General features: G+C 41.0%; 3 protein-coding genes and 1 long non-coding RNA gene across 5 annotated transcripts in view; 2 read left to right on the forward strand and 2 right to left on the reverse strand.

Moving 5' to 3' along the window:
• Positions 1 to 57145: 57145 nt before the first annotated feature.
• Positions 57146 to 59315, forward strand: LOC119504370 (coiled-coil domain-containing protein 38-like). 2 transcript variants are annotated; one of them, XM_037796455.1, is made up of 2 exons: positions 57146 to 58766; positions 58839 to 59315. In XM_037796455.1, the coding sequence occupies exons 1-2, from the start codon at positions 57151 to 57153 to the stop codon at positions 59131 to 59133; spliced, it is 1911 nt and encodes a 636-aa protein (XP_037652383.1). In that variant the 5' UTR covers positions 57146 to 57150; the 3' UTR covers positions 59134 to 59315. The 2 variants fall into 2 exon arrangements, with proteins under 2 accessions (XP_037652383.1, XP_037652382.1); XM_037796454.1 differs by having other exon boundaries at positions 57147 to 59315.
• On the reverse strand, positions 59222 to 61462 carry LOC119504403. Its single transcript, XR_005210554.1, has 2 exons — positions 59874 to 61462; positions 59222 to 59587 (listed from the first exon to the last, which is right to left on the reverse strand). It is a non-coding gene; the product is annotated as an uncharacterized LOC119504403 (long non-coding RNA).
• A 14885-nt stretch (positions 61463 to 76347) lies between these two features.
• Positions 76348 to 90770, reverse strand: osr1 (odd-skipped related transcription factor 1). The gene is made up of 3 exons (XM_037796478.1): positions 90265 to 90770; positions 81304 to 82014; positions 76348 to 77008 (listed from the first exon to the last, which is right to left on the reverse strand). The coding sequence occupies exons 2-3, from the start codon at positions 81984 to 81986 to the stop codon at positions 76876 to 76878; spliced, it is 816 nt and encodes a 271-aa protein (XP_037652406.1). The 5' UTR covers positions 81987 to 82014; positions 90265 to 90770; the 3' UTR covers positions 76348 to 76875.
• A 47749-nt stretch (positions 90771 to 138519) lies between these two features.
• The window catches only part of ism2a (isthmin 2a), a 15836-nt gene continuing 10176 nt past the window's right edge, over positions 138520 to 144179 (forward strand). Inside the window, exon 1 of the mRNA XM_037796466.1 lies at positions 138520 to 139089. Coding sequence (XP_037652394.1) covers positions 138979 to 139089 — 111 coding nt within the window. The 5' untranslated portion in view covers positions 138520 to 138978. The remainder of the gene's footprint in view (positions 139090 to 144179) is intronic.

Here is a 144179-nt window from a genome sequence, read left to right on the forward strand (position 1 = left end):
AAAATATTTGAAAATCTAATTAAATTTTCCAATTTATTTAGATGCAGAATCGAACTGATAAGCATTACACGGGCCGTAAATGTTCATTTCCATTAACTGAGGATATGACAAAATCAATATTCATCTTCATCACAGTTAGGACCAGAGACAAGATCAAATGCCTGTGTTAACCTTCAACATTAACAGGATCACTGAGCAGCAGGCATGCATAACTAACAGCTGACCAGTGATCAGTGAGAGGGAAACTGAGGTCATTAAATCAAAGTTGTTGGTCCTTTGGGAGCATGAATGTACTCAGAAAATTTCATAGTAATCTGCTCATTATATATCAGTATTTCTTGTGCGCTAGTGGAAATGTTGGCCTGATAGTGGTGCTCAATAAAAGGTCAGGATGTCACCAAAAAGATACTTGAAGTTAAGGTTTAGGTTTGGTTAAATATTGAACAAGTCAACACGCCCTGTCTCGACTTCAAGTGGTCATTGACTTTTTCAGTATCTTACCAAGGCCCGCATCTTTCCTGAACCAAGAGCTTTAAAGGTACTGTTTGTTACTTCTTACAAGTATAAATCATTGCAGGTCGGTGTCCCATGCGCGCTCACGTGTGGCTACGCTGTTCAGACACAAACTACACGGAAGCACCAAAACAGCAAAGTTATATCTAGTGAAGCCCGTCTTGCAAAACAGTGTCCCACCTGAACCCCATTTCCTGGCGACGGTCAGGCCGACCCCCCACCCATCGTCTCTTGTCGGCCCCTGTTCCTTTTCGGCTGCAGCAGACCCCTGTTCCTGTTATGCTCACCAGTGGTCCAAACTACGGCCAGGTCATCGGTTGCTGACCGCCTTCCCTGACCTCAAGTCTCCATCGCCAACCTTTGGGTCCTGCTTGACCTTCAGAGATTGTGCCTTCGCCAACCCCCCATCCTAACCAGTTTCTCTGTCTGTCCTGTCCCCGGGACGTCCACCTGAGGGGTCCTGCTCATCTGCTTTGCGGCCTCCGGGCCGTCCTTCGGAGAGGTTCTGCCCGTCTGCCCTGCCCCAGGCCGTCTGCCTGAGATTCCCTGCTCCACACCTGTCCAACAAACACAAGGCTTTCATACAGGAGGCCGTTGTTTGTGTCCTGTGCGTCACGTTACAATCATCTGTTCGGTCATGTCCCGTGTTCACAATGTTCAGAATCATTTTCACTGTGTAAACGTAGTAGTTTTAAGTGTTTTTGTTTACTTCACAACATAAAGAATGACAAGTTGGGACGAGAAGGTGCTGGACCCTCGCCATCCTTAAAGGTAGGTTAGGTGGCTAGTGAGGCAACAACGTGCAAGACTAGATATAAAAAGTGAGTTTCTCAAAAAGCTTTTGTGTAAATATTAAACAGACACCTTCTGTCTGTTCTGTAAATCAGTGGGAACATTTTTAATGCCATAAATAAATCATAAATCCTAATCTCTGGGAAGCCAAATAAATTAGCAGCCGTCATTATGACACCAGAGATGCTATCTGCACTCAAAACAGGTGTGTGTGTGTGTGTGGGTTTTCAATTGGCTTCTCTCAACGGTACATTCCATCGCAGCGAAACAGCTTAACCACAATACAACTTCTGTTCTTCAGATGAAACAAAGGAGTTTTGTGCTGTCTGTCTGTTAGGGAGGCCGAACCACCCTGCAGGCAAATACTTCACGCGGCTGACGCACTGTTATTGTTTATACAAGCATATACAAAATAGCTGCAGATATGAAAAAATTACTCATAGGAGGAGGTCGTAGTATGATGCTGATGGTCAAAATATATATATATAAATATTTCATGATAGAGTAATGGTAAATGTAAAGACTACAAAGCTATATTAGCATTAGCGTTAGCAACAAAACATGCTCCGAGTGTGCCCGTTCAAGCCGTATTTGCAGATATTAAGGTCACGGCTCCCTGAGGTAACTGCCAAGACCTGAATTTCATTTGATGGGAGTGTCAGCTCAGACCTGAATGCACTTGCTTGTGATGCTGAGGCGTCGTAATAATCCTCACAAACAGAATAAGGAGGGAGATGTATCTGACCTCTATTTTTTTCTGGGGAAAGGTAAAGAATGTGTGCATTTTGAACCTGCATTTTGAGCTGCACAAGGTCGTCTACCACTGCCGTTATGAAGTGTTCTGTAGATTATTTGTTCTGTTGTCATTAGCAACAAGTTTTCACTAAACAACAAAAAAACATTTCATTATCTTCCACAATAAGCCATTTAAAGGTCCCATATCGTGCTCATTTTCAGGTTCATACTTGTATTTTGTGTTTCTACTAGAACATGTTTACATGCTGTAATGTTCACAAATCCCTTTTTTCCCCTCTTACTGTCTGCTTGAATATACCTGTATTTACCCTCTGACTGAAACACTCCGTTTTAGTGCATTTCAACGGAATTGCGTTGCTAGGCAACAGTTTGGGTCCGTGTTTACTTCCTGGGACACATTTATAATGTTTACATTTAAAATTGTGTAATGGTCTAAATATTGTATATTTGTGACATCACAAATATACAGAAATCCTAACGGCTTGTTTCAAACGCACAACTTCTGAATACGGGCTGCGTGTGTTTCTCCGTATATTGAGCGTTTTGATAGATTAACAGTATTTATATAGCACTTAAACCTGCTTTATAATATAAAAGACATGAAAATCTCACTTTTCACAATATGGGACCTTTAAAGGTGGAGTCTGTGATTCTAATACAATAACACACTTTTTGTCAAATTCAGCGAATATCTCCTCACAGTCTGCTGGCTGTCCATTCTGTGTGTGCGCTGAATCAAACAGCCGCGCACCGAGCCACTGGGACTGAAACAAATATTATTTTTTGCATTCAAAGCTTCTATTGAGATTTTCAAAAGAAGCTTTGAGTGTCTGTTAGATGTATGTACAGATCACTGTACAAACGTAATAGTTTTAAACCCAACCATGAAGTTCTTTCCTAAACCTAACTAGTGGTTTTGAACGGTATGTGTCGAGTTAGGATGAGAACGTGTTGGATCTGCAGTCTCCTGCATGAAAGTTAAACATGCTACACGTCCATCCATCACCCCGACCTCCACAACCTTACTTTCAGCTTCATTACATAAAGGACACTACTTCCTGCACTGGCACCGAATGTTGCCCCTGGACATAAAGGTATGGAATGGTCCAACTTGGCGGCCCGGTTGCTGGCAACGGGCAGAAGGGGGCTTTATGGGTCCAACAAACACAGGAATTTAAACCAGGACACTGGTGTTGTGTTTTGTAAGTTAAGTTTGCGATGTGTTTTCCGTACTTATGTTACATTGTTTACGTATGTATTGTACTTAGTTTACGTACTTATTTTAAGACCAACATGACGTTTTTCCTCAACCTAACCTAACCTGCTTTAGTTGCCTAAACCTAAGAAAGTGGTTTTGTCGCCCCCTGCTGGTACTGCACTTTCATATACACATATAATATTCACACCTCGGCGAGGGAAGATGCGAAACTGCCACGATAACCTCTGGTGGACTGACGGTTCAATTACATGCTTTGGCGGGATATCGGGTTGAATAAGGACATATTTCCCAAAGAGACGGAACTGCTACAGCTCTGTCTCTGTATGTCCTGTGTGTATAACACTACAGGAGAGAAGTACCTACAGTTACTCAAGAACTGTAAGTACTGTTAGGACAAACGTTACTAGTACCTTCTTCATGTATTTCCATTTTGGAATGTTTTCATTTTTTTAAATACATATTTTAGAGGAGAATATTTGTTTTTACTCAAATTTCTGACATTAACATCCGTAATTAATTTACTTTGCAAATTAAGACTTTATCGTAACCCTAAACTCATAAAATGTGATTATTATCCGTTCTTATTTCTGTCTTCCCAACTTTCTGATGCATTGAAATATATATAAGTAACACTCTGAAAGGTACCAAATACCAAAGTGAGTACATTTCACTGTTCAAACTGGTACACGTGAATAAAATGCAGATTGCAGAACTTTGGTTTGTAATAATTGTGTTTTTAATTTTAATTAATTTTATTTCAGTCAAGGATTTAAAAATGTCTCCCAGCTCAACATCAGGACCTGGTGCATTATTATTATTATAAGTGTCAGTATAATGTATTTTACTCATTCAGCATGGCCTCTCTGTCCTGCACTGATCAGTATAGCATCATATCTGTGGAGGAGCGACTGCACTCTGCCGGGCTGCAGGGTCATGCAGACATCATCTCCTGCAGCAGGCTCTCTCTCAATGAGGGAAAATGTGCTGCCTGCAAACGTGCAAATGTCTGACAAGGGACAGACACGCATTTATAGTGAGAGAGTTTGAGGCAGGAATTTGGGGAGTTGGTCGATGTTAAGTCTTAAAATAACAAAACACCTGTATGTGTTCGCTAACAGTGTCGCAGTGTTCAGAACCTGTTTTTCATCCAGGTTCTAATTCTTACAGATACATGCACGACTGAACATGTTGGGTCCTCCCAGGTACAACGTGGAGAGCTGCTGCACAGTCGGGATCTCTGCAAACACACTGAGCATGGATGAACACACACAGTATGAAGTTCTGCAAAATGATTTCCATCCACATATGGTTTATCATACTGTTGCTTATATATCATATTTCAATTTATTCATAAAAATGGAAAAGTTTACCTCAATGTGATTTGGATAAATATATAAGCCTATTTGTATTATTTGTAACATGGTAATTCTGCCACACCTTCCTCCACGTTTTATAGTAACATAATCAAAAACATGTTCTTTCTTATCTTATTTCATGATTAACTAAAGTTGAGATATTGCAATTTGTCAGACTAGATTGTGAATGAAATGGGGTATTTCATTAAGTTGCGTATTATATGCAAAAGATTTCATGGTGGTGAATAAAAACAAAAAAAAGTTCATACACTTCTAAAAAGTTTTAATGTATATGATCTGCACAACACTTAAAGGTCCCATATTGTAAAATGTGAGATTTTCATGTCTTTTATATTATAAAGCAGGCTTCAGTGCTATATAAATACTGTTAAACTATAAAAATGCTGAATATATGGAGAAATACACACAGCCCGTATTCAGAAATTGTGCGTTTGAAACAAGCCGTGTCCATTTGTGATGTCACAAATGTACAATATTTACACCATTGCACGGTTTTAAACATAAACATTCTAAATGTGTCCCAGTTTATTTCCTGTTGCTGAGTATGTGATTAACATCTGCTGACAGGAAGTAAACATGGACTCAAACTGTTGCCTAGCTACGCAAGTCCGTTGCAATTCCGTTGAAATGCACTAAAAAGTAGCGTTTCAGACAGAGGGTAAATACAGGTATATTCAAGCAGACAGTATGAGGAAAATAAAGTTTTTTTTTTTAACATTGCAGCATGTAAACCTGTTCTAGTAGAAACACAAAATACAAGTATGAACCTGAAAATAAGAACGATATGGGACCTTTAATAAATGCCAGTTTTTACTGCATGAGGCCTGGAACAGAGAAATGTTATTACACTGCAGTAGATGGAAAAGGGAGTGTTGTTTTGGTACAGAGAGTAAAGGAAGTAGCTGTATCTTGAAGAAGATACTGCTACTTCCTTCACCCAAGTTTTCTTATCTACTGTTTTACTGTAACTGTATGACTTCCTCATTACTACTCTCAGATTCCTTTTCAAATGACCTTTTGCCAAACCATACGAGCTGGATTCTGCTCAGCACATCTCTATGTCTCATTGTTCCACCATGGACATGACAGAGTTCTTTCTATTTAAAGATGAAAAATGTAGTATGGTAACACACGTTACAACTTACATTATGATAGTGTTTAAACATCACAGTCTTTGTTATACTCCGGTAAAGAATTTCTGTCCATCTGGTTCAGTTACTAAAGCCCTTTTTATTTGGTCGACAAATGATTTTCACAGCGAGTGATTGACAGCTGCCTCTGCTGGAATTAGCTCTCATGTATGACTCTCTGACATACATGCACCATACCTCAGTGTGTATCTGTCCTCTGGCTGTGTCTTATCTCCCGTCTGTATCTGGGAGATGAAGAAACAGAGAAAGTCAGACAAAAGCCATATTGTCCAACTGTGGCAACTGAAAGTGATCCCAAAATATGCCAAAAAGAATGAAAGGTGTTTTCCAAAAGCATCTCTGTGACAAATAAGCATTGTTTGAAAATTGGCAGCCAGAAGCTGTGAAGGATTCCTCCTTGTAAAACATTCCTTCTTATTGTCACCAACACCCAACACCTGACTTCCAGCTCCAGTCCTTATTAAACCAATAAATTGTTGATGGCACGTGCTATAGAGAAACAGAAAAAACATGTCCTTGCTGTGTGAATGCCTGCACAGAACTGAAGCTGCTGTTCCTGTTGAGACAAAGTACCATCAACATTTTCTTTGAAACGTATTGTCTCATACATTTTTTTAATTTTTTTTTGTGAGTATTCCAAGTCGGATTCACCAAACTCTGTTAACTGCACAAACTTGTAAATTACTAATTTCAGCCTGATGAATGGCACCTGTTCATGAGGAGGTACGAGATACTATGACACTCAAATAAGCGCTAATCTTAAGAATAAATGGGAAAATTAAATACAATGTTTTATACTACCAGAGCAAGGAATATGCGTGGAAGATCATAATCCGCTACTTTAAGACACCACAAATTCAATGTAAATACTAGACTTGCACTCTTGCACCCTTGTTATGTCTGTATAACATTACATTACGTTGTCTCTCATCCCGTCATCTACCGCTGACACATCCACACATGTATCTCTCTGCTCTCAGAAGGAGGCAGGGTCACGCCTCATCAGTATTACTTTGCATGTGTTATACCCTGTGGTCTTAATGCTCAGGCTGATCGGAATTCTTAAAAATATTCCTGAATCTGGATCATGATCCGGATCACCACCAAAATCTAATGGATTGTTCATTGTGCCACACCCCACCCCTCCAAACAAATTCACTGAAATCCATCGCCAACTTTTGGAGTAATCCTGCTAACGGACAAACCAACAAACCAACGCTGGAGAAAACATAATCTCCTTCCTAGGCCTTCGGCTTTGGCAGAGGTAATAAAGAAAATGTAACGCCAAGATGTTGGAGAAAATGTGGCGAGGAGATGGCAACACACAGACATATATTCTGGTCATGTAAAATAATCAGTGTTTTTTGGGGAAAGGCTATTAGAGAAATCTCAAAAATTTTTTAACATAAGTTTAACCAAAAGCCCAGTAATTTTATTACTAGGGAAAATACCAGAGGAGATTCAAAAATTAGATTGTGCATCTGTTCTTAATGATAAGAGTTTATATAATCAAGCAAATAACAAGGAACTGGTTTAAGGTTGATGACTTAATGAATTGTAAATGGAAAGATCTGCTAAATGAAATATACGCAATGGAAAAAAATAACTATGTGAATCAAGAATCAAGTCCATGTTTTTGAGGAAAGATGGGAAATTATTAGGTCTTACTAAGATGTGAAAAATGTGTTATTATGTTAACATGTTAAACCTCTCAAATAGAAACATTATATATTATGTATCTAGAATGAAATGATGTATCCAATTACCTGCTATTACACTTAATAATGTTATGATTTATTATTATTATTTTATTTTTTGTGTGCTCATGTATTTACTTATTAGGTTTTCATTGTTATTTAATTGTGTCCTACTTGGTTATTATGTTTTGTTATTATTGTTTCAATATTTGTACATAAATATGTCAAAAAAACAAGATTTGATTGTTAGCATAATCGACCCTCCGAAAATTGCCATAAAGAGCTGCCTGTTCTGCTCTGTTTGTGAGCAGGTTTAATCTGCAAAAATGTTTCCAAAAAGTAAAAAAGAAGACCTCACACTGAGGAGCTTTCTGCTGTCTGTACCCAGCAGACAAAAACACACAATTTAGCAGTGCCAGCATTGGTATTAGAGGACCACTTTGTTTAGCAAATGTCCTAAACAAATATAAAATATTAATAGTATTAATAGTAGACGTGGCTTACGCTACATGACGTTAGATGCTAAGAATTTTCTTTCTAAAGCAAAGCAGTCCATGACTAATATAGGAGGTGATCAAGGAGGTGTGAAAATCATGGAGATATATTATAGTGCATAATATTACAGTAGGTGATGTTACACTGCCGGGTGCAACAGAGGGTGATCTCAAGGCAAGGCATGATGATGAGATATGGTGAACAGAATATACATTTAGCATTAAGTTTGTTAATTATACTATTTCAGAAGGGCAGACTATCTGTTTATGAAATTTGTTCGTACTTCTAAGTATGAGAAAGTTGCCACAAATGCTCTTAAAGGGGACATATCATGCTCATTTATCATACTTAATTTGGGTTTCTACGAGAACATGTTTACATGCTTTAAAGGTCCCATATTGTAAAAAGTGAGATTTTCACATCTTTTTTTATTATAAAGCAGGTTGAAGTGCTATATACCTTAAATACTGTGAAAGTATCAAAATGCTCAATCCATCGAGCACACAGCCCGTATTCAGAAACTGTGCCTTTGAAACAAGCTGTCAGAATTTCTGTCCATTTGTGATGTTACAAATCTACAATATTTAGACCATTTTACAGATTTAAACGTAAACATTCTAAATGTGTCCTAGTTTATTTCCGGTTGCAGTGTATGTGAATGTCATCTACTGACAGGAAGTAAACATGGACCCAAGCTGTTGCCTAGCAATGCAATTCCGTTGCATTCCGTTGAAATGTGCTAAAACAGAGTGTTTCAGACAGAGGGTGAATACAGGCATATTCAGGCAGACAGTACAAGGAAAATAAAGTTTTTTTTTAACATTACAGCATGTAAACATGTTTTAGTCAAAACAAAATACAAGAATGAAACTGAAAATTAGCATAATATGGGTACCTTAATGTTCAAAAAACACATCATTTTTCTCATCCTGTCTGTCTGAATATACCTGTATTCACACTCTGTCTGAAAACTCTGTTTTAGCGCCTGTCTCTTTAAGACCCCCTCACCAAAAAGCCCAGTCTGCTCTGATTGGCTAGAGAGAAAAAAATATGGTGCATCTTTGCAAAGGTAGTTCTCCAGCTGTGGGCGGTATATTCTAATGAGGCTGCATGTGACATAGGCCTTTTACACAGCACACATTTTGACTTGTCATAGAGGGAAAAGCACAGGTGTAACTAATAACACTAACAATAGCTCTGTTCTATTCAAGTGTCCCAGTGAGACTGACAGTGAGTCAGCACAATGCACAATACTTGGATCCTGAAATCAAAGCAGTTATATGTAATTCAGTCATCCTTATTTACACCTGTGCTTTTCCTACTGTGACATGTCAATTAGTCTTCTGTGAAATGTACAAGCACATACATTTTCTCCAGGGTGTAACTTAACTTATTTAGAATCATTATATACATATACTGTATGTATATGATTTTGTTTATGAGCCTGATGTGGGCTAAAAGCTTCGGTCTGATAGGGTTCATGTTGGACATTCCTACATTATGATGCTTCATTTAGCAGGGGCTCTTGTTATATGGTCCTTGGCAAGTCCCTGTTTTCACAAGCAATTAATTATTTCTCTCACCGTTTCCAAAGTCTCCGTTAAATATTTTTCACATTAGGCACAGATGGCCAACAATCAAGTTAAATACAGATTCAGGCTTATCCAAGGCCACTCCTCTCCTTATTAGATCCCAAAACAGCAGCTCTGGTCCTCCGTCATACTCCAGAAATCTAATCAGCAGTGTTCACTGGACATATCTGTACAGTTTCCCCTTGTTATTCTACTGCTGAGACAGAGGTTTGGCTGAAACATTGGATTCTTACAAAGAACAACATGATGCTCTGTCCAAAAGCTCAAACTACCATAAGACAAAAGTCCAAAATGACTGTGTTCAGTGAGGATCCCAAAACAGTTGAGCTGTTGTAAGGCTGCATGCAAGGCATCCTAGGTTACACAGGCGAGGCAAACACAAAACCATTTTAGCACCCTGCAAAAACTGGATAAAATGATTGATACGCGGACCATACTAGCCACCATTTATGAAACTTAAAGGGTAACTTTGGTATTGTTCAACCTGGACCCTATTTTCCCATGTATTCCATGTGATCCTATTGGGACAAACACTCACCGTCAATTTACATGAACTAACAGTGCTGGTTTTTGCCATGACAGGCTCTGATTGTTATTATAAGTGTCTGACATTATGGAAAGAGTCTCGCTCAAGGATGACAATGGGGGGGGGGGGGGGGGGGGGGGGGGGGGGGGGGGGGGGGGGGGGGGGGGGGGGGGGGGGGGGGGGGGGGGGGGGGGGGGGGGGGGGGGGGGGGCAACAGGAAGAGGAGTGTGTTCAGCTGTAGCAAGACTGCGAGCTCGGGAGACGGTTATTGTTCCTGTTGGTGCCGTGACCCTAGAATGCTGTAAAGAGTGGGACATGTTCTGCCCAATATGTCCCAACCAAGACTCCTCCTTGACACAATAACAAACAGACCTGATCAAGTGAAGTAAAAAGAGGTTTTATTTCTCTGTCGGGTCCTTTCCATAATGTTCTCAGACACTTCTAATAACAATCTGAGCCGGAGTGGACGTAACGTTACATATAACGCTGCTCACTGCCCTCGCAGCTTGTTCCGTGGCTGCCAGTTCCCTCAATACTGGACCAACTTCAGAAAGTGTTGTCCCAATTATTCACTTAGACACAAAAACATGGGAAGATAGGGTCCAGGTTGAACAATACCCAAGTTACCATTTAAGGTCATTTAATGGCAGTTCTTTCCATGGCAGTAGACGTGTAACCACTGATGCTAGAAAAGGTCAGGTTGCCAACCGAAATTTAGGATTCATCCTCTGGGGACCATAAATATCCTCAACAAAAATTCTGAAATATACTGTATATGACTTTGATTACTTTTCAATGAATCACAGACAGACCCCCCCCCCCCCCCCCCCCCCCCCCCCCTCACACACACACACACACACACACACACACGTGCAGATTCTCTGTGGTCAACCCAGGAAGGCTCTGTGGGTGTTTTAGGGCTTTCTCCAGTCTTCATTACACATGTAATCAGCCCTTCATCCAAGCCACACAGCAAACCACAATGTCAGCAAACCCCAATCATCCAGCAGCAGCAGCTGGGGAAAGGAATGTATTCTCTGCTGTCAGTCAGAGACAAACCTCACCATTAACCACTGTAGACAGCCAGCCGGCGGACCCCACATCTACCCTGGAATATTACACATTCAGTGTGTGATGGGTTTCAAATAGAAATCATTACTTGGAAGCTAAAGCTATTACACTGTATATTTAATGAGACATGAAATACCTCCTACTAGTTGGGCTGCTATATAAATATAAATATTTAAACCATATTCAAAGATGCCATGGATTCATTGCTGGATATATCAAATAGAAGTTTACATATGCACAATGCATTATTTTATATACATTTCACAAAAAGTCAGCCTGACATATAGTATTTTGCAACTTTAAAAACTTTTGATTTTAAAGACCCAGGTGAGTGGCATTTACAGCATCTTCAGGCCGTTCTGTTCTGTTGTTTCTAGGCTCAGGGGAACCATAGTTTGGGGGGAGATACCACCAGAGGATGATGAAGAAATGCAGCCCAGTATACTGAGGAGTAAAGTCCATACTGGACGTTTCCTCAGAGTAAGGATGTGGAGGTCGTGGTGATGGATGGACATGTAGCATGTTAAACTTTCGTGCAGGAGGCTTGTGATCACGTCCTGTCACAGACCTGCAATTTATGTTTGCTTTACCTCAATCTGTCCCTCTCAGTACCATAACCATGCTGTATAAGCACTGAATGTAATATTGGAAAATTCACCCAATACCTTCAGTATGTCCTTGTCTGGTGATAGGGCTGGAAATAATACCTCGACCACATGCTTTTGGAAGTCCTCTGGGTCCTCAAACAATGTTTGGCTGTGCAGCATGAGTTTGCAATAATAGACCCGCAAGTGAGTCCGGCAGGGTTGAAGAGGTTAGGGTTTGTGAGTATTTCCTGTGAATCAGCTCAGAGTAATCTCTCTGAATGCCATAGTGTTTAATCCTGACATTACATCTGAACCGTGTAAGTGCTTGTCTATAAATTATAGCAGTAACTATGAGTCTTCCAGATAATTACAGTGTTGTTTCAGACTACCAGGAGAGCTGGATGGACTGGCATGTTGCAGAAATGTTCAGGCTAATCAGGGCTGATATTTATAGCTGGCTGCTTAAATCATCTGCAAGGGTGCGCCCACCAACCAGTAGCTCTCAACAGACCTCTTAGTTCAATGTAAGACCAAGTTAGAGAGTGGTGTTAAAGCATGAAACATGACAAAGGCCATTATGAAATTCACCCTCACCACTTAAAGAGACAGCTCTGTTTAAAGATAACAATTTGCTATAAACACATGGGATGGGATGGGATGGGATGGGATGGGATGGGATGGGATGGGATGGGATGGGATGGGATGGGATGGGATGGGATGGGATGGGATGGGATGGGATGGGATGGGATGGGATGGGATGGGATGGGATGGGATGGGATGGGATGGGATGGGATGGGATGGGATGGGATGGGATGGGATGGGATGGGATGGGATGGATGGGATGGGATGGGATGGGATGGGATGGGATGGGATGGGATGGGATGGGATGGGATGGGATGGGATGGGATGGGATGGGATGGGATGGGATGGGATGGGATGGGATGGGATGGGATGGGATGGGATGGGATGAGATGAGATGAGATGAGATGAGATGAGATGAGATGAGATGAGATGAGATGAGATGAGATGAGATGAGATGAGATGAGATGAGATGAGATGAGATGAGATGAGATGAGATGAGATGAGATGAGATATACATACTTTATTCTCCCAAGGGGAATTTTCCTTGGGCTGTGCTGCATTCAGCTTAAAGGTCCCATATTGTAAAAAGTGAGATTTTCGGGTCTTTGATATTATGGAGCAGTTTTAAGTGCATTATAAATACTGTTAAACTATCAAAACGCTCAATATACGGAGAAATACACACACAGCCCATATTCAGAAACTGTGCATTTGAAACAAGCCGTTAGGATTTCTGTCCATTTGTGATGTCACAAATATACAGTATATAGACTATTATAAAGTTTTAAACATAAATATTCTAAATGTGTCCCAGCTATTCCTGGTTGCAGTGTATGTGAATGATATCAGCTGACAGGAAGTAAACATGGACCCAAACTGTTGCCTAGCAACACAATTCCATTGTAATTCCGTTGAAATGCGCTAAAACGGAGTGTTTCAAACAGAGGGTAAATACAGGTACATTCAGGCAGACAGTATATGAGGAAAATAAAACATATTAAAGGTTTTTTTTAACATTACAGCATGTAAACATGTTCTAGTAGAAACACAAAATACAAGTATGAACCTGAAAATGAGCACGATGTGGGACCTTTAAAACAATTCATAGCCAACAAGAGATTACAGTAGTACACCAAGACAATAGTAAAACATATCAAATAGTGCACATTCACATTGTTAATACAATATATTACAAGGCAAAAATGAGCATGGCTCACATACCTCAGCTCACCGCTTGACCCCTACTAAAGTAGGGCCAAAGGTTTTGCCCTTTTGGAACTATTGGAATTAAAGGTCATTAACTAATTAACTAATGGGCACCCTGGACTTCTGATCCACAAAAGGCACAACCAGCCCACACTGTCAACCATCACACCAAGTTTGAAGTTCCTAAATTAAATAGTTTCCGAGTTCTAATCCGGAAACAAAACGGATGGAAGGACGGACACGTCATCGCGGGGGTATAACAAGATACAGTTAAGGTAGGAACTTCACCTGGTGGTCGGTAGTCATGTCTAACATTAGGGGGTTGTGGAAGTGTTGACTGGAGCAGATTCCTGATAATTTGCTAAAGTATTCCTGAAGAACTGACCTGACCACAGACAGTGCAGTAATTGGAGGATCAGAGGGGATTAGGGGTGACTATGCTGGGCGATGAATGATCATTGTTCCCTGTTTGTTCCCACTAGAGGTTCCTCTGTCACCACCACACACTCATGGAGCTTTATTGTTATGAAAAGGCACTCAACTCTCGGTGAGCCATCCCATTTAAAATGTCGGTGTACATGACTGATGGGTAATATTTTAAAACACTATGAGTGGTCATACTACAGCATGGCAATGAGTGAAGACCAGTGGTTCAAGCTTGGTGAATCTGAATACACCAGCTTTAAAGGAAAATGTCTGATAGTGACCGAGGCTACGTCTGACAATGTTTGAACTTATTGTTGAAACCGACATTAACGCCCACTTTCCGCAGTGACTGGCCAGCTGTGTGGAGTTGGTATTTAAACTTCTCTCTCAAGCTCTCTTTTTCCAAACAATTACCTCTGCCACTTTTTGTGTGTACAACTAAGTGCACCACCACGACTGTCTGTGAGGAGAGACTGTCTGAGGGCTCTCCACGCTGATGCAGGTCATTGCGTCAAGACTACAAAGACACACAAAAGACAGAGTTCTTGAGAAGGAAATCAGGAAGGCAGTGTGATGACGGCAGGCTTACAGTGTGGACATTCAGAGCGGTAATAAACACGTTTGTGTTTACAGGTGGTTGAACGGCACGTACAAATTAGTTTGCTCCGGAAAAGCTGATCCAATTAACATATTTGTGACACAGGGAATTGATTTGTACTGTCCATTCCTGTCTCATGAATGATTGCAAACCAAGCTGCATCTCTCTCTGTGTGTGGAGCATATCAGGCTCAGCAATGTCAAGGTGGTTTGCACATTTAACAGGTAGCTTAAGTTGCCTGAACTTAACCAAATCAGAACCATTAAGGTGATAATAGGAGCTCAATCAGGAGAGACTCCATTTCTAATGAACAATAATGTATTACAAGTCCAGTCATTTTTATTTGTATAGTCCAAAATCACAAATTTGCCTCGGGAGGCTTTACAATCTGTACAGGATACGACACCCTCTGTCCTTTACAGTACGACCCTCTCATCGGATAAGGAAAAACGTAAAGAAAAAAAAATAATTTTAACAGCGAAAAAAATGGAAGAAACCTCAGGAAGAGCAGCAGAGGAGGGATCCCCCTTCCAGGATGGACAGACGTGCAGTAGATGTCGTGTGTTCAGAGTAACAACGTGATGAAAATCCAACATAGACAATCAATGACAAAAATGAATACATATAATGTGAACATATGTGAGAAGGTGGATCCGGGAGGATGTCAAGCAGCTTCCCGGCATCAGCAAACAGATAGAGCCAGGGCAACACAACCTCCTCTCCACGCCAAACAGATAGAGCCTGAGCAACACGACTTTCTCTCCACGCCAGATAGAGCCAGAGCAACACGACTTCCTCTTCATGCCAGATAGATAGAGGCCGAGCAACACGACCTCCTCTCCACGCCTCCAATGCTCTAATCTCGTCTTCTTCAGCTTTGTGATGCAATAAAAATTGGCAACTGTTCAACTCTATAATAACTCTCCTGAGTTATTTAAGGAACCTAGATAGATGTTGGCGTATCTATTATTCCCGCTGGTTGAGTACCAGAGGCGCTACATTTTCAAATATGTATTCTCCTGTCGATAAACTTTTCCCATTTAATGTTATCCCGTTATAACCTACCTGTATATATCTATGGTAATAACGACCAATCTGACCAAACGTTTCTCAGGCAGAACTTTCAGCAATTTTATTTGCTAATGTTTCAACTTACTCGTGTTCTAAATTTGTGTCATCATGAAATTCACGGCCTACTTCTTTCTCTCATTTAGATTTACTGGCGGACTACCAACGTTAAAGATGCCTGCCGCCACCTACTGTACCGGAGTGTGTAACATCTTCACTTTGTAAAGAAAACTGGATATTAAACCTGTTTATATAAAGCTCTATGAACCTGTAATGTGCCTGAAATGTGTCTACAATTGCCACTGGCAAATTGCGCCTTTATCATGTTGTTGTTCATTTATTTGATAAAATCTCAAAGCAGTTATGGAATGAACAGAAGATACACAGATGCAGTGTCCGTGAAAGTGAGATGATTGTGAACTTGCTGAAGTTATCACAGCAGAATTTTTTTGAAAGTATTTGTAAGTGATTCTCTTGAACTACGCTTATTGTCCAATCAAAGACGGGGTATATTTGCTTTGTCTCAAATGTCCGAAATGATTCCGTTGAGGAATGAACACTTGATTAATCAAAACAAAAGGCTGAAACTGAAGCTGACACTTCGGAACATATATGGTCCGTTTCCAACATAAATGTTAGTTTGATAAATGTTATACTTGAAGAAATGAAATAACACTCGGTTAATAATAGTCTCAAGTTAGCATGTAGGAGCCACATGAGCCAGGTGGAACATAAACAGTGAAGCAGTTAAAGCTGCAGAGTCAAAGTCTGACAATAATTATTATGTAAGTATTTTTTGTACCAATCAAACCCCACAAAGGAAAAATGTAGTTCTCAGTTATTCATGACCCAATCAAGCTAATGGATCAGCTGATTCCCCTTTTTGCATTCATTGGCAAATCTCATACAGGGCGCCTTATTTGAGCTGCTTCAGCCTGCCTACAAGCCGCTTGCAACCTCCGAACCGCCTCCACCCCACCACCTCCTTTTAATCCTGCGTCTGACTTAATCAATGTAATTTCTGTTGTCATTGATGCCGGCTCTGTTCTGCGCCCCGGGGTTGGGGGGGTCTTTGCTGCTGCTCTCCCTGCCTTTCGCTTTCCACGTATGTACATGGAAGGGCAAGGAGGTTTGCTCTCCTTGCCCTTATGCTTCCACGTAGGCACGTGGATGACGGGCAGGGAGGTCCCAGAACAGAGCCATACCGCCAAATATATATATATATATATTACTGCAAATGGAAATAATGTTTTTTTTTTTTACTAAAGTGATCCTAACTGAAATATAATACTTGACGGTGCCTGGGTGGCACTAATGAACATGTTAAGTGGACCACACAATGCAGAAGTAAACCAGACTTTGTCATTAGGTGGGCTGCTGAGTCTGGCATCCACTTCATCACTCCATGGATCATCTTTCCTTTCATCCTACCATGCTTCTGTTACCCTATCTGAGGTCTTTTACCCCTTTCATACAGGAAGGGGTCCATATGAACACCCTTTCCCTTGTCTGTACATCCTTGCTTTCTATTTCTCTCTTTCTCAATCTGTGTTTTGTCTCTTCTCTTTTTGGGGAATTGGTTAAAGTAAATTTAAACCATCATATGATAGATGTATTTTCCATCCCTTAATAGAAGCCCTGTCACTAAAGCCAACCAGCGTCTGATGAAGGAGGGTCAGCTCACTTTGGTTGACCCACTCTGATAACTGTAGACCACTGACAGGTTTGACCAGGTTTCTTTAATTCCCTACCCCAATTACAGAAGCTGGGTTTCTTGTATATTTGACGTTTAAGAAATGAAAGATTTTGCAGAGTACTCACACAACTTTTCCAAAATGTCCGTTCCTTTGAACCAACAGTAGATTAGTCTGTATAAAACATCACTGCTGGCCTCTCTTATCTCAACAACCTGGACATTCTCCAACCTAACTAAGCCAACATTACCATGGGATACACTACCACGCAGCCTTTTATAACATCACCATGACAATTGTTTTGTCTAGAGCCCCACAAAGTGCTGGATTCATCCAGACACTCTGGGTGGAAGGAGCAAGGAACATACAAGAAGATGAAGGGGGTTGTTTGGCTAAAGTCACCCAAGTTGCTCTTGGAGAGGGATCAAACCTTGAGGAGGCCCTTTATCTATCGTCATCCTTCATCCACGCTGTTCTTTGTTATGCTTCTGCTTTTAGATAAACTCCTACTCTGGAGGGTGAGCGCAGCACCAAGCTGGGGGCTTTTTCTTTTTTACTGTCACATTTGGAGAAACAAAAACTCTCATGGAGTTACGGGAGGTGCTGTGTGGGTGAGATGTGGGGAAGATAAAGCTTGTCGTCATGATTCCCTCGCCCACTCGTATGAAACAATCTTGTCTGTCCTTTGGGAAGGAAAGACATTCCTCTTTTTGCTCCTGCATTAATCCAATTACCAAACACCTGCAGACTTGCAATAACAGTTTCTGTGCCAAGATACCACCTCATTCCTCACCATCCCAACTACGTCTCATTTCTCCAGGACTGGGTTGCACCAGATATTTGTGCATCTACCACAAGGTTTGTGTGTTCATAGTAACTACTAAGACTAACTACTATATCAGCTGGCACCATTAAAACTTGAAGGCGAGATTCACCAACATTTACGTGGAGGTCCAATCAGTGCTGATGGTAATTGTAGTCCACTGAAGAAATAAATTCCCCAGTGCTGCTATATTTACAAGGAGAAAGCTGATCTCTCCAGGGCTGTAGTCAAGTCCGGCTTAATCGAGTCCAAATCAAGTTCAAGACCAGGTCCAGTCGAGTCCAAGTCAAGTCCAAGTCCAAAGGCAGTCGAGATCAAGTCAAGACCGAGTCAGGAGCAAATCAGTTCAAGACCATAATAGGCAATAATGTCTCTCCAATGGTAATATAGTGATTAATGAGTAAGGGTGGATAGAAATAATCTATCCATAAACAATATTGATCTATCTTCTAACAATTCATAGAAAAGTATAGAACATAGAATTTAGGTTTGAGGGTCATTACAGGTTTCTACAGGTACATTTAGGGTGTTTTCATCTTAGGTACGATTGATCCGTACCGAGCCCCAAGTACGATTGCCCCCCCTCTCTGCTCAGCTTTCACATTAGTAAAGTTGTTCCGTGCCCGAGTACACTTGTACATCATCCATGTGTATTTGTTTATGTTGAGATCAGCTGTTATTAGTGGCGGAGCATCGTAAAACACTTCATTCAAACTGGACAGAAACAAAATAAAAGTCACAAACCGTCGTTGTTACTCTTTCCAACAATCACCAACTCTGCTTTGGTCAAAATAAACTCTGATTTCACCGAGTTTGATCTGAAAATATGCCGCTCTACACTCTGTTTCCTCCCGCTGAGCAGCTCTCGTTCTTCAGCGGTAGACCATTAAAGCTAAATAAAATAATATCGCCCGACCCCATCACCTACTATTGTTTTTATTTTAAGGAACCTCTCGCCTGCCTTCCTGCTTTATCACCCACGGCCGTGCAGTTCAGAGGATGAGATCAGCGCATGCTGCGAGCATATAAAGACATAGATATGAAACAGTTTTATGTGTATACAGATGTCAGAGGAGACCGGCGGCATTTAAATAAGGCCTGCCATTTCACAACTACTCGCTGACTGCTAGCGTTACTCGCGTTAAATAGCGGTCCACTTCCATGTTTCGGTACGGTTGGCTTTCACAGCTGACGCGAACCGTACCCGAGTACACATGATCCGTACTCCGGACCACCTTTTCAAGTGGACTCGAGCACGGATCGGATCGACGAACCGTGCCCGAGTACGGTACGGAGCGTTTCTACTAATCAATCGAACTGTACTTTGGGGACAAGTGTACTCAGATCCGGGCCTGGGTCCCTGATGTGAAAGCACCCTAACTGAAATCCCTTAAATTCTCTGTTGTGCTGAAAAAACAAAAACAAAGCATCAATCAAATGACAAATTTTATTACCAATGAACATGTTAACCAAATATCATTTTGTACATAACATTCTCAGCGTGAGGTGGTTCTCAGTTACTTACTGCAATCAGATACATAACTCTTTTTTAGTGCATTACAAATAGAAAAACAATTCATTTGTGTTTCTGAATTATAAAATTATTTTTTCTAAATCATAACATTCACTTTTCTGAAGTATAAAATTCAAGCAAATTCAATATGAATCAATTATTTACAGTGGGTGTCCTATAGATTAATTAATAGATATTAGATATAGATATTGACTTATCTTCAGGATGCTGGAGAAGGTCTCCAGCACACCTCTGTCTCAGTGAGGAGGAAAACTTTCATGCATAGTAACACACACACGGCTCGCGCTCTCTGGGTTGTCGTCGGCGACAGCATCCAACAAAAACTGCCCACGCATTACAGCAGAAAAATTCTGTTTCTGTTGGCATCGGAGGGCAATTTGAGCAAAGGCTCCACCAGTTGATGTTTGCTCTCGACAGCTCAGGTTCTGGAGGGTCCCCGCTGGCCGTATCCTCCCCGCTGCAGCCTCGAGTGGCCTCTATCCGGCTCATTCTCAATCTGCAGGATTTCACAGGCCGGAGGAAAGCAACCAATCAGAGCTGATCTGGAGTCTGCCATTTCTGAGCAGCTGTCAATCATTCGTGAAATTCGGTCAAACGGTTAAACTAGGCAGCGCTGATCAAATATGAATCAATATTATGTTACTGTAATGCCTATTTCTCTCCTCAAATGTTTTCAGAATCATCTTGTAGTGTACTGTTTAGCTGTAAAATGAGAAAGTTTGCGACCCGGCAGCCATGTTGAGATCAGTTGAGGAAATACCAAGCACCGCCCACCAGCCGGAGCACAGCCAATAGGAACGCCTTCTCTCTCCCTCTCTGAAATGACCTGTGATTGGTCAAAGTCTCCCGTCACGGGCTAGATTTTCTAAAGCCTGAAAACAGAGCCATGAGGAGGTGCAGAAGTCTAGTTATCTCTCAGAACACTTGAATTACAATATGCTGAAAGGTTATTGTGGAATTTTTGCCCAATAATGCCAAAATATTTCTGCCTACTGAGGCTTTAACTGATTGCACTACTGCTATGAAAGTTAAAATGTAGCCTAGTTATAATTTGTTAACTCAGTGGAGAGTTATGCATCACTACATTGAATGGGGTTGCACCACACAAACTAGTATTTGTCACTAAATGTTTGCAGACCCCAGTAACTGCCAGGTGGAACTGTTGTGTAGCTAACTTAACCAACTGATAGAACTAACAGCTTGTCAATTTGTGACCTCTTTAAATTGAAGAGTATTGTGGGTAAATGATACGTGATCAAAATGCTATAAATGTAACTTTGGGAGTTAGGCTACTTTAACGCGTCTCCTTAAAACTGTTATCTTATTTTTAAAACAATGATGTCAAATAGTTGTATCAGTAAATCAATTTTGTGCCATTATTTCTGAGAGGAGTATGCAGGAAGTCAGCCAGAAGAGGTCTCTAGTGTGCATCCTTTAATGTGATAATCAGAGGTAGCCTGGACTTTTTAGTGGTATGCGCCAAAAGAGCAACTTTTATTGGAATGAATGGGGTGCCCTCTTGGAACACGGTATCCAAGGCTATAATAACAGGCTGTCGATTGCTGTATAGCAGTCAGTCAATTGAGATTTTTGGACACTCTAGTTCCATGAAACTGGAGTCATGTTACACACCTGCCAGGGCCTTAAGCTGAAAACACAACACGCAAATGTTTTGAGGTATTTGAAAAAGGCTTAAAGTGAATATCAGGTACAAATCCTGTTATCCAGCTCAAATCTGGGTGCTCAGTCACTCTGATCCATTTATCTCCTCCTCAGTTTCCTTTCATGCTCTTGAGTCGGAGCTGCCCTGTGTTTACAGTAGGACATGAAAAGAGCTCAGCACATTGCCGACTGCAATTCGTAGGATGCCGTGGACAGAGTGAATAGCTAGGTTTGTGGGACTGAGGGTGGGGGCTGATCAAAGTCTAAAGATGGAGATATATTCACATGGCACACAATATGAGCTGTTTGATCAGGCTATAAGTCAACAAGCAGGAACACAGTAGTGAACGTATAAAAGTGATGGAAAATTCTACTGTGGAGTCCTCGTACACTGCTCCATCCCATCAGGGTAATGTTGAGCGGAATCCAGGAGTGTACAGTATGTGCGTTTCCCCAACCTGACAAAACTATTTCTACTTCAGTTATGGATTTCTTTCCTTTGACAGAAACACTATAGACACATCCAGAAAACTTCCACTGTATCGCTGCATCCAGCTGGGTTTTTACAATATATGTCAGTTATGGAGAGAAGGTGAGAATATCCAAGAAAAAGAAGGAGCGGTGCCCCTCACTGTGCAGAGAATTCTGCTGCAGTATCTTGTCAGTACAACAAAAGACAAACTCGATCCATATCGACTTGCCTATAAGCAGGGTTGTGGTACAGAAGACGCTGTTGCTCTGGTTCATATTGTTATGAAACTTTTAGACAAATCAAATACCTATGCAAGAGCCCTCTTTCTAGATTTTTCGTCAGCCTTCAACACAATACAGTCAGACATCTTGGTGTCAAAAATGGTCCAGTGGGAACTGAAATTTGATTAGTTGGTATGCCTCTTTTCCTACTAACAGAGTTCAGATTGTAAAAGTGAACAAAACCCTTTCAACTGCCCTCACGACCAATGTTGGGGCCCCCCAGGGTTGCGTAAGTTCAGCTATGCTTTTCACCTTCTATACCGATGACTGTCGTACAAATACACCAAATCAATACATTCTAAAGTATTCTGATGATACAGTTCTAATATCTTTGTTAAGTAACTCGGACAACCCTGGGCTGCACCAACATGGCGTGAACAAAATGGTCGAGTGGAGTGACAGTGATGCTCTTAAGATTAACACAAAGAAAACAGAAGAAATTGTATTTGGTTCACCATCTGACTCAAGTTCCTATTGTTATTCATAATGAAAAAAATCCAGCAGGTATTTTCATATAAATATTTGGGAGTAATGATTGATCATCTGTTATCTTGGAAAGACCACATTGAATTTGTCTGTAAAAAGACAAAACAAAGAATTTACTTTCTCCGCCGCCTCAGGTCTTTTGGGGCAAGTAAACAAATTCTTCTATTGTTTTTTACTTCTGTGATAATGAGTGTTCTACAGTATTGTTATACAACATGGTACAAGTGTTTGTCCACTACTTTTTTCTGTATAATGACATTTTCAAATTCAAATTTAAACTTGACACATCTCACTTTTATGAGCAGGCATGTTCTGAACGTGCTATAGTGCACTAGTGTAACAAATGTAACATGGTTTGTTCCATGAGTGGGTACCAGTATTTATGGGGGTCAGTAACAACTTCACCTTTGAGCTCTTTGATCGTTTAGGAGCAGGTTTCATGATTGATCTGAACCGTTTCTGTTATATTCAGGGTTTTTCATGGATAACCGTCCCTGCATCCACATATCAACATGACAATGAGCCGTTCAGCTGCAGGAGAGGGGAATGTGCTTGTGTAGGACTCAGCAGTCAACTTCCCAACACCAAGAGCTTCAGATGAAAAGAAGAAAATGATCCGTCAGACCTCGGTGCACTCACTAAAGAAGCTATTTGACATGGGCCTCTTGGGCCTGACTGCTGTTGTGTTTGGCTGAATCGGATTGGGAGCTGCAGGGCAGCAAAAGCCACCTGTGGCTGCTATGCAAGAGCTGTTTGGATGGCAGGACGACACGGCCACCCCCAGACATAAGCACATATGCTGTAGCAAAACAGAGGAAGGTGTAAGAAAGGATGGTAGGAGCTTAAGATGAAAGAAGATGAAAGATAGATGAATGGCAATCCCACATTGGAGAGCTGTAGCTGTTTAAACAGGACAGATTGTTCTTAGGTTTAACTGCATATAAGACTTAATGATTCGATAAAGATCTGTCCAATGGACAGTTGCTACATCAATTTAATTCAACTTCAGTTCACCCAAATTACATAACAATATTACATTCTATTAACATTGGTACTATCTAGCCTTGCGAGATAGTTTTGGTTTTATTGTCTGAAACTTGTGTCTCTTCGGTCTAGAATGGAGTCGAATGGAAATTAGTTTGTGAGCCTCGAAACAAGAAAAGATAAAAAGAAAAAAGAACTTTGAACCTCATGAGCTTTTAAAGCTTCAGTAGGCAGTTTTTTTATCATGATTGGGCAAAAATTCCAGAATAAGAGAGAGACTTTGACCAATCACAGGTCATTTCAGAGAGAGAGCGTTCCTATTGGCTGTGCTCTGGTCATGTGGCCAGAACTTGGCGTTCCTTCAAGCCATCTCAACCTGACCTCAACATGGCTGCAGCTAAACCGTACACTACAAGATGATTCTAAAAACATTTGAGGAGAGAAACAGGCATTAACGTAACATAATATTGTTTCATATTTGATCAGCGCTGCCTAGTTTGACCGTTTGGTCGGAGTTTGCGAGTGATTGACAGCCGGCTCTCATAGACGGCAGATGGACAGCAGACCTCAGATCAGCTCTTACTGCTTGTTTTCCTCCGGTATGTGAAATCGTGCAGCTTTGTTACACTGGAAGAGAACAATTAACAGTTTTATTATGGATATGTGGCAAGATTTCGAGGTGCGGGAGCTCCTGGCCGTCCGCGGAGAGGAAGAAATCAAGCGGAAATTGCGTGACAGAAGCTGTCCATTGAATATGATGTGCACTCCATCCACCCCCATTTACAGCACCTCAGGTAATTAGTATGCATTGCTCCCGGGTGTGATCCAGGTCGTATCTGAATTGTCCTGACCAGGGTTCAACCAGTGTTGACTGGTTTGGTTTGAATTGACAAAAGGAGGGTAGATTAACCCTGGTCCAACCCTGGTCATTAGTGTGAAAAGGGTAAAAGTAAATTGTATTTACGAAAACAAATAAATACAAAAAAAACTCTAGTATTCTAAATGACTCCTCAACTATCAGGGATTTCCATATCTCCACTTTTGTTTAACACAAAAAATACAAATGCGTTATTGTGTATTAAGATATACAATAGTGGAAAGTAGCATTATTCTAAACAAATATAACTGTTAATAAGTCATTTCTTTGTATGGATTATGAATAAGGGTCGTAACCTGGGAAATGAAATGTTTCTATACCCAGATGATTGGAAGGATTCTTTTTGATGTGAAGTGTTGCCAAATGACCGTGGCTCTGTGTGGTATACATTCTATATAAAGTGCAATTTACACACTCAGCCTTGACCTGCTGGAGAACATGCACACAGACTGACTTTGTCTAAAGAATAATGAAGCAGAGTTATTGAACAACTTCATTCCAAAATCCTTACATATATCCATTATGTTTTTGGATACCAATGTAAATAAAATAGGCTCTAAACATTCCAAATGTACCTTAATGATTTATTAGCTTTGTCTGAAATCGTTACAGGGATGCCGAACAATACGCAAGCCCTTCTTTTTTTCCACAACAACCAATATGATTAATTTTGTCACTGCGTTTTGCCAAATTAGTGATTAATACAGTGTATACATTAAGTGTCACTACAAAGGAACAGCAGTTACACCGAGCACCTGGCAGAGAGGGAATGACGGACGTATTTATCAGACGCAGGCTGAGAATGTAGAGCTCGTTAGAGATGTCAGACTGCATGTTATGTGAGTTAGAAGACGTGATCGATTGAACACCTTAACAACTCAAATATGGCTCAACAAACTGGCAAACATCCACAGGAATATCACAGACTTTTATTGACATAGTAGCCTATGTGATGTTTTCCCTACCGACTGAATGCACAGCAAGTTTCCTTAATATTTCACATCAGCATTCAGCCATCACTGATTAGCTGAGCCGGCCTCAGGCGGTGGCAATCAGAAGCCTTGTGTATGTTGAGAAAGATAAAACATACTTTTCCTTTACATAAAGGATCAAATATCAAAAAATGACAAATAATGTCATTCCAACTGTCCTTTTTTTCTCCCTCAGTTATACGCTACGGCTCTCCCAACAGGCTCTCCTTCATCTGAACTACATAAATGAAGTTGAAATGAGGAAACAGTGCCCTATGGAGCGGGATGACAATGGTGAAACTGAGTGGAGTTTCGATGTTGGTGAAAGACGGAGCTATGCTTTCAAGCATGGGAGGGAGCCCGGTGCAAAGTACTCAGGCATAGCAGTTTGATTTCCCAAATGTTCATAATTAAACGTTTTCTATTTGAATAGCCAGCAGGGAACTCCTCGGCTTGTGTTTTCGTAGTGGCTATTGTGTTTGTGGAGCCAAATATTGGAAACTTTGATACCGAATCCCCTGGTGTATGTTAACTTTGGCAGCAGCCAAAGGATTCTGGGGATGCTTTTCCTGCGCATTACTTTGCCTCCACTGTTCACCACCCACCATCTCCTCAGGTCGTGGAGTTCCCTGTGTGTAGCCACTGCTCGCTGGGCTGAGGAGGGGGAAGCACAGGGAAGACATTGTGATGCATCTTGGGGTGAAAACTTATCTCAAATGTCTCAGAGGTTTGTAGAGAAAACACTTCAATGTGGGACTTTTTTTTTTTTTTTTTTGGAGAGGCCTATCTCCTCTCGCTGAACTCTGCTTCATCCTCTATCATACAGTACCTTACAAGAAACCTGCAGCCACCTCCAGAATGTATCCTCCCCCTTTACAGCATGTATGGTGCATGAACCGCTCACCCTGCGATCTGCCCAGGGATCAGTAAATGTTCAGACTACTGTGGAAAAGAGGACCTGGGCAAGGCTCCTTTGGCCCGGTCTCAGCGCAGCACAGGATGAGCCCCGGCTCGATGGGAATGTGAGCTGAGGGCTGCACAGGAGGAAAGGCAGAGTCAACAAATAAGCGGTAGAGCAAATAAGCCACACATACTGTTTGTTATTAACTTCTCTTTTCACGTGTGTATGTGCTTACACAGTACCACTGATACCAAGATCATCCACAGTGCTGTGGTGGCTTTCTTTTAAGAGATATCTCCTGTTGAAGGTTAGTCATCTTTTTTTATATAATAAATGCATGGCAGAACTATGACCCTACGACTTCCACTGGCCATTATACCCACCCCAACCTGTAAGATGAGAGGAGATTCAACATTATTATAGTCATTACACAGAGTACAAGCACTGAGACAACAAAATACAGTTTAGCATTTAACAGAAGTGCCAAAAAGTAATGAAAGTAATGTACTTTTATTTATACAGTATGGACAGTAGTATGAATATGCATAGGCAGTTGAGAGCATATATTGTACAGGTAAGTGTTTGTACAGTGGTATTGCAGTAGAAAGTAAGACAGAACTTGAGCCAGTAGTGTTGTCCAAAATATCAAAGTATGGAAATCTACGGTATCGATACTGAATATTGGAAACCGTTTCAATAGTCATTTTCTGCAGTACGGATAGACGGGTACCAGCTGCACTTTCTGCTCTCTCTTTTCTCTGGCAGTGAGTTGACACACGCACGCACGCACGCACGCACGCACGCACGCACGCACACACACACATCGCTATCTATCTTTTAATAAATCTAAAACATGTTATGCTCCAAATGTTGTGTCAATTTTTCCCCACGGTATTGAAAATAGTATTGAATATTGATATTTTTCAAGGTACTATAACTTTCGTGTCCGTCACGTGATGTCATTAGGCCCAAAAATACTTTTTCCCTTAGACTTACATTGGAAAAGAGATGTCTGTAACTCAGAGAATCATTTTTTTTTTTAGGTGAATCAACTTCCCCTTTCGAAACACTTGAATAGCCCTTATTTAAATCTTTAGGTCCTAAAAGTTGTAAAATGAACTAAAAGCCGAATCCAGAGTTATTTCCCTTCCTCCGTTCATGTGTTTGAGACCCAGACCAAGGCTGGAGTCACCGCTGCTGAATTATTAATGACCTTAGTATTGATAAGCTCTGAGGTTATCGGTTCTTTTTAATGTTTTCGTGTAATTTATAATCGCGCTCCAGTACGCATCTCGTCTGCTATCTGTGTTGGGCTGAGCTCCTCCAACTACACACACACACACCCACAAGGAAGAAAACCAGGTGAAGTGAAGATAACCACGACAACTACACTCGTTACTGTAAGTGTAATATAACCTTTGCGAGTAAAAACCCAATACTTTATCAATACACCTGTTCAACAAACATTTAAAAATGTAAAAGAGATATTTCAATCTGCTCCGACTGCAGTCTCTCATCCACCACTGCTATGTTTACACAAGCACAGCGTCCTAGCTCGGCTAAACAAAAGTAGTCTGTATGTAGTCTAATTGGTAAATTGTTGTAAACTTATCTGCTGCTGAGACAAAGCAGCCCATCCTCTCTCTACCAGCAGCAGTGAGTCACATCAGCAGAGGGAGGAGGACAGAGGACAGGAGGAATGACTGACACTTACGCCCGGGACAGACTGGGCACGTCAGGACCGCGTGGCGGCTAAAGCCTCATCCACACTGGGAACGTCAGGAGCGCATGGCGGCTGCGTTACCAGTTGTTTTTTATTTCGGCGTCCGTGTTAACAGGTTAGAGTGCGTCTCAGCTGCGTCTCTTCTAGAGATTCGAGGTCTCGCTTATTTTTGCTGCGTGCCGCGCGTGGTTCACAGCAACAACAGACAGGGAAAGTGACTATTGACTGTATAGAGATTTAAAAAAATAAAAGCCCTCAAGCGTTTTTTCTGTGGACAGAATTCCTTAATTTGTTAACACAAGGCTTTTATTCTGAAATATGTGCAGGACAGTGTTGTAGAACATGCAGTGACTTGCAGAGCTCCATGAATGAATATAGTACGGGTTTTAATTATGGATTATTACTATTATTTACAAATTACTACACGTTTCTTGACCTTTCTCTGTCTAAAATAAATATAAATAACATTTATAACTAGAAAAGCAATTTCTGAAGAAATTGTGGTGTGAATGCTGGTTGCTGAAGAGCTGACGCTATGCTGTAAAGCTGGCTTAAATGTTGTGAGAAGAAGGTGAAGTAGTAGTAATAATTGGAAAAGCGGGAATGGGTTGAATTTTTATGAATTTCATTGAAAAGTTGAATAATACTAATAATTTATCAAAGATGTGGAATATTTGAAGGCTTTTGAATAGCTGAAGCTATACTGCATTGATGGCTTTAATCTGTATGAAGAAGGAGAAGAAGTAGGAAGAGTTGAAAAAGTGCTAATGGGTTTAATCTGTATGAAGAAGGATACAGAATCAGAATCAAAAGAATATGAATCAGTAAATAAATGTTGTAATTGAATGAAAAGCCCCAATCGACGTGCCCAGCCATCTCGAAGAAGAAGGAGCAAAGCTGCTGGAGCCACCGTCACGGTTATTGGAAATTAAGGACCTCAATCCATCCCTGGAGGGGTTTTTAACTGGAGGGATGTGTATCTTCAGTAAGTTTACAGTTAGTACCACACTCAATTCCAGGAATGTCACCACAGACACCCAGTGTTTTGAATTTGAATCAAGTGAGTACATTGTGTGACTTAATGTCTTAAACTTAGTATCATGTGTTATCATACGCCCAAACCACAGAGAATCCCACGGTCAAGAAGCTCCTGGATGACGGATGATGCACCCTCCTGCTCCCGTTATCCAACTAAAAAGGTAGGATTTATTTCTACATAATTGATACACACAGGATACATTTAAAACATTGTATGTATTCCACTTCAAAAAAATGCTAAACTATCTTTGAAATATGTATGAGTAAAAATAAGCAATAAGTTTAGCTAAAATTAAAAAAAAAAGAACTAATTTTCATCTCGCTAAACTACATGACTATGGAGGACGTAACCTGCAAAAATCAATTCATGAATAAATAAATCACTCAATAAATTAATAAATACTGTATGTCATTAAATATAGCAAAAATAATATTACAAATAAATGTGGGCATTAATTGATCAAATGTGACATAAATTGATATTTATGTTTAAATTTGCTTCCTTATTTGTTTATTTTTGTATTAATTTTATTATTTATGTACTCATCTGTTTAATTTTCCCTTTTATTTTTTATGTATTTATTTAAATTAATATATTTTTGCTTTTAATTATTATTATTTACATTTTTAAATGCATGTATTTATTTATCTATTTTTGCATGTATTTATATCTGCCATTTTCCCTTTGCATTTCACCCCTTAGTTATTTCCCCAAAGTTATTTTTTCTGTGTGTCTGTAAAGAGGAAAGTATCAGCTTTATGGCAATACCAAGATTATCTTTCTACACCAAATATTCTATGAGATATGGTCTTCTAATGTTTGAGAATATAGGCCTAGAAGCCCATGTAGAGAACAATCCAAAACATATGGAAGAGAATTGATAAAATATTAAAAGATATACTGTACATATGATATAATATATAGTATCGATATGTGTATTTAAATATAATAATAATTTCATTATAATAATATAATGAAAAATATAAAAATTACACGTCCATATCCAAACAATAAAAAAACATACTAGAAAATGGATAGAATGTGAACAAATATTATGTACATACAGTTTAATATAATAGAAATATAGATATAATAGACTGTCAAATGTGGTGCTTGCACTCTTTCTGCGGGCATCTTTTGGAGCTCACTGTATCCTTTGAAAGACTCATATGGGAGCTGATCTTCCCAAGGAGAACCACATGTTCTTGATCTACAAAAAATAACATAAAGCATAAAGTGAAAAATGTAGTCATTTCAAAGATCTTAGGCTGGCTGAATCATTGTTGAATGAGGCCTGATCATTTCTTAAAACAGAAATACCAATTTATGTCCCATTTTATCAGTTAATTAATTTAATTATTTTCAATATTATTTTTGCTGCATTTAATTAAATATTTATTTATCAAGTCATTTATTCATTAATTTTTTTTTTGCATCTTCCGTCCTTCATACATGACAGCCCCTAAATTAAATTGTTAAAAGTGCTCAGTCTCCACTTTGAGCTCGCTAACATAGTTAGAGAGGAAAGGAGGTCAAGCTACATATGTTAAAGACAACTTTTATTTTTAATGTGCAAGAAGACAAACTGAATTAATTAAATATAGCAGTGATAATAATAATAATAATAATAACATACCGTAGCTTCCCCACCTGGCACATGAAGAGCCACAGATTGAGGAGCCACACAGCATTAAACATCGACGTATTCAGTCTGTTAGGGCAACTCACTCTCAAGGTGAGCTGAGGTATGACACATTCTCAAGAAATTGCCAGTGCACCTGTATGGCTCTCACATTTCTGGCCTACCACAACGAGGGCTCACAGTTCAACACAACCTACCTGGACAGAGCGCTTGAACAGGGATATTCACTCTATGTCGGTATCAAAACCCAGCTTCAGTTGGACGGAAACTTCGAGGACAATTACCTGACAGTAGAGGAAATGCCAAAGCAAGTCCTAACAGACACAAATCTCTACGATGTGTGCCCGTCAGCTGTGAGGTGTGGAGTCCTGATGGCTCAAAAAGACCACCCTGTTGGTATGATGACTCTTGAGCAACAACTTCAGTGTCTGTCAACCGAGGTCTGCCACGCTTTACTCATTGTAACTCCCGTGTGCATTGCAGTGTTCCGCGACAGATCGGGGCGGTATGGACTCTTTGATTCTCACTCAAGCAGTGCAGCTGGTTTTCCCTGCCCTGATGGAACTGCACTTATGCTGACATTCAGTCACCTGAGTGACATGACCAACCACCTGAAGAAGCTGTTTCCTTTGTGTCTGACAACCATTCCCCTGAACGCCCTGGACAGCCAGCTGATGTGAATATCTCACAGACAGCTACAACTGTACCATCACCTGAAAGAAGTGTTGGCGCACCAGTCACAGAGAGCAACATAGAGGTGTCTCCGGTTGTGCCTCAAGAAGAAACAACTGCTGAAGCCCCAGAAACCAAGTCACAAATTACTTTCTGCATACCACAAGCGAAAACTACTGGAGCTCAAATCTCTGATGAAAAGTTGCAGGTGTTACACATTTCTTCTGCCGTCCCAGTTCAGAACTTCGGATGAAAAAAGTGCAGGCAATGAAAACTAAATATGCCCAAGACTGTCATCACCGCAAACAAAAGCTGTTATCAGTCAAACGTCATTCTGCACACCCTCATGTTCAAGGAAAAAATAAAAAACACATGGTCAAGAGGTACCAGGCTGATCCTAATGTTCAAAACAAAAAGAAACTATACAATGTCAGAAGATACAACACAGATCTAGATTTTCAGAAACGACAGAACAAATGCATGACCCAGAGGAATGCATGTGACCAGGACTACAGGGAAAAACTAAAGCAAAGTATTCAAACCAGGTATCACAGTGACCCAGCATTCAGGCTGCATCCGATACGGTGCTGTACACAGCACAAAAGAGACGAGTTGGCTACAAATGCTGCATTTCACATCCATCACAAGTGGCAGCGTGCACTCAGAATAAAAAAGAAATACAGAGACATTGTAAATCACCACCAGCCAACTCCACAGCCTGAAGTCCAATCCCAGCCTGTAATCAACAATGTGATGCAAGCTGCCATGTCTTCATTCTCTGAAAGAATTCGGCATGGAACCACCTATGTCTGTACAGTGTGTCACAGGACTCTGTTTCCTAATCAAGTTAAGTGCTGCAATAGGTCAAAACATGTCAAAAACAGGCATGTGGTAGCTGCTTGCTTAACAGGAAAATATGTCCAGGTTGGTGACAGTGAATGCTCGGCTCCTTGTACCGTTCCACAAGAGAGAATGCGGGAGTGGATCTGCCACACTTGTGACAACCACCTGAACGGAGGAACTATGCCATCCATTTCAGTTGGAAATAAATTGGAGCTGGCAGCCATTCCCCCAGAATTGGCTGAATTAAATGTCCTTGAAAGACAACTGATTGCCAAAATCCTACCGTTTGCCAAAATAGTTGCATTGCCCAAAGGACAGCAAAGAGCAGTACACGGTGCTGTTGTGTGTGTCCCATCAGAGGTAGAAGCAACGGTGAACTGTCTCCCAAGACCCAGCAATGAAGCCCAGCTGTTGCAGGTGAAACTGAAACGACGCCTCAAGTACAAAGGGCATCAGCACTTCTACACTGTCAACATGAAAATGTGCTAGCAGGACTGGCAAAACTCAAAGACATGCATTCGTAATACAAGGATGTATGTATAGAGGAAAATGCTACATTCGACAGTCTCCCAGATGATCAGACAAGTGATGCAGAGGAGACGCAACTGGACAATCCTGATGCTGTTACTGCACATGCTGAGCAGCCCAGGAACCCAGAAGGGCAAATGGTGTCAGAAATGGAACCTGCTGCAGACGCAAATAGTGAACAGGCCGAGCAGTCCAAAAACCCAGAGAAAGAAAAAGATGAACTGAGACCTGGTCACACTTGCATGCAGCCACCTGACATTGCAGAGGAACTGTTATCATACGGTGAGGTTATATTTAGCATTGCACCCGCCCAGGGAAACAAACCAGTTGGCTTCTTTTCCATACCAAAGCTAGAAGCCATGGCCCAGTGCAGTTTCCAACCGGAGAGAACACATTAGATGAGGTCAGACGAATCAAACTGTCCCCAAGCATGTACTTCAACGCAAGGCTGTTCTCTGCAGATACCTGTTTGGCAAATGACCAGAGTTACCTATTCTTCTCGCAGTTTGTGACAGAAACACAGATATCTACAAAAGGCATGTCAATCCAAATGCGTAAAGGTAAACCAATCACCAAAGATGGTCGCAAAATCTCCAGCAAGATGCTTCAAGATGAACAAGAGGTGGAAAGACTGATAAAAAACAAAGACACAACAGGCTTCATGCAACCTCTGAGAGGCACTCCAGCTTACTGGGAGAAAACGCTGAAAGATCTCAATGCTATGGTCAGACAGTTGGGGAAGCCTACATTCTTCCTTACATTTTCTGCTGCTGAAATGAGATGGCCTGAGGTCAACAAGGAGAACAAGTTGACTTTTCAGAGCTCGACTGGAATACAAAATGTGACATTCTACGAAGCAACCCTGTCACTGTGATGTGGATGTTTGAGAAAAGAGTTGATGCGCTCATGGCAAAGCTGATCCTGTCACCTGCACAGCCCATTGGCGAAGTCGAGGATTACTTCTATCGAGTTGAGTTTCAAGCGAGAGGAAGCCCACATATTCACATGTTGGTTTGGATCAAAGATGCACTAGAGTTTGGAGAAAGTCCTGACTCAGTCATGTGCAACTTCATCAACCGGTACATAACATGCCAGATGCCTGACCCAAATGCAGACCCTGAGCTCCACAAAATTGGGTCAGAGGTCCAAGTTCACAGCAGGAATCATTCTAAAACATGCAAGAAAGGCAATGTGTTGTGCAGATTTGGGTTCCCTTAACTACCCATGGACGAAACCTTCATCACCGAGCCCTGCCCCCCACCTGATGAAAGTGATGATGATGACAAAAAGCAAAGCGAAAGTGGGAAAAAGGCCACGAAGAAAGGCAAAAGGCAAAAGGCAAAAAAAGGACCCATTCAAAAGTTACAGAGGGAGGCCAAGGCAAAGCTACAAAAACTGAGGGATCCGATTAGTAACCAAAAGGTCTCATTCAACAGCTTGTCGGAGCTGCTGGAGAAATGCAACCTGACCTATGGAGAATACAAGCAATATGTCACTGATCTAACCTCTGGGAATGTCGTCATGCTGAAGCGTCATCCAAATGACTGTTGGGTCAATGAATACAATGCAAATTTGCTGAGAGCATGGAACGCTAACATGGACATCCAGTTTGTGCTCGACGAATTCAGCTGCCTCATGTACATGATGTCATATGTGTCCAAGCCGGAACATGAGATGACTCAGTTCCTTAATGACGTCATTCGTGATGTGAAAAAAAAACGGATATGAATCAGCGCGACGAAATGAAGCAGATAATGCAGGCATACTCCAAACACAGACAGGTCAGCGCCCAAGAGTCTTTGGCACGGACATGCAGCTTGCCACTGAAAAAGTGTTCGCGCAATATGGTGTTCAATTAGACTGATGATGCAGTGAAGATGAGTCTTCCCATGAGCAGGTTAAAGGACATGCCACCCGATGCAGAGGAAGTGTGGATGTCAGGACTACCAGAGCACTGCAGCTTTCAACATCTCGGGAAAAACCTTGCACTCCATTCTGAAACTGCCAAGAAGTTTGAAACCACCATATCCAGGGCTTGGAAATGCACTGGATGAAATGAGAGCAACACTATCCAATGCGGAAATTCTCATAATAGACAAAATATCCATGGTTTCAAAGCAGTTATTCTCCTACGTCCACTGGAGATTTCAGCAGATCAAAGGCAACAAGAAACCTTTTGGAGGGATGTCTAGGAGACTTCTACCAACTGCCACCACTTGGTAAAGCCAAACCACTCTGTGTGTACCAAGAGGATGTGCTTGACCTTTGGAAAGACAACTTTCAAATGGTCAACCTGACACAGATAATGCGCCAGAAAGACGACCTTGCTTTCGCAGAGCTCCTGAACAGGATGAGGGTAAAGCAAAAGACAGATGCACTCAGAAACGATGACAGAACTTTGCTCACCCAGGCTGTCATTGATCCCAAAGACTCTCCACGCGATGTCCTACATATATTTGCAACAAACAAAGAGGTTGATGCGCACAACTCTGCAACTGTAGCTGCTCTCTATTTAGACGTTGTAAACATTCAGGCAGAGAACTAAGCGAAAGACCCCACCACGGGGGAAGTAATTCAGCTGGGATGCATCGATGGCACAAACAGAGATTTACCTGACCGTATACAAGCCGCGCATGGAGTACCTGTCAAGATGATCAGAAATCTGCATGTGGAGGATGGGATCGTTAATGGAACATGTGCAACGATTGCCAACATCAACCTCACTATGGTCCTCTGACCCCCCCCCCCCCCCCCCCCCCCCCAGCACCAGGCACACTGGTCAAAATTTCCTAGTTTAATTAATACATTTTTGTTCTTCGTTTCATTTAATTTATTTAGTTATTTTCATTACCAATTGATCAGTTCTCTTTTAATCAGTTCATTTAATCAGTTAAAATATTTTTTTGTCCAATTGCATTTTTTCCCAAATCAGTTCATTTAATTAGTTCAAATTACATAATTAGTTAGTTTGTTTCATGTCAATTGTTATAATTATTAGTTGAAAAAATAATCTTATATTACAGTATTTGTTTGTATTTTATTAAAAAAAAATAAAATAATTAAAAAAATAAATAAATAAATAAACATTGCTTAATCTGGTGTTCTGATCATTGATCATTGGTCATGGCGGCCGGTAACAGTCGGTTTGTACATCCCTGCTGGGACACATACATGTGTTTCTCCTATACTGTAAAAATGTACTCGTCGATTTATCCTGGGTAAAATAGGTCAGACAGGCAGCTGAGGAACCACTATGAGCGCATACCCAAAATAAGTATCATAGGACAAATGGGCCTATACTTTCTATTACTGCATTTCACAAAGCACACTTATTTTTGTCTCTTCATCAGGACTATTAAATTAAAGCTGTCCACTTGTGATCCGATCACTGAGGACACATGTTAATACCAGGTCTGAACAGGGCCTTAGTTTTGAGGACTTATTGTCCACGTTAGTTCCTGTGACAAGCAAGCTGATGTTCCTGTTTTTTTTTTTCATCTGTAGGAAACCTCATCACATCTGCGGAGGATGTGAGCAAGAGAGGCGGTAAGAGAAAGCTTACTGATGATGGCGAATGTCCAAACAGGAAGAGGCCAGACCTGGACCTGACAGAGACCAAGGACGAGACCAAACTGTACACAGAACACATTTTTTCCCATACATGTGCAAAGAGGTCAATGGATATTGATACATGTCGGGTTTAGCTTTATGTTAAGTGTAAAATTCATATTAGAGCTTAAGCAGTGGCGGATTAAGGTGGTCAGGGGCCCCTGGGCTACTCTTTGTATGGGCCTCCCCTAACCTTATTCATCCTGCTTTAATGTTATCAGAAAAAAGTAATTTAGTGTCACGTATAAGAGCGTGCTAGGAATATTACACGGCCACACACTTGAGGAACACTGGCGTATACAAACACATTGAGACAGCCTTTCATCTAAACCTTGACATATCTAGCCAATTTAGGGATTTTCTTTAGTAGATCCTGGTCACGGTGTTCTTTCAGACATTGTGCTGTTTGTTTTTGTGCTCCGTGATCATATTTTCTTTCTGACATTTTGCCACTATTCTGTCCAGTAGTGAAAGATTATTTGAAAACCAAATTGACCTTATGAACCTGGTCACATCATCGGGCCAGGCTCATAAGGTCAGCTGATTGGGTAGATGTTTCCCTCTTCATTTCTTTTATGTTTCTTGTGGACCAATAGGTTTTTTTTATCTTCTCTGAAGTACATTTAAATAATTAAAAATAATATGGCCAATCTGGGGCCCTTGTAAATACGGGGCCCCTAGGCTGCAGCCAGTCTGTGCATTAATCCACCCCAGAGTAACATGTAATTAGTGTTCTTCACAATTGTATTAAAAGCTAAATGTTGTTTGTCTGTTTAGCTAAATTTGAGGCCAAATACCAACAGCAGAAGAAGCTCGGCGAAGGAGGATATGGATCTGTCTTTGCTGGCTATCGCAAAGCGGATCATTTACCTGTAAGTATTACAAACACATTTTTGCACACACAAAGTACGGACAGGAGGTGCTAACAAACAAAGTTTGTGTCTCGCAGGTTGCAATCAAACACATACCAAGCGACAATCGGTGCATCAATCACGTAGTGAGTTAAGATCTGCTGTATTCAACACATGAATGGATGAATCCTGGTTCTATGTGGAGCTCCTCTCCCTCATCCTCTTTGTTGGGATGTTTCAGGATGAGAATGGGAATACGCTCTCCGTGGAAGTCGCCGTCATGTTGCAACTCGAGGCCGGAACAAGTGGCTTAGCGGGCTCCTCATCACCTGTGTCCCTACTGGACTGGTATGATCTGGAATAGGAGCTGATCCTGGTGCTGGAGAGACCAGTCCCCTGCATGGACCTAGACCCTAATAGTATTTGCAAGTTTCTGGCGTGCCCGAACAAAAACTACCAATCAAAGCCGAGCCCCAGGGTGTGTTCCAATCCGCATACTTCTGTACTTACACTCATTATTTTGAGTGCATAAGTGCGTTCCAATTGGGTAGTACAGCAAATGCAGTGCTCTCGAAGTACCCGGATGTTGTACTCAAAGCGGTCAGATCGTTGAGTGCGGAACGCTGGACACTTTCCACACTCAATTGTCGCCCTCTTGGCTACGTAGCGGAAGGGGCGGAGCCACGACCACTATTCAAACTTGTGAAATGACGGCAGAAGATGCAGGAGCTGTTGCGGGGGGTGAATGCCGCACCTTATAAATGTAAGTTATAACGTTTCACATCTACTCATTTGCTTTTTTTTTGCACTAATTGTTGTCGAGCACAAGTCATCAGAATGTTTATTGGATTACTGTTAGGAGTTTGTACAGTTAACGAACCATGAACAATATCGTGAATGCTAACAATGCTAACAAGCCTGCTTCCTTTGCAATGTTATCGACCACCAGCCATAAGAATATTTGTTGGGTTTTTCAGGCGTTGTCGGATTATGAACGCTAATGCCAGCAAGCTAACGTTAGCTAACGTAACGTTACACTAGTGACACGTGAATGGGCATCGATAAGTTACCTTATCAATATAGATGTGGAGCTACAATGCTACACCCTGCACTACATGTTTATTTTTCAGTAACTAAACCGTCGTCAGATAGAGACCATCAGGATGTTCATTGTGTTTGTGAAGCAGAGTCAATACCGTGAATGCAATAAAGAATAATGGTAATCAGCAGAGGCACATAATTGTAGTCAGGCATCACATTTCAACATGTGTGTATTTTAATCTGAATTAAACACATATTTTGATCTTCTTAGAGACGGAGGAGGACACGAGGTCACTCATCACCTGGCGTGCTGCCAACACCTCCCTGTTCACTGGGAGGCGTAATGCAGCCGTCACTGGATATGAGTAAGTGCATGTGTGTTATACTCTGTTGTGTTGAATCCCATATTATAGTTTTTCTGATATTTAATCTTTGAGTGTTAGGCCTATACCCTTAGAGAAGTTTGAATTTATGACTGCATTAGTTTCTGCTCAATGCTCCTTGTGGACTGGTAAGGAAGTGTGTCAAGTTATTGATACACATAAAGATATCTAATATTTTCTCCATTGTATTGTTTTACTATTGTATTTTTAAACAGGACCTACATTGTGGAGAAAGGCGTGAAGGGGAGGGTGACTCCAGTTTTCCTTAAAACAAAATGGGAGAACCTCAAGCAGAAGTATAAGGTTGGTTGGTTAGCTTGTCTATTTCAATATTCCACATGTCACTATCCTTTATGGACGTGAATTTTAAATTATTGTTTGTGCTGATGAAAAGGCAACTTTCTTAATATATCAGTGACTCTTTGACATTACTTACTTACTTTTCACTTGTGCAAACATAACACCAGCAGAAGCATTCAACAGTGATGACTCTCCACTATTACTATTTCAATATAATCTGTAAATGTTCTCTTTTGTTTTTGGCTGTTTTTCCTCCACAGGACCTGAAGTGCCCCAGAACTGGGGTCAGTACAGAGGGGGGTGAGACCACTGCCGCATCCTGGAAGTGGTACTCTTTGATGGATGAGGCATTGGGGGCAGGCCGTCGGTGACGCCGCCTGTCCTCATTGCCTCATCCTCCCAGGGTGCAGTGGTGGTCTCACCCCCCTCTGTGCTGACCCCAGAAGGGGACACGGACTCCACAACATTCACCCCAAAAAGAAAGCGGGTGGATGTTGTGGAGTTCGTGAAAGAGATGCAGGTGAGGGAGTCAGAGGAATTCAGGAGGGCGCAGGCGGAGGACAGGGAGAAAGATGGCAGGAGAGAGAGAGAGGCAGAAGAAAGAGAGGAGAGGCAACACCAGGATGTTCTAGAGAGGCGGTATGCGGAGGCAGTGGAAAGGGAGTAGAGACGGTGCCGTGACGCGGCAGAGAGCGAGCAGCGTCTCTTCAACGAGATGAGAGAGAGGGAGGAGAGGAGGGACAAAGAAGATATTTTGGCGGGTAGCAAGCTGCGGTGAAATGTTGTGATCGTCATTTCCGGTCAGTGCGCCACAGAGTATTCGATTTGAGACGACCCTACCCCGTTGAAATTTATGCACTACTCAAGTGAGTACAAAGTGCACTACATTGAAGTGTACTTCAGGAAGTACGTGGATTGGAACACACTCCCAGTCTCTGGCAGCTGTCAATCACTGCTGGGGAGTTTTGCAAGCAGTGATTGACAGGTGCTGTAGAGACAGCTCGCCTCTGATTGGTTGTTTCCCTCCAGTCTGTGAAATCTTGCAGATGCCATTAGGAGCACTGGAGGACACAGAGGAACATAATTTCCTTGAACGTTTTATAACTTCTTTTTTTTTTTTATCATATTTGCCCAAAGTAACTGACTATGGCTTTAAGAGTAGTGATGCATGCAGTGTTTTTTTGTTTTTAATCTAATTTTGTATGCATTTCTTTTTATTTAGATCAAGAGGGAACACAGATGATGGGGGCAATTCTCGCCTTTGCCACCTGAGCCAAACAGCTGGTTGATGCAGCAATTGAGCTTCAGGAGAAGCGCATCTTTCACCGGGACATCAAGGCGCAAAATATCTTGATCGAGACCAGCTCGGACTTCCCGCGAGTTCGCCTCATTGACTTTGGACTGAGCTGCTGCGTAAAAAGAGGAGCCAGTTACCACCACTTCTACGGTAAGATGTCTAGTTTCTACTCCTGCTCTTCACTAACTTACCCATCTATGACTTTTACATTTAAAGATAGCTCCTCCTCCTCCTCACCGTCTTATCATTATGTCTGTATATTCTAGGTACCCCTAATTACATCCCTCAGAAGTAGTACAATTGTCAACGCTACAGGGCCGGCCCAGCAGGCAGATGGGCGTGGTGCTGTTTGAAACGCTCCACAGGAACACATTATTTGAGACCCTCGAGTTCCTCGAAAACAGTCTGACATTCAACAAGAGGCTGTCCAAAAGTAACAAAAAAATACACAAACATCTGTTAATTTTAGTTCACATTCTGATGGATCTCTGTAGCCGTCACCTTCAGCTTTCTTCTCCTTCTTTCTTGCAAATGTGTTTTACCGAAGACCCCAAGCAGCGCCCAACCCTTGAGCAGCTCTGGCATTACCCATGGCTCAGATAAACCAACACGTCCCCTCAACGCAATACTCAATCATCCAAGTACTCTCTTTGACAGGAAGAACGTGAGGAACCGGGGCAGCCAGCCTGTGATGTCTGTAACTTCACTCTAGCTCAAAAACAAAATCTGCCACACCCTCTGAAGACAGTAAAGTCGATCGGGATCGCCCCTGGTCCCGCGGGATCAAGAGCTCCATCTCATTAGGATGTGAGCATAATATGAACTGTTAGCTGACTAACGTTAGTTATCCTATATGTTTGAAATGGACGGTGTATCTGGTTAGAAACTAAGGCTAGCCATTCTCTGTAAAGAAGCTAGCTAATGCTAGCTAGAATTAACACTCGACAACTCAACAGGAGTAAGTGAAATTTAGCTAATAATAGCTAGCTAAACTAGATTTCATTGGCCCCTTCATATGATGAATTTTGAATTTTAGTTGTGCTGCACTGCCGCTGCAGAAGGAATATGGGGCAGACAAGGTAGCTATTATTAGCTATATTTACTTTACTCCTGTTGGTTGGCTAGTATTAGCCCCTTTACAGAACAGCACTAACCTGACTTCTAACCGTGCACCATAGCAGAACTAGATTTCACTGGACTGCACAGGCTGCAAATGTACTCAAATTAAATTCAAATGTCCCATCACATTATTAAATAAAGTATTTTTAATGTTTACTTTCATTTACCACTGCAGCACGCTAATGTAGCATAGGCCTGCGTGTGCACTATTTTTCCGGTCTTTTTCCCCTGAGTCGCAATGCTGCGTGCATGACAGCACAACAACTTCATTGGTCAGTTGCAATGATGATCCTGGAGCAACATTAACAATGATGTTGTAGGAACAACACCAACACGGTGATATCAGATCGCACTAAATTCATGTCTGTCTGTCCGTCCAAAATTTGTTGGAGGGGTGGGGTGTAGCACAATGAACAATCCATTGGATTTTGGTGGTGATCCGGATCATGATCCAGATTCAGGAATTTTTTAAAGGATTCTAATAAGCCTGAGCATTAAGACCACAGGGTATGACACATGCACAGTGTAACTGATGACGCGTGACCCGGCCCCCTTCTGAGAGCAGAGAGATACGTGCGTAGATGTGTGTGCGGGAGCTGCTGGCCGTCCGCGGTGAGAAAGTAAAAAACGGTAGATGACGGGATAAGAGACGACGTAGGGTAACGTTATACAGACATAACAAGGCTGCTGAATGAGAGAGGCATCCGCTGATACGTTACACGGAAACACACAGTGTTAATAATAAGCCGACCACCTCACGGTACCGCCAGCTGTTTTTAAAGTCATGCACCTTGGCGGAGGTATGCGCTTTCCGAGTGCACTATGACCTTAAGTTTGACGAAAGCGATGTCGGAGACGTTGCTCAGCTTTTCACCGCGGGAACCCTGGCAAGGCACTGCATTTTCCGCAACACTGTCCTGCAAATATAAATAAATAAAACGCTTGAGGGTTTTTATTTTGAAAAAATAAACAGGAAGTGGTGGGTTAAAAATAAATATTTACTTTTGACATATTCTACAGATAGACATTGAAACTGCAGTAAGTTGCTGGTATGATGTCAAAATACAGTCAATAGATCAGTTTCACTGTCTTGTCTGTTGTTGCTGTGAACCGCGCGGGCACATGGAAAAAATAGGCGAGACCTCGACACCATTAACTGACATGCAGCCAACCGCACGTGAGGCGGGCTGTGTTGCTGCTCTAACCTATTAACATGTACGCCGAAATAAAAAACACATTCCGCAGCCGTCGCGCGATATAAAACCCTGTTAAGTATACTAACAATAAAAAGTTACCTTGTTAAAACTATGAAAAAATTAATTTCCCTAATTAGATGTTACTGTATCCTACCAACCTATTTAATACACAAGGACTACCGACTGGGGTCCCTGAGGACCCCAAGAATAAACTATTGTAAGAAACAACCATCATAATATAATTAGTTCTGTAATTAATGTCACCTGAATAAAAAACAACAGATTATTTTTAATTTAGGAAAGTGACGGTTAATTTGCATATTGTGTTAAACGAGAATATAAGCGCGAGAGGATATCTGTGACTGATGTGTTTGTGTCTGTCTCCTTCACAATGACTGACAGAGTTCCACTACACCCCTGATAGTGTCATACATCTATTTTAACTGCATAGGCTCCAATTGGGTGCTTTTGACTGGGGTCCCCTTGGTCCGCAATACATTGGTCTTTTAAAAAGCACAAATTAAAACAGAAAAAGAAAATTATATGAAGTCATTAGGAACAAATTGGTTGACAAAGTCGTGAAAAACTGGAATGATAAAATAAAGTCAAAAAGTAGCCCTCTGGGGCCTGTGGGGACCTCAGTTGGTAGGATGAGAGTTAAACTCACTACTCCAACATGAGCTAGTATCCAACAAAAATGTATATCAATTATTAGTCACTAAATATATAGCTGACTCAGACTCTGACTGGTCATAGTTGTAACTTTAATTTACCAAAGCATGCACCATCGGTGCATGTTACTGCAATTGACTGAACCAAATCTCCTCCCAAATGTTATAGGCTACTGGGAAAAATGTACCATGTTAATGGTGTCATTTTGCCTCTTACCTCTATATGTTTATGTCTCTATTTTCAGCCTGTCACTATCCAAAACTATTGGCACCACAACGAAGCCATATAAAATGCTGGCCCCACTGAAAATAAAGATCTTGGCCCTGAACGACACCACAAGGGGATTTCAGTGGAGAGGGTGTCGTGCCCAAGTCCATGTACTGCGATACAACTGCTGCGGTTTCAGATGGAAAGACAGTAATCAAATTCATCTTATTTGAAGACCTTGCGGGTCAAATCACGGAGAGGCGGAGCTATGTTTTTGATTTTTTGCATTGTTAAATGATGTCATTCTTTATAATATGAAGCTCCGTTGTCACATTGCTAAGTTGGAAAAATGCATATTTTTTATCAATCAATCAAGTGTTATATAAATTCTTTAGGAAGTGTGCGTCTCAATCACACTGTAATAGTCAGTAGGCACTGCTTCTGCAGCCTGTTTTATTATTGCAGGATGAAGGAGGGAGGCAAACCTCACGGTAGTCCATGACGGCATGGCTGTAAAAATTACCCATATCAGGGGGGAAAACTACCTTTCATAAGGGTAGAGAGGTTCAGGTGAGTAAAGGACTTAATGTATTGTATTGATGGTCCCTTCGTGAATAATCTTTTACTGAACATCACACAGGCCAGTCCATGCAGCAATGAATAAATAGTATGTTTATGTTCTATAGGTTCTGGCTGATGACCAAGTCGTTGAAGTCGATGGGATCTGTGTCCTGGACACAAACATCGAAATACTGGACAGCCATAACACGAGGGGTGTGGTTGCACATGAGGTATGGAAGAAAATCTTCTCCCTACCCATCCTGAGAGTGCCTGCTAAAGTCTGTCTGTACAACAAAGGCAAGGTCCAGGACATCCAGGAGTTCCAGTAGGTGGACAATTAATTTGAGTTCACCCCTGTTTATAAATTGTTTTTTTTCTATGCATTCTTTGATAATTAATAAATTCCATGTAGCACCACTTATGTTTACACAAATGAGTTCAGTTTGGTTTAAAAAATGTACAGCTGTTATGTTATGATGAAATGGTAGATAAAATACTGAAATGTGACAAACATTTTTATTTTTGGTGGGCAGTATCTGCTGTTGTCAGCCGTTTTTTAGGCTAAATAAGAGGGGCAGATACGTGGAAATTTAAGGCTGGAGCTGAACGGGTTTTAATATTGCCACATTTAGAATAACTTACATATCATTAATATATTAATATGTTTATGAATCTTATACCGTATATTTTCATAATTTAATCATAATCTACATTATTCCTCCCTCCAATTAAACATGTTTTGAACAGTGCTCTCAAAATGGCTGAATCATACTGTAGAAGAAAAATTAATGGCCCACTGAAGAAAAGACACCGATGGACTGAGCCCACTGGTAATGTGAGGTAATGGGAGCTAGATTAACTTCCACTGTTTGCAGCTGCATTTTCTGAAATACTTTTTGGTTATTAACATGCTACACATCTTGTAAGAGCAAATTTAATCACATTTTTACAACAGAAACCAAATAAAACTCACCAAAACCATCTTGATTAGTCCTTCCAACAATCACCAACTATGGTTCAATCCCCTCTTGTGCACATCTTCATTATACATTGTTTGGGGGAACTACAGTGGAAACCATCAGGGCTCCTCACTTGCTTACCCGGCAGCAGCACGGACACCGGTCTGCGTACTGCTGGCACCGTTGTGCCGAGGAGCCAGTCATCAGAGTTTCACTATGGGGGCATTACGTGACCAGTCATTATCAATCCAATTGATGAGGGCGACTTCAAACACAGCTGCTTTCCCTGTATACATTTGTTATTCATTAGGAGAAAATTACTTTCCTTTTCCGGTCATATCAATATGCAAGCAACACAGGTATCCAGTCATGGGTTATTGTTGTTCGGACAATTACGCTGAGACTAACTCATTCTCACTTCCAACTTAAATACCAGCGCTTGGTCAGTGCTCCTCGGCATCGGAGACCGATACACGGGGTACCCCACTTGCATTACTTTTGGACGGACCAGGGAAGGTGTGTCAATATGCGCTCTAGTGACTTACGGGACTGATGATACTAATGAGCCACGAGACTAAAGACTGACGTGAAAAATATGAAAATAAAGTCAACGTTACTTTTAGTTTCACACGGGACACGAACACCGGTCTCCTGGTTGAACGTCTTGTGTTTGTTTGGGTGGGTTTACATTGAAGTTAGTTGAAAGACTGGTTCTTCACATACTGTTGCTAAAGGGTGCCTCCGTATGTCGGCTTCCGATGCGCTTACCAAACGGCGGTATTTGATGAGTTGGGAGTGACAACGGGTTGCTAAGACAGCCGATATGTGCCAATGTCAGTTGTCACTTGTTACCAGGGTAAATATTCACTCATCCTGCAACCTGATGGAGACACCAGTGTCAAACTCAGCCCTTTATCTGTTTTCCATACTAACTGGCAACTGGATCCCTGACAACACAGAGATGTTATACCAACATCATTATACCATTGGCTCACAAGCCTTGTTAGAAGTGGGAGCCGAATGTCAGATTCTTCCACAAAGATAAACAAAACGTTAATTTTGAACCCGTCAAAATGTATAAAATGATTGAATAACAGTCATCATAATTTTTTGGAGGAAAAGCCATATACTCTTATTTGGCACCTTTCTAAAAGCTCTGTGGATGAACATTTAAAATAAATAAATAAATTGTCCTCATAAAAATGTGATCAATATAACCTTAAGACACAATAAATGATAAAGAAATGTATAGATAAATGACATACAGTATAAGCTATAGCCTATGGTTACAAACAAGTACGAACTAGAAAGTGTTCTTAAAATTAAATACAGCACTAACAATTACGGTGATTACATGAATGAGTTCACTGTGTAATTTCATATAATCAAAGTGTCATATAATATGTCTTGAAACGGCTCCAGAATTCTCACTTAATGATACCAACGGAAATCAAGATATTCAGACACATTACATTAGAGTTAATAGCACTGCTATGACTGAAGCCATGTATGAAGAAACACGTCAATAACCAAGAATCCATGAATGCAATTTCATCTCAAGGTTCAAGATTCATTTATTGCCATTTTACAACTCAGGGTTGGCACAATGAAATGCAGTCTTAGCCCATTTGCTACACAAGAAAAAACACAGAGTGCATTCCTGCTGTGTACTTTTTGAACTTTGCATCAGCGGAAAGTAAAAGATGTGAGCACAACAGTCTCCTGTGGCTGGGCCAGCCCGAGTCCTATTTCATCCATTCCACTTTCCTGTGACCAGACATCAGCCAGGAGCAGGCCGGGTAGTGGAACAGCTCTATTCTTTTATCCCGGCTCTTGACCGATTGTACCATGTTTAATACCTCAGCCAAGGCCGAAAGCCTAGGAAGGAGGTTATCTTTTCACTGGTGTTGGTTTGTTTGTTTGTCCGTTAGCAGACTCCAAAAGTTCGAAATGGATTTGAATCAAATTTTTTGGAGGGGTGGGGTGTGACACGATGACAATCCATTAGATTTTGGTCGTGATCCGGATCATGTTCCGGATTCAGGAATATTTTTAAGGATTCCGATCAGCCTGAGCATTAATACCACAAGGTACAACACATGTGCAGTGTAACTGATGACGCGTGATCCCGCCTCCTTCTGAGAGCAGAGAGATACATGTCTGTGTGTGTGGGTGGGTGTGTGTGCAAGCTGCTGGCCGTCCGCGGTGAGAAAGAAAAAAGCGGTAGATGACCGGATGACAGACAACGTAGTGTATTGTCATACAGACATAACAAGGCTGCTGAATGAGAAAGGCACCCGTCGATAGGTTACACGGAAACACACCGTGCTAATAATAAGCCGACCACCTCACGGTACCGCCAGCTGTGAGCTGTTATTAAAGTCACGCGTTGACGGAGGCAATTCTAGTTTCACACTATGATGGTTATCATGTATTAACAATTGCCCGTTACACCACTAGTCATTAATGATTAGGGGGTCCAAACAGTGAACCGCACTTCTGGAGCCCTATTGTTTTTGTTCTCTTATTTCTGTCCATAAGAATCGTAAGACCAAAAATCAACAAAATTGGCAGGTGGTCCACTCAGGCACATAAATCGACATTCACTAACCTCAAGGTGGCGCTGTAACAATCAAAAATGGCTTGGTTTAGCGTCTTTCAACATTTTAATCTCTCAATTTGTCTGCATCGTTGCTCCAATGGTCTTATGCTCTGAAAATGTAAAGTTTTTGGGACTTTTCTCAATTTTCTCTGAACCCCATTTTAAACAAGTCGTCAGGAACTGTTGGGCCAATGTTGATATGTCCAGCTGTTTTGAAATATATATATATATATGCATTTTTTGACCCTGTGTTTTTAAGTTAAATTTTACACTAGCGCATGTGCTCACTGTAACCCGAAATAACTCACAAAAGGCCCCCAAAGCACTTTAAAAATATGAAACTCAACTGTATACTAATTATTGTACTTCTACTTCAGAGGAAAACATTGTAGTACTACATTTACCTGAAATGATACTGGTATCTTATAAACAGTGCACAGTGCATCATGGACTTCATTTTGGATTACTGATGTTTATTTAAAGCACACAGCTGTGATTTTTTGGTGTATGTTTGTTTTTTCTATTATAACAGTGTAGTGTATGGTGGTCCATGTATGGTGTAATAATAACAATGTTGATAATAATTTAAGTTTAATATCTGTATGTTTTTCATTTTGGCAATAGTGTGACTGGCAAGCAATTCAACCATGGCCCATATGTATATGCAATATAAAATTAGACCCCAGACCTGCATTTAACATATTTGAACATTCACATCATCATCTGTCAGCATTGCTATGACAATTAGTAAGCCTGCAGTCATTTCCCTGAGTCATTGGTAGCCAATTTTAATAAACAATAATTTGGTGGGTTGGCTGAGCCAGCATAAGCAATTATACCTAACCGTGGAAAGAAAGCCAAAGAACTAATTTGATTGTTTGGGACAACGCCTACGAGCAGTGAAAACAGAGGCAAAGACCGTAACAAAAATGTTTTGCTAATAAAAATGACTTTTTGTAATTTGTAGTTTATACAGTTGTTCTAGATGCTATGTGACCCTATGTTTGCTGTGTACACATACATTTTGGAATATGCAACGTACTAGCCTGAAATAATGAAGGTATTAGAACCAGATTTTGAGACAGGGCGAAGGCCCTTTTCCTATCACTTTATTATTCTTTAGTGGTGTAAATGCCCAATCAAACGTTACATTCTTCATCAACAACTTGTTGGGACATGAAAACCAATGTGGAAATGAAACCAATGTTGTAAAATTGCACTGTATTTTACAGAGCTATTACTTGTATCAACTTTGACTCTCTGCCCACATGGATGATTACAAAACATTGGAGACGAACAGTTATAAACTAAGGCTAAAACAACAAAAATATGAACCAGTTGGTATTTTTTTCCCCTTAAAACGTTTGCTGTATGTTTATAAATTGGCATTTAATAAAAATCTGTATGGCTTTAGAAGATATTATCTGTGCTTTATTTCAATTTTATGTACTTTTTCTGAATCATGATTGTGAACAAAATAGCATGGAGGTCAAAGTAATAAACTTTTCTATGGCTGTCAGAAGTCTCTGAGGGCTCCACAACGGGAGGCCAGGACTCCTGCAGCCCCATCTCTCAGCTTTCCCACATCAGGATTTGATGTAGGCAGCCACTTCCCCCTCAGCTGGGCAGGCTGCCATCTGGACCGGTGAGCTTCTGGTCCAGTCTTGGATGTGGTACAGTCAGCCCATGGGGCATTACAAAATGCACAAAAATGATATAATGGGAGTGTCATGCACTTATTAGATTCAGGTTTCTCATGAGCTAAGTATGGACCTTTCCTCTTTCTGTTACAGTTCTAACATCTGGTTCACAGTGATGGGAGAGTGAAAGGGATTAAGGGATACGAATGAAGCTGCATCTAACTTTCAGCAACTATCTCAAAGAAGTCTGAATCCCATCTAAAGCCTCTAGAAAGCTACAGGATGACTAAACAACATACTAATGATTCTACTATTCTCAGGCTCTCGACACATGATCAGCAGCAGAATCACTGTGTGCTGATGTCATCTGTTGTTTTTCCATGGTGGGAGTAAAGACACCAAATCTAGTACTGCAAATACCTTGCGTTTTACGCCTGTAATGGACAGTGGACTGTAACTAAGTACGTTTACTCAATTACTGTAATTAAGTACAAATTTGAGGCACTTGCACTTATGTAGCGGTTTCAGGACACACCACGAAAACACCACAGCTCTCTTTGGATCTGTCTTTACTGTAATGATACAACATGTGACAGGGACTGCATCAGTTCACAAAGTCTACTCAGACTACTGTGAGGGACACATAAAATAATAATGTAAAATAAATACAATGTAAAATAAATATGCTCTGCCTCACATGTCAATTCAATTACAGGGTAAACACGGTGACTCCATGCATGTACACACACAACATTAGAAAAGTAACAACACATCTCACATTTGTTTTATACAAATCTAACAGGAAAACTACATTCCTCATAATGCCGCGGGTCGTGACCGCGACTCTGAGGCAGCGGCAGCACTTCAAAAGAACACAGTAGAGAACAATGTGATGCTAACTCTTGCAATAACTTTAAGACACATTGCAGTACTGACTTTCACTTTTCCATTACAACTGTCTTCTATCACTCTTTCGGATCATAGTCACGGTCCCGTGCACAAACATTGGAATGACATTTAGAAGTGTAATTCTCCGTCAACATACCCGTCTTTCTCAGTTCCTAACAGACCGAACAACACCTTATATAAAATTATTATTTTAATCTCATGCTACTCTACTTACACTCCACTAAAATGAATGTACCGTCAATAATCGCTGGTGTTCATTTTCATGTAAAAACAATTAAATAATAAATAAATAAATAAATAAGTAATCCTACTGCCCAGATTCCAGAATCACTGATCGAGGGCCTCATACACGAGTTAACCTTTAAACAGACACATTATCAAAGTTTCTCCCAACTAACTATCACACTGGTTAACATTGCAGAGAGACACAGAGGCAGACTGCTCAGATTAAATCACAGCCACTTTCATGCAGAGGCTCTTATCAGGTGAGGCGGCGGATCATGCAGGCTGCTAATTGGTGGCTGGGACCGAAGGCGAGAAGGGGGAGAGCAACACAGGTGGGACGGTCCGGAGGTGTGGCCCAGGACTCCCTCCAGAGGAGAGAGTGATGTGTTAGCCAGCCTTAATTGACAAAATTAATGAAATACTGCACCACAGTTAAACAGACACAGGACAGACAGACGTGGACCAGCCCTTTCAGGTGGTCAAATATTACTGCTTTGTCACGCCCCTTGGCTTCCGATACCGAGGCACAAGCATTAGGCTATACATCGATGGGCACAAGTCCCCCATTAGATGCTTTGTTTTTACATTAAATCATCTTTGGGGCACCACTCTTTTAATAAAGACAAAATGAAAAGCATAAAATAATCTCACAAAAGATACTAAACTATGAATTTGGAACTCTGATAGATAATTAAATTGATAAGTATCACCAAAAAATCACCATATCAATAGTTACGGTAAAGGTTGAAGTATTTTGTAATTCTTGTCATAGCAGAGGTTGGCAGCAATCACTCTTATGCAACATTTAACACATCAGCATGTTTATTCCACAAACACTTCACATATCTTCTGCGTGCACGAGCATGAACACACGCGGTCTGATCAGAAACAAAGGAAACACGGAGCGGAAACTTTTTAATTTCCCTCTGCTGAATATCTTTGTATATCTGATCGTACTTCTTACGTGACTGTAATGTGTGTAGGATAATACACCGTGTTAGAAAAGATGGTTAGTGTTCATGTAAGACCTTGTATCTGTGTGTAGCATACATAACACATCAACTGGCAAATATCCTGACTATATTAGAGTGACCATATTCTCAAAACCCTAAACTAGGAACGGACGGTCCTGAGGGAGTTATAGGTGGAGCGAAATGCCTGTTGATGTGCAGAAGGAACTGTGTAGAAAAATTAATCAGAACAACACGTTTGATGTGCACATAAGCACGGAGGTTTGGCTTAAAATAACTCCGGAAGTGCTTATGCTTAAAGTGGCAGTAGGTAGTATATTTTTGGCATCATTGTGCAAAAATTCCATAACATTTCAGCATAGTGTAATTCAAGTGTTCTGAGAGAAAACTACACGTCTGCCCCTCCTCATGGCTCCGTTTTCAGGCTTTAAAAAATCTAGCCTCAGATCAGTTCTGACTGGTTGTTATCCTCCAGCCGGTGAAATCTTGCAGATGCCATTAGGAGCACCGGAGGACAAAGAGGCCCATCATTTTTTTCAGGTTACCCGTTTCATGTACTACTGTCACGATATTGCGACCGTTTTATAAAAATAACTTTTTTTAATCATATTTGCTCCAATATACCCTACTTCAGCTTTAAGTACGTAACTTACGTGACAAATAAATCAACATTGGGACATGAACGCCGGTCTCCTGGGCGAAAGTAGGGTATTTTTTGACCCACCCATCTACCCCGACCTCCTCCCTACACGGTGTTCACCGCTATTTACTGTCTATAGTAAGGCTTTCTGTCATTCTGTATTGCTTTCAGATATTTATTCTGTGATACACATGATGTTTTGTCATTTAATGTTAACCCGTTACAACCTATATCTATGGTAATAATGACTAATTTAACGCTCTCTGTCAGAACATTCAGCAATTTTATTTGCTAACATTTTAACAATCTGCGCCATCATAACATTCACTACCTAATACTTCTTTGTTTTTACTGGCAACCAACGTTAAAGGTTGGTTAAAGGTCGGACGTACAACCCTAAAACATAATGCCTCCGGCCATGGCTGTTGCAAGCGTTGAGGCATGAAAACTGTACTTATTCCCTGAGCACAGTGAAGTGAAGAAAGAGAGCAGAACACATTGTACCTACAGGCAGTGTCGCAGCCAGTAAATATGGATCTGGGCACCCGGTTCTGCTCTGTTACAATTGAGAGTGACATGTTCCCTTGTAATTGACCACATTTCATTTATTAAGTGTTTAGTGAGTCAACACTAAAATGCACCGTGCCATGAAATCATTTGGGTGTTGCCTTTGTTGTGTGACTTGCATTTGAACAGCTACAGATTCAAACACTTCTTCTGTTTGGGTGAAGATTATTTTTTTCCATTTAATGTTTGTTTAGTTCCAAAGGAGATCAACTGGAAATATGAAGAGTTGATAGGAAAGTTTTACCATCAGCAGCTTGCTTTAGCTGGAAAAATACAGCTGCTGAGGCACATACTCAAAATCATTGTACACACTAAGACCATGAAATATTAGGGGATTTCTTTTACATGCTGTATTAGATCTTCTTTTTACATATGTAGTGGTAATGTGACCTGGGGAAATTATTGGGCACACCATTTATGTTCTCCACGTTTAGGCATAATAAGTAGTAGCCTACATGGATAATCTGTTTCTGCTGTGATTCTCACTTTAGTCAGTTATTTAGATTATTTGGTGGTGATCTTTAGCCAGACCGCGACTCTGCCTTCCAAACAGGCATGTCACAAATATACAATATTTAGACCCTTGACACAATTTTAAATGTAAACATTCTAAATGTGTCCCAGTTTATTTCCTGTTGCAGTGTATGTGAATGTTATCAGCTGACAGGAAGTACACATGGACCCAAGCTGTTGCCTAGCAACGCAATTCTGTTAATTCCGTCAAAATGCGCTAAAACTGAGCGTTTCAGACAGAGAGTAAATACAGGCATATTCAGGCTGACAGTATGTGGAAAATAAAGTTTTTTTTTTTACAATTACAGCATGTAAACATGTTCTAGTAGAAATCACAAAATACAAGTATAAACCTGAAAATGAGCATTATATGGGACCTTTAATGCATGAATTAATATGGGATGTATCATTAATTTTTGTTGCTCAACTAATGATTACTACGACTTTGTGATTAGTTCACAGTTAATAGATCGTCAGTTAAGGAATGATCAGTCACAGTTTCATTGATATGCATAAAGTTAGCTGGATTTCAGTTACATAAAAGCTTATTTATGTAACTGTATTTATGTTTATTATACATTTTTGCATCTGTCAACCGGTTTGATTAAAAACAAAGCTTCATATTTCTATGGGAACAGGAACTCCTCTGCTTTCAGAGAGGTTGAGTAATACATGTAACCGAAATCAAGCTAGTTTGATCACATATTAATGAATGAAGTAACATGGGAAGTCGTGTACACGATATGCTTGGCGTTCAAGTGGTTATAGTCGTGAGAACACCGCTGCTACGCAACGGCAATATTAACGTTACTGTCGGTGTCTAGAAGCCACAGAGGCTAACGATTTAGTAATATAGCAAGTGGGTAACATAATGCAGGAAATGCAAAGGCATAATGACGGACGAAAAAGATGAGGCCGTTGGGAACATCAGCAGTTTCTCAAGTGACTGCCAGAATCCCATTGGCAGAACAAGGGATGTGTGACTGGGGTGTGAGATGAAAATTTATATTGAGAGAAAAAATAATAATATTGGCAGATCGCCACAAGATGACATTATGTTTGGAAAATTGAACACAAGTTTTAACTCTTGATTATGATGAGGTCCATATTTAATGTATAGTCCAGAAACTGTCAATGACCACAAACAAACATCAACTGAGTCAATCTTGCTGTCCATATAGTATGCTAGCAAAAAAACTCCAATTCCCCAGAAAATGTTTTTCACTTGAATAACATGATTTTGCAATAGAAATCTTGGTAACACTTCATCTAACAGATTTCATGGTATTTAGGTGATAATTAGCAAGTAACCTATTTGAAATTTCTTTGGAATTACTGCCAAATTACCCCAATATTTACCTCAAAATGTGGCTTATTATTATAATTTTATATCTATTATAAACATTATTTAATAATTATATTCCGCTATTTCCCAATAAGCAGTAATAAATAGCAGGTAATTTATTTAATACCCTTCCAGGAAAAGAATACAAAGTTAATTGGCAAGCTTTATTTCCATGTCTGTTGGTAAATAGATAATAATTAGCATAATAACTTCCTTGAAATTTCTTTAAAAACTCCCTGAATCATTACATTAGCTACCAGGTTACATTTGTGTAGACCAGGGGACTGCAACCTGTGGCTCCGGAGCCACATGTGGCTCTTTAGCCCCTCTCCAGTGGCTCTCTGTGGATTTTTTTTTAAAAAATAGTGGAAATGAATAACTTAGTTTGTTACATTTTAATTGTTATTTATCATTGTTGTAGGTCGACATAGGGCCACATTGAGGAAAAAAATGAATCTGAGATTTCAAGAATAGTCATAATATTACGAAAATAAATTTAAAGGTTTACGTGAAAAAAGTCGTAGTATTATGAGAATAAAGTCATAATATTGGAAAGTAGTAATTTTATGTTATTTTCTTTTTTTTCGTAAAGTTGTGACTTTATTCTCAAAATATTACGACTTCTTTCTCGTAATATTATGACTTTATACTCGAAATTTCCAATTTTTTTCACTCAATGTGGCCCTAATACTCCGTCGTACATTTGCACTTTGGACCTCACTGCATTAGACTTACAGTATATACTATATACTTAGACTATAAGCTGTGTATAAGCTGTATAATCTTTTGCGGCTCCAGACAGATTTTTTTTTTTTTTGCCTAAAATGGCTCTTTTGATAAAGGTTGCTGACCCCTGGTGTAGACAATAATTCACACAATGGTGAGATTTGTGCCTGATCAAGTAGAAGTGTCTTCTATTAGTTTCCAATGAAGAGCAGCGCTCAGCCGCTTCTCAAGCCTAAGGGCCCTATTTTAACAATTATATGCTATTTTAGCATATAATTATTAAATCATGTTTATAATAAAGTCATTTTGATAAATTTTGAGGTAAATATTGGGGTAATTTGGTAGTAATTCCAAAGAAATTTCAAATAGGTTACTTGCTAATTATCACCTAATTACTATAACATTTGCAGACCTGTGAAATGAAGTGTTACCGAAATGTTTAAAGTACTGTGGAAGACAGAATAATTTCAGCTCTTCAATAGTGCATATAACTTTGATCTGACAAACATACAGAAACTGTGCCTGTGAGCATTGCACTTGCAAAGTTTTAGTAAAATAACATTCTTCAATTTGTCATTGCTCTGTAGACAAAATGCAAATACTTATCAAGTTCCTGAATACCCTCTTTCAAACTGTTAACAGTGGTCCCAAAATACAATTTTTGTAAATTTCAGGTATAACTGAACTGAAGAACAAGTAGGCTACCAAAAGGCAATGGGGTTATCAAGTATAGCAAACCAGGCACTTCATGAAACTGTTTTTAGTTGGACTTCAACCATATTTCATCAAACATATTTATTATCTGTGTTTCTGTTTCTGTGTCCACATGTTTTTGATAAGACTTATAGACAGTATAGGAAATCGTTCACTGGACAGATTTTGAAACAACCATGCCATGAGAAGTATTTCTCTTGAAAAATTCATAAAACAATACTGACTGACTTGGGTAACATGAGTAGTCAGGAATCATGGCCTCTGCACTTGACTGAAATCTTTACCCATTCAGATCGCTACTGTCTGAACTAGGGCTGCACGATTAGTGCCAAAATGATAATCACGATTATTTTGATCAATATTGTGATTTATCAAGATTATTCATTGATTTTAGTGACAACATATTTTTCACATTAAAATAAATAGAGCAATGCTTTCACTCACGTGTTTTGCTACATTCCTGATAATTTTAGGGCTGCGCGATGTTGGGAAAAAATGACATTGCAATCATTTTTTTTCTGCAATATAAAAAAATACAGGAATATTCATCCTACCCTTTTGCTAGCTACATTTTAATTTTAAATGCATCAATCTGCTGCACTTTGAGAGCAAAATTAGCAAAATTAAGAGACTAGATAAACAATTTTATAATCTCAATTTAATCATAAACATATTGGTTGTATAGATAATATCTATCCCCAAAAGTGAAGCCAAAACATCTCGATTTCCGGCTGGTGGCTGGATGTTTGTTTAGGAAGAGCTTGATTTGATAAGCAGCAGAGTTTTCTATGAGCAGGACATGCATTTTAAACGTCAAGGCCAATACTTGTTTCAGTGACAATACAAGTTTTTTTCCAATACAAGTATTTTAATGCTAATGTTTCCATTTTCAGTTCAGGATTTGATTTCAATGGCAATTTTTATTTTCTATGCCAAACTTTAGTGTCACTGTCCTCGCTCCATAATATTTGTACAAATTTTATTTGGATGCCATGGCAACATTATTCTTGATTTTTTTTTTTACGCCAATAAAGCCCTTTGAATTCAATTCAATTCAATTGAGATACATAGCAACAGTAACCAAGGTCATGAAAGGTCATGATGTCACAGAATGTCATGATGTCACGGAATGTCATAATGTGATGGAATGTCACGGGATGTCATGATGTCACGGAATGTCATGATGTAATGGGATGTCACTATGTCACGGGATGTCATGATGTAACAATGTCAGATCAAAGACATTGAAGACTCCTTTGAAGAAGCAGAAACTAACCTTAAGTCCAGCAGATGCTGCAGTCTCAGAGAGATATCAGATGCCAACGCCAATCTCAGAGAGATATCAGATGACAATGCCAATCTCAGAGAGATATCAGATGACAATGCCAGAATTGAGAGGGAAGGAGAAAGGACATAGCATGTCTACAGTGACTGTGAAGGAGAAAGGGGCTGTGTGTGGAAAAAAGGATTATATGAGGATTCTACAACTCTATAAATCAGCTCTCCAACCACAAACACAAGATGTGACTCCTGACCTGAAGATGCCCCTGATGAAACGTAAGACTGTTTATAACAGCAGCAGCAGGGACAATGATCTGGAGAGAACTAAGCAGGTGGCAATACAGAAGGAGATATCTATGAGTAAAACAAGGTCAGAGATTATGGAGATGGACAAGGCCATTGCAGCAAAGCGGCAACATGTGAACACACTTGAACAAATCCATGAGGCGGAGAAAAACAGCTATGAAGAGAAGCTCAAGATGCTTGAATCCATGGATGACAGAAAACATTTTGAAAGAGATTCCAAGTCCAAACAGGGGCTACAAGTAGCCAAAGAGAAGTTAATTGGTGAAATAGGGACCTTGAAAAGTGAACTCGCCAAGAATGAGGATATCCTGGAAAAATGTAAGTGGTACAAGAACATTCTGTTCAAGATGTCACCTCCTGAGTGGCAGGAGGCCAAGAAGGCAAATGCTTTGAATGCTAAAGTCCTGTCTGGCAGAAAAGCTCAGGATGAACAGAACAGGGAGCCTCAAAGAGGTTTGGAGTCCAGTCCAGATACAAGGACTTCCACCAGAGAGCCCACGCTGTCCTCAGCCCACGACACACTGGTGACACATTCTAAACTGGACAGTGTCAGCTCGGAATCTGAGGAGAGGCTGGAGCTATACTTCTCTGATGCCGAGCAGATACTTGATGGAATAAGGAAGTTTGAACAAGAGGTCTGGACCCTGAATCAGCACACTACAAAGTTTGATGATGTACTGGACATCAGACGGCGCACCATCGAGGCAACCTTGTTGAAACTTAAAGAGCAAGATGAAATGCTAACATTGCAGGTAAGTGACATGAAGGACAATATAGACAGAGAGAAGAAAAGAGGAGCCATGCTGAAAGAGTGGGTTCAGCTCTATGACTCCACATCAGACGAGGATACTACAAGGGATGTTCTGAGTGCGAAAGTGGCAGAAGTGTATCGCTGCTGTGTGGATAGCTGTTTTCCACTATTCATCAGGCAGAATATGATCGGAATTGAGGCATATGTGGCGTCATTGGAAACACAACTGGGCAGCATCCCTACAGAACAATTGAAGAAACTGAAAAAGGCCCAGCGCAATGACAGAATGAAGAAGCTGAATGAAGAAAATATGAAGATGCTGCAGGATAAACAGGAAGAAAGGAATGAAAGGTGCAGGCAAAGAGCCCTGGCTGTCACCCAGAAATTGGGTGTAAGAAAGCTCATGACCAGACAAAAGCCTTTTGAGAAGCGCGTTGAGCCGAAGATCTTTTCTGACGAGGATGAATTCTGTGCCTCCCTCTTCACTAAGGGCGTAGACAGTATGGCCTCATTTTGCCAGCCCAAAGACAAAACTAACACAGGGCAGGATTCTCTGCATGAGTTTTCCAGAGCAGAGGATAAACTTGAGTACTCTGAACACAAGAAGCTGCAGCTACCTTACAGAAAGATCAGTAAGTTCAAGCTGACCCTCGCCCCACCCGTTTCCACAAAAGAAGCACCAGTAGGGCTGCCCTGTCTCCCTGCTGGGGTGGAAGCGTCCCCCTACCGTGATGAAGGTACAGGAGAATCATTGCCCAGAAACGGCACTGGTCAAATCCGGGCCATCAAGCCATACTTGGAGCACAACAAGGTGCAGCTAACTTGCAAGGACAAAAGTAAGATCGATCTGCAGCCAACCCACCTCGCACCTATTTCCACAAAAGGCAGTGGTCAGACCTGGGCCACTGAGCCTTACTTGGGAAACAACGAGCTGCTGCGTTTCCTCTCTCCCTACATTTAAATGTCTTCTTCTGGGTTTACTCCGGGCGCTCCGGTTTCCTCCCACACACAAAAAGCCAGGTTCTGTTGATCAGACCTTTCTGTGAGGAATTCAAATTCTCCCAATGTGTGGGTTTACTCCGGGTGCTCCGGTTTCCCCCCACAGTCTAACAATGTTAGGTTAAGGTAATTGGCAAAAAAAAATGTCTGCTCAAACCCGGGCCATCAAGCCTTACTTGGAGCACAACCAGCTGCAGCTAACTTGTAAGGACAAAAGTAAGCTCGATCTGCAACCAACTCGCCTCGCACCTATTTCCACAAAAGGCACTGGTCAGACCTGGGCCACTGAGCCTTACTTGGGAAACAACGAGCCGTTGCGTTTCCTCTCTACCTACATTTAAATGTCTTCTTCTGGGTTTACTCCGGGCGCTCCGGTTTCCTCCCAAACACAAAAAGCCAGGATCTGGTTATTAGACCTTTCTGTGAGGAATTCAAGTTTTCCCCATGTGTGGGTTTACTCCGGGTGCTCCGGTTTCCTCCCACATTCTAACAATGTTAGGTTAAGGTAATTGGCAAAAAAAAATGTCTGCTCAAACCTGGGCCACCAAGCCTTACTTGTAGCACAACAAGCTGCTGCTTTTCTTCTCTTCCTCTTCTTTCTCTCTTCCTTCATTTAAATGTCTTTGTAGTCTTCTATTTCCCTTTTTCAGGACCATTAGTGGTTAGTACTGATTCCTCAGAGCCAGGTTCTGGTGATCAGACCTTTCTGTGAGGAATTCAAGTCCTCCCCATGTGTGGGTTTACTCCGGGTGCTCCGGTTTCCTCCCACAGTCTAACAATGTTACGTTTAGGTAATTGGCAAAAAAAAAAATATGTCTGCTCAAACCTAGGCCACCAAGCCTTACTTGGAGCGCAACAAGCTGCAGCTAACTTGCAAGGACAATAGTAAGATCGATCTGCAACCAACTCGTCTCGCACCTATTTCCACAAAAGGCACTGGTCAGACCTGGGCCACTGAGCCTTACTTGGAAAACAACGAGCCATTGCGTTTCCTCTCTACCTACATTTAAATGTCTTCTTCTGGGTTTACTCCGGGCGCTCCGGTTTCCTCCCACACACAAAAAGCCAGGATCTGGTGATTAGACCTTTCTGTGAGGAATTCAAGTCCTCCCCATGTGTGGGTTTACTCCGGGTGCTCCGGTTTCCTCCCACATTCTAACAATGTTAGGTTAAGGTAATTGGCAAAAAAAAATGTCTTCTTCTGGGTTTACTCCGGGCGCTCCGGTTTCCTCCCACACACAAAAAGCCAGGCTCTGGTTATTAGACCTTTCTGTGAGGAATTCAAGTCCTCCCCATGTGTGGGTTTACTCCGGGTGCTCCGGTTTCCTCCCACAGTCTAACAATGTTACGTTTAGGTAATTGGCAAAAAAAAAAATATGTCTGCTCAAACCTAGGCCACCAAGCCTTACTTGGAGCGCAACAAGCTGCAGCTAACTTGCAAGGACAATAGTAAGATCGATCTGCAACCAACTCGTCTCGCACCTATTTCCACAAAAGGCACTGGTCAGACCTGGGCCACTGAGCCTTACTTGGAAAACAACGAGCCATTGCGTTTCCTCTCTACCTACATTTAAATGTCTTCTTCTGGGTTTACTCCGGGCGCTCCGGTTTCCTCCCACACACAAAAAGCCAGGTTTTGGTGATCAGACCTTTCTGTGAGGAATTCAAGTTCTCCACATGTGTGGGTTTACGCCGGGTGCTCCGGTTTCCCCCCACAGTCTAACAATGTTAGGTTAAGGTAATTGGCCAAAAAAATGTCTGCTCAAACCTGGGCCACCAAGCCTTACTTGGAGCACAACAAGCTGCAGCTAACTTGCAAGGACAAAAGTAAGATCGATCTGCAACCAACTCACCTCGCACCTATTTCCACAAAAGGCCCTAGTCTCACCCGGGCCACTAAGCCATACTTGGAGCGCAACAAGGTGCAGCTAACTTGCAAGGAGAAAAGTAAGATCAATCTGCAGCTAACCCGCCTCGCACCTATTTCCACAAAAAGACTGGTCAGACCTGGGCCACTGAGCGTAACTTGGGAAACAACGAGCCGTTGCGTTTCCTCTCTACCTACATTTAAATGTCTTCCTCTGGGTTTACTCCGGGTGCTCCGGTTTCCTCCCACACACAAAGAGCCAGGTTCTGGTGATCAGACCTTTCTGTGAGGAATTCAAGTTCTCCTCATGTGTGGGTTTACTCCAGGTCCTCCGGTTTCCTCCCACAGTGTTTATCATCATTATTCTTATTACGACTGTATCACAATACTGTTATTAATAAACATTTTAGTATTAATAATGATAGGATTCATGACTGTTTTTCCATGTCTTAGAAATATAAAGGGATGATGTCTGTATCCATATCGTCTTTATTCTTTTTGTGAATGTGCACTGTGCAAATCTATCTAGATGATAGACTAAAGGTGCAACTGACAATTATGTTCTTTATCATTGAATCTATCAATCTTTTATTTTGATTAGACGGTTAAGCGTTTGGTCTGTAAAAGATCTGAAACTAGTGATAAAGCAGCAGAATGTTTGGCTTTTTTTTGTTAGGTTTTAGTTTTGTTTGAACCCCAGAAGCAGAGACGGACTCAGGTAAGTAAAAAATGAGAACAGAGGTTATTTACCAACCAGGAAGCAAAAACACAGGCAGGGCTACTCAAAAAGCTACTCAAAACCTTGTTTTTCTCCAGTGAAACTATTAACTATTAATAGCAAAACTGTTAATATCACACAATAAAAGTCCTGGATTCAAATGTTTACTTCAAGTGAAGAGTAAAAGAGAGGTATTATCTGCACAATGGACTTAAATGTACTTTACATCTGTTTAAGGTGGAGCTTTCAGTTCTAACGTGATACTGGATAGTAAACTCAATGAATAATAATGCATCGTATTTTAATTGTTATATTTTGTGAGTCAAATCTGAATAAATTTAAAGTGCTTTGGGGCCTTTTGTAAGTTATTTCAGGGTACGAGTTAGAATAGTAACTTGATTCAATACTCGTCATATCTCAACATAAATGTATAGCTGTTTGGGGCCCTTTTAGTTTTCCTACAACACTCTCCTGCAAATATTTCAGACCACATTTTGAAACGAAAGCAGGAAGTGTTAACTTAAAAATAAATATTTACTTTTTTTCATGTCTGTGCCATATTCTACAGATATCTAGACATTGAAACTGTAGTAATGTTGCTGGTATGATGTCAATATACAGTAAAACGATCACTTTTACTCAACCGCGCAGCACGCGGTAAAAATAGGCGAGACCTCAAATCTCTAGAATCCAGCTGAGCTGCGTCTCACTCAGGCTGTGCTCTAACCTGTTAACATGGATGCCGAAATAAGAAACAACAGGTTCCACAGCAGCCACGCGCTGCTGACAGGCTTAACGGTAAAGTCTGCCCCTGGGGCTCCTTCTGAACAGGCATGTTTTGAACGGGCACTGCACCAGTGGATTAAACTACCCAACAGCATTTAAAATAGCAAAGATTATGAGCTCAGGCCATATCATGCTTCGCCACAGTAACTGTATTTACATGCACTCATATACTTTGTGATACAGATAACTGGAGTTACATCCCAGTAATGTCTAGATCAGTGGCTCTATGCCTACACTGTAACCCCTTAAGAAAACCATAAATTAAAAAACTATGAATTCACTGAAATCTGTCCTTACTTTCACTAATGTTTGAGTCTGTGCTAATTAATTGAAGTTTTTTTTGTTTGTTTTTTACCATAAATTGTTCTTGTTACAATACATAACAATTTAATCATGTGTATATTTAATCTTTTCTGTTGATGCATGGACATAAAGTGTTTACCCTGTACCATTTGTAATTTTTTGTTTTATATTTTATGCTATGACGTGTACCCAAACTACAACTTGCTGCCTTCTTGGCCAGATCACCTTTGAGAGATGTTAACTTAACAGTTTTTTTGTTATTTTTTCATCTGGTTAAATAAAAAATAAACTAATTGATACAAATACATTTTAGGCCAACACATTAAAAAATATATATATTTGTATTTTTTGTATCGAGTTCACTGTTAAACTATATTTTCTGTAAATTTGATTACTCAAACTGAGCTCTTTTTCAAGGAAATTCCTCTCAAAATCAACAACTACTTGTAACCAGCTAAACTCTAACTAAAATTATTACTTTTGTAACATTCTCTATTTCCCCCATTCCTTAAAAATTATCCTAAAGGTCATGTTACTAACTTCACAGGAAATATTCAAGGTTAGTATTGGTATATGCCACGTATAAATCAATCCGGGTCGGTGTCCCATGCGCGCTCGCCTGAGACTACGCTGTTCAGACAAGACTCCAACACAAACTACACAGAAGCACCAAAACCGCAAAGTTATATCTAGTGAAGCCCGTCTTGCAAAACAGTGTTGGCCGCGGTCGGAGGACGCGGGGGAGACCGTAGCTTTGGTCTCCAGGGCCGGAGTCTCTGCTCTACTCTGCTCCTCTGCCTGCTTTCCTTCACTCACACGCCGCGCTCGTTCTCGCTCTTACGCTCCACCTCATGTGCATGCGCGAACACTACACACTGCAGAAGAGTTAGCTTAATTCTGAGAATATCTAGTGAATGTTCAGTGGATGTTTGTGCAGAAATAACTGCTGCAGCTCCTCCAGACCAACAGAGGTTTCCCGTGTCTTGTGAAGTGACGGGGCTCCGCAGCGAGAAACGTTATCGTCTCTGACCAAAACTCCGGTGTCTCCCCTGTTCCTTCCGACCACGGTCAGGAGGCTGAGGCAGGAAAAGTCGACACTAGGATCAGCAGTGATTCATGGAGAGAACTTCGTCTGGTCAGCTAACATTGAAATATAGAGTGATATTGTGGTTTTAGCTGCAAGTGTCGCCTCACTGTTTTGAGCGATGCTCGTTCATGTCTATGTAAGCGCGAGCAACAGTACGCTGACTTTCGTTGACTTAACGGCCACAGGTGTCGCTGTTAACAAGCAATTTCTGATTCTTACAAACAGTCCCTTTAAAGTGCTCAACAAATAGCAGCAGGGAGTTCCTGCTGCACAGTTCTTGACTGTTGCACGAAAGGAACTGCCCATCTACCCTCTGGCACTGACTCACGTTTTTCGAGCCTTAGGCATACTGAAATGATTTAGAAATTATTTTAGGGCTTGTTGCATTCAATTAGATCACAAACTTGTTAAACAGCAATAAGTGTATATTTTATGGACTAAAAAAGTGTGTCAGACCTGACAATATATTTGCTATGGAGCTGTGCATAATGAGAGTTGCGAGAGGATCAGAACCTGATGCAGAGCGTTAAATTGGGGATAAATTTATGAGCTTTATAAATATCGCTTGAGGAACCAGAACACTGGGCACTTTACCATTTCCCTGCAGTGAGGTTTCTCTTGATCGTTATTGTAATAGTGTGGCTCACTGCAGAAAACACTAATGGTTCCATGGGGATAGCTAAATGGCTCTGAGTTATTTCAAAGGTTAGAAGGTATAAAACAGGCTGTTCTGTATTTTGATATACTTATTTATACTCATTCCATCTGGGTTATTCTCTCTTCATCCTAATCACAACATTCCCATGTCCTCAGACTGCTTAAATAGGCCATTACATTCAACTCAAATGTTTGACCTAACTCCCTTTACATTGAATGTTATTTACTCTCATAATTACATTGCAGAGATGATGTCTGGGTCTTTACCAGTCTGGAATCACCTCAATTACAAAGCGATTTCGGAGACCTAGCCTAATTTTGAGAGTTTATTAACTCTGAACTTCACATTAAGGGGCAAAGCAGGATAGCTTATTTTTTCTCCCATTACCACTAAGTCCTACAAATTAACTACTTTAAACATGATGATAGATGACTTTACAAATCATCCTAAAAAAAATTCTTTCTTGATCTGCAACTGTTCTGATTTGGTTCGGGTTAGGCACACAACCTGTGCTTCAGGGGCGACAATTACTTCAGTTGAAAAAAGACTAGCTACTTGGTCAAGCATGGAAATGTATTCTTGACATTGGAAATACTAGTTGACAAAACTACCATTTCAAGGTCCACTTTCTAGCCTTTTTCTGGAGCTTTCAACCATATCACACAGTCTTCTTCAGTGGCTTGAGTTGATCAGTTGTTTACTTGGAGACGGTCACGCTGTATCATTCGAAATTTCAATGTCAATATTAAATTTAAACAGTTGTGGACCACATAAACTAGTTCTTACGTAGTGATTAGTTACTAAATATTTACACCACCTAACTGCCAGGTGGAAATGTTTCCTAGCTGACTGAGCTAACTGCCTAAACTTACTAATCATATATGACCCATATAGGAGTCAATGATACATAAGAAGTAATATGAAATATTGTCAACGAGCTGATCTGACACGAAATGCTATTTAATAATGATGTAAATTCAGATGATATGAAATTCTATTTCATAAACACAATACACCTCTAATTACAAAATGTTATGGCCATAACCTATGTATCAGTGGCGGCTGGGGACTTATCCGATTAACGCTATCGATTCAATTGGTTAAAAGAAATATTAATAATTAAAGCTGCGAGCAGCGATGAACGGGCCCTCGCCCCTCCTCGTGCGTCGGGGTATTGGCGGGACGCCGACTGACGCGGCCGGGCAGGGTGAAACCGAAACTCTGACGAGCGCCATGACGCCTGCCACGGGACTCTACGACAAACGGTTCATGAGTTATGAAAGGGGCGGGGCTAATGTGTAGGGGGCGGGGCTAACCTTCACCAATGAAACAGGAACTCTCTGTTGAGTGATATGACACCTCCCACAAAAGTCTACGACAAACGGTTCATGAGTAATGAAAGGGGGCGGGGCTAATGTGTAGGGGTCGGGGCTAACCTTCACCAATGAAACAGGAACTCTCTGCTGAGGGATATGACACCTCCCACAAGACTCTATCACAAACGGTTCATGAGTAATGAAAGGGGGCGGGGCTATGAGTATATTTTGGCCGATGGCCGCCACGCCACGGTTAGGTCGTTCACTGAAAACTTACCATTTTAATAACTTTTCATCCAAAATCACTATTTGCGGATATTTCTCAAGATGTAGAGAAATAGCATCTCAAATGTGTGGTAGACGATTTCTGGACATACAGCATGATGCTAGCTTTGGGAAGAAATCCATCTCTTATTTACAATATATAATGTACATAATGTTCAATAACTATTACTTCTCTCTGTATCTTCCTCCTCCCTTTTATTATAGAGCAGGTTTAAGTGCTGTATAAATACTGCGAAAGTATGGAAACGCTTAATCCATGGAGAAATACACCCAGCCTGCATTCAGAAACTGCCTTTGAAGACAACAAAAAAAACACATGAAACAAATGAACAACATAAACTTTATTTAAAACAAACAAAACAATAACAAACTAATAAACAATGAACTAAAATGAACAAAGAATATATATTGAAATTTTTTTTTTAAAACTGCTCCTCCTCAGTCTGCGTGGCAGCATCTACCACATCTGCACAAACGTAGACAAAAATACAAACACATTAAATGTGACATTGCCTTTTTTTCAAATTATTTGATAACACAATCAAACACAAAATATATTGACACTTTTTCTGGGGTGCAGCTCAAAAACAAATCAGATTAACACTGTAATATTATTACACAACCATAACATCACAGTTATATCTTTGACAACATGCAAACTAAAACTAAACATCTACTTACTAAACATCTATTTACTTACTGTCTTTAGCAACGCAGGCCGAGGCCTGCGCTACCTCGAACTGCTGGAGGGAGCTGGCCAGTTTGGCCTTTGTGGCCTTCAGCTCCCTCTTAAGCAGTGCCGCCTTTGACTCCGCCGACCGCTTCAAGCGAACTTGCCGCACAAGGACCTCCATTGTCTGCGCATTATTGCGCAGACTCTCCCTGGAAAGGTCCTGGCGCGGCACGGCCGGATCAGCGCATTTGTATTGTAAACAAAACAATAAATGTACATATCAATCACATGAACAACTATTAGGCTTAAAATGCAAATATGTTCAATTGTATATGTTTGGGATTAATAATAGTATGTTTTTAACATAATTATTCCCTTCAATTTTATTTAATCATTAACATATCAAATCTATGACAGTTATCAACTTCTCACTAATATACATTTGAAGCAACAATCATTTTAACAGGTTTCAATAGCATGATGCAGATGTGTTGCATATACTTAAAGATTTCTAGCCAAGGCCAATTTGTGACCCTTGTATCTGGTTAGGCTTTCCTGCTTAAAAAGGTCAGAACAAATCATCATTACCACTCCTACATTAGTTAAAATTACCACAAATTAAATAGGGACATTCTTATACACGTGACATGAACGTATAAAAGATGAGTAATAACAACACAAATACCACTACATGTAATACTTTCAGTAAACAGTTGGAGGGCCTGCCTCACGGCCTCCACCTCAGCATCATTAATGGACGCAGATTTAGTGGGGCTGTCCATTTTCTGAAGAACAAAATAACACAGTACACAGTCAATCAACTAAACACAACCTTCAGCCAGGTCAGCAATTAGGAATTATGGGCAGGGAGACAGACTTTCCAAATTGGGCTAATGCTACTATTTCATCATACACTGATCTTAATTATTGTGTATTTTAATGAGTTTGCCTACCTGATTTTAAACATGTAGCAAGTGAATTCTTGTAAAGTAGAATCAGGCTTTTAGTGTGTTATAGCCCACACAGTCTGTAATAGTTATTAATATTTAAAACCACGTCTATTCCTGACAGATCAGAACTTTTCTAATTTAGAATCATAGACCCATAGACTTTATTTATTTTCTATTTATTGACACCTTCACTGTGGTTTATCAAGACATGCTACAATGATGGTTGCACTTTAGCTAGTTAATCCTAAAAGTGCAATGTCATCCTTTGTCATAATGGCATTATAGCAGATGAATAGATGTCCGACACACGGTGAAATATAGTCTGGTCCGTGGGATAAAACACACGGTCCTGCGAAAAAAACACTAGTTAGCTAGCTAGTTAATCCTAAAAGTGCAATGTCATCCTTTGTCATAATGGCATTATAGCAGATGAATAAATGTCCGACACGGTGAAATATAGTCTGGTTCGTGGGATAAAACATGCGATCCTGCGAAAAAAACGCTAGCTAGCTAGTTAATCCTAAAAGTGCAATGTCATTTGACCAAATTCCCCATTATCTGTATTGTGCATCCCTAATAAATGCATTCCTGAAACTGGCAGTCACACGGTGGGAAAACAAAGCCACAATCTCTTAACAACAACAAACACATAACAAAAATATAAACTAGTATAAAAACAATATACTCACTAATTTCAGTACAGCTCAGTCTCCATCAGTCAGTCATCTGCTCTGATCTGTCTGGACCAACTCGCCACACCCAACCTTGGCTAACGTCCCCTGCAGCACCCCTTGTGGATTGCAGTCGATATGACTGATATTGCTGTTTTGAACAACTATTTGATTAAGTCTATATAAATCTGTATTTCATTTAAAAAAAATAATCTGATCTGTCATTTTTGTTTTGTATCATAATCTCATTGGTGTCACTGCAGTGTAATTGCATAGCTAACTTGCATCTTTATATCCTGAAATCAACTGTATTTCTTCCTGGATGATGCATAATTTTTGGCTGTTGTATCAGTTTTCATCAGTTACCATAACTATCTATAACGGAGCTTATAGTACATTTATATTTAGTTTATCTTTCATATATTACACATCCTACAACCACCAGCAATCTACAGTTGTAAACTTCAGAGTTACTAACCAATTCCAAAGTTGAGCCTATCTGACGTCAGTGCTTAAGATTCTGTAGAAAGTCTGTGTTGTGCCACGCCCCATTTCATAACTCATGAACGGTTAATCCTAGTCTTCTGGGAGGTGTCATATCACTCAGCAAAGAGTCCCTGTTTCATTGGTGAAGGTTATCACCGCCCCCTACACATTAGCTACGACAAACGGTTCACGAGTTATGAAGGGGGCGTGGCTAATGTGTAGGGGGTGGGGATAACAACACCAACTTAACAGGCACTCTCTGCTGAGTGATATAACACCTCCCACAAGACTCTATGACAAACGGATCATGAGTTATGAAAGGGGGCGGGGCTAATGTGTAGGGGGCGAGCATAACCTTCACCAATGAAACAGGCACTCTCTTCTGAGTGATATGACACCTCCCACAAGACTCTACGACAAACGGTTCATGAGTTATGAAAGGGGGCGGGGCTAATGTGTAGGGGGCGTGGCTATGACTATATTTTTACATTTACATATAATCAGGACTGGACCCTTATCATACCCGAGAAATTTGGGGCAGATCGAACTATGTACAGTTGAGTTACAACAACTTCCTGTTTCATGGCGAATGGCTCAAAATGGCCGCCACGCCACGGTCAGGTCGTTCAGTGAAAACTCACCATTTTGATAACTTTTCATCCTCAAGGTCTTAAGATGGTCTTGACCAAATTTCAACTCGATCTGATCAAATCTGTAGGAGGAGTTTGTTAAAGTATACGGCCTATAAAACCCCAGAAATGGGCGAAAAATGGGCAAAATCGCACATAAAATTCAATATGGCTGACTTCCTGTTGAGTTTTGGGCATACCTCCAAGAGGCTTTTTTGTTTCTCTCCACATCTTACATCTGTCAACCAAATTTTGTGTGCGGATATCAATTTTTCCATTTTTCTAAGGGGCGCTATAGAGCCGGCTAAACACACTGAGCCTAATGGCTATACATTTACCTAAAGTTCACCGGTGTCTATCATTTTGCCAAATTTCATGAGATTCCGAGTACATCAAGGTATGTTCACAAGAAAAAAGACATAAGGGGGCGCTAGAGAGCCAACATGCCACGCCCAAGCAAAATTTCAACATTTAAATAAAGTAATTACTAGTTTGGATGTGCGTGTAAAGTTTCATAATTTTTTGTGCATCCTAAAGTCTTCAAACATGTGTTCGTAAATTTTAAAATCACGCAGGAAGTCCAACATGGCTGACTTCCTGTTGGCCGAAAAAATCTCAAAAATATTTAATCCAGGTACGATGACGTCAGCAATGACGTACTTGAATTTCGTGAAGATCGAAGAAACTTTCTCTGAAAAACTGCCTACATTAGGGGGGCGCTATTTTGCCCGCTAGTGACACCCAGGCCCAGTCACTCCAGAACATTGACTTTCCCACCAGTTCTGACGCATATTCCACCTTTGGTGAGTTTTTGGGGATGGCTAAGGTCCCAAAAAGGCAATCTCCCGGCAGAAAAAGAATAATAATACCCAGAAAAACAATAGATTTCCTTGCACTTCGTGCCAGGACACCATTGGGTCCTGGCACTTTCGTGATCAGGCCCTAATTAATTAAATAGCTGAGAAAAACTCGTCTCTTAAGGGAGAAAAGCTGATCCACCTTAAGAGCCCACCTTAAGACAGTCTGAGCCGGAGTTACAGATACAGGAAGTCGGCTCCCTCCTATAGCTCACTTATAGCTGAGGAGTTGTAGCCTCATAGCATTTATTCACTGACAAATAAACTGTACACACACTGTCTGCTTCACCTACGTTCACAGCTAGAACGCCACGTCTGTTGGAAACTTGCTGAAATTTTCGCTGAGCTGACAGACCGTATGTGTGTGAGCACGAAGCTACCAGCAGAGCTACAGCTGCTAACGTAGCACAAACACACACACTTTTTGTTGGAAAATCCCTATCGTTAATCTGGGCAGACAGACAGCGGACAACCTGCTAAACTAAATGTGCGTTGGAGACTTTTACTGGGAAAGTGGCTGCATGTCCGCGACATTACACGCAGCATCTAAGTTATCTATTTTATCTGTTAAGTTAACGCTATCTGCTAAGTGAACTGGAGACAGTGAACGCAGCATACGCTCCCGTACGGTGAATTGGGGACTCTGCAGCTGGCGCACTGCTGCATGCGAGGCACAAATCTTGTCGGTCAACGGTTAATAATTGGTTAACGAGGGTTGGTTATCGGTTAATTCCAATTCAATTGTCGGTGTTGACTGACTGCCAAATGGACAACTGACAATACCATCCCCACTGATCCCTGGGCAGCAGTTACATTCTTGACATGCTAAGACCTTAGCAACCAATGTGCCCCATGAAATGCTCATGTGGGCTGTATCATTATCATCATCACCTATTCAATCAATGTTGATGGTCCCCACTAGTGGCAGCTGTTGTTCTCATCCCTGTGGCATCATGTCTGTGTAACCCTGCCGTAGGGTGAAGAGGCCATCAGCCACGTGGAAGTGATTTTCGTCAAAACCTGCTTTCACCTTCCTGGCCTGCTCTATAATAGCTGGAAAAGAGGGGGGGTTGGGGGTTTTCCTTCCCTTTTCCTCCCTCGCTGGAGGAAGCCGTAGGGGGGGAACAGCCGGTCCCTGTCGGCTCTGTATCTGTTAGTTCACTGTGCGTCCATCCTGCCACCCTCTGACTCACCCTGCCAGTCGGAAACCGTAAACGTGTCAGTGGCCCAGAGCAACGTCTACTGTGTGAAGCATCACTTTACCCCCTCTATGCCCTCCGCCAAGCCCTTCCTAAATCATTCAGTTAGGACAGTAGCAGTGAATGACATTTCCCCTAGGCCCAGAGGACATAGAGGTAAAGCCAAGGCCAGAGAGAGAGCTTATAAAATAAAAACATCTATTCCAATAAGTACTTATTATCATATAGCCTACCATAGTCTTACTTACTGCAGTTTCAGCCCCACAGGGTTTGCTCGTGCAGTCCGTGTGGAGAATATGTGGAATATTGTGTAATTCCTGATATCTAACTATAAAGCAAGGTATCTCTTGTCTATATGTTCTTCGCATACCTTGAGAACCGTTCATTCGATCTACTTCACACTTGGCGTGTGTATTACAGGGGACCCAAGGACGGGCAGTGTTGAAGTTAGTGCAAGTTGGACACGCAACACGTTCAGTATTAACAAACTTTGAATAAACAGGCCGTAGCGCTCTGTGCGGCATCATGAGTGGAGCATGTGGTCCGTAGCGGGCCTTTACAGGCTGCGGCTCATTGACTGCAGTTAGACTAATGGATGCTAATTTTGAAAAATATTCTTAACCGATGACCAACCCCAGTTCACCCGTCCGGCAGCGTTAACTTAGCACCCACGGTGCTGCGTGTAGTGTCGCGGACATGCAGCCACTTTCCCAGTAAAAGTCTCCACCGAACTTTTAGTTTAGTTTAGCAGATTGTCCGCTGTGTGTATGCCCGACGTAACGACACCCTGTCTTCCCGGATTAACGATAGCGATTGTCCGACAAACAGTGAGTGTTTTTGTGCTACGTTAGCAGCTGTAGCTCTGCTGGTAGCTTCTTGCTCACCGCCGCTTTGTCATTGCGGTGTAACTTTTGCGAGAGTCCAAAAGACCGTGTATGTGTGTGTGGGGGGGGGGGGATTTGTCGTGGCGTTATAGCTGTGAACGTAGCTGTAGCGTGTGTGTACAGTTTATTTGTCGGTGGATAAATGCTACGAGTCTACAACTCCTCCGCTCAAGCGAGACATAGACCGGAGCCAACTTCCTGTATCTGTAACTCCGGCTCAGACTTTCTCAAGGTGGGCTCTTAAGGTGGACCAGCTTTTCTCCTTTGAGAGAGCCGTTTCTCTGAGTTTTTAATATTTATTTGAACCGTTTTAACCGATAAGGTTAATCGGTTAAAATGCTTAATGTCGGTTAACGGTTAAACGGTTAATTTTGAACATCCCTAGTTAGATTACTATTGCTGCTGGATGCTGCTTAAATCACAACAATGGTTTGCGTGTAGTGTCCAGTGTGTTCACACATACACATACAAAGAACTAGGTTGTCTCTCGTCTCTCACGAATTTGACGCTTTTGGCCATATTTGTGTTGACTACAATTTACATGACTCACTTTGCCACTATACTGGCAAAAGACAATGTAGTTTGAGTGTTGGTTGTTCTAATTCAATTCTGTCATAGAAAAATTTAAACGGATGATGACAACTTTTGTCCAAAGTACTTTTTACGTATACTATGTAAGAGATAATGTACAGCGAGCCGGTCATTGTTGTGAAAGAATCCCCGACAGGGCGGTGCCGCACCCTTACGCGAAGCAGAGGGGTCTCTCATCACCCTGAAGGGGATTCTTTCACAACAATGATCGGCTCGCTGTACATTATCCCGCTTATTACACGGCTACTTACTGAAGAAATCTATATTTTGACACAAAAACGGTCCGCCAGAGTCCGACATCAGAGCTGCGCCTATAGCAACAGTCTGTTATACTGTACATAGCAACGGTCTGTTATAGAGAAATTACAGACCGCCGACCAGAACGCCGTGATTGACCAATCAGAATCGAGTATTTGACAGTCGTGTAATAAATGTTTTGAAACAACACTCGCAGGCCAATATGTACAGTGAAAGCACTGCTTTTTCCTCCCATCCATACTAGCCCCAAAGACATCCTCAATTTTAATGTAAATGAGAAAATCCCTAGAACAGACTTGATATAATGTGAAACTATCCTGTATTTGTTATATTTGTTGTTTATATTGGTATGGCTAAAATTTAAATCATGGAGTGACATAACGAAAATGAGCTGTTTTGTTTTACACTTTTACGCTCAAAATGTCCCATCAACATGGCTATCACCCCTGGCAAACTGACATTGACTGACACACCAAATGCATAATCTGAGCAGCCAAATGTATACTGAAAAAAACGATATATATCCAGTATATATATAGCCAAGACATGCAGAGACTATGCCATAAGTGTGTAAATAAAGGGAGTGGAAGAGCTGAGCAAGCACAGACTGGGATTCAGGGTAAAACAGTCATATAAATAATACACCATCAACCCCTGACCATACATTAAAACATGACCACTGGTGCCCACCAGCAACCTTGGAGCCTGCAGAACCTTCAGAAAGCGACATGTTTGTTCTGCCGGTGTCTGGAAGCAGTGCTCTTTGACCCCTACTGTCTCTGGACTGTTGTTAAGGCCTGTGATGCTGCCAGCAGCCTGAGGACAGGAGGCCATGGAGCACCAGTAGAACGCCTTCTGCCACAATCTCGACAAGCCTGATGTCACGTACACCATCCCCTGCCATCTCAAGCTGCCCAGCCCAGCTGTGTGTGTCTGTGTGTGTGCGTGTGCGTGTGTGTGTGTGTGTGTGTGTGTGTGCGTGTGTGTGTGTGTGTGTGTCCCTGGCTACTCAGGGAGTTGATGACAGACTGATGAGTTCCTGGCTACGAGAGAAATGGTGAGCAACAGACCAACCATCCGCTCAGCTCACCTCCTTCCCCTGGAACAGCATGACACACTAAATATGCCAACACACACACACACACACACACACACACACTAATTTTTAAATTTCTATTCTCATTTCAGCACTATTAAAAGTGAAACAAGATCAGCCACACCTGTTCACTTAGACAACCTTTTCTTAAAATCTGTATGTCCACGTATCCAAGCCTCAATTTCATTATTATTGAAGAAGAATAAAAATCCTTTATACTGTCCAAGTTACGGTTAGGGTTAGGGTTTGCTGTCCGCAGACCTAAAGCTTCCATCCAAATTATTGGCTTTGTGTTTGGAACCTGTCCTTCCTACTATTATCTCCCCAGATCATAATGTAATAAAACCTTGAGGGCATAATGTAATAACAGTTTTTTCATAAAGTTATTCATAAGGTATTACATCATAAGAACAGTATTACATTATAAACTAAGCAAAAAAAAGTTGAATGATGTAATAAATTCAGCGCATAATGTAATAATTTTTTTAAAAAAGTTCTGTCCTTGTCTTCTTAAAGCAGAGGAACCCTCTCTAGTTTTACATGACACAAGTGGAGTAGATAATTTAAAGCAACTGGACTTTGTCTGTTTGGTCAAGAAGACATTTTCATCAATCAGTTCCATATTGATGAAGCCTCTTGGATGTGAGACTACAAGATATCCAGTGACCTGGACAAATGAGAACCTTTACAGAGATGATGGTTAACGTGTCAAGAGCTCACAAATTGTGGTATGAAGCTGTCCCTGAACCTGCCGGTGCAGGGCCGGATGCTGAAAATAAATCTGAAAGACGCCATAAAGTCTCGTAGTATCGGTTCATATGTGACTGCTGCTTTTGTTACTAGTCCTCCTTTAAAATATTTAAATTTGATGTAGAGTTAAAAAGTGTAGTGTAATGTCAATTTTTAGATGAAGGAGTATGTGGGGAGTAAGCAACTGGTCTGTAACATTGCCACTATCAAAAATGGCTCCATTGATATAGTGTTTTTATCCAAAATGATTTGCAAGCTCTTTGCCACTTATTGACCCATTCACGCACACTCAAACACCAATGGCAGCGAGCTACCACGGAGGAACAATTTTGGGTTCAGTGTCTTGCCCAAGGACACTTGGACATGTGGACAGAAAGGAGGAAGGTGGGCATCAAACTGGTAATCAGTGTGATCATCCTCCTCATCATCACTGTCATGATCCTGATAAAAACAGTACGCAGTGCACTGAATTATAGCCACTAACAATCACCCTATTCTTACCCCCAAACACAACATGTCACTCAAACACACAAACTCAGACACACAGCCAACCGCTTCAAGTAAAATATTTTATTTAGAAATGATTATTCATTTTGAAAAATAAGTTTAAGAAATCCAGTGATATATGTAAATAATCAATAATCAGGTTAAAGTGCAAAAATACATTTTTGATATAATGCATCTGTACAAAAATAACATTGCGATGTGATATTGCAGCCCGTTCTCATTCACAGGGCGTCAAATACCGAGGCTTTGTCGCGGCCGTCGGTGTTCGATAACGCCACACGAGGCACCCTTGTATGCGGCGGTATGCGATGCGCTGCGCTTTCCATTAACTACAATGTAAACTCATCTGCGGCAACAGAAAACGCACAGAGAAAGTGCTGTTTAAAGAGCAAAAGACACACACAGGACGGTGGGAAGGGAGTCGTGTGTCCCGTGCGTTACGTTTCACTTTCACGTTACAATCAGCTGTTCGTTTGTGTCCGTGTTCACAACGTCCAGTCACATTTTCAGTGTACAAACGTAGTGATTTTAAGCCCAACCATGTTGTTTTTTCCTAAACCTAACTATAGTGTTTTTGTTGCCTAAACCTAAGCAAGGGTTTTTGGTAATTCACAAGATTAAGCATGTGTTTACCGTCAGAGAAAACTGACGCCAAGGGGTCCGACAAAGCTTCAGTATGCGACGAGTTGGGATGAGAACGTGTTGGATATTGAAAAGGAGGAAAATGTGTTAACATGACTTTGATCATTCTCAGTTTTCGTGAAAAAAAATTGCATAAGAGTTGTGTCCCTTTTATAGACTTTGGATTAGAAACTTCTGAGCAAAGTATTTGCACTGAGCAGCCACAAGGGCTTTTTTTTTTTTTTTTCACATTCCACACATCCACTGCCAAGTCAGGCTTTGATATCTAAGCATACACTTCACTAAGGCTTACAGCAATTCTGCATTTTTTCCTTTAAGAACTGGCTGGTGAAGTGGTGAAATAGTTCATCCTTGAGGAGTATTCCCACAGAAGCAGAGCGCTCTGCCTCCAACAGCTGAGATGAAGAAGTCTTTGGTTGTTCTTTGACTGTTGTTGTCTTTGGTCGTGTTTTTTTCCAGTGTCCCCGTCCCTTCCTTGCTGGCAGAGCGAATCACTTGATCTTGGCTGGCTTTAGTTCCTTGACCTGCATGTGTAATGTTTTGTGGACAGCCAGAGTCCTGGACTGACAGAAGCCCTTCCCACACTCCTGACACTTGAAGGGCTTTTCTTTGGAATGAATGTACCTGCAGGGGGAACACAACAGAGCAGCCAGTTAGTATCTAGGAGGAATAAATGTCAGATTTCAGAACATTATCATAGATTACATTCGATTAGATTGTTTATGAGCAACACGACCGGTGGAATTTGTTTTTGATACAGTATGTTATTCTCTGCAGACAGACACATAAATACAAATGAATAAATGGACAGCATCAGACAATTATGGTAGTAATGTATGTCAGTGGTGTGTGAGGAGGGAGGAGTTCAGTGTCCTGATGGCTAATAGAAAAAAGCTGTTTGTGAAGCATTTAATCTCAGTGGACAGTGACCTGTAGCGCCTCCCTGAGGGAAGTAGCTGGAGGTGATGAGCAGGATGGGTCATAGGCGTAGGCTTTGGAGAATTAAGTCATAATAGAATAGGTTGCTTCGAGTCATATGTGCAAGGATGCTTCCCACTGAAAAGTTTGGGGAAGCGGATGTGAGCTGCACTTTATCAGAGGCAGTAAAGTTCCATTTGTGGGGACAATAAGGTTGAAAATGAGGTGTAGGCCTTCATGTGTTTTGGGAGGAGGAGCCTGCCCCATAATATAAATGTAATGTGATTCATTAAGAGTTGATAGTAACAGCCATGCTGTTGTTTTCAGTTGTAAGTGAACTGTTGCTGAGCAACATGGATCTCAGCAATAAAGAATATTTGGAAAAAAAAAGTTTTTTCACATAAATTATTTACTGTTTTATTATTTCAGAGTTTTTCCACCTATTTTCACCACAGCCATACTGGGAATTACATTTATAATTTACATCTTTGAAGAAACCCACATGAAGAAAGAGTTTGAAAATATGCAGCGTAGACGCTGTCGGACCAGCACTGTACAGAAGACACACGGACTGCGAGCAACGTGGCTCGGCTGCTTGTGTCGACTATTTTTTTCTGCGTGATGCGCGTTGTTCTCAGCAAAAATAGACAGTGAAAAATGATCTGTTGGCGGGCTCGCAGAGGCAGCGACGCTGTCTGTGTGGACGTCACACACGCATGAGACGCAGCAGTTCAGCAGCTGTGTGGCTGCTCTAAACTGTTAACATGGGCGCTGAAATGAAAAGCAAAAGGTTCCACGACGGAAGCCTGTACGTAACCATAGACAACTTGTGTTGGTAGTGATGTAGTTTATCGGATGTTTTATCTCCCTCGTGTGTGCGTGTGCTAAACCAAACTGTGTGAGTGTGTTTATCAAAGTAATGACGGTATTGCAAAATCCATGTACCACCCACCCATAATTTCATGCAATTGTTTGGTTAGGTTTAGGAACAAACACTACCAGACAAATCTCACATGAGTTTGGAGATTTGCGATGGTGGGAGGCTCTGTAGAAGCCTTTTTGCTGCTTGATAAACAAACAGGGATGAGATGGAAAAGGAGAGAGACTGGAGGGAAATAAAAGAAGATCAGGTTGAGCTGAACACAAACACACACAGAGGGTGTCTATTTCTAAATGATGTGAAGCAAAACAATTTCTTCAATTTCTGTCTGTGTATACCTTTATGCCAGGATCAGACTACACGATATTTTTGACAGTTACGATGGTCACTATGTCGGATTAGACGATTGAGAGTCATAATATCTTGTCGTGACTTGGCCGCGACACATGACAGACTACACGTTGGTCCCCTGTTCCGACAATACACACTCTCCCGGCACCGCCATCTTTTAATATACGGGCTTACCGGGGCTCAAGCCCCCGGGCCCGACCATGTAAAGTGGCACACGAGGCTCCGGGAGAAAAAAATTAAAATATAATTCACAGGGAGAAGCGAAAGCCGGCGCGCAGTGGGATGTTCCATGCGCAAAGACGCAGTGGCGGTGGTGTTTTTTACTCCGACCCAACCTAGATTGAATATCCTACTGCGAGGTCCGGCAGCAGTCCGATGACATCTTTCTGCATAATAAGTAGCCATGTGCTTCTGTTTACAGCTGTGTGCGTCTGTGTTAAATTCACGGCCATGACGGAACACGTTGTAGAAAGCGAGAAAAAATCAAACATGCTAGACTTCCTGTCGGGACGTCGTGATGCGTCCCAGACGCGGCGTCGGTTATCGTGTACTATGACATACTCACACAAGATAAAACGATCGATTGTCGCACACGACACTCATTTATCGCTCCCGATCCGAGTCGACGCCCTACGGCGGCCATGTCGGACTATAACCGGGCTGATATCGTGTAGTCTGAACCGTGCATTAGACAGTTTGATTGTATATGTTGGGTGATGCACTGTATTGATCTGTAGCCTGAAGTGTCACATCTTGGCAACTTGGGGATAATAAAATTCCAACTTTGCCTGCCATATATTAGTTCTGTCATTTATATGTTCTCAATTAGTAATTCTTAAATCATAGAGATTTCAAACAATACCTGAAGTCAGTATAAAAAGCTGTAATACCAGATATGGTGACCGACCCCGTCACACACCGACTACTCAAATCACTTAATAGCATTTATGTGAAATAATAAAGTCAAATCATCCAATGTAAACTACTTTTCTGTCATTTAAATTCAGCAAAGTTGAACAAAATTAAACATGTTATTATGTGTTATTATTGTGATTGCTTTAAACAGTCTCATGTACCACACCTACATCTTTAAACCTGCTCTGCCTAATGGAGTATTTTTTTTCACCCTGATCCAAGTTCATTAACCTGCTGCTGCATGTCAGGTTACTGCTGATACAATGTTGATTGGTGACGTATTCGTAATGAATCATAAAGTCAAGCTAAGGTATGCTGGTAATCAAATGTATGATGTTGATTTCCATTGACTTTGGTAGAATCATTGTATTCTTTGCACAATTGGCATCTTAAAACTAAACCTTTCTCCATGAAGCTTTACTGCATGTCTATGCAGGCGGCGTTTCAGCAGCATCATGCGTCTGATGCGACAGTTGCGCTTCTATTTTCATCAATCCAGCTGTCTACACAGGCTGTGGCATGCCTTGCGTTTCACGCGCACTGTACACACATAAAATATGTTTATTTTCTTCTGTTTTACGTGTAACTCATAGACTGTATATAAGAAGTGGACGTAGTCACCGTTGGTTTGTGGAGTTCGGTTTTGAATCCTTGAGTTTGTCAGTTTGGCCGTCACCACAACTCCCAAAAACGGACAACGCCGTGGTGGCGACATGTCAATCACAAGGTCGCCCCCGCCCTAACGCATCCCCTGCTTTATGGTCTATCTGACTCTAAACGGGACCATAATTTACTAAATGAACATCATGCTGTATTGAAGGAGACTTGAAACTTGCGATTGAGACCATAAACTCATGTTTACAATGTTTACTGAGGTAATAAATCAAATGAGAAGTAGGGTCATTTTATCATAGACTTCTATACAATCAGACTTCTTTTAGCAACCAGAGGAGTCGCCCCCTGCTGGCTGTTAGATAGAATGCAAGTTTAGAGCACTTCAGCATTGGCTTCACTTTTCAGAACCGGAGTTAGCCAATATTTAACATCATAAATATTGTGAAAGTGTTTGATTTGAGCCACTACTAAGTGGTATATAGAACATTACATTTCTGTTTCTGAACTGATTCTTCCATTATTTCTCAGTACCACCACTTTCTAAAAGTGGTGTAGTTATTGTGTTTCGTAAAAGAGGAGGCAAAAATGTGCTATGTGAGATAGGGCTGCTCGATTATGACAAAAAATCATAATCAGGATTATTTTGGTCAACATTGAGATCATAATTATATAACACGATTACTCATAGACTTTGGAAACATCATATATTTAGAAAGAACATTTTGTAGCCTACAATTTTAAGTTAGATGCATCAATCTGGTGAGTCTAGATCTATGAAGAACTTTGTGCACTAGTAAACAATTTAATTATAGGCTTAACACATTAGGTGTATACTGTAGATATGAATGGTGATGACACGGCAAAAAATCCACACACCCACAAAGCATGGTAAACGAGACGGGTTCCGCGTTTCAAGATGGGTCACGTGGGTTTGCCGACATCGCTGCGCTGATGACAGTCACTAAAAAAGTTTTTTTACTCCGATAGGAGAATTAGCACAAATATTTGCTCTATTTTTCGCAAAAATTGTATGAAAGCTAGAGAGGGGTGACGTAGTTATTGAGGAAACGGCCCAGAATTAGCTGTATGAAGACTGAAAAAAGAGCGCGAGAGAGAAGTGAGAGCCTATTACCAAACCTAGATAACTGCTGCCTGAAGAGGGCACGCTGGTCAGATTCACAGTTTCAGTGGTCCTGTATGTTATTTGACTTGACAGGCCTCAATAAAGCATAGTGCTCACCTGTGGTCCCGGAGGTGGTCCTGTCTTCTGAAGGCCTTGTGGCAGATATCGCAGGTATATGGCCTCTCATCCGTGTGCGTCCTCTCGTGGATCAAAAGGTTGTAGGATTTGGTGAAATGACGGCCACAGAATTTGCAGACAAACTCTTTCTTGGTCTTGGAGGGCAGTCGGCCTCGGTTTGACTTGCGCTCCGGCGAGGAGAGTTTGGTCACATCCAGGAGGCATCCCAGGCCGGCTGAAGTCGGGTGGTGAGATGAATTCTGTGCTGCTGCTGCGGCGGCGGCAGCACCCGCCATGCTCAGGTCTTCCGCCTTCAGGTGATCTTCCTGGGTGGCTGCTGCTGCCAGGTTGGCAAAGTCAAAGCGGGGCTTGTTCTTGGAGCTCTGCAGCAGCAACCCCTCTGAGTCGTGCTTGGGCTGCAGGAGGTGAGGGAACATGGGGAAGGAGGCCATGGAGGAGAACTGGGCAGGCAGCTTGGAGATGGTGCAGCGGGGCAGGGCCATAGGTGGGTAGCCAAGGGTCCACTGGTGGAGGTGGATGGCGTGTAGGGCACTGAAGCTGTAGATGCTGTGAAAATGATCCGATGGCAGCTGGAGGCCCGTGGAGCTCTGGAGGAGGGCGTAGTTAGCCAGCTGGAGGGATGGGTGGAGAGGGACCGGTGCTGGCAGAGTCTTGCTGCCCATGGCTGCTACACAGAATCCAACAGGCCGTCTGGGAGACACAGAAAACATCGGCAGTTGAAAATATGCAACTTTTTGGTCACATTGATTTATTTCTCATGCTTTCATAAGACAGCGACTAAGATGACAGAGAGGTTTGATCACAAGTTTCTCTACAGCAAAACACTGCACACAAACACACATAGTGTAACTGCAGCTAAATTTATACAAGATAAAGATCAGTCTCAACACTAATGAATGCACATAAAACAATTCACACATGTATTTTGTGATTTATATATAAATGACTCTCCACAAACATATTTTTCAAAGCACACAAAGTAGTTATTGTTGTATATAAATGTGAAAAAAATCCACATATTTAAAAAAAAAGGTTCACAAAGTGTGACTTTCCGTATTTATATAATGTAGGACAGCTCTGCTCGGGTTGGTGTAAGTCTTCCTCAAACAAAATAAAAGTCAATAAAACTATTGGTTAACATAAGTTGTGCTAAATCACATGACATCTCAAATGTCCAATCATAGATGAGGGTGGAGCAATCTCCAAACACGAAGCACTGTGTGTGAAGACCACCTAGAGGTCAGTGACATAGTGTTCAGACAAACTTAATGTTAAGGGTATACATTTCTTATAAATAAAACAATCCTGCTAGTTTTTATCAGGAAGTTTATGATGTTTGTTCATCAACAACTATTATAATATGGTGTAAATTTACTCTATATTTGTTATTTCAATTCATCTTCAGGAAATATGGTTTTGAAAATTGGGACAGGGTGATTTGACTAAAGTGGGACAGCATGGATTGTGCAAAAACAATGATTATTAATAGGGTTTTAGTCTTCTAATACATTATTTTAGATATTTAAGGTGACGGGCAAATTATATTCAATAATTTAATGTTAAAAATGGTACGAGTTTTTTTCTGACTTTTGCATGTTGTTGTTTTTATGCCTATGCATTACAGGTTATTCAATCATTACCCATAATGCAGTGTGTGGTAAGCAGTGGTTTTACAGAGGTTCAGGTTTTCTGTGTAGCCTCCAGGTTTGGTGTATTGGCTTCTAATAGGCCCTCTGCCTGTTACGGTTGTATGTGTTCCCTGTATAGTGAAATTAATAAAATGTTAACGGTTAAACATTTTAACTTTGCAATTCACAGCAAATTCATACATTTTTAGCTGTGCATTTAATAATTCTTTCTTTGCATAATTGCATATGATAATATAGGATATTTGATATCTTTCTAATAGGCCTAAAGGCTTTCAAACTACTATAATCTATTGTTTGTTTGATGTTGTTCATTTCTCCATGTAACATCCACACCTATAGGCCTATATTTTGTAACAGTAATAATATTGTACAGTAAGTGGTAAAATTACTGAACATGGGATTGAACATTTAGTCTTGAGTGTTTCCGACATTAATTAAGGTGATTGAGGCTTTTTAACAGACTTTTCAGTGTCCCACATTTTGGACATGACTGTCCCACATTAGGAATTAAAACTCGGCACTGATATGTCTACCATTTATCATATGAGTGTGATATCTGTATTTTCTTTTTTGATGTGATTAGGACACATCCTGGGGATTTCAGAGTGGCACTGGGTGTGGATTTAATCTACTGGCTTCATATCACAATATATTACAGAAGTCTGAAATGAAAAAAAATGTTCACCCAATATATTTCTGATGCACACACAAATATTTCTCGTTTTAAATAAATGTAATCGAAATCAACAAATATATGCATTCAAAAATATTTTCAATTTTCATCAAAAACATATTTGAATGTTACATTTATATACAAACTCTATTGAACTATATTAATGAACCTGCATTTACAAACTTCAACAGCTGTAGCCAATCAGATGTCTCCCTCCTTTCCAGCCAATCACATGAGCGTGTCCCCACTATGGTGTGATTTACGTCATGCACAGGGTGAACATGGAAACTAGGGATGGGTGAAACCAGACTTTTTCAATTTGATATGATCGATTCATTTTTGTTCCAATTTTACCGATCATTTCTGAAATTGGTATGTGATTTTTTTTTTAATAATGGTAAGAGATCAATCACACGACACATACCTGTAACCGTTCAGGCTACATTCAGTTTACTCATTTTCAATTGTCTTTCAATTACCACAAATTTATATTACTTTATTTTACATTTTATTTATGTTTATGTTTTAGCCTTATATTTTTAGACACTTGCATATTTAATGAGCAATGTTGGCGGGAGTCTGAGATCCAGCCATTCTCCCATTCTCCCACACTCAGCTCGCTCTCAGTAGACCTCCTGCAGTGGACTCACTCACACGTTAGATGAGGAAGTATGCGCTAGGTTCTGTCTCACATAGGTTTGTGACACAGGCCAGCTCAGAGCTGTTTTGGTACAAACCAAGTCCCCAGGGAAGAGCGCCGGTAGTTGATCCCAACTTTCGTTGTGGCCAAACGGCGGTACTACAACTTCTGTGTCCGTCACGTGATGCCATTGGGCCCAAAAATACTTTTTCCCATAGACTTACATTGGGAAAGATAGGTTTGTAACTCAGCGGATAATTTTTTTTTGAGGTGAATCAACTTCCCAGTCAGACACTCTAATAGTCCTCATTTAAATCATTAGGTCTTAAAAGTTGTAAAATGCACTAATAGCTGAATCCAGAGTTATTTCCCTTCCTCCGTTCATGTGAACGAGACCCAGACCGAGGCTGGAGCGAGGGCTGGAAGGCGGGGTTAGAACGGTTGTGACCCCGTGACCGAGTCAAGTGACCGAGCGGACGCTACTGCGCATGCTCCATGGTCCCAATGGATGTGGAGGATCCGCGGACTTTTCCAGGCGGAAGTCGAGCCATTTTGGCTTCATGCACCACTGAGCAACTTTCACAAAAATTCTCTGCTTCTGCTCCACCCCGCTACCCACCCCCCACCTACGAGGACCCTCGTGCTTCTCCACACCCCCATACAACAACACACACTTCTATCAGGAGCCAATAAACATCCAGTCCAGCTTGCAGATAAGGCTGTTGAAGGGGGCCCTCATTATCAGCTCATTAAGTCTGTGCATGTGAAAAGGTCCTTGCTGTTGGATCCACACTACACAAGGCTCTAAAAGCTAAAGCCATCTGCAAGCACACCTCATTGTTACAGGAACTCCTCGTCCAAGTCCAATGATATAGATATATAGAGAAAGTTCATGATTATCGATACAAAGCCCAACATTAGTTGCTGCTCTGTAATGGGATGTTAACTCAAAGTTCCTGCATGACAGTCAAAGGCATTACACACCCATCCACCAACCCAACCTCCTTCCATGTTTACTTAGGATGAAAGCCACCTATTAAAATAATGTTCAGTATATATATCATGTAAAAATGTATAACAATGCCTCTCTGACCTACAAATTATATTCTTATAATTTTTCTTCTACCAAACACTAAAAAAAAACAAAAAAAAAACTCTTGTATGTTCCTTTAAAGTGTGTTTTTGTGGTATGTGTCAGTGAAAGACAACGCAAGACATTTGGCAGCATTAAGACGCACATAAAGACGCGCGATAGACAGACAAAAAACATTGTGTGTGTGTGTGTGTGTGTGTGTGTGTGTGAGAGTGGGTGTTTCCTGTAGCCAGAAACATGCCCGGGGCTGTTCAGTGCAGAGACAGAATGACAGCATTCAGCCAGAGAAATACCTGTGAGCTGTTAAATCAGGTTTGATAAGCAGGAATAACAATAGACAATAATGTATCTTTGTGTGAGGCAGACGCTGATGGACAGGAGCCATAGCAGGTTACTCCTCTCACCTCATCATCCGTCTACTCATCTACACAGGCTACTTTCACTCAGCTGCTGGGAAATTTTGAGGTTTGAGTTTAATTTCAGAGAAAAAAAAATAATCAGATTCTTGGGTTACTTTCCATTTCAAACTTCTGTATACTTCTACTCCTCCACATCTCAGAGGGGAATTTTTACTCCTGTAAATTTATATGACAGCTACTTTTATAATAATTATAATCCAAAACATATAATGCACCAAAATATGATTTGTTACATATGAAACTACCCAACAGTGTATAAAGTGGTGTATAAACATCAAACTGCTGCTTACTTATTGAATGCATCAGTAACTAGAATGGCACTCGGAGAGCACAGACCTTCGCCAACGCGTGACTTTAAAAACGGCTCACAGCTGGCGGTACCGTGAGGTGGTCGGCTTATTATTAACACGGTGTGTTTCCGTTTTAACGTATCGGCGGATGCCTCTCTCATTCAGCAGCCTTGTTATGTCCGTATAACGTTACACTACGTTGTCACTCATCCCGTCATCTAAAGCTTTTTCCTTTCTCACCGCGGACGGACAGCAGCTCCCGCACACACATCCACACACGTATCTGTCTGCTCGAAGAAGGAGGCGGGGTCACGCGTCATCGGCTACACTGCGCATGTCTTATACCCTGTGGTTTTAATGCTCAGGCCGATCGGAATCCTTAAAAATATTCCTGAATCTGGATCATGATCCGGATTGCCACCAAATTCGAATGGATTGTTCACTGTGCCACACCCCACTCCTCCAAAAGATTTCATTCAAATCCATCGCAGACTTTTGGAGTAATCCTGCTAACGGACAAACAAACAAACAAACAAACCATGCCGGTGAAAACATAAACTCCTTTCGAGGCCTTCGGCCTTGACGGAGGTAAAAATAATTCAATAATATGGCATTTGATAACATTGCAGGTGCCGTTCCTTACAATAGGTATTTTAACTTTAAGTACATTTGATCAAATTTGAAATACTTTTACTTGTAATAGAGTATTTTTTTAGTGCTTTTACTTCTTTCAGCACTGGTTACTACTATAGTTTTGTTTTTCTGATGATGACTAAAGGTTATGAGTATGAGCAAAAAAAAAAATGAAATACTGTGGTAGTTGTAGTATCACTGGTATATATGACCCAAAAATACTGCTTACTTATTTATCATTTACATAATATTACTATGACGTGACTCAATTTTCAAAAGGAGTACTTTTACTTTTGATACTGGAGTCTAAAGTATTTTACAGAGTAAATGTCTTGAATCTAGAGTCTCTCTTCGTAGTGAGGACATATTTACTAACACATCTGTAATCATAACCTGAATCCATAATTCCTCATGATATTGTCTTAATGTGTCAGGCTGAGGATTCTTTTTCTGTTTCTCTGGTGGACACAACAGTGGATTCATCCCAACAAACACATGGAGTTTCCAAAGCTGCCGGATATGTAGACCTTACTGTAAGTTAGGGGACGTATGTCTACAAAGTGATGTCATGGAATGACTTTTTCTTATTTTGAACTATTCAGGTGGAACCTTAACCGGGGAAAATCCTTTTTTTCATATCAATAAAGATGAGCAATGAATATTATATTGATAATAATAATGACGATGAATAATATTTCTTAATCAGCAAACTTCTACTAATAATAATTTTACAAATAGATCCGTTAATTAGAGAAGAAGTAGTGGAATGCAGTGCGTGAGTGAGCTGAAGTCAACCAGAGAACCTGGTTATCTCCCGAGCTTATCAGGATTTAAGAAAAACAAGAGTTGTTTTAAGTTTCTAAGGATTGTAAATTCAGTAAGATTCTAAATGACGTCATCGTGTCATCAGCAGCGGAGCCGTGGAGGACGGCGCTGCTTTAACAAACATTTATGTTGATACAATAACGTGTATTCAAGTCAGCCAGGTGAGTGTTTTATTGCTTTGAGGTGATTTTAAAGTTGTTGTAGGGGAAGAGTAGAGCTTTCATTCTGCAGCTTTATATATAGGCTGTAGAGATTTTAATAAATGTAGTTAATGAGAGAATGAGAAATGCCTTAACCCTCCAGCCTGAGGCCTGGCCGCTCATCCAATAAACAGCAGTGAAGTGGTTGTAATGAGGAGCAGTGGAGCTCAAACAGCCCCCTGTGGTCTGTTCCTTTCTGATCATGACGCAGAAGTAATTGACTTATACTTAGGAGGTCATTAGAGGAGATAAGTTCTGTGCTGCTGAGCGTCTCCCCACCTTTAACCCTTTGATGTCTGCATACCAGGGGCCCTCCGTGGCCCTCTGCTTTGGTCCAGACTGTGAGATTCAGCGCCTCAGAGGGCCTCGCTGTGAGAGACTGAGACGCTGCTTCTCACCTCCGTGTAAACGCGATCAGGGCTGGGTGTAGTACACACATCTGGATCCAGAAATGATCAGTTCCTCTACAGGACCGAGCAAGTCCAACAATGTAAAACACATCCTGCAAAACAGGCTGTGTCCTCCCAGTTTTTTATTGTGAATTTGGTTTTTTTTTAGCGACCTGGTGAAATTTAGGTGCTAATTTAAAACGTACACAGGATGGGTATTTTGTGCCAGTCATTTGTGACACAATATATAGAAATGTTAGCACTTTTATGCCGACAAAATATCAACTAAATAAAGACTGTAGCAAAAAGAACACTATGGGAAAACTAATAAAAGTCCACCACTCCAGATTTTAACTTAGTAAAAATGTATAACTAGTAAAACTTGTACTCAAGTAGTAAAACTAAACTCTTTATTTGGTGCTAGTCAGTTTAAATCAACATCATGTTATGGTCTTGTGGATCTGAGTTGTGAGCAGTTCAATCATTGTCAGAAAAAAAATTTAGCAGCAGTACTTTTGTGTGACGTGTTTTTTTTTTTTTTCTTAAAACATCTTGGGACTCAGACTCATCCAGGGACTCCGAGTCCTAGGGGAGAACCGTGGGTTTAAACTATGACCATACATTTATTTATAAGCATGTCTTGAAAAGAAAAATCTTAAAATACAAGAGTCGCAGGGGTGTGGTTAGAAATCCTGGGCTGTCTTGAAATATAGAATATCTACAGCTGCCTTCCACAGTAAAAAATCTACCTTTTTTTTTTTTTCTAAAATCAACTTTGTTATTTTATTTTTTTTAAATTCTACAGCAGCAGCCGCTCAGTCGTTCCATGTTTTCAAGAAACAAGATGCTCAGGTTGAAATGTTCTTACTGTGTTTACAGATAATTAAAATAAGTTGTATAACTGTCATGTGTGCAAAAAAAACAAATGCATATAAACTTGACTGTTGAATGAACCATTAAATAATTTGCAGGCCTACCCATCAGTGATTTAGTGGATTTACTAAAGAACTCAACTTCACTACAACTTCAAGAAACTTGAACTTTCCTTTACTATTTCCATTTTAAGTTACGTTACACTCTGCTACATTTTAGAGGGAATTATAATCCTTTTTACTGCACGTCAAACTGCAAAAAAATTACTTGTTAACCTAAACCACCGGTACTATATAAAGGAGTTAAAATGATCACCATCTCCACTAGCTGTATCCAAATGCTGCTGACACATTTAACACATAAATACACAATCTGACTAATGTGTAATGAGTACCTTTACTAATACTTGTGTAAAAGTAAAAGGAGGACATCGTAGTGTGGCTACAGTGAAGCATCACACTGGTACCTATTGAGTAGCATTTAGAATAATCCAGTGTTGTCCATGCACGGCCCCCTGCCTGCCTCCTCCACACTGTCCACTCTCTCTACACGGTGTTCAGCTCCACCATGATCTGATCTCCACCTGCCTCACAGACCTCTTATAATCTGATGCTTTATTGGCATTATTAATCAGTGAAACAAACCATGTAGAGCTTTTAGAGCTCCTGTGCTGATGTTTGTTCAGACCTTCATGTGTAAATCTTTGCATTGAGCTGAGACTCATCACGTGGATTAATGAGCTCAGTGGGATCAGAACTATGCATCAGAATTTAAAGTACAGGTTTGACAGTAAGAGATTTTTAGTCACATGTAACTAATAAGCATGTGCTGAAGATAATTACCATAAGGCTGCATTTATGCTTCCATGTAGAGAAAGAAAAGGAAGGAACAGGTCCTCTATTCATACACATCTGCACATCTGCTGAGGAAAAACTCTGCTTCTGCTCTTATAGAAGTAAATCAGTTTCAATGCAGCTGATGTGACCAATATCCAGATATCACTACTCCATTTACTCACACAGTCCTACCATTTCATTTAACAATCAGTTTAGTTATTGTTGCACATATAAAGAAAACCAGCAGCCTAATAACTTTAACAAAGTGAATGTCATGCCTACACCTGTTGCACAATCCTCCCTGCAAATATAAAACTTTCATTTTAAAATGAATAAAAACCCCAGAAAATCTGATGTGGGGATGAATTTCATTTTCATTTTCATTTTCATTTTTAATATAAAAACAAGATGAAGACTTACCAGTCAAATGTTCTCCCTGTACAGCAGCTCGGGGGGTCCTGCCTGCCGGAGGTTGAGGAGATGGAAGCCCACTGAGCAGCCTTGTTTATCGGCGCGGATGAGTTAATGAGACGGCCGGAGCGGCAGCATGTTCCTCCGCTGCTCCGGTGTGAGCTCAGAGAGAGCAGCCGGGGCTGATGAGAAGGCACGGCGGTGTGGTGGTGGTGTGGCTTGGTGGTGTTGTGGTGGAGCTGGTCTGCGCTCTCAGCCGCCGCTGCCTCTTTATTACAGCGCACAGTCCCACTCCTACTGGGGCGTCACTCAGCCAGCCCACATCCAACACACCACACAACACAGCACAGCAGGGCGCAGAACATCACTGCTGCTCTGTGACCGTGTGGTGTCAGACAGGAACAGAGTGGTAGTGGTGGTATAGTGGTAGTGTGCCATGTGCGCGAAGTGAACAGGACTTGGGTAGATGGAGCGGTGCGCACACGCTCCTTGGATGACTTTGATAGAGTCGCTCTGACGTTTAGCTGTAAAGACAATCCTTCCATCAAAAGGCTCCTGGAGGCCAGTGTTCCCACTTTTCTGCATGTTTCATATCCAATAATGGACTAGTGCTCCATGTGCACGCGACCTTTCACATTTCAATTGCGCCTTATAAAGAGTTTTCTGTCACAAAAAAAGTCAAAACCTTCCTGTTGTCTTTCTGCTGAACTCTCTGCTCTCCTGCTGTGGATGGAATTAAAATAAATCACTTAGTTAATAGTTAATTACTTTTATCATAAAGCACCTTGTTTTGAAAGGTGCCGTATAAATAAAGTTATTATTATTTATAAACTGTTGGTATTAATGTTGAAAGCTCAGATGGCTTTTTTTGGGAAAATAGTGTGTGATAAACTTAGTAGTTTTTAAGCCCAACTATGTTGGTTTTAACTAATCCTACCTACAGTGGTTTTATTACCTGAACCTAAACAAGTGGTTTTGTTTAATTCACAACATTACGTAGGTGTTTACTGCAGACTGGAAAGAGACCCCGAGGTGTCTGAAGAAGAGTCAGTATGTGAGGTGCTGGTAATGATATCTGGGAGCCTGTAGGCCCCACAGATCACACTCTCTTTATTTACAATCATAAGAAGAAGAGGATTATGATCCCAAAAGCGGAAATGTAGTAATCTTTATGGTATAGTGTCATAACAAGGACTGATATTGAATATTGATTGCATACCTTAAAGCCCCCGTTAACTGTTTAACAATTTTAAGATACAGGTAAGATGTGATCAAATGTCATCTCAATAGAACTAAACTAATTCAACACATTTCACATGCTGAAATATCATATTATAGGCATATCACACGATTAACTATGAATTTTAATAATAAAAAGGTTACATTATGATTTTCTGTGTTTTAATGCAGAAAAAGGAACTTGAATTGCTTCTCTAGTTATCATCCGATGTCAGAATTTATTTGACCTTTGTGGATGTGAATTATGAGCGGTTCATTAAAAAATCTGAGAAAAGTTTAAAAAAAAAACAAAAAACATAATTTTTCATAACAGAAATATATATTCTTATCCCTTTTATAATCCCTTGAGGGATCTCAACCCCTCAGGTTATAAGGGCAGTGTGTAGTCAGTATCAGCGTGTACTATATACAGTATATACTGTATGTATGCAGGGTAGTTGGAGAAAAACGTGTGTGTTCTGCAGCCGCTGAGGAGGAAAACTGTTTCAGTGAACAAAATCTGCCACCTGCTGGAGAGTTTCTTTTCTTTTAACACATCATCTTCATCCTTCCTGACTTTTGACTCTAATGTGCTGAGGTTCTGACACTGATTGTCTCTAACTGTGGTTTTCATCGTAATCCAAAACAGAAACGTGAGAGTGATGAAGGAAACATCCCATGACTGAAAACGGCATGATGTGGATTATTTTGGCTCAGTGTGCCCTGCTCATACAGTACGTGGTGAGAAATTTGGCAGGACTTGTTCATATTGCATAACAGTTTATAAGTGCAACCATAGCGATCTATCAGAGATGATGCCACAGAACCCTCCATCCATGAGAAATAAAACACATAATTTACTCTGTGAGGAGCATCACTGTAAAGACTGGCTCTGGTGTAATGCTGGCTGTGGGGTGGGATGTGAGGGGCAGTACAAGACATAATTCATTCTTGCACTCACACACACATGCATTCTCCTTTCAAATACATATATTTTCACTCACACACACATACATTCTCCTTTCACATACATATATTTTTACTCGCACAAGAATATATGTATGTGTGTGAGAAGAATATATGTACGTGTGAAAAGAATATATGTACGTGTGAGAATAGTATATGTACGAGTGAGAAGAATATATGTATGTGTGAGAAGAATATATGTACTTGTGAGAAGAATATATGTATGTGTGAGAAGAATATATGTATGTATGTATGTACTTGTGAGAATAATAAAAGTATGTGTGAGAAGAATATATGTACTTGTGAGAAGAATATATGTATGTGTGAGAAGAATATATGTATGTATGTATGTACTTGTGAGAATAATAAAAGTATGTGTGAGAAGAATATATGTATGTGTGAGAGAGAGTATAGTTGAAACGGATGGCAGGTCATTTATGGCGCTAGGATTGGCTGAGAAGCTGGAGGAGGGAGGGTGATGTGCAGGCCGGCATGGAAGGAGGAAGAGAGACTCCAGTAGGCCGACTGCACTACTGCAGACACAGTTGCAAAGTCCGCTTATCATAAGTGACTTTGGGCTTGTTCTCCTGAGAAGTTGCTTACAAATATTGGTAGTTTCGGGTTATGGTTTCTAAAGTGTAGTTGCTTATTGTGGGCTCCCGTCTCTCTCCTGATGCCTCCTCTGTTGCAGGATCCGTACACAACCCCGATCCCTCAGCCCCCTCCCCCCGCCACACACAGACAACAGTCACTCACCGCCGCTCAGACATGCTGCTTTATATCCTCATTCATTCAGTCCGTATCGAAGCACAGTAGTTAGCGGAGGTTCTCGTCAGAATTTAAAGATATTAGTTACTCAGTACTCTCTAAAGTTAGCGCTTTCACGCGCTGTCAGTCTTTTCTGAACAGCTGTTTTTGCCCTCACATTTAAATATCACACAGCATCAAGTCACCGTCATCTCAGAATAAAACCTCAGCTTGTTCTTCTGTTTGTGAAGTTCATTTTTATAACACTGTGACTGAAACAGCGGTCAGTTTGTTGGAGCCGTTCCACTAACTAGTTCATTGCACATAATGTGTATCTCAGTTTAAATATGCCAGTAAAAATCTGTATGAATCTCAGACACAGGATCAATGAATAATGATCTCTGTCCCTCACGGTGTGATTGGTCGCACTGATGGAACATAATAATATTGTAGATTATATGTTATTAATAATAACATTAATAATACATGTTATTTGTAGGCGCCTTTCAAGACACCCAAGGACATATTACAAATAAGATAAGACAGTCTATACAAGATTACATTATGTAAGGTGTCTATTATCATCTACTCTGTTTAACCTTTAAATCACCAAACACATTATTACTGGATCAGACTGTGAGTTTACAATCACGTCTCTATGTTTAAATATATTTTTAAATCTTCAACTATATTTTCCATCTTCAGTTGCTGCTCCTGTGTTTTGTCCCCATCAGAGCTGAACAAATAAACTCGGAAAAAAAGTTTGGAAATTTGTGTTTGGTGGATTATTTCTCTGTTGTTACAATGCTAATGGTCATTGTATTTTACATCGTTGGAAAGCCTGTTTATTTACCTTCACAATGATGTCCAACTTGTAAGAATCATGCATTTGTGGGATGAGCAGCACAGCTGATTATGTGGGGAGCGCCCAAGAAAAATTAGCCAAAATGCTCCGTCAATGGTAAACAGTGTGTTCTCCTGTTGGTATTGACTCTTGTTATGAGTTGTTTGGTGGATTGGATGATTGAACTCTCTATCAGTAACAAGGAACAAACAAGACATATTGGCTATTTTACACTTTATTCATTTAATACACCGTCAGGAGCCTCAGTAGCGGTGGAAGATCCATACGCAACAACAGCCTGGCACCTCCTCCTCATGCTGGTCACCAACCTGGTCACACGTTGCTGTGGGATGGCGTTCCATTCCTCAACCAGGATTTGTTGCAGGTCAGCCAGCGTGGTTGTGTTGGTCACTCTAACGTGTACAGCACGCCCAAGCTGATCCCACAAGTGTTGAATTGGTTTGAGGTCTAGGCCGTTCCATTCTCTCTACTCCCACATTGTGGAGGTAGTCTGTGATAACCCAGGCTCTGTGGGGGTGAGCGTTGTTTCTTGGAGGATGAAGTTACGTCCCAGATTGTGGAGATATGGGATCGCCACTGGCTGCAGAATCTCATCCTGATATCTCACTGCATTGAGATGGCCTTCAATAATGACAAGCCTTGTTTTACCAGTGAAATCATTGAGGGAACACACAACCACGCTGGCTGACCTGCAACGAATCCTGGTTGAGGAATGGAATGCCATTGTATTAAATGTATTGGTTGTATTAAACCTCTGCTTGTCCTTCTTTTTGCAAAGTTAATTTTTTATAACACTGTGACTGAGACTGCCTATACCTGAACTCCCTCATCCAGGTCTACACTCCCTCCCTCCTACCTGAACTCCCTCATCCAGGTCTACACGCCCTCCCTCCTACCTGAACTCCCTCATCCAGGTCTACACGCCCTCCCTCCTACCTGAACTCCCTCATCCAGGTCTACACGCCCTCCCTCCTACCTGAACTCCCTCATCCAGGTCTACACGCCCTCCCTCCTACCTGAACTCCCTCATCCAGGTCTACACGCCCTCCCTCCTACCTGAACTCCCTCATCCAGGTCTACACGCCCTCCCTCCTACCTGAACTCCCTCAACCAGGTCTACTGTCGGCTCCTGTGTCCAATCGGACTTGTAGCTGTTGTTGGCCCTTCCTCACGTTGTTCCCTCCTATCTAGATCCTTGCTTGTGTTTTACAAATTCTCAGATGTACGTTGCTTTTGGCTTTCTCTTTTGGCTTTATCTTTTGGCTTTGTCCTGTGGAATGTCCATTTCTATTACAGACCTTATCGTGTAATTTCCCAATAGTTAAAATGGCGTCTGGAACGATGAGTTAAATCACCGAGGAGCACAGTGAATATCTGAATCCCGACTTAACCCCCCACGTAATGTTAATCCCGTCCGAATGGGGCTGTATTTATATTAAACATTTTCTTTTTCTGTGTCATAAAACTCTTTGCTGTTGCAGTGACTCAGTGTTGCCACGGGCATTCATTAAGTTTTATCTCATGTAATCGTATTTGTTGTTTGGGGTCCTAGTTAGTTTGAGCTAAGCTCAAACAACAGGACATGATTAGAGCTGAACAGAGAACACAACACGGAGACGCCAGAGCTCCGTCTCAATCTCTCTCTCTGTCTCCATCTGTCTCTCTCTCTGTCTCTATCTGTCTCTCTCCTTCCTACTGATCGTTTTGTTTGTTTTCCTCCCTAAGTGCATTTAATGCTCTTCACCTTGTGACAATATACTTGATGCATTTTAGCACTTGCCTTTGGGTCAGAGCCAGTGGACTATAAAGGAATGTGTAATTTTATGATCGTATGAAACCACAGAGGGTGGTTGTTCGTAGAAGCCAACACACTGTTGACTCACAGTGGAACTATTTGTGGTTGGAGCTGCTTTTGATTTGGACTAATTTAGGGCTATGTGCAGGTGTGCTAGTGTACATGCACACCCACACACACACACACACACATGCTACACACACACAAACACACGTAATCCGTGTATCTCAAATTGGCTCCAGGTTCCTAACGGCTGCTGGTGGAGAAGAGATTTTTATTGTTTCAAAACTATTTTATGTTGTTCTCTGTAGTACAGTGTGCACATTTCACCCAAGAAGCAACATATGTTTTGCTTTTTAAAATGTCTGCTTATGGGAAATCATCACATATTCTTATGGCGTAGATTTTGATTTATGGTTTCGTGGGATTTCAATTGTAGATAGCACCACCACATTGGATGGATGTATCATATGTGATCAGTAACTGTGTTTACATTATTTCATTCATTTTATGATACAGAGCGGCAGTATGGGCATACTCATAGAACTAGAGTTAAATCCAGGTAACTTATTTTTCTCCTTGTCTCATTAATGAATAGGAGACTTGAGTGGTTGCCATATTTACATTCTTTCTTTCAGAGAGCGATGATGGTGGTGAGCAGGAACGTTACGATATTGTAACCTTAGTTCTATAAGCACAGGCGGAGCCCTCTACCCAAGTCTTTGGGTAATACTCTCCTCCAATCACAAGCATGCGTTCGCCCACTGAACTTTGCTGGCCAATCAGGACGTGCCTACCGGAATACGTGCATTGGAAGCAGCAAGCAACTGGGGTGCACCGACAGGGCGTTGAGTTCACACACTCTTTTAGGTCTCTGAGGTCAGTCCAAGCAACAAAGCTGTCTTGAATGAAAACCCCTTCAGAGAGGAACACTCCAGAGGCTCAAAGGGACATCTCGCAAAGTCCTCGAGCACCAATGGCAGTTCCCCCCTGAGGGGAGGAGGCACGCATCACCGGGCGCTGCCTCCTGAGCCCCCCTGAGAGAACCACTTCAACAGAGGGTGGCCAAAGACCGATCTGTTGCCAAAACCCTCGTGGCAGGAAGACACGGCTGCTGCATACACTTTGGCAGTGGCGTGAGACAGCCCTTTATCCATCAGACACTGCAAAAAGGAGAGAATAGTCCAAACTGAACAGGACAGGAGATCTAGCCTCCTTTTCTCGCACCAGCGTTGGAACCCCAACCACTCTGTCCTATAACAGGCAGTGGTCGATCCCACTCTTGCTGCCTGGATGGTCTGCACAACCTGTTAAGACAGTCCAGCCCTCCTCAGGCTGACAGGCCGCCATCATCTGAGTCAGTTTTGCATACCACGGAAGCGACGGGGGTCTCCTAGGAGATCATATTGGTCCATCCATGAAAAAGCCGTGAGTTGCAAGTGTAAGAGGTCACGTTGGCTAGAAACATCACCACATGCGGCTGCAGAATAAGATTTCTCATCTGGTCGATGCTACGGTCCAGAATGTCAGTCTGAGACGGCGGGGCGGGGGCGTTAGGCTGGAAGATGTCAGCGTAACACACACTAGTTGTTAGGAGATGTAGCTAGCTGCGCTCCCCGTTGAAATATCATCCAGTTGCTCCCTTCCTGCTCTCTGACTAGCTGGCTGCCAGTAGGAGCAGGCCATGTGGCCTTTAACAAGGGGGGGCACACCGTGGTAATATGCCTCTGTGCGATTCTGCACCTTGAGGGAAGCCATGTTAACCGGGCTTCCGTCTTCAGTGGCCGACACCACCTCGTTGGCCGCTGCCACCACCACCAAGCCTCCCGAGTCACCTGCTGCAACGACCCCTGCCGTTGTTATTCAGAAGTGTATTTGCATTCCAATGCATTGCATGTCATAGTTTGGTAGGATGTTTATTAGTGTCTCCTGGTAACACCTGAGCCCAGTTTTACCGATCTATAAAAGCAAGGTCTTGTGATTCATGCTTTTTCTCCCTTGGTGTGCTCGCCCTGTTACACACTTCTTCTCCCTCTTCCCTCCTGCAGGCACACTGACAATCATGTGAGGATGGCAGCATTACCTCAGTTTTCCTGACCAGCTGGCTGCCGGTGGGAGCAGGCTGCAGGGCCCTTGATGAGGGGGGGGGGCAAGTCGGGGTAATATGCCTCCATGTGACCCGGCACCCTGAGAGAATCCACCTCAACCGGGCCCCCCTCGTCAGTGGCTGCTGGTAGGACGTCTCGACACACTGCCAGATGTCTGGTAGGGGGGGTGAACGACAGCTGTCTGAGCAGCTTGGGTGGGAACAAGCAACAAGCACCACCACAGCGATCGTCACCAGCGGAGAGACCCGGCAAAAAGACGTCAGCGGCAGGCTTCTGCAGACTGCACTGGACACCGATGAGATATTGTTGTCATCATCATCTGCAGACGAAGCTGGTGCCTCAGCAGGGATGACTGCAGACAGCGGCGGAGCATTGGCGACAGGAGCGGAGACTTAGACAGCATCGATCTCAAGCTTTTTCCTTTGTCTAATATATTCTGAAATTGAACCGTAATCAGTGACTGCAATCAGATCATAACTTACCTCAAAACTTTGATTTTCCCTGTCGTAGAGTCTGCACTTGAGTGACGGGGTGAAATATTATAGACTCTTTATCACGGAGTCATCTGTACTGCCTGATCTTGGGTGGAAATAGATATCCTGCAATCCCACTGTCCGTAAGGGGGTTTGCCAACCAGCCGCCTCCATGGAAGGACTGCCAGGTGCTTGGCAGTGATTCCACCATCCCCTGGCTAAAGACCTCTTAAATTAAAGTTGATACAAAACTTTCAAGAACTGGTGTGTAACAATTTCTCCCTGATTGAAGTGTATTAATAAGTATTTATTGACTGCAGATATGCCATTTACCCCCATTTCATGCTTGGAACACTACATTTCTTAATGTAGACCATTGACCATACCTGATACAGTTACATATCATATACTGCTGGATTCAGCACAGTCATACCATACCAGGAAACACTGATTGGTGTTTCTAGGACAATCCCAGCCAAAGACACCTAAAAGTAAATGAATACATTCATTATAGACCTTCAAATTGGATACTTCCGCTTATTGTACTTATGTGTTTCTAGTACTATATTTCCTCAGTGCATCAATATATTCACATTCTGTTTCATCACACATGTAAAGGCACCCCCTGTCCACTATCACACCAAATTTGGGGTCAATCAGAGCATGAATTATGAAATAACATGAGTTTAGGTGCATCATCTCATCATTCGGCCTGGCTTTATTTTTATTTTATTTTTATTTTATTTATGGGGTGTGTCACAATATCTGTCAATTTAACCACTTTTGCTGTAAAATATTTTTATACAAGAATCCATTTCATATATAGGAGACCTAAGAGAATATGAAAAACATTATTGTGCTTTGTTCTACCTCCGGTACGAGTATCTCAAGATTTTGGGTGTCTTCCCACTAGCCTATCTGGTGAGGGGCCCATTCCCCAGCAAGCAACAAGCAGGAGGAGAGGGCTTCTTGTTCCACTCCTCTTCCTCTTCTTTCCATTTGGGTAGAAGTGGTTGGCAGAGATGAATGAAACCTCCTCTGAACGGCTCACCATATAAAGTCGTTTCCACCCCTCTGGTTAACGGCAATCCTAACAGGCCATCAAGCTCCGTCCCCGGAGCCGACACCGCCCCGTCGGCCGCTGCACATCACCACTGCTTCCTGAGTCACTTGCTGCGACGACACCTGCTGTTACTACTCAGAAGTGTGTTTGTATTCCAATGCATTGCATGTCATAGTTTGGTAGGATGTTTATTAGCGTCTCCTGGTAACACCTGAGCCTAGTTTTCCCCTATCTATAAAAGCAAGGTCTTGTGATTCATGCTTATTCTCTCAGTATGCTCGCCCTGTTACACACTTCTGCTCCCTATTCTCTACTGCGGGCACACTGATGGCAGCATTACATCAGTTTTCCTTTGGTTCCGTTTTGTGCACCTTACAACGCCCAGACACCACCTCATCCCTCATGCACACTTCACACTACTCAGAGGTGTGAACTGGCCCAATTCAATAACTGATTTCTGGCACATTGTGCCCTCATGGACCCACCCGAGAAACACCATTGCATATATGAACAACGTACTGATTGATCTTGATGTCTTTCTAGTTCATGGACAATTCCTCTGTGCTTCCCTTTCTCCATCACCACCACACACACACACACACACCACATTTATTGTAGTGTTGTACAGCTGAAGATCTCCCTGGCCTCCACCATATTTCATCATGCTCTTCCATAAAATGTGTTATGGGTCATAACTTTTTTTTTAAGTCTTGTAAATTGTATAATATTTTGACATGGGAAAAGCTGTGGAGAACTCAAAGTTCTAACACATGATTCATATTTCTCTCTCTTTTGTTGTAGAAAAATGCTTCTTTTTGCTGCTGGGAAAAGGGAAACATGGACATCATTTTTCACTGTCCAGCAAATATTTTTGAGGAATGTCTGTCACACCCTCTACTACTGTTTTTTGGACAGAGGGCTGCTCTTGAGCAACAGGTTATTCATTGTTCAGCATATGTCAGAACACATGGATCAGATTCAGCTGCTGCTCTAAGGTTAAAACGATCTCAAGTGGTCTCTTCGGTATCTCTTCTTTATGGGCTGCAGTTCAGCATGTATGGGAAGTGGAGGGCAGCGAGCATGTATCGAGTCGAGTCAGGTTGAGTCAAGTTGAGTTTGTTTAAAGGTTTAAAGGGACCGTTTGTAACTTCTTACACGTATAAATCATTGTGGGTTGGTGTCCCATGCGCGCTCACGTGTGGCTACACTGTTCAGACAAGACTCCAACACAAACTACACGGAAGCACCAAAACCGCAAAGTTATATCTAGTGAAGCCCGTCTTGCAAAACAGTGTTGGCCGCGGTCGGAGGACGTGGAGGAGACCGTGGCTTTGGTCTCCACGGCCGCAGTCTCTGCTGTACTCTGCTCCTCTGCCTGCTTGCCTTCATTCACACACCGCGCTCGTTCTCGTTATTCCGCTCCGCTCTCACGTGCATGAGAGCACACTCCACACTGCAGAAGAGTTAGTTTAGCTCTGAGAATATCTATTGAATGTACAGTGGACGTTTGTGCAGAAATAAATGCAGCAGCTCCTCCAGACCAACAGAGGTTTCCCTGTCATGTGAAGTGACGGGGCTCTGCAGCGAGAAACGTTATCGTCTCCGACCAAAACTCCGGTGTCTCCCCTGTTCCCTCCGACCGCGGTCGGGAGGTTGAGGCAGGAAAAGCCAACACTAGGATCAGCATTGACTCATGGAGAGACCTTCGTCTGGTCAGCTAACATTACTGCCAAGCAGCTGAAATATAGAGTGATATTGTGGTTTTAGCTGACATGTGTCGCCTCACTGTTTTGAGCGATGCTCGTTCATGTCTATGTAGAGCAAGCACAAGCGCGAGCCCGACGCTGAATTTCGTTGACTTAAAGGCAACAGGTGTCGCTGTTAACAAGCATTTCTGATTCTTACAAACAGACCCTTTAAAGTACTGACCAGTCTTAGCAGCAAGCACATACAGCGACACTAACAAAAGCTCTCGCCTTCTCCCACCTACTCAGCTTTTATGTTACCAAAATAACTGCTATCTATATAAATGGCAGCATTACAACCTGATGATGTCAATATACAGTCAATAGATCTCCTTCACTGTCTGTTGTTGCTGTGGACCGCGCGGCTCGCGTCAAAAATAGGCGAGACCTCGAATATCTAGAAGAGACGCATCCGAGCTAACCTGTTAACACGGACGCCGAAAAAAACAACAACAGGTAACGCAGCCGCCACGCGCTCCTGACGTTCCCAGTGTGGCCGAGGGGCTGAGAATGTGTTGTCCCGCCTCTTGTTAGAGCCAATCACTCAGGACTGCAGCGTTGACTCTTTTGAGCTTTGCCCCAAATATCTTTTGGTCTTGAGAATGTGGCATTTTAATGTAGCATAGTGGAACTTTACTTGGAGCATCAAGCTGTGCTACCCCTAAACTATCCCCTAAACTCTATTAATAAACAAACACTTTCTTTCCATAAGCACATACAAACATATAGGAAACTATTAAAACTTACATTAATAATCAAAACATGATTTATTGCACCGCATTCACCTCGCCTTTGTCCTTCAGACGTAATGATAGTTACCTCTCAAAAGTTCCACAGTGACAGGCCTCCTCAACATGATGAGCTCTGGTTGTCTCACAGCAGTATCAGGTTCCTCTGAGTAGGACGGAGTGACTTAGCGCTGCACGCTGTTACTGTCACATCTCATTTCACAGATGAGTGCAGCCTCCTCCTCTGGGCTCCGGCTCCTGTGCTCTACTGTGTGAGCCAGGTGTCTAAGCTAACATTTGATTCCAAAGGGCAATTTCCTGCATTAGTGTAATCAATGAGCTAATAATTGACATGGGCATAGAGATTTGTTCCTCCTCTGAATAACTTTAATCACTGACAGCAGCTCAATTTAGCACAATTAGAGAAATTGTCCTAAGTTGAGGCAGATGGGGGATATGCTCGGATGACAGACTGCGTCCTCGCTGAAGGGTTGGAAGACTTCTTTTTTTTTAAGCAAAAAAAAGCAACAGTTGAATGAATGTAGAGAAACCATTTCATCAATATATTAGATTAAAACTGGATGATATTGGTATTTATAGATTTAGACAAAAAGCATTGTGAAGACAGCTGGATCTTTCTCCCTGTTTTTATCACCTCATGTAACTAACCAAAGCAGGTGAATATTCCAGTCCCTATATCATACTGATACCTTATTATACAGTTAAGGTGATTGCCCACATGGGCTTAACATTACCTTGAGAGGCAAGAGAAAATAAAAATAAAGCAAGCCAATACATTGTACTGTATTCATGTGTCAAAGACGTTACATCAGATAGAGACTTAACAAATACAATGCTCTCATAGGTTGATGGTAAGCATGTACTATAATCTATATTCATCTCTCGTATCAAACAGACTGGGATGTCCAGCATCAGGGAAAGTTTAACTTAAAGATCATGATAAAAACAAGAGTAGAACACAAAATGTACTTCACTGTCAATCTCATCCAAATCACACCGGTGACACTTTTGAGTTTTGTCTTCGTGAACACAAACCGGAGCAGTTGGAAAATTTAAATAATGTATCATCCTCGCATTGGTTTGATTCTAGAACCGAACCGTTAGATGTGAACCCTACCTAAGAGTCCACATTTAATTCTCCTGTTTTGCAGCACTATTGTGGTGGTGGTGTTAGTTTTTATTAGGTTATTATGTTTAACTCCTCTTCCATTGTTCTGACAGCTCTTGCTGTCCCCGCTTGGTATCTCTGTAGCCGCTATTGCCTCAATGTGTAGTTTCATTCTTTAGGAGGTCAGCTACGGTGTCCCCATTCAGAATGTGAATAATGGAAACAAGGAATGAACTTCACTGTTAGTTCTGGGTAGCAACCTGGACATATTGCTAGTCAGATAAATAGATGTTATATGGATATATTCACCATTAATCTGGTACATTGTTTAGACATTGACAGTTGTCCATCATGTGTAGAGATGACTCATCACAGCTCATCTTGTAAACTCATGAATCATACAATTAAGTCCTGTAAGTTGCGAGGTGGGGCCTCCGTGGATCGGACTCGTTTGTCCAGCACATCCCACAGATGCTCGATCGGATTGAGATCTGGAGAGTTTGGAGGCGGAGTCGACAACTCAAATTCGTAGCCATCCTTAGACGTAAAAGAAAACGTGATTCATCAGACCGGGCCACCTTCTTTCATCGCTCTGTGGTCCAGTTCTGATGCTCACGTGCCCATTGTAGGCGCTTTTAGCAGTGGACACTGGTCAGCACGGGGCACCCTGACCGGTCTGCGGCTACGCAGCCCCATACGCAACAAACTGCTCCTCACTGTGTGTTCTGACACCTTTCTATCGGAACCAGCATTAACTTTTTCATCAATTTGAGCTCCAGTAGCTCTTCTATTGGATCAGACAACACGGGCCAGCCTTCGCTCCCCACCTGCATCAATGAGCCTCGGGTCTGATCCTGTCGCCAGTTCACCGGTTTTCCTTCCTTGGACCACTTTTGGTAGGTCCTGACCACTACAGACCGGGAACATCCCACAAGAACTGCAGTTCTGGAGATGCTCTGACCCAGTCGTCTAGCCTTCACAATTTGGTCCTTGTCAAAGTCGCTCACATCCTTACGCTGGCCCATTTTTTATGCTTCCAACACAAAGTTCAAAGTTCAAAATGTTCACTTGCTGTCTAATATATATAGTGAATGGCACCCACTGCCAGGTGCCATTGTAACGAGATAACCAATGTTATTCACTTCACTTGTCTTGGTCTTAATGTTATGGCTGATCTGTTTGTATACACATGTGGATGGCAACGTGCTTTCTTTCATGAAAGTGGAGCCCTAATGCTGCTTTTATTACCACTGACATGACATGTCTGCATTACCTAGAATATCACATTCATGCATAAATAAATAACGAAATGCTAAAAGATTCAACTTGGCACAATGATAAAAGTTTCTACTTCATTTTAAATTTCTTGGACGTTCTATCAAATGTCAATATTTCCCCTGAGTGAAGTAATGTTTGGTGGAAAACACTTTTCGTTTCCAAGCTCATGGAGAAAATCATCAGTTTACTGCTGCTGCATCTGCGTTCTTGTTCTACAGTTTACTCCACTTGATAAGAGTGGGAACACTGTGGGGAGATGATGGGCTGAGTGGGCCTGGGGGGTTGAAACCAGATCCCCCTTTACAGCCATTTGCAAAACAACTTCTCTTTATAATATAATGCAGTGTCGAGCGGAGCCCCGCTGAGCCAGCAAGCTGCAGAGGCATTTTTAATTGTTGCAGGTGGTCTGGCTCAGGGAACATAGCTGTGATGCTCAGGGATCTGCAAATAAAACTCCAAAGCGTGCATGTGTGAACGGGTACGCAAACAAGAGAGCTGGGTCCAAGACAGCTGTGCCTGAGATTGCTGTGCCAAGGTTAAGGGCCTGAGGTAACAGCATGGCCTCCTTTTTCTCTATGTCACTGACTCTGATTCTGCAGAAAGCCACTGTGGGTTCAAACTGTCTGCATTATTCCACAGAGGGATCTTCATTATTGGGACAAACAAAAATCAAGTACATTAAGTTGATGAAGGAATATACATGTACATTGGATGTTTTTGAAACTATGTAGTTTCATTAAAACAAGATTGTTAACCTCAGCTGGTTAGACTGTTATCTGGTCATTAAAAGGGCGTTACCAGTAGTTAAAAGCCTCATAGATATGGGTCATAAGATGCCTGCTACACCTACTATTAGGATTTATCATCGAACGGTCGATCACTGACAGAAGGAATAAATAAAGACGAAATTATGACAAGAGCAACAGTGGAAGTCAGGCGCTGTACTATAGACAGCATGAAATTCCCTATAGGGTGTTGGTCAGGGGCGAAAACATGGTCCTTTCACCCAGGAGACCGGGGTTTGCATCCCGTGTGAAACCAACAACCTGTAGTCCTAACCTGTGTCTTTGTGTTCACAACTTTAAGTTTCACTTTTCAGAGAATATTTAATAAGGTCAAAGGGGTTGACTTCTTGCTTCAATGTGATTTTAAGTTGTCTAAAATTTCTGTAAAGCTGTCTGATTTCCACAAATAAGCATTTTGCAAAAATTATATTTTCCCACAATTTTTCACCACACATTTCTTTATTGTGGAATAACATGGTTATTACCATTGATAGAAAATCAATTGTTAAAGCTGATTGGTATGATAGTGGTTTAATATTTGTCTATGATTTATTGAATTCAGGCGGAACCTTGTTATCCTTAGAAGATTTTACCAATAAGTTTAAAATGACTGTTTCAAGAAAAGGGTATGACAAATCTCTAAATCTAATCTCATTCTTTTACTTTGATTGATTCAAAATAGTTGCAATTTCATGTGTTTCTATCTTCGCTGAGTTCTCTAAAAGTTGGTGATGTGAATTTGCTGGACAAAAAATGCGATAACAGAACAGTTGGTCTGGTTTTCAAACAAAAAACTTTGGGGGACTTGAACTCATGCTCTATATATAAAGGTCACTTTAAGGAGATGGTCCTTTTCCTTTTATGTATCTTATCCTTTTGCTCCTAAATTCAAAGAAATCCATTTTAATCGAGACTGTCATGGCGCTGTGAGAGCGGCACCCTTTTGCAGCAGTTCCCTGTATTCTTGTGTTATTTCTATGTGTTTGGATACTCCGGCTATCTTCTGCTGGCCCACCTCAGACCCCTGGTGCAGAGAGGACTAGAGCCCTTGCAGTTTGCCTATATGGTTAACATTGGAGTAGACGATGCCATAATCTACCTACTCCATCGGGCCTACTCCCATCTAGAAAAGGCATACAGTACTGTAAGGATTACGTTTTTTGATTTCACACAATTGCTTTTAACACCATCAAACCTGTACTCCTGGGAGACAAACTACGAACAATGCAGGTGGATGCTCCACTGGTGACCTGGGTTACTGATTACCTGACTGGCAGACCACAGTATGTGAGACTGCAGGGCTGTGTGTCAGATACGGTGGTCAGTAATACAGGGGCCCCCCAGAGGGGACCGTCCTGGCTCCCCTCTTGTTCACTCTCTACACATCCGACTTTCAATACAACTCAGAGTCATGCCACCTACAGACATTTGCGGTTGACTCTGCAATTGCCGCGTGGAGCGCTGCCCTTCTTTCCCTACTCTGCTGTTTGTGGGACTGCTACAGTACGTAACCTTCATCTGTGCTTTCTCACAGCAGTCGGCTTTATTGTTCCCGGCCTTCATCCAATCACAGAGAATATCAGGTTTTCTACTGTGCTGTGGGAAATGTTTTATTCATCTGGAGCGGGTGCGTTTCTGCCTGTGGTACTGGACAGACCCAGTGAGGCATGGACTATATCCTGCACCACCCTTAATCCAATTGCGAAATAGAATATTAGTTGCGTACTGTAACACCAAATTCTATGAGTATAGGCGTAGCCCTCTAAGATCTGTGCCTCACTGCCTCCTTGAATAGCTGAAGAAATAGCTGTTTATTCTGGGAACTGATTGTCCGGTCTCATCCCAATTTATATCCAAGGTGAGACCGAGGTCACCCACCCCCCAAAAAAAAGGTAACATCATGGTCAATTCCTAAATTTGCAATGTAATATTCTTTCTTTCGACTCACACTGTTAATGGAGACCACCAGAAACATCTCAATAGGACTCTCTTACAGTCAAAGGTCAGGGGAATCAAGGAGGACATTTCCATCTGACACCAGAGACCATCTTTGGACAGAGACAGGTGTTGCCATCTCCCCATACCTGTATACAATTTAGTGGACCTTGGGGGAACAAGGGTGGATAAACTCCTGGTGTTATAATGTGGATCCCAACTAAACATAATGTACATTTCCATTGCTTTAATTTAAATTTTCAGTTGATAACATTGATAACTTGACAACCCAGAAACACCACATGATACCAACATTATTTTACTATTGGCTCACAAGCCTTGTTAGAAGTGGGAAACAAACGTCAGATATCTTCAACAGAGATAAACAAAATAGTATATATATATTTTTTTTTAATGATTAATTCACAATCCTTTCTAAAATTTCTGTGGAACTATTATTTAAAAAAAATTATTTGTCTATGTAAAAATGTTATCAATAAGACCTTTAATAAATTCAACAATATAATCATGCTATTTTTAACACTTTGTTTCTCTTTTGTATTCCTCATATCCTGTCTTATTGTCCTATTTCAGTCACTGTGGGTGCATGTGTGTGTTAAAGTACCAGCTAAGCTGTAATCTGTAGTAAGGCACAAGTGCCACAAAATGGCAGTAGCTACATTTGAGGTAGCATATGAGAATTTTCATAACACAATCGTGCAAATATTTCACAGTAAAAGCCTTGAAAATGGAACACCGGGGCTTTTAATTTGAAACAGATACACAAAAATGTAACAGGGCAAACGAGAGCAGATCAGAAAACAAGGAGGCTTTTTCTCTTTTTTCTATTTGCACAAAAAAAACTATACAGAACAAGACGGGGAATTAATATACAAAGGTAAAGGATGGAGTTTAATCAACAATGGTGGAAATGATGCTGCACAAACAGTAAACAATAGAAGTACCATTATACTGAAACTCAAGAGAAAAGACATAAAATAAAACACAAAAAAACACAAAAAAAGAGAGAGGAACAGACGAGCAGCAGAAAAGAGCAAGGTAAGAGACATTAAAAAAGAGAGGACTGAGATAAAGATGTATGCCGATTTTTTAGCCTTCTATTTATTTTTAACATGCATTTCAGCGATTTAAAGTGGTTGGCAAAATCGACCATGAACACTGTGAAAGATGGAGAACTCCCTTTCCACTTACAAGTATGAATATGATATTTACCCAAAATAATCACAAGATTAACAGTATCCACAATGCTAGAATCCAGGTTATCCATGAAATAAATTATATCAATGTAAGTAAATGACGGAATGTTATCAATTTTTAATGACAACCAGTTATGGATATCAGCCCAAAACAAATTACTGTAACAAAAGTTATATAACAGATGGTCAATGGTTTCAACTTCTGAAGAACAAACGATGCAAGGGTCCACTTCAAAAATCACTGACATGGTAAACTGCTGATATTTTAAAGGTAGGTAAGATTAAGAATAGAATAAGAATAAATACGACTAAAAATAGGCATTAGCAATAAATACTCTTAAAAGCTGGTTAGCCAGCTACTAATGTCCAATTGTGATGCATGTCTGACTGCACTGGTGAATGGATGAGTAACAGTGTGTGTGTGTGTGTGTGTGTGTGTGTGTAAGGGAGGGTGTTATTGAGTTAGTCCAGAGATGAGTGTACAGTCTGATGGCAGAAGTTGGAAGGACCTTCTGTGCCGGTCCGTGGTACACCGAGGTAGGAGAAGTCTTTTGCTGAATGTGCCCCTTTGTCTGTCTGGGTGGTGTTGTCCATAATAGCCAGCAGCTTAGCCAGCACTCTCTTCTCAGCCACCGTACCTACTGGGTCCAGGTCGGCTCCAAAGACAGACCTCGCCTTCTTAAACAGCTTGTCTATCCTGCCGGCATCTGTTTCTTTAATGCCGCTGCCCCAGCATACAACAGCAAAGCAGAGGGCACTTCCCACAACTGACTGCAGCATTGTCCTGCATACACCGAATGACCTGAGCCTCCTGAGGAAATGGAGTCGGTTCTGGCCCCTTCTTGTATATTGCCTCAGTGTTCACACTCCAGTCCAGCTTGCTGTCCAGGTGCACTCCTATAGGTACTTCTAGGACTGCACCAGTTCGACCTTCTCCCCCCCCCCGCCCCGATGGAATCAGGAGTGATTGGTGTCTTAGTCCTCTTAAAGTGAGACAGCCTTGCCTCACACGATCAAGTAACGGCCTGACTTTCCAGAGAATATCTGCCTCCTTTGTTTTCTCTGTTACAGCCAGGTCATCAACAATCTTGAGTGAACTTCTCAGCTTGAAGAACCTATCCCTTTGCCATTTCGCTACTTATAACTGGCACTTTTGTTTTTTCGGCCCAAAACATTTTGATTCTGGGATAGCCAAGGCAGGCCACGTGGACTGAAATGCCAAAGAAGATCTTCATTTCTTGTGGAGTCGTATTCAGAGACACTCTTGTAATTTGTAGCTCTCTTTGATTTGTGAATGTTGCCATATCTTCGAATACTTTGTTGTCAATATACTGGGAAAAGTACCGAATTGGACTCCAGTCTGCACGGGTTGTGGGGTCATCTTGGTAACCAGGAAGCCGAGGTAGCACAGGTGTGAATCTATTGTGAATTAAAAAAAAAAAATCACCAATAAATGAAAGATAATAAGAGGAATAATAATTAAACCTCACACAAATCTAATTGGATTGAAGGGACAGTTTGGGTGCTTTAAAGTGGGGTTGTATGTGGTATTATCCATACCGTATATCCATACAACCCTACTTCAAAATACCCAAACTATCCCTGTAAATACAGTCAGGTAGTAGTGCATCATTGGGACAATCCCAGTGTTATGATCTTCTATTTACCATACTCATGAGCACAAACTTTGCATTCTTGAGGCAATTTGCATTTCTACTTGGGAAATCTTCAAACCTCAATGATCAGATAAATGTCAGTGAAACGTAGTAATATGTGCACCTTACGTGGAATTACCCATTTACTGTAAATATAATTTATAGTATTTCGATTCCATTAAAATCAAAAGTGGCTATTTACTGGAACTGAAAATATTATCGTGGAACTAAATAAAACATACGTGCTACACCTGGCCCGCAGAGGACGACGTATTTCTTGCTCGTCACTGTCTGTCTCTGTCTCTGTATCTGCCAGCTCTTCTGAACCTCCTGCATCTTCTTCCTCTTCTTCACCATCTTAGTCTACTGCATTGTCAAACTCATCCTGATTTGTCTGATTATCTGAAAGGTCCAAATCTGAATTTCCCTCAACTATCTGGAAAATAATCCTTTCTGCTTCCGTCCTGTCTCCTACAACAATGTGGAGTCATTAAGTACATTAAGATGGTCTTGGTGTCCACTATAATTTACTTTCATAAAAGGGCTCTTATTTCAAAAGACAAATCATGTAACTGCTTTCAGAACTAAATATACCATTCCTGACATGTTATGAACAAGACAATATATGATTATCATGGTAAAAACAACAATGGATAAACAATATGTTACTTACCTCTCCTCTTTCCATAAATTCCAGCCTATTGACATCACTGGAATAGCCCAGGATGTCCTCTTTACTATACACCAGGAGTTGATAGAGTAGCTCAAAAGAGTACAAGGAGATGCATGTGGACAAAATGTCCACAACAGAGGACACATGTCAATGGGCTGGGTCTCAGGAGGAGATAAATTATTCTGGAAGAAAGGACTTCTTGTGGCGTTCTGTGGTGCATCGTGGTGGTATCAGTCCACTACTGAAGGACCAACACATGGTGGAGAGGGTGACAGTCATTGTCCATGATGCTCTGCAGCTTGTGCAGCATCCTCCTCTCTGACACCAACACCAATGAATCCAGCTCCACCCACTGCACAGAGCTGTTGCCATTGACTGTCCTCACCCTGCTGCCCCATGCAGCACACCACAGCAAAGAAGATGCCACTGGCTACCACAGACTGGTAGTACATCCTCAGCATGGTACTGCAGATGTTGAATGACCAGAGCCTCTACAGGAAGTAGAGTCGGCTCTGGTCCTTCTTGTACACTGCCACTGTGTTCTTAGCACAGTCCAGCTTGTTGTCCAGATGTACTCCCAGGTACTTGTAGTCTTGCACAGTTTCCATATCCAACCCCTGGATGGAAATATTAGTGGCTTAACATCCGTTGAGTTGTGTTTCTTCTTCAGCTTCATGGTGTTTTGACATAATCTGCATCTTATCTTTTTTTTCTGTAGCAATTTAACTAGCTTGGCTGTCCTCCTATTGGTTGACTTTCTACAGTGAAAGACAATATTTCACGTTCCAGAATCATGTCTTAATATCGGATTAGGTCTATTTTTTGATGCTCTGCTAGTATCAGTAATGCCTGCAACTTCAGCGTCATTCTGATCGGGGGTGACGCCTCCTTCCGATGTAGTGACCGGAAGACATCATGCCTCCTAACAAGAACATCATCAAAGGTTCTGATATCAAGCTAACTAGCGGACCAATAAGTTAGAAATCCGGGTTCCACCAGAGCTCCGCTTATACCGAAGGTGAATGCCGACAACTATCAAGCATGCTGAGCTCTGCGAAGAGGCAAGAAAAAGCGTCTGACAGCTCAGTAGAACAAAGATGAAATTATTGGTATGTGGCAAATGTTAATATTGCTAATTTGGCGATGGTAAAAGTATGACTTAAAAATCTAAATGTATACCACGAAATACTAGTAGCTAACTAGCAAGTACAAGCTGGCTAGGTGAACTGTATGTACCATGGGGTACCACTTGGAATACAATATGCTGAAAGGTTATTATGGAATGGAATGGAATTTGGTGGAGCACAGATTATGCATTTGGTCTCAAGATAGCTCGTTGCTGTGATGATTTAGCGTAATGATTTATTAATGATTACTTACACATTAATAGAAAAGAAAATCTCTTTATGTATGTTGTGTTCATATGATGATGTAAAAAACTGAGTGGACTTGAGCATCTTGAGCTTTAATAATGATTTAGGTTCACTGTTGACATTTATTGGGTTCTCTAAATGTAGCGCACTTCCCTGTCTCCGTGAGAGATGTGTTTTTGTCCTGACAACACACTGTATGGAAATGATTTGAAAGAGCTTAACCAAATGCATTAGTTCCACTGTGCATGTCACATACCGACGCTCCAAACTCACATGTGCATAAGAGCTCAACATGTCAACACATTCTTCTTCTGTGAACGGGGAGAGAAATAATTTTTCCAGTCTATATAGATTCCATGTCTATCCAAACACTGAACAGTGAAACTAATTCATCAATGTCAGGATGTGCATTCACTTCTCCCATCCATAAATACACAAACAGGACAGGATTCTGTTTAGGCATTAAGCAAGATTCAGATCAAAACCTCCCAACATGTTATGATAATCAATGACTTCACTAACAAACTAACATGTGCTGCTGATGTTTGGGCCGATCGGTGCAGGCTTAGCCCCATAAGCAGTCATCACTACGCCTTCTCTCCAAACCATTCATCTTCATGCATTCTCCAAGTATTCCCAAAAGTGCATGCAGAACAAATTCTATTGGACTTACCAATGGAATGTGGAAGTTTAACATCCGCGCTAAGCAAAGCGAAAAAGAATAAATAATCTGAATTATTTAAACTTAAAGCTTATCTTTTTTTTTCTTGTCTTTTATTCGGATCTCCATTAGCTGTGGCTGAAGCCCAGCTCAAAGCACTGTGAACTCTTAGGCTACATTTCAGTACATAATCACATTACAATCTTTACCAACAATGACCACAACAACAAAAGCGACAGCAACAAAACACAACAATATTCAAGACAAAACCCAACACACAACACAGGACCTAGGTTCAAGTTAATACTTTTCTAGTACAACTAGACTAGACTAGACAACTATACTAGTTCAAGTTAATACTATTCACAGAGTATAGAGGTAAATATGATTCATTAGTGGTTGGACCATAGCATATTATATGTCAAAATACAAAACAGCTGCTGTTGGTAACTTAGAGAAAATATGATAAAAAGTAGGGATGCACCAATACCGATACCAGTATCGGGTATCGGGTCCGATACTGTGCTCATGTACTCCTACTCGTACTCGCAAAAATGACTCCGATACAACGGCACCGATACCATTTTACGGCAGCGTGACGTTAACCTCTCGTCAGCATCTTTCGGGTCCTATCACACGCACTCACGCTCCACCTCCCCGATGGTGCGGACGAGACGGGCCGGTGGTGCGCCCGACCCCGCATTGCGCCACTGGGTTTTGCTTGAACCCTCTGACTGTGCGTTAGACTCCTTGGTCCGTGTTTCAAGACGGGTCGGGTGGGTTGTAGACATCGCCGAAGACCCCTGACGCCTTTTACGTGGGCACGACGCCGTTGGGGCGCACTGAGGACAGTCCGCCCCGGTGACACTTTGGCCACGGCCCCGGGAAGCACCTTCGCTCCGAGCCTTTCCAAGCCGACCTAGAGCCGGTCGCGGCCTACCGCCTCGCATGCGGGACTCCCCAGCCTGCCGTGTGTCGCTCACACCCTCCAGCTGGCTGTTAACGAGGGTCTTTTGGCACAGAGAAGTATTCGTATCGGCGAGTACCCGAATGTAAGTACTTGTACTTGTACTCGGTCTGAAAAAAGTGTTATCAGTGCATCCCTAATAAAAAGTTATTTTTCTAAAATTGTCACTATATCCTGACAGTAGTGCATGAGACAGATAATTCGTTATTAAACGGTTTCCTCTGACTCCTCCTGTTCTCCTGATGGCATCTGCAAGATTTCCCCTGCTCAAAGGAAAACAACCAGTCAGAGATTGGAGAAAACTTTCTCATTTTACAGCTAAACAGTACACTACAAGATGTTTCTGACAACATTTGAGGAGAGAAATAGGCATTACAGTAACATAATATTGATTCATATTTGACCAGCGCTGCCTAGATTGATCGGATTTAGCTAGTTTCGCAAGCCGTGATTGACAGCTGCTTTACAGACAGCTCGACTCCGGTTGTTTTCCTTAATGCACGGGGAAATCTTGCCATTAGGAGCACAGGAGGGCACAGAGGAACATGATTTCTTTTTCACAGATTATCTGTCTCATGTACTACTGTCAGGATATAGTGACACTTTTATAAAAATAACTTTTTGTATCATATTTGCCCAAAGGTACTAGCTGGAGCTTCAAGTAAAATAAATAGAAATAAAAAGCTGTTTGTTAGTTCGATAAAAGTGTTTATTAGATGTCATTTGTAACACTATTTTGCCACCTGTCAATTGAGGTGAAGGTCCAAGGGTCTGGCCTTGCACTAGGAGCACAGTGACTATTGCTGGTGTAATGCATACTGCGTGATGAACAACTTCCCTTTCCTGCCGTTCTGCAGCTGTAGCCGGGGCCCGCAGCTCCTCAGGGCTGTAAATCAGAGCCTTTGTACTCCAGAAGGATCCTATCAGCCACAGGTGCGGGCTCTGCATGGGGATTAGACAGCCCCACGCTGGAAACACTGAAAACTCAAGAGCTCCAGTTAGCCTCGGCCAAGCACAGGAGGAAAAGAGAGGAGGATATAATAGTGAAGCAACTGAGGCAGGAGTGCAAAAATCCAAGAGGGGAAGAGAGTGCCAAGTGTCAGGCAGATTGGTGTTTTAGTTCTCAGAGGCAGACAAAAACCCTGTTTACTGAGACAAACACCAGGGTGGAACCAAAGAACCACTGGTTTTCTGCCTAAAAGAAGTGGTCAAACAAATTGTCTTACCTAAAGAAGCTCAGTCACCAGGTACAATTTTTTGCATTGTACATTTCTGCAAATCACGGCTACGCTGAATGTGGACATTTTTGCAGCAAAATAACGTAGTACAAAGAGCGACGCGCAAAGCGAGGTGACGTAGTATATTATAGTAATAAAATGTATTCAGGATACTTGAGATGCATCATCTCGTATTCAAGGGGGGTCCCAAACAAACACTTACAAAACCAATGGAAAACGGAAAATACGAGAGACAGTGTTATATTACACAAAAGCGCCAAAACGAACAACATATAACCAAAAAAAAATTATAATAAATATAGAAAAGAAAAAGAATTCAACCTTAGACTAGTCACAATCAAACAAACAATGATCAATCACTAAATAGAGAGAGGGGAGCAGTGATGGCAATCTGTTTTAAGATAAGAAAATAATACAATTTCAAATAAGCGGAATTATAATAGAGAAAGAATATTTAAAGATAACTTATTCCTATCAGAAGTAGCCTGAAACATAACACCAACTTTTCTAGATAAAAAAGGGGACTATAAAGAGGATCTGATCAGAGCGTCTTAATGTATCATTTGATTGTCTAAAACAAAAAATTGTTTTAGACAATAAGGATAATAAAAGTTGCCGGTGGACGGGGCTTTGCCCCCCATGACTCTATCATTGTTATAACTGTTCTATTTATTATTAGAATAACCTATGTTCCTTGCTCATTTATTTAGTAATTTCCTTCCCTATGCTTCCCCTTAGTAAGCCTTAGTTAACTACTTACTATTTTTTTTGTTAATTTATGTATTTATTTATGTATACTGTATAAATATATATATATATATATATATATTTTTTTTTTTATTAACCTCTCCTCTCTCCATATATCCACCCTATAGACTCCACCCCAAAACACATGCTCGCACGCATGCACGCACGCACACACACACACACACACACACACACACCACTTGGTTCTCTCATCCTATGGCAGAAATATGTTAACTGGCCTGTACTCACTGTTTTTGTTGTCCTCTTGTTGTTAAGTTAATGTATTGTCTTTTTTCTTGCAATAAAATAAAAAAAGGATAATAAAAGTTGATACATTTAAAAAGTGAAAATTGAGGTCTTACATCTAGAGGGAGCCACAAGTGTGTCTAACATTGTGAAATGGTGTGTAAAACAAGAACAACCTAGTATAAATCTGCAGAGTCTGTTATATATGTAATATATATGTATATATACTGTATATATGTAACAGTGAGGGGACAGTGATCAGTTTTAGAGGCATTCTGATAAACGGTGTCAGCGTAGTCCATTATTGACAGTACAGGTTGTGAGACAAGCCTCTTTCTAACGTTAAATGTGAAACGTCTGGAGCGATACAGAACACCAACACCTAAATGTACTTTTTTCATGACATGATCAATATGTGGTTTAAATCTAAGTTCAGAATCAATCCACACACCTAGATATTTCATTTATTCTTCTGTCTGAAGAGATGTATGTCATCACAAGTTAAAACCAAAGACTTGGAATTGGAGTTGAGCTTCTGTCTCACACCAAAGAAGCACTGAATATTGTATTTTGTTTGATTGAGCAGTCATTTGTTAGCTGATAACCAAGTTTGTGGAATATTAAAATCAGATTGCAGTGCCTCTTGAATTTGTGATATCGAAGCTTTTGATGAATATATAATAGTATCATCTGTATATAGTTGTGCACAACAATCAGAAAAAAACAGAGTGTGAGGTCATGAATGAAAATAGAGAATAGAAGTTGTCCTAAGGTAGAACTTCAAGGCACACTTCTCTGCTGAGTCAGCAGATCTGATTTATTTAAAACAATTATTAAATTAAAACAACACATTGCTTTCTGTTGTGAGGATACGAGTTGAACCACAGCAATGTATCTTGGGAATGACAGAAAGAAGCTTGTCCAGAAGAAGATAATGATCAAAAGCTTTAGTAAGATCAATAAATATTTCTCCTGTGAGATCACTGCCATCAGATGTAGAAATTTTGTGAATTTTAAGAGAGCAGTAGTTGTGGAAGACTTAGATCTGAAACCAAATTGATATTGAGAAGGGATATTATTATTATTATTAAGGTGTTTTGATAATTGATTATAAAAAAAAATTTCAAACACTTGGCAATGGAACAGATGATTGAGATTTGAGGTTTGTAGTTATTGGGATAAAGTGCGTCACCATCCTTGTGGAGCAGAGTAATATGTGCTGATTTCCCGATGGCTGGTGTTTCACATGTACATAGCAAAAGATGAAACAGATCAGTCAATGGATAGATAACAACATGTGATGCTAATTTGACAAATTTATAGTTTCAATCCAGTCCAGGATTTTTTGTATGAGTTATTGTTTGAAAGCTGAAATGAGATTGGAAGTTATGTGTGCACTGTTAGGAATGAAATCAGAACAGACATTGGAAATATGCTGATTAACCATGCGCTTACAACAACTTATGGATCATTCAGTATTTTATCAGCGACTCTTAATTGATTATTAAAATATTTATCCAATGTATTAAAAAAGTTTTTTTTATTTTCCAGAATTGTTTAGGATTTGTGAAACTAATTACTCAGACATTCTTTACAGTAATTACATTTAGCATTTCAGACTTGAGTCTTGCTGATATTCCTTTATTGTATGTTTCCCAGTCAGCATCCTTGTCTGATGAATATTTTCTTTGTCCCTCTGCCTCAAAAGAGTTGAATTGAACCAGAGTAAATGTCGGCCTTTAACTTTTGACAGTTTTTAGGAAGCATGTTTATCAACTACTTTAGTGAATTTGGAGTAAAATAAATCCCAAGCATTTTGACATCAGGTATTAATTGAAGCTTTTCCTAATTAATAGTAATTAAATCATATAATATAAAGATATAGAGTAAATTGGACAAATGGACACAGATATGTTTATTCTATCTCTATATAGATAGAATAAACATATCTGTGTCCATTTTCTGATACTATCTGATATTAACCAATTTTGGGGAGGAATTAGGTTATTTATCTTCCACACAGCAAACAATGTAATGGTCACTAAAGCCTTTGGAAATTCTATTTGCATGTGATTAAAATATCCAGACTGAGAGGTGAGAGTGACTCTAGCGGGTTCATTGATTAGTTGTGTCAGATTCAAATTAGACAAAACATTTCTATCTTTTTGGCAATTTTTGTTAGTTACCCAAAAATAATATTTTCATTATTACTGACAATAGAATTAACGATTGAACTCAAACAACTAGATGACTCAGCCGGTGTGGCTGGGGGGTCTGGATACATCTCCAATAGTGACGTATTTATTCTCATGAAAAATCCCTTTAACAAAAAGACACTGAAAGTATTTCGGATCCACATGCAGTTCTGTTATTTTTGATGGAATGTAGCCACAGCACCGTCTCTGGTGCATCTGTCAGCTCTACAGTATGTAACACTTCATTTGGTAGTTTGATTTCAGTGTTTCAGAGAGTGTAATGATACCTGGTTTGTGGAAGGCCACCCATGCTCTGAGTAAACCAATGTTTGCTAACATATGTATAATTCTATCCTTTAGTATTATCCGTTTCCATTCAAATAATAAGCAAATAATAAACCACACAGAGCTTTCTATCTTAGAGATTTGATGCTGGATGACAGCATTATTGTAGTAATGAAAAATGACACATTATATTTTTAGCCAGTGTTGTCTCTTTGCCATTTTAATTAGTTCTTAATAAAACAGCCCCACCTACTGAGGTTTAACTTTAACTACCTCTAGAGAAGCCCCGCCTCCAACAAATGTTTGTCGAAGTAAAACTCCAATCTGCACGCCAAGCAGCGAGGGTTAGGGTGGGGGTCTGAGGCAGGGTGGGGGTTACAAGCACTGTGTGCAGCCAAGCCCCCTTTTTGGACACCACAAGGGGAAAATTCACTGATGAAATGTGGCACAGGCCCAGGGAATGCAATTTCAAGCTTCCACATCTGCAGGAAAGATGAAACCAGGTTCCTAATTTTACAATGATGATGTCAGTGAGAATACATGACAGCACTGGGTTGGAGTGCCAAGTGTTTCCTCCTCCTTTTACTCTTTTTTTCAACATACTTATTTATATTGAAAGATGGCTATTACATTCTAATATTTCACAATTTATAAATCTTGAAACTTGCTACATTTAAATAATCAAGGAGGAAAACGGGGGGACAGAAGTTTAACTTTTACGGCCATCTACTACAGCCGAAAAATTTAAAAGTATATCAGAAATTAAAATTCACTTTTGCTAAGAATGAGTTTTTTATATTCTTGTTACTTTAACATGTGTAGATGTATACATAATTGTAATTACCAAAGAGAAGTTGTTGTTTCTCCAGTGCCCTTTATATACGATGTCAGTGCTGTAATGTGTTATACAATATCTGTGTGGGTGGACACTGAAAATATTTTTTTTAGTCTCAGTGGCCACACAGTTTACCAGCTGGGGGGCCAATAGTGTTAGCCGCTGCTTAAGCACTTCAGTGTTTGATGAAAGACAAATAGCTAATGCTAGCTAGACTTGTTTTTTTCCTTTTTGTTATTCACTAGCTAGACCACGCCTTAAAATGTGGGATAAACACATGATGAGCCCTGAGTGAGCAGGAGCTGCCACCGACTCTGCAAACATAACAACACAATGTGGACTTATTGAACATTAAATGCCATTTTTTTAAATTCGCACTTTCTACAATATCTGTTACCTTGCATGGCAGCTCAATTATCGCGATGTCAAAAGATCACGCGAGAATAACAGGATTACAGGATTGAAAGTGCCTGCCCTTTTCAAACAGTTTCTGTGTTACAAACCATCTGGCGGGTAAGTTTACAATATCTGTCAGCCTGTTCTCATTTCCTAGGTCACGGCCGTTGGCGTTAGATACCGACGCACAAGGCACCCTTTAGCATTAGATTAAGACGCACCGGGCTTTCCATTAACTACAATGTAAACTGTAAATGTAAATGTGTGTTATTAAGGTATCATGAACGCTCAGATTCAGGAAAGGTCGCTAAATAATTATTAGACATGTGAATAAAACAAACGTTTGTATAACAAGAGATGAATGAATACAAACTTGTCAAAATTACAATCCAAACATACATCAGATCACATTGAAGTCTATGGGATCTTCAGTTTTCTTTCCCCCAAAAGGGGGCGTGGCCTTGACTTTTAGCGAAGTACCCATATGTGCCGGTCTGTTGTATAGTGGTTTTACAATATGGTTATTATGGTGATGCAAATAAACTATGGTTAAGGTTAGGGTAAGGTACCTAAACATTTGGTTAACAAGTACCAGTATACAAGAATTAACTTGGTAAAGAAAAAGATGGAGGGTACTGTTAACCTCTTCCAATTCTTGAGGGCGCCGATGCCCTCGGCCGACTTTACTTTTTTCGGAGGCTGTATCAGGCTCAGTTTTAGAGTTAGAATTTAGGTACTGGTATTATATTAAACTACAAAAACCATCGGTACCAACCATGTCACGCTAGCATGTCGGGAAGAACGTTACACACCGCTAGGCTAAGTTACGCTAAATTTTGGCGTGGAAAAACTGTCATAGCAAAGGGTTCCCCCGATATCTGACCTCAAGATATGTGAATGAAAATGGGTTCTATGGGTACCCACGAGTCTCCCAACAGTAACCAGCTGCTGATTCAGAGAAGAAGCCACTGGCTGGACATGAATCTGGCGGCGGGAGAGTGTGATTAGTTTACAAATAAAAGTAAAAGAAAAAGTCGGCCTTGTGGAAATATTAAAGTCTCGGAGAAAGATCAGCAACAAAAACGTTGCTGTGTTCAATGACAAATTAAGCAGTAAAACAAGATGTCTTCACAATCACTGCGGTCTGGATGGGAACGAACCGGGTGTGCCCTAACGGTACCACCTGATGGGCAGCTAACCTAAACTCTAACACCTGCATGCTGGTCAACGCTGTCACCGTTACACCACACCATAGTTGCAAACTTCCTGCAGCAGGAAGAGGCCCAAGCACGTCACCCAGATACTACACCTGTTGGTGTGGCAGAGGGCTGCTCCTCTTTCAGTTGATCATGAACCCCAATTTGGTTAGGTGTAAGATTGAACTGGGCTGTGTGGGACATAGCCCATTCTCTGGACTTGGCGCTGACAATGAGGTCTTTGAGATATAAGAAGACACTCTGAAGATCCTCATGCCTCTGAGGGTTAACCCTTTTTGTTTAGTTGAGGCTAGTTTCGTGTTTAGCTGAAGTCAGTTTCATGTTTAGTTAGGTGGGTATTGTGTTTAGTTGAGGTCAGTTTTGCGTTTAATTAAAGGGACTGTTTGTAACTTCTTACACCTATAAATCACCCGGGTCGGTGTCCCATGCGCGCTCGCATATGCATGTTCGCGTGTGGCTACGCTGTTCAAACAAGACTCCAACACAAACTACACGGACGCACCAAAACCGCAAAGTTATATCTAGTGAAGCCCGTCTTGCAAAACAGTGTTGGCCGCGGTCGGAGGACGCGGGGGAGACCGTAGCTTTGGTCTCCAGGGCCGGCGTCTCTGCTCTACTCTGCTCCTCTGCTCCTCTGCCTGCCTGCCTTCACTCAGCTCGCTCCACCTCACGTGCATGCGCGCATACTACACACTGCAGAAGACTTCGTAGCTCTGAGAATATCTAGTGAATGTACAGTGGACGTTTGTGCAGAAATAACTGCTGCAGCTCCTCCAGATCAACAGAGGTTTCCTGTGTCTTGTGAAGTGACAGGGCTCCGCAGAGAGAAACGTTATCGTCTCTGACCGGGTGTCGGTGTCTCCCCTGTTCCCTCCGACCACGGTCGGGAGGCTGAAGCAGGAAAAGTCAACGCTAGGATCAGCGGTGATTCATGGAGAGACCTTCGTCTGGTCAGCTAACATTACTGCCAAGCAGCCGAAATATAGAGTGATATTGTGGTTTTAGCTGACGTGTGTCGCCTCACTGTTTTGAGTAATGCTCGTTCATGTCTATGTAGAGCAAGCAAGCGCGAGTCCAACGCCGACTTTCGTTGACTTAACGGCCACAGGTTTCGCTATTAACAAGCATTTCTGATTCTTGCAAACAGTCCCTTTAAGTTTGTTTTGTTGTCCAGTTTCTATGTCTAATGAATAAAGTGACACATTTATAATGTTACGATTTTTATGAATGAAGACATCCATTTTAATTGGTTATTACATATTATTAATTATTAATATTACATATTACATAATGCACGTATTATTACATTTTCATGAAAAAAAAGTGCTACTCCCTCATTTTGTAGTAACCCCTGCAATATGTAATAATGTATTACAAAATGCATGAGAATTTGATACATATTACGTTCTGGCTGTTTATTATAACATTTTAAAATGTATTGTGTTTTGGGAAGAAAATTTAAATGTTTTCATGGAGCAGAGCCTTGTATATTTTGCTTTCTGTTTTTGGTGATTTGCAAATGAAAAGATATCTAGGCAATATATTTGCATATGAAAATAAAACCAAAGTTGAATTAAATAATTGCTTTCTTTAGAGGTCTAGATTATGTATACAGTATGTAACCGTTGTTTCAACAGCATTTCAATTACTACTTTAAAATGCAGTGCCTAACTATATTAGTCTATCTCATAATTAAGGCATAAGCAAAGATTAAAACACATAGTATACATCTCTGGCTGACACATACTGTAAATTGCCTCTGTCCATAGTGCTTCACCATTCATTGAAAGCACCACAGTTTTCCCTTTAAATTTGAATAGAATAGGGCAATAAAACCACTAAGCTCATCTGCTGACAAGTTTAGAGATGTCCACATTGTTATTCCATGGTGTATCATTACAAACTACAACAAATTAGAACAAGATTGCCAACAACAATCTGTAACAATACAACACAGATGCAAATGAGTCATAGCTTAAGCAAACAAACAGGTGCGATACCATAAACCCTCCCCCCCACCCAATACGAATAACAGCAGGACCACAAGCCGAGATCTTCGGTCAAGTTAAACCATGACCTCAGACAAAGTTTCACACACTGAGTCACTTATTAACTGCAATGTTGCTGCTATAAACACAAACACAGGATTTCAGTGGACAAACCACATGTGTCTATAATGAAGTTAGGAAGCCAAACAACAGCAAGAGATGTGAGGAAGTGTCCATGATGTCACCGAAAATGTTGTTTTACAACAGGAATAAACGCTTGTTCTTTGTCATTATCTATGAAACAGCTCGGCTCTGGTAAATTAATTATGGCCCCCTAACAAGGCTGATACATCAGAAATGTAACAACCCTTCATGAAAACTGTGCAGCTGGAACACCCCCAAGGCCTGAAACATACCCTATACAGGTATTTTTAAATTCACGCGTTGGTGCGTTTAAAAATGTGCCACCAGAACTTCATGAAGTTATCCCATGACACGTTTCATATAGAGCAGGTCTAGAACATACTCTATAATTTACAGAGACAACATTCCCCCATAAGCAAGCACAAGGCGCGACGGCGGCAAGGAAACACTCCCCTTTAACGGGTAGAAACCTTGAGCAGAACCAGGCTCCGGGTGGGCGGTCATCTGCCTCGACCGACCAACAAAAAGATTAAGAGGATTCCTCTGCAACAAATCGTCATATCTAAACATGCATTAAAAAAATCAAGTTGAGTCAAGTTCTTTATTTGTCAAATGCACAACAATTCCAGTGAAGCAGTCCTTTGTAACGTAGACAGGTTGTGTACATGTGCCCCCAAAGTTAAAGATGGTGCAGCAGCCATCAGATGCTGAACATGCTTATTGACCTCTGCAGAGTTTGCGGTGTCACCATTCGCTCCATGCGAGATCTGAGGGAGTATTTCAGAGCTGAAGCTGAAGCTTAAAGGATCTGTTTCACAAGTTAGACAAAGCCATGAAGTATTTTCACACCACTTCCTAACATACAGCGACCGAGCAAACTCTGGTGAATGGAATGCGGAAAATTCTCCAGATATACTACGAGTGATGTCACTCTCTATTACATAGACAGAGTGATATTTATTAACCCTCAATTACTGTCTGCATAATTTTGACCAATGGAAATAGGTTGGAGGTGCACAAAACTTTGCATAAATAGAGCCAGGGGGAGCAGTTCTTCTCATCAGGTTTTAAGCCCCGGAGGGGCAGAAGAAATATGACGTCAATCGGCCAGATGGTGGCGCTGTAGTTAACACCATTGATGATATTGATCAATGAACTCTTAACAGGTCAGGGACTTGGCAGGAAATTGGCCATAATTCATTGACCGTTAGTTCAATCAACATAAATCTTGGTAGATATCTTCAGTACGTGTTTGGGAATAGGCATGCCAAAGCAATTTCAGATCAACCCCACAGGGGTCACCACAAGTGTGTTCAGGGAAAGCTCAAAAGCTTTGTGGTCTGGCATCATGAACGTGTTAACATCACGCTGACCAAATTTGAGGTGGATCTGGTTAACCTGCTAAGAGTCATGCCAAAATACAGTGACTGTAACTTCCTGTTGCCAGTAGGTGGCGCTATGGCTATGATTCAAAATTGGCCTGTAGATGTCTTCAGGCCGGCACTCTCATTAAACAAGTGAAATCTGAAAAAGATCTGACTATGTGTAGTTGAGTTACAACAGTTTCTTTTTTCATGTTGCGACATCAAAATTCACTGCACCGCCAAGGTGACGCCATTCAACAAAAAGTCCCATTCTTCACTATAAGGCAACATCAATGTCTTCAGACTTTTCTGACCTAATTTGAGATGGATCTGATTAATTTGCGATTCACAATAGATCCATCCATCCATCCATTATCTGGAACCGCTTATCCTATTCAGGGTCGCGGGGGGACTGGAGCCGATCACAGCTGACATTGGACGAAGAGGGGGTACACCCTGGACAGGTCACCAGACTATAGGCAGAGTACATCAAAGTACAAAACATGTCATTTCCTGTTGCCAGTAGGTGGCGCTATGAATATGTGCCAAAATTTGCATGCGATGTCCTCAAACTGGGACTCTTATCACGCATGAGAAATTTAGAGCAATTGGAAAATGAAAATGAACTGTAAACATATAGCAAACTGTCAATAAACACATAATCAACATAAATACAGTAAATGTTATGTCCAAAAAGGAATGGGAAAAGTATACATTTAATGGTTCTAAACCCTCTTCATAACTCAAAAATGTTAAGTCAATATTTATCATATACACTTTTGTGGTAGCCTATAGCGAATAAAGCAAATGTTTGTCACACAAGGCCTACTTCCTGTTGCCAGTATGTGGCGCAGTTACTATAAGCCATTATTACGCAGCTTTGTTGAATACTCGATTCTGATTGGTTAATCACGGCGTTCAACGATCTGTTATTTCTTTATAGCAGACCGTTGCTATGGACGCAGTTCTGATGTCGGACTCTGGAGGACAGTTTTTGTTTCAAATTACTGATTTCTTAAGTAAGTAGCCGTGTGACAGATGCGATGCGGCATCACCCTGTCGGGGTTTCTTTCACAATAATGACCCGCTAGCCTTACCTGATCCCTTACATATTAATACGTGGATGTCCGAAGGCCTGGACTGTTATGAAGCATATCAAGTTTGGGTCAGATTTGACCAAGTACGGTCAAGTTACAACAGCTTGTTGTTTAATGGCAAATTTTGTAATATTTCATGCCGATGCAACAGCGTTTTATGAATGCTGAACTTTTAATAATTTAATTGCAAAGGTCTTCTGATTGTACTGCATGAAGTCAACGTTGATTGGGTTAAATCTCTAAGAGGATTTATCTATCTATCTATCTATCTATCTATCTATCTGCTCTACATCCATTAGCATGACAACACTGCCCTCTACTGTCTGGGTATGTAAAGAGTAGATTTAAATACCTAAAGATATTAACAGTATGGAAATGTATTCTCTTTAATGCTGTCACTTGTGAATTCAATATTTTTTCAATTTAACATAGATTTAATACAGAACATGAAGCTGAGTATTTATAGCTCTTGCAAATTTTCAAATGTTGTTATTTCACATCACACAATAAACACACTATACAATACTGCAATACACATATATTTACACCAATATACTTTGGTCATTTTCAGTAGATATGTTTAAAATTCATACAAATTTTCAATTTTGTTGTGAAGATTTTTATTCCTGGAATTAATTTGATTTCAATTGGTAAGTAGCTCTTTATGGAGAAAGTTGGTTGTCCAAATTTAGATCTACAATATGGCGTTTTACAGTTATTACATTTGAAAAGTAATTTGAGACCAAAAAAAAGAGTATAGCCATCAAAGCTCAGTAGATTGTTTCTTTTGTTCTTTTTGGCACTCTTCTTCGTTTGGTTAATTTTTCCTGCACAACAAAATGATCATTTTTTGTCACAAATTTGTTATACATCTACAGCATCGATGACATAACATCATATTGTTTTAAACATAATGCCTAGACTTGGGTGCACAAATTGTCCACAGAAGTCAGCATTCTGTGGTTCTCTACAATTATAGGCTCGACAGTTCTAACTTAGTACGGGGTAAATATCACATATTTAAATTCAGATTTCACTCTAAATAAAGCAACCTAAGCATACAGCACATTCTACAATTAGATCCTACTAGAAAGTAATGTTTACTTGTTTGGCTTTGGCCTTCAGTGTTTTTGAAAGGTTTATTTTTTTGTTTTTGTTAGGGCCATTTTAAATTTATTTATATTAGGGGTTTTTTACCCAGGTAAAATCATTTCAGTTTAAAGGATGTCATTTTTATTTACTTCCAGTTTATATTAAATATCTATTTCACTGCTTACTTTTGTTTAGTTTAATTTTACTATATTATTTACTATATATTATTATACTATATTACTATAATAACCCTGACCAACTCATACACTAGCTTGCATGCTGTCTGTCTCCTCAGAGCCAAATCCACCTGGCAACTCCAACATGATCTCATTCTGATTAGCTGAAAGTTACCAGCATTCAAGAGCCGTGTGTAGGAATGCACCGATACCACTTTTTTTTAGACCGAGTACAAGTACAAGTACTTACATTTGGGTACTCGCCGATACCGAGTACCGATACGAGTACTTCTCTGTGCCAAAAGACCCTCATTAATAGCCAGCTGGAGGGTGTGAGCGACACACGACAGGCTGGGGAGTCCTGCATACGAGGCGGTGCGCCGCGACCGGCTCTAGGTCGGCCTGGAAAGGCTCGGGGCGAAGGTGGCTGGCGACCGCAGCTTTACAGCGCTCCCCGCCCGGACCTCGCCGCACGGTGGACAAAGGGCTCGCTGCGCCTTCTCTCCCCACCGGGGACGGCCCCCTGCTCCCGGTGCGACTGTCGACCGGGGCGGACTGTCCTCAGTGTGCCCCAACTGGGTTGTGCTGCCAGATCAGGGCTCGGCCCACGTAAAAGGCACCAGGGGTCTGCGGGGATGTCGGCAACCCACCCGACCGGTCTTGAAACATGGACCAAGGAGTCTATCGCACGCATGATACCAGAGGGTGCAAGCTAAACCCCATGGTGCAATGAAAATGAAAGCAGATGTGCGCCGGCTGAGGTGGGATCCCGGCCCAGCGGGGTCGGGCGCACCACCGTAAAGTGGTATCGGTGCCGTTTTGTGAGTACGAGTACATGAGTATCTATATACTGGTATCGGTATCAATGCATCCCTAGCCGTGTGCATACAGGGCAACACACACACACACACACATCAAGACTAACGTTAACACATAATCATTCAGTAAAGCAAGGTACTAGGTCTATTGACAGCATCATTAGACTGTAAATTATGTCTCTGAGAAATCCTTTTCCGTTGCCTTCAAAGCTTCCACGACTTACGATCTACGGATGAGGACGGCCTCCGGGACAAGTTTGAGATTTTGACAGTAAGTTGTAACTAAAGGAAATATAAGATAAACCTTTATTGATCCCTAGAGGAGCAATGACATTGTTAAAGCACCTCAAAGACAGAAATGAGTACAGAGAAAGTACAAAAAATAGTAAATAGTAAGACTAAAAACTACAAAAAAATTTAAGTAACAAGCAAAATTCAACAGCAATGGAAGTCATCCAAAGTAAGAGTTAATGTGACAGTGATGAATTGAATAGTAGCAGAGACAGCATGATGTAGCTTATTGAGTAACACTTTGTGTTTGCTTGTCTTTGTCTCTATTAATATACCTATAGGGTTCAAGGTTCAAGATTCAAGGTGATATTTATTATCCCTGGTGAGCAATTTGTTCACAGCCAGCAGTAATAAATAAACATCACACAAAACAAATAAATAAACTACAAATACCACCAGAAATTACAATTTCAAAGTGTCATTTACAAGGCTGAAAGCAGCAAGAATAAATGGCTTTTTGAACCGGTTTGTTCTGCATCGTGGCAGATTGTATCTGCGCCCTAATGGAAGTATCATACCACAAGGGATGGCTCGGATCAGCCGAGATTGATCTTGAGCTTTCTTCAAGGACCTGACCTTATAGAGGTCATGAAGGTCGTTCAAGGATGTACCAGCAATTTTGCTGCACACCTTCAAGATATCCTGCAGGCGATTTTTCTGTTTAACAGAAAGTGACCCGTGCCAGCAGATAAAAGAAAAGGTAAGAACGGATTCAATAAAACAGGTATAAAACATTTTCATAAAAGTGGTGTCGACATTAAAACTCCGAAGCTTAGGATAAAAGTGCATACGCTGATGTACTTTTTTTTACACACAGCATCAACCTGGGGCTCAAAGCACAGTTTGTTGTCGATCACAGTACCGAGATATTTGTACTGCTGCACCAGTTCAACAGCCCGATTGTCCATCACAACAGGGGAGATGACAGTGGGATTTTCCTTAAAACCAATGCACATCTCTTTCGTTTTTGCCACATTAATGTTTAAAAATGTAATGTTTTGCACCAGTCAATAAAATCACTCACTACAGTACCATGTTCATAGTCGTCACTGTCGTCACTGCTGGGGAGGGACAAAATAACAGAATCATCCGCGAATTTGATAATGTGGCGCCCGTCATGATGGCTTTGGCATTCATTTGTGTATAAAACAAATATATAGGTATCCTATATTATGTAATAAAAATGTTTTAATAATAGTAAAAATAATAAATTATAACATATTGGCTAACCATGAAGTCTATTATGTAGAATAAGACTTTACGTGGTATTTAAGTTTAGGTATGATGTAACCTTCTATGTATTAAAATGAGTGTGTCCTTAAACACTCAACATGGACAGACTGAGATGGACAGCTGTGCACTGGAGTGAATTTTTTTGAGCAGGAGCTCAAAGCAATAACTATGAAACTGAGATAGGCCAAAGAAAAAAATGATTGTTTTTGAGCTAGACTGGAATGGCGTAGTTTAGTACTGGTTCTGACAAAGAAAGAAGAATGAGATACACAGGCAGGTTTATCAGTGTTGTTATGATCAACATATATTTTTGTCTATGCAGATGATGTGATGACGGCTGCTTTGGCCACTGAAACACATCAGAATGACCGGCTCATAAAGGAAGAGTAGTCTTCTTTTATTATTTATACTACTGTATTTATACTACTTTTGTTTTGTGACTAGAAAACCAGTTCTGTTTTAAAAGCACTGGTTGTTTTAGTATTAGCCTCGAGCCTGTGCTGACACTTATTTTGTTTTGTTTGGAAATTTTAAATGTGATTTTTAATGAGACTAAATTGTTAGAAAAACATATTTGTGCTTTTATAGTTCAGCCCTACTTCAATTTGTATGTTATTACTTGCATGTTTTTGTCAATTTGTAAATGACTTGTGTATATACATTTTTATAAATTAATTTATAAATTTAAAAAATGATAAAACTGCGTTGGCGGTCTACTTCGCTTTGCCAAGGTGACAAGATTCAGGCAGACATCTCATACAGTCGACACATATTAACACATTGTGTGCAAACATGACCCATTTGATTCTTAAATGTTATTTAAGTGGAAAGGGCATTCAAATTTGACTTAACCTAATAGGCCTGGCCAAAAATATAACATGTTTGATGTTTACTGATCTATTGGGGTGTTTTATTCATGGTAATCAACTGTGTTAAATCTCTTCATATAGAGCTCTGCACTGTAACATTATTTTAATTTTGACAGTATTTCCTAAGACACAGGTGTATTTGTACTTCTTTTACTTGATGTATGATAGCATGAAAGACATTTAACAGAAGATGCCAGCAGATGGCAGTGCAAGCTAATGAATTTGAATGACCAACTTTATAGTGTGCTGTATAAAGACACTGACAATCACTGTTACAGATCTATTACAGATAAAATACTTTTCATATACTTTGATTTGAACCATATACCTCTCGTGAGTCACATTCTTGCACAACTGTAAGCTTGTGTACATTATTTGTGTTATATATTTTTTTGCCTTCTGACTCCTTAAAATGTACCAGTGTCTTTACAGGTCTTCTGTGTCTTCTAATCACAGGATATGGCCTTTGTGTGGACAGGAGATCCAACAGGTAACCCAAAGAGTGACTCATCCCTTTTCAGACTGTTTCCTTTGAAGGATTTTTAGAGACCTGATGAGGTAATCGTATTACTTATTTTGCAACAAGAAAACAAACATTTGTGAAAAAAATAATGAACAGAATTTTGTGTAACAGAGGTATATTTTTTCTTTCTTATCTATTTAGAATAGAATAGAATAGAACATATCTTTATTGTCATTGTACAAGTAAAACAAAATTTAAATGCAATCCTTAAAAAGTGCAAGAAACATAAACAATAACGTGCCTCTAAAACATTAAAGAAATAAATAATAATAAAAACAAACATACCACACACAAGACATTCACATTCTGCAGGTATTATGACTCATATCATTATTGCACAGTGAACATAAATAAAAGTAAAGGAAAGAGAGAGAGCAGCGATGGTGGAGCTAGCTGTAGAGTGAATGAAGAGAGGGAGCGGCGTTAGTGAGAACAAAACAGTGAATCAGAGAAATAAAACATTATTGCTGAAGCCCAGAAATGTCCCGAATACAGCAAGGTCTGGTGGGTTAGAAGTGATGTTTGAGAGGGATTACTTTAGTATCAGTCTATACATTGTTTTAATAATGGTGCAAAAGAATGCTATATAGTCTGTGATGATATGTATACATATATAGTACATCATGTCACACATTGCCATCCACAGGGTCAGGTCTGACCTTGAATTATCACCCTTTGATAGCTCACACTCTCCAGCTTTTCCAGGAGGGAAAAAGTCAAATAGGACATTTTTTTCCTTCTTCCTCTCTCCATTTTCACCACTCATTAAAGAAGAGTGATGGCTTCCACACACACACGCACACACACATACACACACGCACACACAGGTACAACAGTCAACCCAGACCACAAACCTGGCAAATATGGGAGCAATTACCTAGAGGCCACACGGATGGAGTCTTTGGTGAGGTCCTCTGAACATACATATATATATATACAGTAGGTACACTCAAAGGGAGCAAACACTCACATACACACATAGGTACAAACATACTACTATAGCACATAGTATGGGCAAATATTGACACTGTCCTCGTATTCATACCACTACTGTTGTACACTCACTGTTCTCTTCCACTGATCACAGAGCAGCTCGGTGAAACCAGCAGCAGCTTTCTGAGAGCCTAATAGCATGAATATCACAGTTCAACTACTACAACCATTCTTATCATCTATAAGATGAAAATGTCAATGCTGTTGGACAATGAGCTAAACTGTAGTTACGTTTTTTGGTGTATTTTAAATTCAGATATTATTGCAGATATCTGCTGTTATCCTAGCATTCGTCTTTTGCTTGTTGTCAACCTGCCAATTCAAATAATCGGACAAAATATACACAATTAATTTTGAAACACCAAAATATCCGCTGCTGCCATTATAGATTATAATTCAGTCTTTAATGCACATTTCTTTGTAATATGTACATATCATCTGTCACTGCCAATATAAATCCTCACTGTACATAGCCTACATTATATAGACATCTTCACATCTACATACTGTACATAATCATCCAGTCCATGTACTGTATATCCATCCAGTATATATTTCTTTACTCTATTTGTATTGTTTACAACTTCCAGAACACTTGACTTGTATATAGACATTTTAATTTATGATTGTATTCTTATTTAATTGTTGGTCATTATTGTTCCTAGCTGTTATTTCTATTCTGTGTAAGTACATTGAGAGAGCTGCATAAGACCGGAGTCAAATTCCATGTATTTATGTATGTACTTGGCCAAAATAAATCTGATTCTGAAACATGCTAACATTATGTTAGCTGGCTATTTTTACTTTTAAAATTGTCACCACGTAACATTCAAGGACAAAAATAAATTTCAGATTGTTTAATTAATAGTCTATATTACCGTGCCAATGGAGTGTCAGTCGCCTCTTCCCCTTCACTCACTCAGTCAGGTTTGGTCTCCACCAGCTCCTGAGAAAAATATCTGTCTATTTTAGCTGCTGAATGCTCCACTATTGTTCACCAGCAGATCACTAACTGTGCTGGCTGGTGATGGGCAGGTAGTGAACAGTTGGTTTATTAGAACTTTTTAATTTCAATTCTTAATCAAATTAATTATTAAAGGTCCCATATTATAAAAAAGTGAGATTTTCATGTTTTTTTATTATTATAAAGCAGGCTTAAGTCCTATATAAATACTGTGAAAGTATCGAAACGCTCAATCCACAGGGAAATACATACAGCCCGTATTCAGAAACTCTGCATTTGAAACAAGTTGTGAGGATTTCTGTCCATTTGTGATGTCACAAATATACAATATTTAGACCCTTTACACAGATTTAAACGTAAATATTCTAAATGTGTCCCAGTTTATTCCTGGTTGCAGTGTATGTGAATGTCATCAGCTGACAGGAAGTAACCATGGACCGCAATTCTGTTACATTTTGTCGCAATTCTTTCGAAATGCGCTAAAACGGAGCGTTTAAGACAGAGGATAAATACAAGCATATTCAGACCGACAGTATGAGGAAAATAAAGTATTTTTTTTAACATTACAGCATGTAAAGATGTTCTAGTAGAAACACAAAATAATTTACAAGTATGACCCTGAAAATGAGCACGATATGGGACCTTTAATGCATCATTTTATATATACTGTATATATATTATATAGTTGGATTCACAAAGTTACTTTTTTTTTTTCATTTTCCAAGTGTCGTCTTACATCAGGTAGTGTAGCAATGAGCTTGATAACGGCAGCATTGCCGAATAAAATCATCTGTGATTTTCATTCAAATATAAGTTCATGTTGAATTAGTGAGCAAGGTATAACATACGGATGTCTGTAGGTGTATAGTAACACGTTTCTGAGCCTGCATGCAGTGAGATGACTCATCAGATTTGTCTGTGTGGCATCAAAACTCATGTCAGAAGTGCTGAAACAGATCTCGATATGGGAACCGTCAAAAGCAGCGTCAAGATTTGTACTTGAGAAACACACGTTGGCCTACGCATGCACACACACACACATGTTCTCAGTCAAAAAAAGGAAGTGAGGAGGAACTTTCATTAGAAAAAGAAACAGCCTCAACATCTGGAAGCTCTTTCACCCCTTGACCCCATCCCCCCGCTCCATTCCTTCTCCATGCCTCCTCCACCTCACTCCAGGTCTTCTAGACCTGTGTCTGGAAGGAGTTAAGTGTACACCAGCATACATGTGTGTGTGTGTGTGCTCATGTGTGTATGCATGTTGGTATGTGTGTGTGTGTGTACCAGTGGCGGTTGGTGATTCAAAAATTGGGGAGGACGGGAGGAAAACCAACCCACGGCATCCTGATATTTTGGCTACTTATCTCTACTTTCTTTTTTTTTATGAAACAAAAGAACACATATTCAGTATACAGGGGAGAGTCGCAAAATAGAACAATAACAAAAGAGCCAGGGGTATATCACACTAGACACAAATATTATAAAACATACAGATATTAGGTGTCTTGAAGTCTTTTTGTCACTCAAATTAGAAAGTAGTTTCACATATTGCCTGACATCCTTCAGGAGAAACAAAAACAAAATACATTTTTTTATTGTTAAATGTATATTCATAAATGATCTCTTTTCTGTTTCTATCACGATGGCGAGGGTACTTTTCCTGCACGACGATCTGCCATGTGTGTGCTGCTGCTCATTCGGCCGTGTGTCTGACCTGCACCTAGTTCCCTTATCAAGTTATGCCAGCAGATGGTGCTATACTTAACACAATAGATTAAAGGTATATTTATTCTAATAAAGCCATGAATGTCTTCTTTGATTACTCATCCATTTATCCGTGTTGAAAGGAGTTGTTGTTGTTGTTGTTGTTAGCATTTAGATGAAGCCTACTGAGGGCAAGACGTTGAGCATGTCAATTTTTCAGTCAAATCGTGCAAATAGTGATACAAGCACCAAATTTGGCATGATGATTGCAGAGGGGTCACTAAGCAAATATAAACAATTGGCCACTTGAAAATCTAAGATGGCCACCAAATTGACATGCTGATAATGATTTCTCTCATAGAAATTCATCTACTTGGTCGATTTGAGTGATCTTGGTGTCAAATTATCTGTTTTCTAGCATGCTGGATCTAATTTTGATAGTTTTAACAATGTTTAACTGCAATATGGCGGCCAGGGAATCAAGCATCAAGACCGAGCTGTTTCATTTTCTCGCCGAGAAAGTGTGTGTGAAGCTGAAATATCTTGCACGGTTATTGTGAAACAAGGAGACAAAGCCATCAGCAACAATAGGAAGTCCCTGGATGCTGTGACACCCATGCTCTCATGAGGAAGCAGACACTAAACAGACACAAAATGGCCGCCATATTGCAGTTAAAAATTGTTAAAACTATCAAAATTAGATCCAGCATGCTAGAAAACAGATAATTTGACACCAAGATCACTCAAAAAGAACCAAGTAGATGAATCTCTATGAGGAACCATTATCAGCAGGTCAACTTGGCGGCCATCGTGAAAAATGGCTGCCATCTTGGATTTTCAAGTGGCCAATCGTTTATAAGTGTCCCCCCGGGAATCATCATGCCAAATGTGGTGCTTGTGTCACTATTTGCATGATTTTTCCACTATCCACTCCACTATGTTGCTGGCTGGGCATGTGCTGATCCCAGAGGCCACGTGCAATAGAATAACATGACATTCACCCCATCCTAGTATCATGCACATCTGTGCTGTTTTGGGCAGCAACCGAAATAATGTGCAGATTATCCTCGGTGCACTTGGATAGTATAGTATTGTAAGGTGCCATCTGTGAGATTCAATATCCGTTTTTGTTTTTCTTTTGTATTTATGGGACTATTTATACATTCGTGTGACATTCCTGCAGCATACTTCTGATAGCCCAGTTTGTCCTGAAGAAACAAATATGTAAATAACGTGAGGTAAAATGAGTGTTTAGGTCAACGGAGTCTGGTGGCTTTGAGGAGAGTATATCATTAGCGTTAGCACTATCCCTCAGGTTAACGTCTCCCCTTTACAACTATACAACACATTTCATGTCAAGCTATTCATATTTTGGAGATGAAAACTGATGTGTTTTTGTTCTAGCCTATTTGTGCATTCAGTCACTAAAACACTACCATCAGCTAACCATTCAACAATGAAGCTGTTGAATGTATCTGTGGCTACACTGGTTAGATATTGAGCAGTAAAGTTGGCTAGATTTAAGCTGTCTTCTCAGGCAGTAGAAGCACAGCAGGAACAACGTTAAAAGGTGAGACACAAGTTAACATGCAGCCTGACCTTGAGACTTTACAGTTATATGCTTCCACTATAGTGATGCTGCCGTAACTTCTCATTTTGTACAACTAGCATCACAATCATCCCCGTCCAGTGCCTTCGCTTAATTGGTCATCGTTGGACTCATCCCGCCCAGTTCAATCCCCTAATCTGATCAGTCATCTTGATTCCATGCACGACCAGTATCAGGATCAGTTTGTCAATCATTGCCACGCTCTGACACTCCTGAACATTCAGAGTGGGGCGATGTGGGCTGGGGGGTGATACCTTGCAGTGGTAAATTCTGTCGACTGTAATCTTCACTTAAAACTCTGCCGTTATATTCTGCCAGCCACAGATATAGCTTGGATGTACTTTATTTTGAAAATTTCATTCTAGTATAAGTTTGTTTTTTTGTCTGTGAAACAGGTTAAAAAAAAAATGTTTAGGACAATTTTTCTAAGTTACTTTTTAGGCTTATTTTTCTTTTATTTTGTAATACTTATGTCGAGCACCAGAGAGCACCACTACCCCATGTTCTAAGTAGGACTAAGCATTCAGGTGTTCTTCCAGGTGAGATTGATTTCCTCCATGCACTCTAAACACAAGAGCTGCATCTCATTTCCTGATTCTGTGCCTCCTCGTCTCCTCGTCTCCTGCTTCCTCGAACCTGCGGCTTGTGACCCGGAAATCAATCTCAGCGCTCCATCTTGAAGGACATCCCAAATCCTAAAATGCATCTCAGGGATTGAGGATCGAGGATCGAGGATACACCGGTGTATCCTTTGCAGAAGTTTTTTACCGAGCGACTCGCCCCCTTATTGTGGCGCCAACTTTCTTCATTTATCAGAAAGAGTTTTGTTTCATAATCTGTTATTTCCTCCATTAACTTTTATTAAGGATACTATTAAAGTCAGAGAGAGAAGGAGAGTCTGTCTTTTACACCTTTTACATCATTTATCATCATTTCCATTCAGTCACATGTGAGGCTGATAATTCCTGAGCGTCAGGTTTGATATGAGGTACATCATTTCAAATTTTACCCAAACATTTAGCCTAATAAATCATTTCTAGTGTCAGATTATCAATAAATATAGACACTAATAATAATGAATAAATAATATAAAGGCATTGTGCCAGTAGAGGTGGTTCCTGGTCCTCTAAGCAGGAATCAGTCCACAGTAGAAATACAGACTGCAGCTGTTATTCAAGTACAGGTGTTTGTTAAACAGGTTACAGGCTACAGAGAGAAACACTGCTGCTCTGCCACTGATAATAACTGTGTCTTTATTAGTTTAGACATAAGCAACTGTTAAAGCCGACTGACAGCTGATCCTTCCTGTCTCGTATTTCCTTGCTTCCTTTCTCCTCACATCTCTCCCTCGCCTCCTCTGTTTGCATCTCCCGTGGGCGGGACTAAGACACTAGGAGAGAAGTTTGATCAGAGTTTGCGAGTGATTGACAACTGCCTCCGTTGAATGAACAGCCAATAGGAACGCTCTCTCTCTGAAATGACCTGTGATTGGTCAAAGTCTCCCGTCACGGGTTAGATTTTTTAAAGCCTGAAAACAGAGCCATGAGGAGGTGCAGAAGTCTAGTTTTCTTTTAGAATTGAATTACAATCTGCTGAAAGGTTATTATCGAATTTTTGCCAAATGATGTCAATTGGCTATTATTACCAATATAAATTAGCATATGCTGCTTGCATGTAGCCTGTTGTAGGTTTCTGTACATGTAGATAAAAGTGTAAATTGATTGAAAAATACAAAATCATCTAAACGGTCCATCGTCTTCCAGCAGTAAGGAATATTATGCTGGTTCATTCCTCAGGATGTGTCCTACTACTACTACTATTACTACTACTACTACTACCACTACTGGTAGTGATAGTAGTTGTAGTAATAGTAGTGGTAGTAGTAGTAGTAGTAGTAGCAGTAGTGGTAGTAGTAGTAGTAGTGGTAGTAGTAGTGGTAGTAGTAGTAGTAGTAGCAGTAGTGGTAGTAGTAGTAGTAGTAGTAGTAGTAATAGTAGTAGTAGTGGTAGTAGTAGTAGTAGTAGCAGTAGTGGTAGTAGTGGTAGTGGTAGTAGTAGTGGTAGTAGTAGTAGTAGTAGTAGTAGTAATAGTAGTAGTAGTGGTAGTAGTAGTAGCAGTAGTGGTAGTGGTAGTAGTAGTAGTGGTAGTGGTAGTAGTAGTGGTAGTGGTAGTAGCAGTGGTAGTAGTAGTGGTAGTAGTAGTAGTAGTAGTAGTAGTAGCAGTAGTGGTAGCAGTAGTGGTAGTAGTAGTAGTAGTGGTAGCAGTAGTGGTAGTAGTGGTGGTAGTAGCAGTAGTAGTAGTAGTAGTAGCAGTAGTGGTAGTAGTAGTAGTAGTGGTAGTAGTAGTAGTAGTGGTAGTAGTAGTAGTAGTGGTAGTAGTAGTAGTAGTAGTAGTAGCAGTAGTGGTAGCAGTAGTGGTAGTAGTGGTGGTAGTAGTAGTAGTAGTAGTAGTAGTAGTAGTAGCAGTAGTGGTAGTAGTAGTAGTAGTGGTAGTAGTAGTAGTAGTAGCAGTAGTGGTAGTAGTAGTAGTAGTGGTAGTAGTAGTAGTAGTAGCAGTAGTGGTAGTAGTAGTAGTAGCAGTAGTAGTGGTAGTAGTGGTGGTAGTAGTAGTAGTAGTAGTAGTAGTAGCAGTAGTGGTAGTAGTAGTAGTAGTGGTAGTAGTAGTAGTAGTAGCAGTAGTGGTAGTAGTAGTAGTAGTAGTAGTGGTAGCAGTAGTGGTAGTAGTAGTGGTAGTGGTAGAAGTGGTGGTAGTAGTAGTGGTAGTAGTAGTAGTAGCAGTAGTAGTAGTAGTAGTAGTAGCCTATACCCTCCCTTCGTTGCGTCATCCAGGGCAGGGGGGGGGGGGGTTACTCCTTTAAAGTTAATACTACAAGCTGGACTACAGGCAGAGAGGAGGACGTGTCTCCGCTCTGTGGACTGACTCCGTGTGTGTCCTCAGCAGAGGAGGACGTGTCTCAGGCTCAGCTCGGCGCATTGACGGACTTTAATTGGGAACGTGAGCCAAGAGGAGGCTCCTGTCGTTGGTGTGATTTATTTCTCCTTCAGTACATGTGCATGAGATGAACACAGATAATACCGATATCAGAGAGTTGATATGAGGAGTTATTATTGAGGGAGCGACTCAGCGCGGAGGAAGCGCACGGTCAACGCGCACACGTGTGCCGCTTTGCCTTCTGATTGTCCTCTCTGCTCACTGACATGGTCTGAACCCTCCTCCTGAGGACACGGGACCAGGGACCAGAGTTGTGGACCAGGGACCAGAGTTGAGGACGCAGGACCAGAGCTGAGGACACGGGTCCAGGTACCAGAGGTGGTAAAGATGCAGCAGAGCTGGCTGCTGATCCTCTCCGTGGTGTCGGCGTCAGTCCACGGGCTGCCCACGCGAGTCAGGAGGACTCCAGCCAGTAACACCAGCGCGTCTCTCACTGAGGTAAACTGGTCTACTACTACTACTACCACTACTACTATTACTACTACTCTATGAGATGCCCTTTTGGAAGAGTGTCTAGAGAAGAGTGATTTGTTTTACCTTATAACACCTACAGTATACTTCATGTATAATGTATAATCATGAGGAAGTATTTTTGCCTATTGCGTATTAATAATGACAAATTGTGTTCCTAACATTGACTTCAGTTTACAAATCTTTGATGTTAAATATATCAGAACAACACTCAACCTAACATCGAGCCTTATTATGAGTTTAATAGCCAGTGTTCCCATCCATGCTTCTCCACACCAAGTCAGTGATATGTAGACTTCTCTTTAGACTTTCAGTTTTCATCCTATCAAGTCCTCCCAATGTCGCATTTCTTCATCATCCCTCAGATGATGAGACCCAGTTCCAGATGAGAAAGATGCTGTAACATCTGTATGTGTTGCCTCATGTATAGGGACAGCCTAATGATAGCCTACAGGCCTACAATGTGTCGAAACGTCTATTATAATACTATATAAGGGAGAGCTAAAATAAGAAGAGGATTGTTCTCCTTCTTCATATTCATACCAATTCAAAGATATCCAGGATGCATGTAGTGCCACAGGGCGTTCAAACATCAGCTGAATAAGCAAGAATATTCTTTCCTGATGTTTTGTCTGAAAAATAGAAAGAAAAAACTATTGTAGAAAATGATGACATCCTGTAATTCCTATTTTCAGCCCACAGTGGGTGTTCACTATGTTCACTATGTTCACTATTCACATTAACAGTAACTGTTTTGGTTCACTGTCACCACTCTCATCATCAACCTTATTTCCTGCAGCTCTACTGTTTCACTGATTAACACTGTACAGTACCTGCTCACAGGGCTGCACTCAAATATCACACTGCTCCATTATTCACTCCTTATGGAGGTATTCCATTTTCAATTTTGGGATTCAGATATTGTTTTTTTTTCCTGTTTTATTTTTTATTTTTTCAATCCCTTGTGATTACAAACATACATAACATACCAAACTTTTGGAAAGTGTTTTTTTATTCAATAACAAATAATATTACAAACAACGGCTACTGTAAAGTAACAGAATTAATGCCTTTAATTAAACCAAAGACACGTGTTGCAGCGCTATGCCGGGAACGACCAGAATGACAATTGGAAAAATAAATGTATGCAGATTTAAAGGACCAGTGGTTTTTATTTAACCTTTATTTAACCAGGAGCAAAAAAAACTCATTGAGATTAAAAATCTCTTTCCCAGGAGTGTCCTGGCCAAGATCGGCAGCAGCACAGTTACACGGTTGCAGACATAAAACAAACATAACAATAAAGACAAAGAGCAAATTACAGAATCATAAGGTATCAAAAAAAACATTCATCAGCATTCAAAACATCTGCAGCCAGATGTGCTTGTTTCCAAATCTTTTAGAAGCACTTTAAAGACATTCAGTGAGACCAGCTCTCCAAGTTTCAGGTCATTTTGTAGCTGATTCCAAGAAGAGGGAGCAGCATACTGGAAAACCCTTTTTCCCAATTCAGTACGGACTTTGGGGACAGTTAGTAGGATTAAGTCCTGGGAGCGAAGACAGTAACTTCCCGTACTTTTTTGAAGGATGTAGGTTGGTAGGTAAGATGGAAGCAGACCAATAATAGCCTTATAAATAAGAACACGCCAGTGGTTCAGTCTACGGGTGGACAAGGCAGACCATCCTACCCGAGCATACAAAGAGAGATGGTGTGTGGGCTTTAAAATGTGTGTGGGCTTTTAAAACCCAGTATCGGGTTTCGGGTCCGATACTGTGCTCATGTGCTCATGTACTCGTACTCGCAAAATACAACGGCACCGATACCACTTTACGGCAGCGTGACGTTAACCTCTCGTCACCATCTTTCAGGTCCATCTTCCAGGTCCTTTCATGCCACCTCAGCCGGTGCAGGCCGGCCCTCACTTTCATTGCACCACGGGGTTTTGCTTGCACCCTCTGACTCTCGCTTGCATTAGAGTCCTTGCTCTGTGTTTCAAGACGGGTCGGGGGGTTGCCGACATCGCAGCAGATGCGGTTGGGGCGCACTGAGGACAGTCCGCACTGGTCGACAGTCGCACCGGGAGCAAGGAGCCCCGTCCCTCCCCGGCTTTGTCCACGGTGCGGCGAGGTCCGGGTGGGGAGTGCTGTAAAGCTGCGGCCGCGAGCCACCTTCACCCCGAGCCTTTCCAAGCCGACCTAGAGCCGGTCGCGGCGCACTGCCTCGTATATGGGACTCCTCAGCCTGCCGTGTGTCGCTCACACCCTCCAGCTGGCTGTTAACAAGGGTCTTTTGGCACAGAGAAGTACTCGTATCGGTACTCGGTATCGGCGAGTACCCAAATGTAAGTACTTGTACTTGTACTCGGTCTGACAAAAAGTGGTATCGATGCATCCCTGAACCTCACCGTTAGATCCGACCAGATCCTACACACTGCTCCTTTAAATAGGAACAGGTTCCTGTTTCAGTGTCAAGTGCACAATAATGCAGCCTATAACAAGCTGGAACTAACAGCTGCAACATGTCGCTTTAGCAAAGCTCTTCATAAAACTTCACAATAGTGAAGTGTTAATGTTACTCCTGGTATTATAACAGCAGTGAAGAACACCAGGAGCAAATAGCAGGAGTTGAGTTTTCATTCAAACAAGATGGTGACTAGTGTATTTACTGCATGCCAAATGTAATTAATCAGAGCACACAGTGCCAAATAGCCTTCCTAAGTTAGCATGTAGCATTTATAAGGCTATTCTTTAAAGGTTCCATATTGTAAAAGGTGAGTTTTTCATGTGTTTTATATTATAAAGGAGGTTTAAGTGATATAAAAATACTGTGAAAGTATCAAAACACTCAATTCATAGAGAAATACACACAGCCCGTATTCAGAAACTGTGTGTTTGAAACAAGCCGTCAGGATTTCTGTCCATTTGTGATGTCACAAATCTACAATGTTTAGACCATTTAACAGTTTTAAACATTCTAAATGTGTCCCAGTTTATTTCTTGTTGCAGTGTATGTGAATGGCATCAGCTGACAATATGTAAACATGGACCCAAGCTGTTTCCTAGCAACGCAATTCCGTCGCCATTCCGTTGAAATGCGCTAAAACAGAGCGTTTCAGACAAAGCGTGAATACAGGTATATTCAGACAGACAGTATGAGAAAAATAATGTGTTTTTTGAACATGAAAGCATGTAAACATGTTCTAGTAGAAACCCAAAATACAAGTATGAACCTGAAAATGAGCACGATATGGGACCTTTAAACTGAGTCCGGGGCTACATTACATCACAATGAGGATTTGTTATAACAGTAGATTCTCTGGTCTAGCTCTGCTAAAAAACACAAAAACACAGAATCCATCAGCACGTTAGCGTGTCTTTCACTAACCGGGAGGCTACCGACAACGTTACCTTCACTTCACCTGTTCAACTGACTTTAGCAGTTTAGATGACAGATCACTCAACTGTCCTGCTGTTGTTTTACAGACATGTGAACTAACCACAGACACTTGCCTCATACATGGACTCACAGCGGTGCAGCCGCTGCAGAATGAATATAGTGGAAACACTGGAATGGATATTTGGTGTAAATATATAATGTGTGTGTGTGTGTGTGTGTGTGTGTGTGTGTGTGTGTGTGTGTGTAAATATTTGTGCATTAGTCTTTTCCTGGCTCCTCTGTTCTCCTCTGGTCTCACAGCTCCACTCCCTCTCTTCCCCTCAATCTGGGCTCTGTGTTTTTATTAAAGCGAGCGGTTGGGTTCATGTTGCTCACAGGAAGCCTCGACGCCTGACTTAGTCCAGGGTTGCAATATGAACTTACTTACTCTTAACTCTGTCAAAGGAATGTGAACACGGAGATATTGAGTGTGGTTTGCAGGGGGGGGGGGCACATTCATGGAACAATCACAGGGGACATGAAGGTGCTACTGCTTTAATAATAATCCTGGATGGGACAGTCATCCCTCTCTCCACTCCCTCACCAAGAGGCACGCTGAAGCTGATGCCACATTTTGCAGAGGGCGTCAAATTCTTGAGCCAGTTCAAGTTTAAGTTGTGTGCTTTATTACGGAATGGGGCTGTGTGTGGGATGGACGTCTCTCAAATGTCCTGCACCCTAAGATGAGGTAAAGATGAAACTGTATATCATAATCTATGTATCAGAGTATATGCTTGATGTGATGATCGTGTGTGGAAGTGTTGGATTCTTTGCCTCTGTGGGTTCTTTAATGAAGGAATATAAGCAGGCGCTTTCACTGCATAAATAACTCCACGTACATGCAATGTGCATGTTCTACATTTTATATGCACACATATACAATCCTTAGTAGGGTATGCAGAAATGTTTAACCGTGACATTTTCCTGAAATTGACGAGACGCTGTCAACCAGATGATTTGTGGAGAGAAGAGGCACCACTCAGTTGGTCACACACAATCCACTGATCAGAGCTGCATACAGACACCAACATCCACATATAGAGTTACTGTTAATTACTAAAGCTGATATGTCTGCCACCATTAATATTTGTCATTTTAACCGGTGACAGCGGTGGTCAGTGCTGATACTTCAGTGTTGACTACATTACTCTTTGCTAATAAATAACTGTCTACAGCCGTGCTCGAAACTTTGTGAGTCTCTTGTGTGTTGGCTACTTAGGCACAAATTGAGCTAAATGTTATCAGCGCGCCAACAAGCTGATGTTTAGCAGGTAATATTTACCATAGTCACCATTAGGCGTATTGAACTGATAAGGAACGCGCTTTGTTTATCAGTGCAAATGAGACGTATTACAGGTAGACCAACCTAGAGAAGAGATTACAGAAGTACAGAAGGTAATGGGATGCTTTATTCTAAAGAATAAGAAAATAAGTAAGGGATAATGTACAGCGGTCGTAGCTGGTCGTAGTTGTGAAAGAATCCCCGACAGGGCGATGCTGCAGTCTCTCAGCATCGCCCTGAAGGGGATTCTTTCACAACAGTGACCCGCTAGCTGTACATTATTATTATTATTACACGGCTACTTACTGAAGAAATCAATATTTTGACACAAAACCGGTC

This window comes from Sebastes umbrosus, chromosome 16 (assembly GCF_015220745.1).
Source record: "Sebastes umbrosus isolate fSebUmb1 chromosome 16, fSebUmb1.pri, whole genome shotgun sequence".
Taxonomy (NCBI): domain Eukaryota; kingdom Metazoa; phylum Chordata; class Actinopteri; order Perciformes; family Sebastidae; genus Sebastes; species Sebastes umbrosus.

Coding starts and splice junctions, on each gene's coding strand:
- osr1 (XM_037796478.1), bottom strand. CDS start 81,986: ATGGGCAGCAAGACTCTGCCAGCACCGGTCCCTCTCCACCCATCCCTC. Junction 77,009..81,303: donor GACCACCTCCGGGACCACAG/GTGAGCACTATG, acceptor TTCCCCCTGCAG/GTACATTCATTCCAAAGAAA.
- LOC119504370 (XM_037796454.1), top strand. CDS start 57,151: ATGCCAACGCCAATCTCAGAGAGATATCAGATGACAATGCCAATCTCA.